This window comes from Trichosurus vulpecula, chromosome 1, assembly GCF_011100635.1.
Source record: "Trichosurus vulpecula isolate mTriVul1 chromosome 1, mTriVul1.pri, whole genome shotgun sequence".
Lineage (NCBI taxonomy): Eukaryota > Metazoa > Chordata > Mammalia > Diprotodontia > Phalangeridae > Trichosurus > Trichosurus vulpecula.
Window position 1 is genome coordinate 85,246,708 of NC_050573.1, and position 131,437 is coordinate 85,378,144.

The 131,437-nt window shown below is 40.7% G+C and overlaps 5 protein-coding genes across 6 annotated transcripts; 2 read left to right on the forward strand and 3 right to left on the reverse strand.

The window, feature by feature from the left end:
• The first annotated feature begins 10,235 nt into the window (after positions 1-10,235).
• Positions 10,236-55,967, forward strand: TOP1MT (DNA topoisomerase I mitochondrial). 2 transcript variants are annotated; one of them, XM_036739145.1, is made up of 14 exons: positions 10,236-10,499; positions 13,788-13,903; positions 16,061-16,182; positions 20,964-21,086; positions 22,002-22,189; positions 26,838-26,982; positions 29,883-30,026; positions 30,753-30,938; positions 43,165-43,233; positions 43,883-43,997; positions 51,746-51,873; positions 53,342-53,436; positions 55,009-55,158; positions 55,754-55,967. In XM_036739145.1, the coding sequence occupies exons 1-14, from the start codon at positions 10,348-10,350 to the stop codon at positions 55,854-55,856; spliced, it is 1,836 nt and encodes a 611-aa protein (XP_036595040.1). In that variant the 5' UTR covers positions 10,236-10,347; the 3' UTR covers positions 55,857-55,967. The 2 variants fall into 2 exon arrangements, with proteins under 2 accessions (XP_036595040.1, XP_036595049.1); XM_036739154.1 differs by lacking the exon at positions 43,165-43,233 and having other exon boundaries at positions 10,251-10,499.
• Positions 24,838-25,389, forward strand: LOC118854036 (COMM domain-containing protein 3-like). The gene has a single exon (XM_036764345.1). It carries the CDS (start codon positions 24,838-24,840, stop codon positions 25,387-25,389), a length of 552 nt encoding a protein of 183 aa, XP_036620240.1.
• Positions 55,968-57,725: 1,758 nt separating the features above from the next.
• On the reverse strand, positions 57,726-92,150 carry LOC118833803 (zinc finger protein 883-like). Its single transcript, XM_036741207.1, has 3 exons — positions 92,062-92,150; positions 80,193-81,179; positions 57,726-58,569 (listed from the first exon to the last, which is right to left on the reverse strand). Exons 2-3 carry the CDS (start codon positions 81,146-81,148, stop codon positions 57,726-57,728), a joined length of 1,800 nt encoding a protein of 599 aa, XP_036597102.1. The 5' UTR covers positions 81,149-81,179; positions 92,062-92,150.
• Positions 92,151-96,301: 4,151 nt separating this feature from the next.
• On the reverse strand, positions 96,302-110,488 carry LOC118833811 (zinc finger protein 239-like). The gene is made up of 5 exons (XM_036741218.1): positions 110,430-110,488; positions 108,897-108,913; positions 106,351-106,386; positions 96,592-97,425; positions 96,302-96,498 (listed from the first exon to the last, which is right to left on the reverse strand). The coding sequence occupies exons 1-5, from the start codon at positions 110,486-110,488 to the stop codon at positions 96,302-96,304; spliced, it is 1,143 nt and encodes a 380-aa protein (XP_036597113.1).
• A 14,171-nt stretch (positions 110,489-124,659) lies between these two features.
• LOC118851524 (ubiquitin-like) lies at positions 124,660-124,995 on the reverse strand. The gene has a single exon (XM_036761004.1). It carries the CDS (start codon positions 124,993-124,995, stop codon positions 124,660-124,662), a length of 336 nt encoding a protein of 111 aa, XP_036616899.1.
• Positions 124,996-131,437: the final 6,442 nt, after the last annotated feature.

Sequence of the window (131,437 nt, forward strand, 5' to 3'; positions counted from 1 at the left end):
CAAGATCCTTTCCAGTGTCCATCTTAATCGGCTGATGAATCATCTAGAAGATGGTCACCTGCCCAAGAGTCAGTGTGGCTACATAGAAAAGGCTGCAGAGTCATCAACATGGTGTTTGCTTCCTGGCAATTCCAGGAGAAATGCCAGGAGCAGAACAGAGGTCTGTATATGGCAATCATCAACCTGCAGGGCCTTTGATACTGTCAGTTGTGAGGACCTATTAAAGGTTATGGCAAAATTGGGTTACCTGGAGAAGTTCATTAGCGTTATATGCCAGTTTCATGATGCCAGGCTTGCACAGGTTCTGAATGAAGGACAATACTCTCATGCTTTCCCAGTCATCAACAGAATGAAGCAGGGTTATGTGCTTGCTCCCATGATCTTCAGTGTGATGTTTTCTGTAATATTGTCAGGTGCCTTTAGCAAGGACAAAAATGGCATCCAGATCAGTTTCTGCACAGATGGTATACTATTTAACTTGAAAAGACTACAAGCAGAAACCAAAGAGGAGGGGAAATCAGGGTGTGACTTTTTTTCCCCCACAGATGCTCATGCACTCAGTGCAGCCTCTGAGGCTGAAATGCAACAGAGTATGGTTCAGTTCTCTGCCGCTTGTGCTAATTTTGGCCTGAGATTCAACACCAAGAAAACAGGTCCTTCACCAGTCAGCACCATACCATCCATATGTGGAACTGTTGGTCACAGGAAATGGAGAAGTTTTTAATGCTATGGATAAAGTCACTTATCTTGGCAGTACACTCTCCAGGGCTATCCACATAGATGATGAGATGCATGCATGTGTTGCCAGAGCTAGCTCAGTGTTTGGGAGGCTCCACAATAAAGTATGCAAGAGAAGTATCAGTCTACATACCAAATTGAAGGTCCATATCATGCTTACTACAGTACTGTATGACTGTGAAACCTGGAGAGTCTATTAGTGCCACACCCGAAAACTGAACTGTTTGCACTTGAATTGTCTCAGGAAGATCCTGAAGATTATCTGGCAAGATAAGATACTGGACACAGAGGTCTTTTTTCAATGCCAAACACATACTTACCCAAAAGACCTCTACAGAAAACTCACACATGGTGAGCATTCACATGGTGGTCAGAAGAAGCAGTATAAAGGATACTCTCAAAGTACCTCTGAAGAACTTTAATATTGACTGGGAGACATGGGAAATGCTGGCACAGGACCACTCAGCATGGTAAGCCCACATCAAAAAAGGTGCTATGAGCAAAGCAGAATTATAGAAGTACAAAGGAAACATGAGTTGCACAAATCTAGAGCCACTTCTACTCTAAACATTCTAATGGACCACTTGTTCCCACTATCTGTGGTAGTGCCTTCCAAACTCTTATTGGTCTGATCAGCCACAGCCAAATACCGACTCCAACATTGTGGTGTCATTGGTCTTCAGAAACAAAGGACAAACAAATCTATACTATGTTAATATTTTCCTCTTTAATTAGTTTTTATTGTCTTATGGTCTGTGTCACATTTAATATTTCTGCCATTTGTCTTCATTTGAGTTATTAATGCACAGTGAACAATCATAGGATCATAATTTAGAACTCAGAGGAACTCAGAGTTTATCTCGTCTGGCCCCTTTATCTTGCAAATGAGGGTGGGGCCTACAGAGGTTAAATGGCTTGTCTAAGGTCACACAGATATTTAAAAAGTGAAGTAATTTGAACCCATACTCCAGATCTTTACTCTTTATACTTTACCACAATGAACTCCTGATCACTTTCTGTAAAAATGTCATGCAGTGATGAAAAACTAGGTATACTCAGGATTTTTATTATCTTACCTAGTTTTTCTAGTATTTTGTTCAGATCCATAATTCCTTTCTTGTTTATTATTCTGTTAAATTTGTCAATGGAATTTGAAAGTTAGAAAAAGCGTTGATAACTTTGGAAAGAATTGTTTGAGTTGTGATTGATTAGGTTAAGAGACAAATTATTAAGTGTTGAGTAGCACAGAAGAAGGGGAGAAAATAAATAGCTTTTTCTAGAAGTTTGGCAGCAAAAGGCAAGAGAAATAGAAGATCATATCTTGAGGGGATTGTGGTCTAGTGAAGGGTTTTTAAAAATAGGGAAGAATTGGGAATGCTTGTAGACAGAAGGGGAGGAACCAGTAGTAGATAAGGAGATGTTGGAGACTAGAGAGAGGAGATAATCATGAGGACAATCTATAGAAAACTATAGGAGAGGATGGAGTGTTGGCCTTGGTAAGGAAAAATGTGACTTCTTTATCAGATGCTGGAGTAAAAGAAGAGAAAGTGGGAGAGGAATTTGAGGAGTATTGAAATGTAGAGAATGGGAGAAAAGGGAATTCACAGCAAATAATCTCTCTTTTCTTGGAAATGTAGGAGGCAATATCCTTATCTGATAAGAAGATTGAGGTGTTTGTGGGGGAGATAAAATGTTGAAGGTTTGAGAGAAGAAAAATTGTCCATCTTGCCGTTTTCCCAGATGTGTCTTCTTAATGCAGTTATGCCCTACTGATGAGGTTAAAAGAAAAATGGTGAGGTAGGAAACCATAGGTCTTTAGGGGTGCTCAAGACCCCAAACACCAACATGCCCGGTCCTACCGAATGAATTCGACTCAAACCTTCTCAGCCAAGGAAAAAGACAAAGTTTATTAAAAATTCGCCATATTGGGTTGACTCTTAAGAAATCTTACCATTTGTGATGCTTGTTTTCACAAGTGGGCCAGATTCAACCTACTGAGCTAGATTCAATCTGAGCTGAGCTCCTTCATGGAAGCAAGATGGAGTTTACATACAGAAAGATTGTGGGAAGGATTGAGGGGTGGTCAAGTAGTCTGTGGTGACTAGAGGAGGGGTTTAGGGAGGGTCTTGAGGAGGAGTCTAAGGAGGATCTTGATGGAACTGGGGTGACTAGAGTTCAAGACTCCAGGAAACAAGAGAATGGGTCTTTGATGGGATCAAGAGTGGGAAGCAGCTGGACGACAGAGGACTAGGCTAGGTAGAGATTTGGGGCTAGATAATGAAAGGCTTATAAAGCCAGATCAAGTGGGAAGATTCAAGGGGGTTCCCAGAGACTGTACCCTCATCACTACTGCTTCCCCCCCCCATTTCTTTTGAAGAGGCATACCTTTCTGGATCCTTATTCTAATACCATCTCGAACAACTCTTGTGTAATCTATGAGATCACTGCTTATACATACTTGGTATATTAACATGGGGACATATGAGGCCATGGGTTTTGTTGTTTTTCTTCTTGTGTAATGTCTACTTGAATTACTGGTGCTCCCTTTTGCTTATACATTGTATCCGCTACTTTGTTTATGAAAGACACATGATAGTAGTTTTCTCCTAACTCAGGAAAAATGCTTGATTTTAAATAATCACAGCTTACGCTCAGTTTAAAATAATCATCATTATATTTGCAAAATTATAGGCAAATATATTATTTTTATCAGCCCTCATTAAGGATATCCTATTAGTAGCTTAATAATTGTTTGTTAATTGATTGCTTGGCCAAGAGCCCATCCTTTCTGTTATCAGACACTGCCTTAGCCAGAAATTCATTTCCCTACCCCAATTCCTTCTCTTTAATTGGCAACAGTGAAGAAAATCACCTTCTACACAAGATTCCCAGAGGTAGAGCTTTTGGGAATAAAGTACTGGTGGTCTTATTGTCCTCTGCCCTGGCCAGACCACCTCTAAGGACTGTGTTTTGTTATGTGCACCACATTTTAGGAAAAGCATTGTTAAGTTGAATAGTGTCCAAAGGAAGGCAGAGAGAATGGTGAAGGACCTTAGATTCGCATCCAGTGAAAATCAATTGAAAGAATTAAGGATGTTTAGTCTAGAGAAGGAAGACTTAGGGGGTACATTATGTCTTTATTCAAGTATTTGAAGGGTTTTCACATAGGAAAAGGATTAGATTTGTTCTCTTTGTCCCAGAGAATAGAACCAGGAGCAAAGTATGGAAATTGCTAAGGGACAAATTTAGGTTTCATGTCAGGGAGACCTATCTAAGATTTAGAGCTTCAGGGACTGGCTGCCTGAAGAGGTGTTATGTTCCGCTTCATTGGAGGTCTTCAAGCAAACCCTGAATGACCACTTGGGTATATTGTAGAAAGGCTTCCTTTGGGGGTTTGGATTGGACTAGGTGACTATTGAAGTTTCTTCTAACCCAGATTATGTGATTCTATCATTCTTTTTTTTTCTTCCTTATATCCATTTAGTTTCCGTGTCTTGCTAGTTGGATTTCTCTTATTTCTCGTCTGACCACTTTTCTTTATTTCAATGCCCATTTACTTAGTACAGCCTTCTTTACTACCATCCCGAACTATTAAAATAGTCTCAATACATCTTGTTGCATCCTCTCTTCTACTGCATTCGTTCTCCTGCAAATCATCTTTAATGTTAGTCTCAAAATAATCTTCCTTATGTATAGTTTCAGTTATGTAACTCTAGTACTCAGAATCCTTCAGTGGCTCACTATTGCCTGCTGAGTAAAATTTAAATTCCTTCTTTGGCATTTAAGACCCTGCATAATCATTACTACCCTACCTTTCTAGCCTTACCTTTCAAGTGACCTTTGTGCCTTTGCTCACCTGATTCCCTATCCCTGGAAAGATCTCTTTGAATTACCATCCTCCTGCTTTAAAGCACACCTCAAATGTCCCTTCTGTCACAAATTCTTCCCTGACTTTCACAAATAGTACTCTTCTTTGGATCTCATATAGTACTTTGTTTTGCACCTTTTTTGTGTACTTACACTGTAATATTGGGTCTTTAAAATTATTTATGTTGGTGCCTTTTTACCCAAAAAAGCTTCATGAGGAAAAGGGTAATACCTTTTCCAACCTTTATGTCAACCCCAGTGCATTGCACATATTAGAATAAATGATTGTGGATTTGAAATGAACAGTTAAAAATGTCTAAGTTAATGAAATGTTATCAGCGCCATCTAACTTTTACTTTTGATTTTTTTTGTTCTCTCTCTTTGGGTAAGATTACAAAGCTACAAGAAGTTCATGAAAGCAAGATGGAAGCTCCTAATTGTGGAAATCAAGGAGTCTGTGAAGATGGGAAGTGTTTGGCAAGTAAAGAAGATACCTTAAATAAAGGCACTGCTGGGGAGAAAAAGGGAACGAGGAAGTGTGTAAGCATTTTACATTGGAGCACCATGGAAGACTTAAACAATAAACCAATAGAAAGCAACCAGATAAAAGATGTGACTGGTAAAAATAAACAAGAAGTTCTTAAAGGAAAGGACTCAAAGAAAAGGCAAGAAAAACATCATAAGCAAAAACACAGTGAGAAGTCTCAAAAGGCAGGAAAGCCACTAAAGGAGAGTAGTGGTGAGTACAAGAAAACAAAAGCGAAGGTAGGAAGATTTGAAATGATCGAGAGGGACCATGGTGATACCCAGGATGTCCTGAAAGAAAAGACTGAAAAGGAAAACAGCAATGCAAAAGAATCTGTAAAAAAAGAAAATGCAAATCAAATAGAATATGACTGTATTAGCAGAATGGGAGGAGATAATGAGAAACAGTTGGAGAACAAAAAGGAAGACAACAAAATGTTTCCTGTGGAAATGAACACTGAAAGGAAAAATCAGATAATAAAAAACCCCAAAGGACAAATGTCATTTGAAGGGAAATGTGTACAAAATAATGAAAATAAAGAGGAAAAAGAACTGAGGGTTGAAAAAATTGAGGAAGAGAATGAAGCTGAAAAACAAGATGGCACCATGGAAGCAAAGGAGAAGAGACTACAGGAGAAAAAGACTAGATCAGAAACTTTGGTTTCTAAAAAAGAAAAGAAAAGGAAGAAAGGCAAGGGAGAAGAGGAAGGTGTGCACAAGTTAAAGGAAAGAAAGCTAGAATATAGGGACCTAGAGGAAGAAAGGCAAAGAGAGAGAAGAGATATAAAGACTGAAAGTGAGGAAAGTGGACAAACACAAGAAGAAAAGCTGAGAAGCAGCCATGAAGGAGGGAAAAAAAACAAAAGACAAGAAAAATCAAGAGATAGGAACAAATCCATACAAGAAAAGGCTCTAAAAGGCAAGAAAGAAGCTAAAAATAAATTCCTGATAAAGAAGAGTGGAACACAAGATAAAGTGAAAAGGGAAGAGCTATTAGTTAACGAACATTGTTCCAAGAAAAAGGAAAAGAAAAAAGAGAAGGAAATGAATAAAACCCCAAAGGAGCAAAATGAAAAGGGAAAAAAGAAAAGGCAGGAGGAAGAAAATAAATGGAAATGGTATGTTTCACTTGATTGTAGGTCAGACCTTTGAAGTCCAAACAAATGCAATATTTATGTGTTTGAAAATGAAAGTACAACCCACTCTCTGCATTGGGTCTTATGGAAGAAAACATTATATAATGCCAATGTAGTTTATTTCAAGGAAGTTCGTATTAATGCATGCTTTTTAAGAAATGAGGTAACTCAACATTTCCCACCCTTGGCTGGAAATTGGGATGTTCATGTTAATCTGATGAATAGTTTGGCCATTACTATCTGTACCTGGCCACATTTGAGGCATATAACAAATTCACCACCAAGATTACGTAGAACAGACTATAGTCCAGTTTTAAACATAAGCAACTTCAGAATCTTGATAGCCTAAGGGTTATTATTAAGTCTATCCTAGATTTGCAAAAGTGACATATCTGGTTTCTAAGAAAGATCTAAAATCTTCAATAATATAAGTCAAAATTCAAAGAGCTCCCCTATACATTTGTGGAAGTTTTAGAAAATTCAAAGGATTATAGGATTTAGACCTAGAGAGGACTTTAGGGATCATCTAGAAACCAAGCCAGTCAATCGACAATCATTTATTAAGTATTTGCTACGTTCCAGGAACTCTACTAAGCATTGGAGTTCATACAAAGAAAGGCAGAAGCAGAGCCTTCCCTGAAAAATATTGCATTATAATGGAGCAGATGTGTAAATAACTAGATATATACAAGATATGTATAGAGTGGATGAAAGGTAATCTGAGAGGGCAGGTAATAGAGTTCAGTCCCAATTAATATGAAAAATGTAATCCCTGAAGTGATTCTTTCCAAATTCACACTATTAGAAATTATAATTACATAAAATAAGGTAGTTGGTTCTAGCCCAGTGGAAATGTTCATGGAGAATTCAAATAATACAACCCTTTCACGGGATTCATTTTCACAAATTGGGACCTAGCAGTAGGGAGACTGGAGAAGGCCTACAGAAGGTAGAATTTGAGCTGAGCTTTAAAGGAAGGCCAAGGAAACTTGGAGAAGGAGGTAAGGAAGGAGAGCATTTCAGGCATGAGGGACAGCAACTGCAGGCAGAAAGATGGAAGATGGAGTTGTGTTCAAGGAACTACAAGTAGGCCAGTATTGCTGGAATGTAGAGCATGTGGAGATGAGTCTAGTGTAGAATACTAGAAAACAAGGAGGGGCCAAGTTAGAAAGAGCTTTAAATGCCGGAGGACTTTATATTTGATTCTGAAAATAATGCATCTGGGTGGCACAATGGATAGAGTATTAAACCTCAGGAAGACCTGAGTTCAAATCCAGCCTTAGAGACTAGCTGTGTGACTCTGGGCAAGTCACTTAACCTTTGTCTGCCTCAGTTTCCTCTGCTGTAAAATAAAGATGATAATAATAGCATCTACCCTCCAAGGTTGTTAAGAGTATCAGATGAGACAATATTTGTAACAACTCGCACAGTGCTTGGCACATAGTAGGTGCTTAATAAATGCTTGTTCCCTTCCCCTCTAGAGTTTATTATGGGAGAGAGGAGGAAGGTGTAACATGGCCAGACCTACACTTTAGAAAAATCATTTCGGCAAATGAGCAGATGGTAGGTTAGAATGTGGAAAGATTTGGGGCAGAGAGATGAATTAGAATACCATTGTAATATTGTAGGCAAGAGGCGATAAGGGTCTGAACTAGGGTGTCTTCTGTGTTGAGTGAAGAGATGAGACTTTATTTGAGGAATACTGTAAAGGTAGACATGACAAGACTTGGTGATAAATTGGATATATGGGGTGAGTGAGAGTGAGGAACCAAGGATGAGCCGAGTGAAAGAAGACAGTGGGGGAAGATATCTGAGTGATGTAAGATAGGGAAGGGGAGAGTGTAGCCAGGGATGGCCTGAGAAGAATTAAGGGTGGAAGGAATGATGATCTGGGTGAGTAGCCTCCTCTTCTGTAAATAAGAGCATTTGACTTAATAATGAATGATTGAATGAGAAAACATTAAGCACCTACTCTTTAACCAGGTCCAGAGGACACAAAATAAAGTAAGATAGTCTTTGTCCTCAGAAAGCTAACATTCATTTAGTAGCTAGTTAGGGAATTTGTATGGGGAATTGTGAGTAGAGCCATAGGGCAGTGGATTGTCACTGCTCTTTCTAAAACCACTGGTGGTATTTATTTGATTACTATTCCCAGGGCAAGAGGTAGGATGGGGGTATGTAGAGAGAATGCACATGGCAGCAGAGGTGGATGGATTGTGATGCGAGGTCTGTGTCAGTATAGACATATATGTGCAGGTATAGTTGGGGCAGCTTGGTGGCGCAGTGGATTGAGTGGTGGACCTGGAGTCAGACTCTTCTTCCTGAGTTGAGATCTGGCCTCAGACACTAGTTATGTGACCATGGACAAGTCACTTAACTCTGTTTGCTTCAGTTTCCTCATCTGTAAAATGAGCTGAAGAAGGAAATGGCAAACCACTCCAGTATCTTTGCCATGAAAACTCCAGATGGGGCTGTGAAGAGTGAACCAAGTGCAGGTGACTGAACAGCAAGTCTAGGTATATATAGATCTCAAAGGTCCTTTCAAACTTGGAAGTTCTATGATTTGATGGCTAAAGTCTCTCAAACTAAGCAGTAGTTACAGAATCAGATGCATCACCTGCATTTAAAAAGTTAGCTCTGGTGTTCGACTTTCAAAAGTAATGACTAGTGCCAAAAATAGTCAAGAAAGGCCTGGGGGAAACATGATTTCTGTAGTCTTCTTAACAGTGTGCTAGTGCTCTATAGCCACTAGGTGTCAGGATAAACCAAGTATGAACTGAATGAGTAACTTCTGGATAGAAATCTTAAATGTGGCTCTTGATCGTTGAATAAATTAGAACAGTGAGTGACTTTAAAGTCTATTTTGTTAGCCAGGTGATCCAGTCCTACAAGGATTTTATGTAATGCTAATTACTTTAAAGTTTATAAAATGTTTCCCTCATCGTAGCCATGTGGTAGTGTGCAAGTATGTTTATTCCCATTTTAAAGGTAAGGAAAAAGACTCAATTTAAGTGATTTACCCATGATTGCACAATTAGTAACTGAGGCAGGATTGAAACTTTTTATAAAACAAGGGGAACTGTGTAATCTAAGATGCCTTTTAGTTGCACAGTTTTTCAGTTGACATAGATTTGTGCTTTAAATTTAGCATCATGTACCTAAACTCTATTGAGAGTTTTCTAAGAAGTAAACATAAAGAGGGAAACATCAAATCTTCAAACAGTTGGTACCAAATAAACAGCTGGGATACCTTTGAAAGTGGCCGTAGCCCTTATCGTTTTCTCTTTCAACCTCACGCTTAGTTGATTTTTTCTGTGTGGATAAAGAAACCTAGGTGTAGCCAAAGTAATTTCAAGTAGGAAAAAAGTACTTTCTATCAAAGACCTTTGGAGCTAAAAGGAACCATGGAATGGCACACCTAGGCAACTTCCACATTTTACAGGCAAAGAAATAGAGGCCAGAGAAGGGGAAAGACTTGATTGCTATCATAGACGTAACTGGAAGAGCCAGGTTATAAGGATTCCAAGTTCAGTGGTGATTCCATTATACCAATGCTGCCTGCCATGAGGAGGCATCAGACTCCTTTCCCAGCAGTGCTTAATACATTCTTTAAGAATGAGATGGAGCATAAGATTAGTAGAGATGGTGTGGTAAAATAGAAAGAGCACTGATTTTGGAATCAGAGGACCAGGGTTCAAATCCCGAGTTGTCACTTCCTACCTGTGTGTCCTCAGACGAGTCACTCGCCCAATGTGGATCTCAGCCTCTTCATCTATTATTAAGGGAGTTGGAGATGGCCTTTAGGGGCTCTGTTAGCTTTAAATCTAAGACTCTAATACACAGAAAGGGGAGAGTAGAGTGTTAGAGCCAGGAGGTACTGTGGTATTGCTGTGTAGCTATACTATGGTATCAGGCTTAGGACTACATTTCCCAGAATGCTGCATTCTAGAAGCACCATGGATGCCATGTGAATTCATATCCTTTCCGGGTGAAAGGTCAACACACTGGCAAGTACAGGTATTTTAGTTTATCCCTTTGACCTCCCGTTAAACAAGCATGGTTTCTGCTGTGACGCTCTGGGATGCGGACGCATATTGGGAATATACTGTGGCTTAAAAGAGTAGCCCCTAGTGTGTGCTATGACACTAAATCTAGTTATCTCCTGAATGCCTGGAGAAGGCAGAGCCTCTGGCTGGGGGCAGCACAGAGAAGGGAGGGATCTGCAGGATCCAGGTAAGTGTTGAGTGATTTTCTTCTGATCATTTTTTTCACTTTGGAACAGGAGAAAATACCGCCTTCCTCTTTTTGAGGCAGCTTGCTGTAAACACACACACACACACACACACACACACACACACAGCTAAAGCTGGATTTGAACTCAGGTCTTCTTGACTCCAGGCCCAGTGCTCTATTCACTGTGCCACCTAGCTGAAAAGTGCTCTTATACCTCTTAAGTATTATAATAACATAAATATTAATTATGAAATATTTGTAAATTGGTTTTAGGCCTTTTAGATCAAAATGAGAATTTCAGAAGAATCATAGATTCCATAATAGGTATTCTTTAAGTGCCTAAAGATAATAGTGAAAGCAGTACTTTTTGGCTAATATTAGGTTCTTATGTGATAGGGGGCATTTGATAAATGTAGTAGTAGTGGTGGTGGTGGTGGTGGTGGTGGTGGTGATATAGTACTGGTAGTAGTTGTTTGTCCTTCATTCTTGAAGAGGACCATGACATGGGGGGATGGGGGGGTGGCAATGCCACAACGTGCAAGTGAATTGGATTTAAGTGAGGGAGGACTGTGCAAAGTCCACCAGCCTTACTTTTCTCCTCTGGAACCATCTAGGTCCAATGGCCAGATATAGGTCAGGACCACTGGAGATGACCCAGGATGCAGTGGAGACCTTGGCCTTTTCAAGCTAAGGTCTTTAACAGGGCTCAGTTTGACTGAGGCAATGCCCATTCAGTGATTAAGGCTTAAAAAGAAATTAGGCAGAAAACAACCTCTTTACCTAGTCAAAAAAAAAAATTCTGTTGGGGAGCGGAAGACCCTTAGGGTTCCCACTAAAACAGAAACAATTACTATTTACATTCGTTCTGAGCCAACCAGGGCCCAAACAATGATTAAGTAGGGCTTGGCCTGGGACCTGTTGACCAATCAATGAGAGCCAGAGTGATTCGGAGTTAAAAAATTGAGCAATCCCTGGATTTTAACAGCCTTTACTTAGTATAGAAGCAGACCTGCACAACTTTACAGTAAGTAAGGGCCAAAATTAAAATAAACTAAACTTCTTTGGGTTGCAGATAGATTTTTAGTGGCTCACTTTCCAAATAGAGGTATAATTAACGATTAAATTGCAAATAAACCATATTTTAAAGGGAGAAATTTTAATAAATATTAATTATATTTATTATTTAATGTTTTTATTTATCATGAAATCTCTCCTCTCAGACTAGAGACAGACTGATGATGGTTGATTGCCACAGGGCACATGACAAACAGGAGAGAGTACACAGTAGCAACCTACCGGCCAAGTTGCATGATGGTCACAATAGTGACCGGTGGAAAGCAGGTTAAGCAGGCACGGACAAAGCACTCCTTACATCTTCGCTTTCTTTTACATCCTCTGTATTTTTCATGGGGCCATGAAATCCTGTGGCGGACTACAAATGGCCCAAGGGCCATATATTGTACAGCCTTAGTGTACAACATGGTAACCTCTTCCCAATTTTTCTGCCCTTTGAAAATGAGTGAGTGAGTGAATGAAAAAGTATGTATTAAGCCTACTGTGGAGATACAAGTACAAGTCAGAGGCAATTTCTGCCCTCAAGAAGCTTGCATGTTAATTGGGAAACTGCTTATATTGAGGGCAGCTAGGTGGCACAGTGGATAACTCAGGAAGACCTGTGTTAAAATTCAGTCTTGGACACTAGTTGTGTGACCTTGGCCAAGTCATTTAACCCTGTTTGCCTTGGTTTCTCAGTTTCTTCATCTGTAAAATGAAGGAAATGGCAAACCACTGCAGTATCTCTGCCAAGAAAACCCCAAATAGGGTCGCGAAGAGTTGGATATGACGGAAGCAAATGAGCAACTCATATAGGGTAATGGTGGCTAGAGAGGGGTATTTTGGTCTGGGATATCTCCAGGAGTGCATGAGTGGAATAATAGGGCACCTTTTCCAGAAGCTATGGTAGAATCGATAGGACTGTTGTTCTTTAGAGGTAGAGGGAAGGGGTGGGACATAATATCTGGAGGTCTGGATGTGACACACCTTTTCCAGAAGCTATGGTAGAATCGATAGGACTGTTCTTTAGAGGTAGAGGGAAGGGGTGGGACATAATATCTGGAGGTCTGGTTGTGACACACCTTTTCCAGAAGCTATGATAGAATCCATAGGACTGTTGTTCTTTGAAGGTAGAGGGAAGGGGTGGGACATAATACCTGGAGGTCTGGTGGAGTGGGATGTTGCGGCTGAGTGGAAAAATGCTTTGTAAAAAATGTAATTGTTTTTGAATGTGGTGATTTCAAAATAAATACCTAATCACCAGCATTATTTCATGGATTTTTACTCTCGCAGTGTTCTCCTCCTCCTCACTCATACCAGAATCAGCCTAGCCCTCTTTCCCTCTCATCATTCAGATGACTACTGAAGTCTCTTGATCACTAAACTCTGCCTCTCCAAACGATTGCCAAATGGTTATTCCCAACCCACAGGACTGATCAAGCTTCTCGGGCAGCTTCCCTAGCTTCCTTTTGACTCTGAGATTAAATAAAAACTCTTGTGGTACTGGAAGCTCTTCACAGCCTGGTGTCAGCCTAGCTTTCCCAGCCAAATTACACATTACTCCTTCTCACTCCCACCTTCATCCAAACTGGCCAGCTTGATATTCCCAGAACACAGCATTCTATCTCCAAGTCACTGTGCTTTTGCATGGACTGTCACTCCAGTGTTGAATGCTTTTCTTCCATCACTCCCCTTCTTGAAACCCCTCGTTCCCTTCCAAGATTGTATTCATCTGTGTTGCCGTTGCTTATCTCCAGTAGAATATAAGCTCCTGAGAACAAGGGCTGTCTCATGTATTCGTATCCACGTGGCAACATACTATGCATGGTCCAAAGTAGGTGCTTTTTAAATGCTGGTTCCTTGATATTTCTAAATGCTTTTAGATTTAAATAGCATTCACGGTATGTGATACGCTTTTAGTTCCACTTTGCATTGTTATGTATCCCTTTTTTTTCCATTCTGCATATTTGTCATTTTTAACAGTGGACATATAAGTTGTTTCTAGTCTCTCCGTCTCTTATCTTTAGAACCCTAGGCTTGAGATCATATAGTTCAACTTCCTAATTTAACAGATAATGAAACTGAGGCCAGAGAAAGGTATGAACTTAGCTCTCAAAACCTGGGGGTGAGCCAGGATGAAATCTGAGATAAGCTGGCTCCCAGTTCTATACAATTTTGACTACAAAGAAATGTATCCATGAAGAAATAAATTTATTTGTGTGACTTGTCTTGTAGGTGGCAAGAGGAAAAAAGTGAAGATGGTGTGAAATGGAAACAGTTGGAACATAAGGGGCCATACTTTGCACCCTTATATGAACCACTTCCAGATGAAGTTCGCTTCTTTTATGATGGTAAGATAATAAACTGTAATAACATTTATCTGGTGTTTCAAACACTATTCTTTATGATTCTGTTGGGTAGAACAGTTGAGCTCACTCAGTTCTTCTGACTTCCAAGCCCAGTGTTCTTTCTTCTCCAGCATGCCTCCTGTCTTCCAAAATAATAGCTAATATTTATGTAGCACTGTTATGAAATACTTTATATGTATCAGCCATTAGACCACAACAGGAGTGACACAGTATAACTAGCATTATCCTCTCTTTACAGATGAAAAATCTAGATACAGAAGTAAAGTCACTTTCCCAAAGTCACATAGCTATCTAGTTAGGGGCCAGAGACTAGGCTGAAACCTGGGCTTTCTGACTCCCAAGTCTAGTCTTTGTGTTTCCTTGGCCATCGCAGAAAATGCTTGTCTAGATAATGATCTATATAAACAAAATCTTTATCATTTTATTTGAATGCCAGCAATTTAATATAATAGTAATAAGATAATCATAATAGTAATAGTCTTAGTGCTTACTAGTCTCCCTCCTACCTATTTTATAATTGCTCTGTAAATAACCCCAATACTTGTCTTGATTTTACAAAAATAGAATATCTGGATTTGGTTTTATTTGTGGGAACCCAAGTTCCTCTTGACTAACTGCGATCCCTAGGCTATAGACAGTAGGTATAAGTCAGAAAGGTATCAAGGCCTGGAAGAGGGCAAAGGTCAAAATGTGTGCTTGTTAGGTTTGCCCAGTCTTTCCATTGACAAACAGCATCCTGCTTTAAGGAGCCAATTCAGCTGATGCCATTCACATAAATATCACCCAGGCCTGATGTCATTTTACAGCTTCACCATTAAATGCTTCACATAGTGGAGGAGTTTAGTAGCTACATACAGCACAACCCTAGCTGACAAATACCTGTGGTCATCCACAGCTACCACAGTGATGATACAAGGTGAGGAAATCCAAGAACAAAATCTCTAGGTACTGCCACCATCTCTCAGGCTTTGTAGGTTATCCTCCTTTTACACATTCTGCCAACTCACGTCAACATTCAGTACTACCAAATACTGACTGATTCATTCCTCCATCTAATTCCTGCATGTCAGCATCCTTTCCGCTTTCTGGCATCCCTAAATAGACAGTGAAAGTTCCTACAGCGTCAGTTTGCATTTGTCTCTTTGTAGCAGCAGGAGCATCTAAGTGAAGCTTCTTCTGTGTAGTGCATAATGTCTTTATTCTTTTCTTTCTGTTAGTCCTGCAACCTCTTATTGTCTCTACTGATACTGAGTGAGGTTTTTTTTTTTGCTTTTTATCTTTACTGCTAATTGAGTTTTGAATTATGTTAGGTAATTATTGTTCTTTCTGCCATTCCCTCTTTTAGCACAGATAGTAAATACTTTTTGATTGATACTTCAGCTCAACAATAATGTTGACTCAACAGAGTTTTGAGTGCTTTTTATATACAGGGGCTTATACTGATGAGCAACAGAGATGGATAAAAAAAAATTAATAAGACGTGGTTTCTGTGTTCAAGAAGCCTACAGCTTCAGTTGAGCGAAAGTAGGATACCTGTTTCCAAGAGGGAGAAACTGAGGTACCAAAATGTTGAGTGGTTTGGGATCCCTGCCCGCAGCAGTTCATATTAAGCCATGTTATTTCTAGATACTTGGAATATCCATTGTATTTCTAAACTTAATCCTGAAGATCTGGTTATTTTGGAAGTATTATTGCTTTTATCTCATGGCTGTTTTGTTTTATGGGGGCGTTTTTTGAGATCTTTTGGTTGACCTTATCTGTCTGTATTTTTCCGGTTCTGAAGCCTTTAATCTAGCTTTGTTAATATACCTAATGAAACCAGGTAAATTTTGAAAGTTCAGATATTCTCAAATCAGGGTTTGTGGTTTTGTCAGTTAAATTTAGCAAATATTTATTGAGCATGTGATATGTGTAAAACTAGACACTTTTGGAGAATAAAAAAAGTCTTCATAAATTTTCGTAGGTTCTCTCCCCTCACTCCTCCCCCCCGACTTAGATACAAAAAAAAAACCTCTTGGCGCTGAGGTAAAATGAACGCAATGATAAGGAGCAATGTTAGTATCCTCGACATTGGAAACTGTAGGACCATAGAATAAACAGCAAGCACTCCGGGTGAATCTGGTCTTTCAATTTCCACAGGAAAAGCTATGAAGCTGAGTTTAGCAGCTGAAGAGATTGCTACCTTTTATGGGAAAATGTTGGACCATGAATATACAACAAAGGAGGTTTTTCAAAATAACTTCTTCAGCGACTGGCGGAAGGTACTTTGTCTTGGATGCGTGTGTGTGATTGATGTTGCTATTTTTTTAAATCTTGTACTGAATTGTCTTTTTTCCTTTTAATAAATTTTCACTATAAACAACTTCATGAAAAGTTAACATAGAAATGGAAATTCCAGTATGTCTGTACCCAACCTAAGTCATGAGATGCAGAGCTTGAAGGGTGCTCAGAGCCTTTTTGGTTCAATTCCATCATTTTACATGGGGATATGGGGCCTAGCATGGTTAAAGACAGATAAGAATCATGATCAGAGCTGTTTACAAGTTTGCAGTGCCTTCAGTAGATTAATGACAAGACTCATCTCCTGTGTTCCTTTCCAGATTTTGTCCTTCAGCGGTATTTATCTATTTTATTGTTTTCATGTTTTTACTCTTCTCACTCCAGTTTCTTTACTCTGCGTTATTTTGAATATCTTTCCACTTTGCTTTATTTCCTAAAAATGGTCATCTGAAATGAAATTTCCTTTTAGCTTCTTGAGACCTATAAAAATAGCTTTTTATGCCTGTGATAATGATTTATTTTCACTATAAGGACACTGAATTAAAAGTATTAAAATATAAGCAGTCATTTTTTTCTTAGTCCAATAAGTTTATTTTTGAAAATGTGCACAAAAATGTTGAACCATTTCATGCATCTTCAGCAGCTGGAGCATCTCCACTCTTTGTGTTCCTGGTATATATCACTTGTGCTCTGTGTTTGGAAACTAGCTTAATCAGACCTTTACTAAGCAGTTCCTGGAGAGCTGCTCAGGCTAGAGAGATCTTCAGTCTCTCTGAGACTACTGTGGGAGTGGTAAGTTTATAGTTGGGGACCTCTTTGCAGAGTTTGTGATATGTTGCTTTGTCAAACAGAACCAGATTGTTGAGCTTGTCTCAAACTTTTCCCTTGGACCACTTTTCTTCTTAGCTTTGCCCCCAGATTTATTCATGGGATCTTTGTCCTTCTTGGTTGACTTGCCAGCATCTTTCTTCTTCTTATCATCCTTGGGCAGCATGGTGAGGCTTCAGGAACTCGTAGTCATTTAATAGTCATAAAATTATTGTTTTGCTCCCACTTATCTAACTGCTCCTTCTCTATCTCCTTTGCTGGATCCTCCTCTAGATCATGCTCCAGAACCTCGGGGTTCTGTCCTGGCCCCTCTTCTCTTCTCTCACTATACTTCTTCACTTGGTGATCTCATCAGCTTCTGTGAGTTTAATTACCATCTTTATGCTTATGATTCTCAAATCTACCTTTCCTGCCCCACTTGCTCTGCTGACCTTGTCTTCTTGCATCTTCAACTGCCTTTCCGACATCTGTAACTGGATGTTCAGTAGACATCTTAAACTCATGTCCAAAAGAGAGTTCATTATCTTCCCCCGCTAAACACTACTACTGTACTACTATAGAGGGCATCACCATCTTCTCAGTCCCTCACGCTTACAACCAAGAAGTTATCCTGGACTCTTCACTATCTCTCACACAAACACACCCACCTTCTATATCCAAATTGTTGTCAAGGCCCATTGGTTTTATTTTTATGACATCTCCCGAATATGTCCCCTTTTCTTCTCTGATCCTGCCCACCATCATCACCTCACTTCCAGACTATTGCAGTAGCCTGTTGGTTTGTCTGCCTGCTTCAGATCTCTTCCCATTCTAATCCATTCTCCATTTAGCCACTAAAGTGATTTTTCTGAAATGCAAACCTGATCATGTCACCTCTATATTAAATGAACTCCAGTGGTTTCCTGTTGCTTTTGGGATCAAATACAAAATCTTCTATTTGGCATTAAAAGCCCTTCATACATAGCCCCCTCCTACCTTTCTAGTCTTCTTACATCTTGCTCCCCAACATATACTCCTCAATTCAGTGACCCTGGCCTCTTTGCTGTTCCCCAAACAAGACACTCCACTCTGGGCCTTCTCTTTGACTGTCCCCTATCCCTAGAATGCTCTCCTTCTCTACTGTGACAGCTGACCTCACTGGCTTCCTTTAAGTCTCACCTAAAATTCCACCTACTCTAGGAAACTTTCCCCAAGCCCTCTTAATTCCAATGCCTTCTTTCTGTTAATTATTTCCTATTTATCCTTATATAGCTTGCTCTGTGTGTATGTACGTGTGTATGTATGTGTGTGTATTGTATATTGTAAGAGTGATGAAGGCAATGTGTGGTGCAGAGTTCTGGACTGATCATAGACTTATCCTTTCCAAGCTAAATATTTGTTTTCAACAAAAGCAGTGCCCCCAAGGCAAAATGACTGCTCAAAGAATTAATGTCAACAAATTAGAGCTCTTCTCTGAGTGAGAACAGTTTGTTGCTAACTTAGAGGGAAAATTGAGCCAACACACAGTTGGCAACAGTGGAGCAGAAGAGGAATGGGCAGCTTTCAGAGGTTTGGTGTATAGCACTGCATTTGCTCATCTGGGTCAGAACACTCACAAGCGGCAATACTGGTTTGATGAAAATGATGGGGAAATTCAGAAGCTGCTAAATGAAAAACGAGAACTCCACAGGGTTTACCAGCAGGATAGCTCATCCATCTCTAAGAAGGTAGCTTTTAATTCCATCAAAAGTAAAGTACAAGTAAAGCTTAGAGAGATGCAGGATTCTTGGCTCAGTCAGAAGGCAGATGAAATTCAGTTTTATGCTGATAGTAATAATCCAAAGAGTTTTTATGATGTCCTGAAGGCTATTTATGGGCCAAAGACCTTTGGTACATCTCAGGTACTCAGTGCTGACAGAGCCACATTGATTAGTGATAAGGACATGATCCTGGAGAGATAGGCTGAACACTTCCATAGTGTTCTCAACAGACCATCACCAATGAATGCTGAAGCCTTTGACTGTTTACCTCAGGTTGAAGTCAATCCCTCCCTAGCTGAAGCTCCAACTAAGGAAGAGATTTTGAATGTCATTAGGCTCCTTTCATGTGGCAAAGCACCTGGTGCTGGTTCTATTCCAGCCAAGATTTCCAAGGTAGGGGGTCCATCGCTCATATAAAAGCTGAAATTTTCCAGGTTATATGGCAAGAGGAGGTTATCCCCCAGCAGTTCAAGTATGCCTCCATTGTCCATCTCTATTAAGGTAAAGGAAATAGATTGTCCTATGATGGTCATGCAGCGGGGGTCTCTCTCTTAGTCATTGCTGGCAGATTCTTGCCAGAGTCCCTCTTAATAGGCTGATCCTTCACCTGGACGATGGTCGTATACTTGAGAGCTAGTGTGGCTTCAGAAAGGGCCGAGGAACAGTCGATATGGTGCTTGCTGCCTGGTAACTCCAGGAGAAATGCCAGGAATATATATAGTATGTTGTCTCCCCCATATAGATAAATTATATATATATATATATATTTAGCATGTTGTCTCCCCCATATATACATACATTGTGTTGTAAGCTTCTTGAGAGCAAGAACCTTTTGTATCCCTTTGTACAGTGCCTTGCATGTAGCAGGTACTTAATAATCATTTCTTGAATTGAGTTGAAAATATTCCACAGCTTGTTCAACCAGTCTTCAACAGTTGGCTATATAGGCCATTTTCAGATTTTTACTATTATAATTGAGGTAGGTATGAATATTTTATATAGGCAGTCTGGTGTAGTAGATAGATGACTGATCTTGGGATCAGAATACCAAGATTATAGAGAGTTAAGAAGAAAGAGAAGAGGAAGTGTAGGCCTCTATTGTAGATATCCTACAGGGTTATTGTGAAGAGGAGATGAAATAATGTATGTAAAGCATTTTACAAACTTTAAACTGCTATATAAATGCTAGCTGTCATCATTATTATTGACAGCTGTCATTTGCAAGACAATCTAATTAGTGTAAACTTTTTATTTATTTATTTTTTAGCAATGAGCTGTTAAGAGTCAGCATTGTATAGTGGGTAGAATGCTAAAGTTGGAACTGAGGAAGGCTTGGGTTCAAATCCCATTTCTGTCTCTTACTGACTTTGGGCAAGTTACTTACCTTTCTCATCCAAAGACTTAAGTTATAAATGAATATAACCTATGCTGACACACCTATGAAATCACATGTCATGGATGTATTGGCATAAACACCTGACAGCTGTTTTTCCTTTGATCATAATGTAGAAGCTTTTAATTTTTCAGTAGGCATTAAATACATGGTGCCTTCCTACTTATGGCATATATTTAAAGTACTGGCCGAAAGGGTCCTAGAGTGCTGAAAAGAGCAGCCTTGGTTTTTTTACTTCATTTCTTTATGATAAAGTTTAAATTATATTAGTATTTTTAGGTACTGAGTCATTAATAACAATAGTTATAATGAATTATTAGTCGTTGATGTCATCTAGTACACCCTTTGTTTCTAGTCTCTCTCTCTCAGGAATACCTATCTGACCCATTCATTTTTAGGGAAGGAAATTTCTTCATCTCCCTAAATAGCAAGTTTGTGTCCTGCTCATTGGGTCCATTTTTGTCCTTTTAGTTATAGATAAGAGATGGTCTATTCTGATGATTCATTGTGTTGTGGATTTACTCCATACCATTGGGGTGCAGGCTTCTAGCAGGTTCTAACAAACTGGAAAAACCTCAGGTAATTACCTAGTGATGGACTTTGTTTCTTTTTGAGTACCAGGCTTGCTAAGCTTGCTGGGAGGACCTCTTCACCCAGAGGTTGAACACAAGATAATGGGTTTTATGAAGACTGTCTGCTAAAGTCTCTGCCTTCGTTGTTAGGGCACCCTTATGATAAAATCATGGAGCTTGAAGTTGATGAGTAAGGAAGGCTTTATATTGGTTTCTGGCTTTTGGCACAGGAAATGACAGTGGAAGAGAAAAAGATAATCAAGCACCTGGACAAGTGTGACTTCACAGAGATCCACAAGTACTTTGTTGACAAAAATGAAGCCCGAAAAGCTTTGCCCAAAGAGGAGAAACAGGTCAGGATGCATTCTAAAATTTTAGAGTTGTTCATTTATTGATATTAATCCTAGAGGAATTCATCTTATTCATGGGCTCAGCAAGGCCATCAATAAGAGGTTGGTTAGCAGAGACATAAATACTCTGTGTCCTTGAAATCTCTCCTGGTCAAATTTCATTCAGATATATTTTAAGCAGACTTAATTGCATGAAGTTCTTTACATTAAAGATAAAATTAGGGAGTGATTATTTACTTTATTGACAGTCATTTTATAAAAGGATAAGATTCTTTTAAATAGTAAACTCCCCTAGGATGTTTAAAATACTTCATTTACAGACTTTGAGAAACACATATAACTACATAAAACTAGGTCCACCTTTAAGGGGAGGAATGTGGTTAGTAACATTTCTCCTCTGAAGCATGTGATAAATTAATAAAACATAATTTGGTCCACTGTGAAATATGGTTTTCATTTTTCATTGTTTTATGTAAATATTTCCCCAAATCTTTGGGAAAAATCTACTGTAACTTCATTTATTTTTCGTTTGAAATTCATTAAAGTCCTTAAGAAATGATAATCCTTACAAGAAACAAAAGTAGCTTTGAATAGAGATGGGCAAAGCAGTTTTTTAACAATAATTGTATTTGATAGTTGAAGTTTAACTCAGAACTTTTAAAAAAAAACTAGAATGACTTTTTTTTCCTTTTTTAGCTTAATTAAATTTAGTTTGAAAAATTCAGTTGTCATTGACAGCCTAACATGACTGGAGGTAACATAGTGGTAGATTCTATCTTATATCCTTCAGTAATTGTACATCACTCTAAGAAGTGTAGACTTCACTTTGGGTTAATTAAGGGGTGAATCTAATCTAAGAAACTTAAACTTATCCTATTCTGTTCACTGCTAATGCCATATGATATTTTACTAACTCAGAAGCTAAAAGAAGAAGCAGAAAGACTTCAGGAAGAGTTTGGCTACTGTATATTAGATGGCCACAGAGAGAAAATTGGCAATTTCAAGACTGAGCCACCAGGGTTGTTTCGTGGTCGTGGGGACCATCCAAAAATGGGGATGTTGAAGAAAAGAATAATGCCAGAAGATGTAATCATAAACTGTAGCAGGTATGCTTTTGGTTTAATAAAACCTTCCCATTAAAATTAGCATAAATTCGTGTTTTGAGTTAGGGATGGAGGGTGGGAGGAGGAGTCTCAAAGGGATGCTCTCTTAGGTTAAGAGCACATGGTAAAATTTAAGTGGTAGAAATTGAGTTGATCTTGCCTAAGATTTGTGTTTCTAACTTAAAACATAAAGATTATTTTTTAAAAACTTATTCAGCATTTTCTAGGGTCTAAGTTACATTCAGAAAACTAAAATGAATAAAGAGCATAAAGATTTTATTCCTTATATCTGTTATCAAAAGTTCAAGAGACATAATTTCTGGGTAATTAATCATTTATTCTTCATGCTAGCATATAATTAATCAAAGGGTTGAGTGACACTCCTGAATGGCAAAAACCCTTCATGGAATCCACTTGCCCCATTTATATGCCCTTGGAAGAGTGGGTGTTCCTGAGGGTTGCAGTTGCATCTGATTGATTAGCAAGTAATGAGAGAAAATGAATAGTATAACAAGAGGTGGGCCTATTCTAGTGAATGACTGGGGGACTTGATTTTGATTATGTCATTCACTTTCAAACCACCCTCAGTCTAGGGCAATCTAATCAGAGAATATATCCCCCAAACCTGAGTAGAACTGGGTGGTGTCTGAACAAGATTGAGGAGAAAGTTCATCCCGTATCATTATCTGCAATGTCTTTCAGATGCTGGCTTGGTCTAGTAGAGAATAAAGTTTCAGAAAGGGATAAATCCGGTGTCTCCCCAATATTAACAATTAGTTATTTGATAATCATTTTATCATTGTACTATGCTTAATGATTATAGTCATCTTAAAATTTTATATATGTTACACATACCAATTCCTCAACATATTTCTGTTGGTCAATAAAAGAAAGCAAATTTGTTTCATTAGACCACAGACTTAAAATTAGAAGAGACTTTTTAGAAATAAGCCACTCTAACCTCCTCATTTTACAGGTGAAGAACCTAAGGCTCAAATAATTTCTTTGAATGTTTGTTTTTGTTTTTTGGATAACATGATTGCAATTCTTGCTTTTTAAAATTTAACTCTTGATGGATACTAAGAAAATTTTCCAGCTCTGTTTTATTCTGTGTATAACTTTATTTTTTAAATGTGTTTGTTTTCTTATCCCCTATGTCACTCTTTTTCATTGTATTGCGTTGTGTAATCTATTCCCATTTAATGTTATGGTAGCTAGGTTTATATTTTTTTTCCATTTGTTTCTAATATTGCTTTTTTTCCCAAGCTACAATTTTTCCCCCTTTTCAAATGTAAACACGGTATTATTTTTTGTTTTTCAGGGTTTTTTTCTAGTTACTTTACCTTAATCTTTTTTAAGGTGTCCTCACTGGCTCCTTTTCCATCGCTCCCGATTTTCTCTCCCTTTCCTCCCCCTCTTCTTGCACAATTTGTTCCCCTTCTCCCTTTGGAGTTTTGCTTATTAGTTCCTTTTTCTTTCCAGCTTTTATCTGGTAATTTAATTCTTCCCCTCTTTTTTTTCACTTTTTGGTAAGTAGACTTTCCTCTCTTTCCCTTTAAGTAGTTTTTTCACTAGTTTCCTAATCAATAAGTTTTTTAAATTTCATATTCTACACCCTTTTCCAGAGATAATTTCTTTCCCTTTGTGTATTATTCTATTATATATTAAGTGCTTTACAGTTGTTATCTCATTTGATCCTCACAACAATCCTGGGAGGTAGGTGCTATTATCATTCATATTTTATAGTTGAGAAAACTGAGGCAAACAGAAATTAAGCAATTTACCCAGGATTACACAATTAATAAGTGTCTGAGTCTGGATTTGAATTCAGGTCTTCCTGACTTCAGGCCCAGTGCTCTATCAAGTATGTTTCAAACCCCTCTTTGTTATTAAAGCATGTTTTTTCGTTTATGGTTAAACTTTGAGTTGCAGGGTAGGTCATATTGGGCTGCATATTGAGCTCCATTGTTCTTCAGAACACGTTATTTCATTTCCTCCTGTGTTTTCTTGTGGATACAAAATAGTCTTGTATTATTTGAATTTCCTTTCGTTTGTATTTGAAGGTCTTTCTTTTGGTCCCTTGAAAAATTTGTTGTATCTCAATGCTGTTGTTAAATTTAACCACTCTCTGTCTTGCACTTTGCAGCCTTGAGTTTTTTTCTGGAGATGATTTATTGATTTTCCCAATTAACAACTTGTTTTCTGTGTTCAGGAGTTCTGGGCAGTTCTCTTGCATTTTTTCTTGCATTATAGTAATCAGATTTTTTGGCTCGTGATCTTCTGGGGAGAACTATATTCCTTAAATTCTCTCAAAGAATCCTGTCTTAAGATCAAAATATTTTGCTTAAATGGAAAGCATGTTTTCACATATATATTCATATATACATACACACACACACACACACACACACACACACGTGTGTGTGTGTGTGTGTGTGCAATTTTATTTTTTACAATTACATGTAAAAACAATTTTTAACATTTGTTTTTAAAATTTTGAGTTTCAAATTCTCTTTCTCCCTCCTCTACCCCCTCCTCGAGAAGGCAAGCAATTTGATATAGGTTATACATATTAGCCATGTTGCAAAAGGAAACAGACTCCTCCCCCCCCCCCCCCCAAAAAAAAGAAAGTTTAAAAAATATGCTTTCAGATGCTGGCCGATCCCAGCTGCTTCGACCTCGCCGCCTTCGCGCTTCTTGTGCGGGCAGCCTTTCGGAGCCTGCTGGAAGCCCAGGCCGATGTGGCCATGCTAGATCATCCAGACCTGAAACATATTGATCCTTTGGTATTAAAACACAGTCATGCAGCACTTGCAACTTGTATACTGGAGGCAGGAAAGCAGAAAGCTGACAAGTCAACTCTGAGCACATGTCTAGAAGACTGCAAATTTGACAGAGAAAGAATAGAACTCTTTTGCACTGAATATCAGAAAAACAAGAATTCTCTGGAAATCCTACTGGGAAGTATTGGCAGATGCCCCCTCCTTATAACTGATGTTTCTTGGCGTTTGGAATATCAGATTAAGACCAATCAACTTCACAGACTGTATCGACCATCATATTTGGTGACCTTAAATGTTGAGAAAGAGGATCCTAGATCCCACCCTGACATTAGCTTTAATTGCACTATGGAGCAATTACAGGATTTAGTGGGAAAACTTAAAGATGCCGCTAAAAGCCTGGAAAGAGCAACTCAAACGTGATCGAAGGACGGTAACAATCTGCTAGGGTCAAGACGAAGACCAGTGCTCCCGGTCCTTCACGCAAGCCATCCATCCCTTCTGCAAGTCGAATCCCTTCCGTTTTAGTAGAATTTGTATTAATTCCGCCTTTTGTACATCTGAAACTTATGAAACCTGACTTTTTTTTACATTATCACAATAGAAGTGAAGGCAGTAATGCCATTCTATGTTTTCTTTAAGAGTTCTATTCATTTATCCTGTCTTCATTTCATTCAGTGGCCCTCTCCTTTCCTCGTCGTTATTTCCTTACTTTCATCGAGTTATATGCTCTAATAAATTGAGATACTCATGTTCACAAACCGAGAAAAAAAAATATGCTTTCATCTGTATTCAGACTCTTATCAATTCTCTGGAGGTGGGTAGCATTTTTCATCATAAGTCCTTCATAATTATCTTAGATCATTGTATTGCTTAGACTACAGTTGATCATAGTACAATATTTCTGTTACAATGGACAATGTTCTCCTGGTTTGATCATGTTTTCTTTTAATGTTATTTATTGCTTTTTGCTTCTCTTCTTACCGATTGTCTTACACTTTTGTGTATTTGGATTCCCAATCAATTGTCTTCTCGTTCGTTTCTTCTTTGAGACTTGCCACCACGGATTCATGTTTTTCAGTTCTGCCAGTTATTACTCCTGTACAGGCCATAAATTCTGCTCTCAATTCTCATTTGTCTTTTATTCCACCCACAAACAGTATGTTATGGTTTCATACTCTCTTTAAAATTCATAAGGTCCTCTGTGCCATCTGGTGTTAAAATCCTTTTTTGTTTTACAGTATCTAAGTTGTTTATTAGATTTGATACCCTAGGTCATATTTCTTTCCACTGTTAATGTCTTCCCTGCTGGTTTATCTGCTTGTGGTCAACATCTTGAGTTTTCTTCCTTATGAGATCTTTGGTAATTCCAGTCTTTTTTCCCCCTTATTTTCCCCTTTTGCTCACTTTCTATCTGCTTCCCTTCTTATGATGGTTTCCCTAGAAACCAAATCTTCAAAGCATCTCAGCATCCTCACATGCTGGGTAATTCGTGGTATAACAGCCTAGATCTCTGCTCTAAGTGACTTTTGGGGAGAGAGAACTGGCCATAGCTAGATGCTAGGTTCTTTCCCTCAGGTTTAGAGAAGTAGCATTGCTGGGCATTGAAAGAGCCATAAGAAATCCTAACTCTACCTGTGACGAGCCTACAGACTTTTGAGATAAAAGAGACAAAGTCAACAGCACATGGGAAACAATTGGAGAATAACACCAAACACAATGTGAACGAAGTCTGGAATGTGTAGTACAGACAAGTTAGTACTTAAGAACAGGTGATATACTTTGGGATTTGATGAATCATTTTCTTATGACTTCAAGAAAAAAGAACTTGTAAAACAATTAACCTGACTGATGAGGCTTTTTCCTTCCAGGGACTCTAAAATACCAGAGCCACCTCCAGGTCACAAATGGAAAGAAGTACGTTTTGACAACACCGTCACTTGGCTGGCATCATGGACTGAGAATATCCAAAATTCCATTAAGTACATCATGTTGAACCCCAGCTCAAAGCTTAAGGTCTGTATGTGAATGTGTTGAGGATATTTTTGAATTGTAGACCTTTCCTTTTTATAAGCCAGTCTTTTTAGAAATCCAAGGATATGGCCTGAGGTAAGCAAATAAGAAATTGTACCTTTTCATTTGACCAACAAGTACCTTTCTGGATGCTCCTGTTCTAGGTGGGAATAGTCTAGACTTTGTGCAGGAGTAGAGACAGAGTCAACATTTTTCTGTGTTTTATGTCCAAGTTTCCTTTGCTTACAAGTCTTTATCTAAGAACTAGACTGTCCAACAGGCTTATTCCAAGTTGACTGCCAGGCGATGAATTTTTCAGTGTAGGGTTTTGTGATGTGCTTTGGGGAAGCCAGTGAAATTGGGACCAACAAAATTATGAATCTAGTAATGTGATGATGATAATCCATTGAAGTTTTAGGAGGCTAATTTTGAATATTGAATATTCAAATATGGTAATATTGAAATTACCAACTACTTTGTGTTTTTTGACCTTCAGTCAGTTGAAATTCCTCATTGTGCCCTCTGTCCTGCTCCCCTCCCCCCATCAAAAAAATGAGTTTATAACTCACATCAGAAGCTGTTTGTCATCATTTTTTAAAATATTCTTTGTAGTATAGGATCTTTAAAGCAACATGGCACAGTGACTGGAGGGCTAGGCTTGTAATCAGAGAGACCTGGGTTCAATTTTCACCTCTGTCATATGCATGCTGTGTGACCCTGGACAAGTGACTTGGTATCTTAAGGCAACAAATAATAAAATTTTGAAAAACAATGATCACCTTTATGTAATATTTTTAGTTCTACAAAGAGTAGAGCTAAAGAGTAGAACTCCGCAACAGCCCTGTGGAGTTGGTAGTACAAGTATTCATATCTTCTCCATTTTATAGATGAGGAAAATGGGGCATGGGGAAGTTACGTTACTACCTGAAGTCACACAGTTTCCAGGTAGGTGAACTAGATTTTGAATTGCAGTCTCTTGACTCAAAGTCCAACACTGTTTTGGTTATACTACTCCCCGTCAGAGGATCTGAGAAGCAGTGGTGGTCTGTGTTCAGACACATGGTACTTACATAATGACATGAATTAATACTTCAGTTCTGTAGATCATGCATGCCACCACTTTTATTCGTATATCAGATTGTCAGTGTACTGTGTGACTTAAGGGATTCTGTGGTAAGCAATGGTGAAACTTCAAAAGCAGGGAATGTAAAAATGAGGAATGGGCATGTGTTCACATGAGGACAGCAGAGTTGAAGAACTCATCTTTGAGTTCCAGTGTGTTCCCATCCTGGAAATCTATTGGCCCTACAGGTTGGTATTTCAATTCCCCATCCAACACCATTGGAGCCATCCTACTGCTCCTAGAGTGGTACAGTTTAAAATTACCCCAAGAAATCTTCCTCAGAATTGGGTGTTAGGACCATAGCAAATTAATATCACCTTTAAAGCTGTTTCCATGTTAACACTTTGAGCTCAGCCCTCCTTTTCTGAACTACCTTTTTCTATCCCTTGTTCTTAAATCCAGTGCTTACCTAACTTGAATGGTTTATTACCCTTTAGCAAGTACCCTTCCTTCTCCACTCCAGTGTCTACCTAAGATAGATTGTATGGTAGTGTAGATTAGAAATGCCTAAAACAATGAGAGTCATAATTCCCACACTTACATGAAATTTCTGTCATCTTTTTTTTTCTTTAAGGGGAGGCTAGGGCGTGATGAATTGTTACCATTACCTATGGAAATTTTTGAATTAAATTTTTTTTTGTTAATGAACAGATAAGAGTTTTCTCTCCCTCCCATCCCTACCATTGAAAAGAAAAAAAGAAAAACCAAACTTACAACAAATAGTAGGCATAGTCAAGCAAAATAAATTACCTCGTTGGCCACGTCCAAAAATCATATTGTCTCATTCTGTGTCCTAGTTCATCGTCTCTCTATCAGGAAATACTTCATCATGAGTCCTCTGGAGTTATGGTTGGTCATTGCATGATCAGAGATCTTAAGGCTTTCAATTGTTTTTGCAGTAATGCGATGTATAAATTTTTCTCCTTGTTCTGCTCACTTCACTCTACATCAGCTCATGCAACTCTTCCCAGGTTTCACTGAAACCATTTCATCATTATTATGGCATAGTTGCATTACATTACATTCATATACCATAAGTTATTAGTCCATTCCCCAGTTGATGGGCATTCCCATTTTGTCCAGTTCTTTGCCACTACAAAAAGAGATGCTATAAATATTTTCTTGCTTCAATTTCTTTGGAATAAAGGCCTTGAAGTAGTATTACTGGGCCAAAGGTATGTATACTTTAGTGACTTTTGAGGAATAGTTACAAGTTACTTTTTGGAATTGGTAGGTCAGTTCGCAGCTCCACCAGTAGTGCATTAATGTACCCATTTTCCCACAGCTTCTCCAGCATTTGTCATCTTCCCTTTTTTGGGTCATTTTTGTTGATCTGATGGAAGTTAGATGGAACTTCATAGCTGCTTACATTTTTGTTGCTGAAATTTTTAGTGATCTGAAGAATTTTTTCATATGGCTATTGACAGCTTGGCTTTCTTCCTTTGAAAACTGCCCCACTTTCTCTCTCTTTTTTTGGGAGGTGGGGGGAGACAATTAGGGTCATATAGCTAGTAAGTATCTGAGGCCAGATTTGAGCTTGGGTCCTCCTGGCTCCAGCAGGCCACTTTCTAAGACTGAGTAGCAGTGCAAATGCCCATCTACATTGGTAGAGGAACTTTCCTCGCTAGATATTCCCTGTACCAATAAAATCACTGGTCTAATATGAAAAATATAAAATTAATGTGGTTGGAGGTTTCCTCTTCTCCTTCTACCACAAACCATTACCTGAGGTAAAGATTGAAAGAAAATACAGAAGATTTTTATTATTTTCTTTATCCAGGGGGAGAAGGACTGGCAGAAATATGAAGTTGCTCGACGCCTGAAGGGGGTAGTAGACAAAATCCGTTTTCAGTACCGTTTTGACTGGAAATCAAGGGAAATGAAAAAACGACAAAGAGCTGTAGCCCTTTATTTCATTGATAAGGTAAGGGTTTTTTAAGTCTTTAGTAGGATTTACTATTAGGCAAAAATGCTTATTTTTCATTATTGACACCAATTTCTGACATTTACTGGATTTGTCAGGAGACTGCTTTTATCAGAGTTTAAGCACTTAACCTTTTTACTTTCATTGCAGGCTTGGGAAATTCACATAATCTCTGAGTTTGTTTTCTCATCAGTAAAGTGGGATCAATAACAGTTCCATTTTTATAGTATTTGAAGGATTACAGTGCCCTTTCCTTACCATAACCTCCCAAAGAAGGTAGTATAAGTATTATCATCCTCATTTCACAGATGCGGAAACATGCAAATCAGAAGGGTTAACTTACCCATGATCCCATAGCCAGCATGTATCGGATGTAGGATTCAAACTCAGATCTTCTGACTCCCAGGTCTAGTGGTCTTTGCATTCTGTCTAATTGTAACACCTTCCTCAGTGGTTGTGAGGGTCAAAGGAGACAGTAGTATGGTAAGGTTCTTTATAACCACAAAGTTGTGTGTAAGTTTCAGCTGTTATTATTTAACTATTAGAATAGAGGAAGAGCAAGTTTGACAAGTGTTGCTGATAATATTTGGATAACGTTTCATTGATAACATTCCTTTGGACCAAAGGGATTTTCTCTATTGTGTCTAAGGTTGGAACCTGTTGACTGTGGTAACAAGGTATGTTTGAATGATTCCATCTCAGTCTCCTTTTCTTTCCCATGGCTAGCTGGCCCTGAGAGCTGGTAACGAGAAAGAAGAAGGAGAGACAGCAGATACTGTTGGCTGCTGCTCTCTTCGTGTTGAACACATACAGTTACACCGTGAGTTGGATGGGCAGGAACATGTTGTTGAATTTGACTTCCTGGGAAAGGACTCCATCCGATACTACAACAAAGTGCCTGTTGAAAAGCCAGTGAGTATTTGTTTTATCATGTTGCACTCTTAAAATATGAGACTTGAAGTATTTTAATTTCGGTTAAGACATGTTACAGTGAAAATGGAATCTAGCAACTCTGCCACATCTTCTTTCATAGAATTCACAGAGTCTGAGTTGGATGGGACCTCAGATACCATCTAATCTAACTATATGTGACCACATATCCCCTTGTGACACTTCCAGCAAGTGGTCCTCTGGCCTTTTGCTGGCAGACTTTGTGTGAGTCATAACCTACTAACTTACAAGGCAGGGTAGTCCATTTTTAGTTAACTCTTAATTATTAGATAACTATTTAGATAATGCTAATTAAAGATTTTCCATATATCCTTATTGTAACTTCCAGCCATTATTCTTAGTTCTGCCTTTTGGCACCAAGATGAACAAGTCTTACCTAATTCCTCTTCCACTTGATAGTCTTTAAATATTTGAAATTATCTTTGTTCTTTAAATTGAATATCTGTAGTTCCTTCGGCTGATCTCCATATTCTTAAGGTCCATCCTTATAGATGGTCACCCTCTTAGACATTCTACATCATCGGTATCCTTTCTAAAATGTGATGCCAAACACTAAATATAATATTCTACAAGGAGTCTGACTGAGGCAGAATACAATGGGACTGTTCCCTTCCTTTTTCAGTATGCTATTCTCTCTTTTTAAAAAAATTTAATAGTATTTTATTTTTTCCAATTACATATAAAGACAATTCTTAACATTCAATTTTTGAAAGATTTTGAGTTCCAAATTTTTTTCCCTTCCTCCCTCCCCAAAACAACAAGCAAATTTGTTTATAACCCACCTTGAGAAGATGATACTTACAACTCTTAAGAACTATATCTCTTTTGGGGCAGTTAAAAGGCAAACAGTTTAACCTTGTTGAATAACATGTTTTTCTCTTTCCTGCTTGCCTTTTTATGCTTCTCTTGAGTCTTGTATTTGGAAGTTGAATTTTCTGTTAAGCTCTGGTCTTTTCAATCTACTCTTGCTTTAGGCTTATTTTATTTAGTCTTTATAAAGAGTGAATCTTGACTACAAACTCTCCTCATTGATTATAATTATTAATAGTCAATAAAGATTGAATTTTAAATTAATGGTGGGGGTTTTTTTCATTTATTTAGGAGCTCTTTAAGACTTAGCATGGTTGTTCTTTTCAAATTCATTCACAATTGAAAAACATACTTTTTTGTGAGTTTCCCTTAGGAATCAATAGATGTCAATTACACACATATGTTTTTTCCCATAAAATTCTTTTCAGGTTCTTAATTTTTAACTATTTATTATTCTCTTAGACTTTTCTAGATTTGAATGGGGCTCATTGAGATCGCCTACCTTCAAGTTCCCTTCTATGTCATCCTGTGTGTCTATGAGTAATTAATAACATTTGATGCAATTCAGCAAGCATTTTTTAATTTTCAGCAACATTCTAGGCACCAGGAATATAGAGAACAAAATGAAACAATCCCTGATGTAACATAGTTTATATTCTACTGGGGTCAAGAGAAAAACTACAAAGATGAAATAGGAAAAGTTATTAGTTGTAGTAAGGTGAGTAGGTACAATTATTTTCATATAAAAGAGTAATTGGGGTAATATGCCTGAAGTCCAGTTGGCCAATCTGATCAATTCCTTCATCTCTCTCAATTAGGGGCAGATTGTGAGAGAACAATCATTTCTCAAGACTTTCTTAGAAAAACAGAAGAATGGCATAGGGGGTCCTAAGAATGAAGTATCAGGAAAAGTATAAATTAGATTCCTGTTTTTCACATGATAAAACAATATTTCTCCACATTTCATAGTCAAGGAGAATGCCCACCTTTAAGTTGGGCACACTGACCTGGTAGTATTTTGTATGGACTTGGGAATAAAGATTGTGTTGGACCATGTCATAAAGAGAGTAAGAATTGTGCGTCTCCACAGTCCTAAGCACAAAGAAGTCTTGAAATGCTTTTGAATTTTTACAGTTGCTAACACACCAGATAGTATTATTTGGCACCTCCACCTCCCAATAATATCTCCCTGAAATGAAGGACTGAGTACCAAGAACTTGGGAAAGATCTACTAACCTCCCACTGTTGTTGAGTGCTTCCTCCTGAATACCTCCATATCTCACACTTCAAATCCTCAGATATGATGAAGCCTGGATCAGCTGTGTTGCAATCCAGAGTGATGTCCACTTTCAGATTGAAAATCTGTTGCATAATTCCAGGGATGGAATGGATAGTCATGTATATATTGAAGGTTTTTATTTCCTTTTGCAGCACAGATTCATTCCTGTTTAACACTCCTTTCATATCCTGGAGCAAATCTAGATCTGGTTTCTTGTGCTCCTCCTCTGATTCTGTGATCCTCTTCCTTAATTCTTGACTGTGGTGGGACAGTTCACTAATTGTCTTGCTCAGGCCTTCTAAATTGGCTGTTCCCCATGTTTGCAGATATAATAGATTTTCATCCTTCTTCTCACTTCGGAATTGTTTCATTTTCTAGATTTCATACGAAATATTCTTCTTTTGAATTTCTATTTCTTCCTCCATCATTGCAATTTTTTTCTTCTCATTAGCCATTTGTCGAACAGCATTCTCAGTTTTCCTCCACAAATCAGTCACAGTTTCTTGGAGCTTCTCCCTGAAGTTCTCAGCAGCCTTGTCTATGCAACAGAATCTATAAGCCTCATGCTCCCGGGATTGAGAACAGGACACCAGACTGGGTGCTGGTCGTCCTCACAGAACAGCTTCTCCACTTTCTAATGTACTTCACACTTGCCATGTCCTTCAGGGTACTGCAAACAATGGGGTCATAAGTTTTTGGCAATGGCTGCCAGTTTCTCAGGTTGAACATTGGCTTTGAGATCCCCTGTCTGGGAGACACTCCTGCACTCTGGACAGGAGAAAGCATTAGAGGCTTCCTCCCAGCTCCTGAGGAGATAACAGTGGCAAAAATTCTCCCGGGCCTTTAATATATATTAGTCTTGGACCTCGAAGCCCCTCCTTCCTTCAAGCTGTGAATTCTCCTGGTTTTCAGTTGACCCCAGACTCATTCACACCTTGATAACTGCTTCCTCCTTTCTTTCCTGCTTCTCCTTACTTTTCAAAATCTGAAGAGAGTTAACATTTAATCGTTTACGGATCAAGAGACTGTATTTCTTTCACAGTTTTCCCCAACCTTACAAAAACAGCTAATGTACATTTTAAACAAATTACTGAAATCCTGAGGTGATTGCATTTAAGATTATGATAGAAAAGCCTAAATCAAAGTGTCTTAAGAGATTTTTTTCAACCTTATTTTTGCCATTTTAAACACATTGCCTTGATATCAGCTATATTGGGGGGAGAGGGAGTCCCTAGGTATAATTTAAATATAGTCTACAAACTTTAGCTTTCGGATCCAGTTATACCTGAATTCATCTAACTTCGGAGCAACTAAAAAATCTCTTTTGCCAAGTAGCTTTAAGTAGGTGCTTAACTTAATTAGCCTTACTTACTTAAAGCAATTGGTGTTTTTTACTGAGGGAAAAATCTGGATGATTTAATCCTTTCGTTAATAATGTCAGCATGTTTACTAATAAAAGGAGGTCATTTGGCCATCTCTCTCTTAGACCAAAGACAAATGTCCCTTTTTTTCTCCTGAAAGATTATGCTTAGTTTTTCTGGGTAGTCCATTCTTGGTTGTAATCCAGGCTCTTTTGCTTTCCAGAATATCATATCGTAAGTCCTCTGATCCTTTAATGTAGAAACTGCTTAGTCCTACATAATCCTGACTGTGGCTCCTTGATTATTCAGTTGTTTCTTTCTGGCTGCTTGCAGTATTTTCTCCTTCTAAAAGCTCTGGAATTTGGCTATAATATTCCTTGGAGTTTTCATTTTGGGAGGTGATGGGTGGATTCTTTCAATTACTATTTTACCCTCCACCTCTAGGACATCAGGGCAGTTTTCCTTAATGATTTCTTGAAAGATGCTATTCAGGCTCCTTTTTTGATCATGGCTTCACATAGTCCAATAATTGTTAAATTATCTCTCCTGGATCTATTTTCCAGGTCACTTGTTTTTCCTGTGGGGTATTTCACATTTTCTTCCGTTTTTTTCATTCTTTTGATTTTGTTTGATTGATTCTTGATGTCTCATAGAGTCATTAATTTCCACTTGCTCAATTCTAATTTCAAGGAATTAGTTAGCTTTTGTGCCTCCTTTTCCATTTGGCCAATTCTACTTTTTAAGGAGTTGTTTTCTTTTCCCAAGCTGTTGACTATTTTTTTCATGATGCTCTTGCATCATTCTCATTTCTTTTCCCAATTTTTCTTCTACTTCTCTTAATCGATTTTTAAAATCCTTTTTGAGTTCTTCCAAGAGGAGTTTTCGGGCTTGAAACCAATTCATATTCTTCTTTGAGGCTTTGCATGTAGGTGTTTTGACACTGTTGTCCTCTTCTGAGTTTGCGTTTTGATCTTCCCTCTTCCCGTGGTAGCTTTCCTTATGGTCAGGACTCTTTTTTTGGTTTTTTGCTCATTTTTCAGCCTATTTCATGACTTTTTTTTGAGGGGGGAAGGCAGGGCAATTGGAATTAAGTGACTTGCCCAAGGTCACAGAGCTAAAACATGAGTCAAGTGTCTGAGGCCTGATTTGAACTCAGGTCCTCCTGACTCCAGGGCTGGTACTCTACTCACTATGCCACCTAGCTGCCCCCCTTATTTCATGACTTTTAAAGTTGAGCTCTGTTCCTGGGATACAAGAGGTACCATCCCAATCTTCTTGCACTGGGAGTCAGGGGCCTGGTCACTGCTTTATGCACCAGGGCTGGCAGGTTGCTCACTATGCCGGGATGGCCTGGCCTCCTTGCACCTGTTGTGCCAGAGGCTGGCAGTTTGCCTGTTGTGCTGGGGCTGGAGGCCTCACAGCTGGCCTCCTGAGCCAGAACTTTGGGGCCTTGGTTGCTGATATGTGCTGTGGGTAAGAGTCTCCCACTGGCTTACCCATGTACTACCTACACTGGGCTGTACTTCCCTTTTACCCATGTGAAACAGACCTAAGTTATCTTGGGCTGGAATATTGTTTGACCCTCTCTTTTTGTGGGTTCCGTTGCTCCAGAATTGATTTAGAGGCTTGATTTAGCATTATTTCAAGGGAAACTGGGGAGAGCTCAGCCACCTTCCTGGCTTTTCTTTTCCATCTTGGTTCTGCCTTGCTGTTCTTCTCTTAATGCATTTGAAGATTGCATTGACATTTTTCATTGCTATATTACCGTGAGATTTACAGTGATAGTTCAGTGAGCTTTCAAATTCACCAAAAGGGCAGATCTTTTTCAGACAAACTGCTATCTAGCTGTGTCTTCCCCATTTGACTCTGTCACAGACACACTGACCAAGATGTCATGCCCTTGATTTTACTATCATTGACTCTATCTCTCTGTTCAAGAATTCCAAAATCCCCTTATCTGATCATGCTGTATTGGCTTTTTACCTCTCCTACCTTCACTTTACAAAACCCTACTCTTCATCCGAACTGTGACCTCCAATCCTTTCACTCCTCAGTTCTCTCGCAGGCCATCACCCCTGCACTAGCTACTCTCACTTCTTCTTCCCATCTTGATCCCTTGTTGAACCAATTCATCTCTACACTGTCCTCCTCTCTTGATTCCCTAGCCCCTTTGTCATATGTTGCTGATTACACCCAGCCAAGCCACAGCCATAGATTACTCCCATCATTCATCACCTTCACTCCTATACATGTGTTGCTGAACAAAGATGGAGAAAATCAGTCAATTATTCTGACTGGGTCCACTACAGATTTATGTTACACAACCTCATATGGGCCGTCACTCCTCCTAGGTAATCCTTCTACACTTCCTTATCAACTCATTATCCTGCTCTCCTCAGTGGATCTTCTAAACCTTTTAGTCCCTTCTCAAACCTCACATGGTTGCCCTTACCCTCCAACTCATATTTAAAAGAAAAAATGGAGGTCATTTTCTGTGAGTTCCCTCTTCTCCCCCCATCACTCGGGTCTCAGGTGCCTTCTGTCACTCTTCTTTTTCATCCCTTTCTCACATGATGAGGTGGCCTTCTTACCAAGGTTAACCCTTCTACCTGTTCAAGTTATCCCCTTCCATCCCATCTCCTCCAACGGATTGTCTACTCTGTCACTCCCACTCTTATCACTTATTTTCAATTTCTCCCTGTCTACTGGCTCATTTTGTACTACCTAAAGACACATATCTATGTCTCCCCCCTTCCCAAAAAGTCCCTCCTTTTTTGCTATTGGCCTATACCTCTTTTGCCCTCCTTGAAAAAGCCATTTACAGTAGGTGCTTCTACTTTCTCATTCTCATTCTCTTCTTAACCCATTAGAACCTGGCTTCTGACCTTATCCTTCCACCAGCACTTCTCTCTCCAAAGCTACTAATGATCTCCTAATTGCCAAATCCAGTAGCCTTTTCTTAGTTCTCATTCTCCTTGACCTCTCTGTGGCCTTTAACACTCTTGATCCTTCTCTCCAATTTGATATTCTTTTCTCTCCAGGTCTTTTGGACACCACTCTCTCCTGGTTTTTCTTCTACCTATTGGACCATCCCTTTGTCGACCTGAAATTTTGGCTAAAGGAGGCAAACAGGCTAGGTGATATGTAAATTCATATTGTTTATTCCCTTAAAACTAGTGGATACATACATGTATGGAGCCAGACAAAGTCTGACTGCCTGAACAAAGGAATGAGAAGATTTAAATACATTTTTTTAGTCTTAACTCAGCATGCCTGAATTACTTCACTTTTATGATCCCCATGTATGTTTAACCATGCTACAAGAAAAGGATTTTCCTTAATGGAATAGGTTGTAAATGCAATAAGATAAGAGAGTTATCAAAGTGTCAACTGGAATTACAACCCAGGATCTCTGTGTTTAATTTACTATTAACAGGCCATAACACAGTATATGCCCATAAAATATTAAGATAAGAAAAAGTCACATTATTCAAGATAGTTTCTCAGGTTAAGGGTCTCATCCTTAATGGCTATTAGAGGAAAGAATGCTCTTAAGTCAGCCCAATCTGGCCTTGTTGACACAGGAAGAGGCATTTTCTGAGTTTACTCGGAGAAAAAAGAAGCTGTTAGGTCCAGGCTTTTCTTCTACTTGATTCGTTCAGGCTCTGGCTCTTATTGGGGTTACAAAAATGATATTAAATGATCATCACTTTCTCTTTCTCCTTTGCCAGATCCTCTTCCAAATCACTCTTTCCCGTAAGTATCCCTCAGGATTCTGTCCTAGTCTACACAACTGCACTTGGTGATCTCATCAACTCCCTTGGATTTAACTACCATCTCTGTTCTGGTGATTCTCAAATTCTGCCCCAGTCTCTGTACTCCTCCAGTCTCATGTTTGCAGCTTCCTTTTAAACATAACTAAATGTCCAGTAGACATCTTAAATTCAATATATCTAAAACAGAACTCTTTATCTTTGTCCCTAAACCCTCCCCTCCCTTCTGCCTTCCCTTTTACTGTAGCAGCACCATTTTCACAGTCCTTCAGGTTCACAACTTGGTAGTCATCCTGGATTGTTCACTGTCTTTCACTCCCCATATTCAATCTTTTACCAAGGCCTGTCAATTTTACCTTTGCAACATCTCTCATGAATGCCCCCTTCTCTCCTCTGACATCACCATAACCCTGGTGCAGGCCCTCATCACCTCACACCTGGATTATTGTCATAACTTGCTGGTGGGTCTGCCTTAAGTCTCTTCTCACTCCATTCAGCCACTAAAGTGATTTTCCTAAAGCACAGGTTTGATCATCTCTCTCTTTCACACACACACACACTCTAAAGCTCCATTGACCTCCTTGTTGCCTCCAGGGTTAAATACAGAATGTTCTTTTCAAAACCCTTCACAGCCTAGCCCTCTTCTACCTTTCCAGTCTTCCTATACCTTACTTCCAGGTGAGTATTCTTTGATCCATTGAAACTGACCTCCTGGTTGTTACATGCCTCGAGTACCCTTCCGTGCCTCTTCTATTTCAACTACTGACCTTCCTGGCTTCCTTTAAATCCCAACTAAAATTCCACCTTCTACATGAAACTTTCCCTATGCTTAATTCCGCTGCCTTCCTTCTATGAATTATTTCCTATTTATCTTATTTATGGCTTTCTTTATATGTATTTGTTTGCATGTTGTCTCCTTCTTTAGATTATAAGCTCCTTGAGGGCAGAGACTGTTTTACCTCTTTTTCGTATCCCAGCACTGTGGCACAGTGCCTTGCACATAATAGGTACTTAGTAAATGTTAATTGATCAATTTTTCTGCCTCCATTAATCTTCCACCAAAGATTTCTTACCAAGCTTTCTTTTTCAAGTTCTTGAATTTCCCCTTAATATATGATGTTCTACCCCATTCCACTCTCTTAGACTATCTTTTCATGAGGTATCTTCTTCCAAATTCATATTTTAGTTGAGGGTCTCATACCATCAAGTGTCAGTGAGGTCACATTTACTGCCTTATGATAGAATTCATCATGCTTAGTTGCCAGACTTCTCAACCCACCAACACCAAAGACAACAGAGAAGAACTGCAGAACCCACAGGATAGCGGAGGGGGCAGGGCTCTAGCACAGGACAGTCTGGATGGTCTCTGGGTAAGGTCTATCCTGCACGGAGCTGGAAGTGGAGGGGAGCGGAGCAGAACAGAGCTCAGCGTGGGTGGCGCGGACCAACCAGACTAGGAGCCGGGCAGAGCATGCCCTAGCGCCCTGAATCAGTGAGCTGCAGCAGTTACCAGACTTCTCAACCCACAAACACCAAAGACAATAGAGAAGGTTAGTTGGAAAAGCTGCTGGAGACAGAGTGAAAAAAGGAGTTCCTGGTTCGGCCACCGCCCCGGGGGCAGCAGAGGTGGGGCAGCTACAGAACTACAGCTGCAGTTGCTTCTGGCCCCAGGCCCACCTGGTGGGAGGAGTTGGATGGCAGATCAGAGCAGGAGTGCAGAGCCTGCTGAAGATCTAAGTCCAGTCCGGGTTGGGGGTTCTTGGGGAAGGAGGAATGCTGGTGTGGCAGAGCTGGCTCATCCCCTCAAGCTTGGAACATAGTTCTTTTCACTCTACAAGCAGTCATACCCCGCTGAAAAACTCAAGGGGCAAGTAAGTTGGTTGGGAAAATGTCCAGGCAGCAAAAACGCACCAGATTCAGTCTCACACTTTGGAATCTTTCTTTGGTGACAAAGAAGACCAAAACATACAGCCAGAAGAAGTCAACAAAGTCAAAGAGCCTACACCAAAAGCCTCCAAGAAAAACATGAACTGGTCTCAGGCCATGGAAGAGCTCAAAAAGGATTTGGAAAAACAAGTTAGAGAAGTAGAGGAAAAATTGGGAAGAGAAATGAGAAGGATGCGAGAAAACCATGAAAAACAAGTCAGTGACTTGCTAAAGGAGACACTGAAAAATACTGAAAAATATACCGAAGAAAACAACACCTTAAAAAATAGACTAACTCAAATGGCAAAAGAGCTCCAAAAAGCCAATGAGGAGAAGTATGCCTTGAAAGGCAGAATTAGCCAAATGGAAAAGGAGGTCCAAAAGACCACTGAAGAAAATACTACCTTAAAAATTAGATTGGAGCAAGTGGAAGCTATGAGAAATCAAGATTTTATAAAACAGAACCAAAGGAATGAAAAAATGGAAGACTATGTGAAATAGCTCATTGGAAAATCCACTGACCTGGAAAATAGATCCAGGAGAGATAATTTAAAAATTATTGGACTACCTGAAAGCCATGATCAAAAAAAGAGCCTAGATATTGTCTTTCAAGAAATTATCAAGGAGAACTGTCCTGATATTCTAGAGCCAGAGGGTAAAATAGAAATTGAAAGAATCCACTGATCACCTCCTGAAAAAGATCCCAAAAAGAAATCTCCTAGGAATATTGTCGCCAAATTCCAGAGTTCCCAGATCAAGGAGAAAATACCGCAAGCAGCCAGAAAGAAACAATTTGAGTATTGTGGAAACATAATCAGAATAATCCAAGATCTAGCAGCTTCTACATTAAGAGATCAAAGGGCTTGGAATATGATATTCCAGAGGTCAATGGAGCTAGGATTAAAACCAAGAACACCTACCCCGCAAAACTGAGTATCATGCTCCAAGGCAAAATACGGATTTTCAATAAAATAGAGGACTTTCAAGCTTTCTCAGTGAAAAGACCAGAGCTGAATAGAAAATTTGACTTTCAAACACAAGAATCAAGAGAAGCATGAAAAAGTAAACAAGAAAGAGAATTCATAAGGGACCTACTAAAGTTGAACTGTTATGTTTACATTCCTACATGGAAAGATGATGTGTATGATTCATAAGACTTCAGTATTAGGGTAGCTGAAAGGAATATGCATATATATATATATATATGTTTATGTATATGTATGTATATGTGTGTATGTATATATGTATGTGTATATATATATATAGAGAGAGAGAGAGAGAGCAGGCACAGGGTGAGTTGAAGATGAAGGGACAATATCTAAAAGAAATAAATTAAGGGTTGAGAGAGGGAAAAAGGGAGAGATAGAATGGGGTAAATTATCTTGCATAAAAGTGGCAAGAAAAAGCAGTTCTGTAGGAAGAGAAGAGAAGGCAGGTGAGGGGGAATGAGTGAATGTTGCTCTCATCAGATTTGACCTGAGGAGGAAATACCATACATACTCAATTGGGTATCTTATCCCACAGGAAAGAAGGAGGAAGAAGATTAAAAAAGGGGGGGATGATAGAAGGGAGGGCAGATATGGGGAGGAGGTAATCAAAAACAAACACTTTCGAAAAGGGATAGGGTCAAGGGAGAAAATTCAATAAGGGGGATAGGTTAGGAAGGAGCAATATATAGTTAGTCTTTCACAACATGAGTATTGTGGAAGGGTTATACATAATGATACGCATGTGGCCTACGTTGAATTGCTTGACTTCTTAGGGAGGGTGGGTGGGGAGGGAGGAGGGGAGATAATTTGGAACTCAAAGTTTTAAAAACAGATGTTCCAAAAAAAAAAAGTTTTTGCATGCAACCAGAAAATAAGATACACAGGCAATGGGGCATAGAAATTTATCTTGTCCTACAAGAAAGGAAGGGAAAAGGGGATGGGAGGGAAGTGGGCTGACAGAAGGGAGGGCTGACTGGGGAACAGGGCAACAATAATATATGCCATCTTGGAGTCGGGGGGAGGGTAGAAATGGGAGAAAATTTGTAATTCAAACTCTTGTGAAAATCAGTGCTGAAAACTAAATATATTAAATAAATGGAAAAGAAAAGAAATCATCATGATTGTTGCCTGTTCCTTGTCCATTTCTGTGTAGAAATCTGAGACCATTGGATCTACTACTGCTCTCTTCTCGAATTTTCCTCTGTAAACGTCTGAGCGTCCCACCTTTTTTCTTCTTATATTGTAGTTGTACTTTGTGGTACCTAGGTGACACAAACAAAGAGTTCTCCCATCCCTTCTCCTTTTCCCCCTCCTAATTCCCACTTCCTTTTTAGTTAAAAGGCCCTTTAACTGGATTTGTAAGTCTCCAAAGAAGTACATTCTTATCCGTACTTGTTAAGTACATTTCATCCATGGTAAGGATCCTATGACTCCTGTGTTTTACACCATGGTGCAGAATCTAAGTCCAGTGCTCAGCACCTGTTCATTTCACCAATCTTCCTTTCTGTTGGGAATCTCTTCCCTTCCCTTTATTGAACAATATCAAACATACCACTTAAGACTTGCAAGGTCTTGCCTAAATAATACTATTTCTGCTCCTTTGTGCTTTGGAGGTAACCCTGGGCTCTTGAAGGCTATGCTAGCAGAACATAAATTCAGGCAGGTCCTGCCAGGTTGGAAAGTCTTTTAATATGGGCCTGGCAACAGCCACCTATAGCTGTTGTCCAAGAACCACAAGAACCAATCTAGACAAGTGCTGAGAGGCTCCAGGTCAGATACCAGATGAATGTATTTTTACCACAACAACTCATTCACTCCTTTCAGGCTTCCATGTTGTGATTGTGATCAACATGAGAAGACAAAGCACCTTCTCAAGTGAAATCATTGATTCCTGAAGTATTAAAATTAATATGGAGCCTTTTGGTCACCAGCTTGATTCCTGTATCTCACCTGCCTTCTCCCAACTCCCTTCGTGTCCTTTCATTGTGAGTCTGTTCTGAAACTATCCATAGTATTCATGCATGCTTTGGGTTTTTCTCTTCATTACAGGTATTTAAGAATTTGCAGCTCTTCATGGAGAACAAGGACCCAGGGGATGATCTGTTTGATAGACTTAATGTGAGCTTTTTGGGAAAAAATGGTTCTTATTAATTTTGCTACTGATGTCATACTGATTGCATAAAATGTCATTGACACTTCTGCACTGAATTCTTTAGCTAATATTGGTCTGATTGAAGGTTATAGAACAGCAAATAAAACAGTGTTTCAAAGCTGACATGAATAATAGATTCATATCTGTTAAATCTAGCTTTTAAAAAGTTGTTTGACAAGAAATAATGTTTTAATTTATTACACACTGAATGTTTGTTATTGTGTTAATCTTGGTTGATGGTGCAGAAAATTTACTTTGAAATGTCCACAGTGTAATAATGTGTTATCAGCAGGTAGAGAGTAAACCAGACAGTGGTTACATTTGAATCTGTTACAGGTACAGGCTAGGCTAAACTCTGTCCCTGTAACTATTGCGCACAGAGACTGGTTTCTTGGCAAGGACTGGTAGAAGATCTTCATACAGTCAGTTGTATGCAGCCTCCCCAAATTAGAAAGGCTCTTTTTTTTTTTCATTTCCTTTGGTTCTTCTATACTCTCTTCTTATGCTTTTTCTCCCTGTCTGCCTGATCTGCTAAAAATTGAGAACAGAAAGTTAGCCATTATGGCATTCCTGAAAAATCCTATTTAAAACCCATTTGTTTCTTTATGTTTTCAGACATCAACCTTGAACAAACATCTTCAGGACCTGATGGATGGATTGACAGCCAAGGTGTTCAGGACTTACAATGCATCCATCACACTACAGGAACAACTGAAAGCACTGACCAATGGTAATGAGCTCCACCACAGCGTGGATTAGAATTTTAGTACTCAGGAGGGAAAGAAGAGTGTAATTTATTAGACTTTTTAACTGTTGCCACTGCAGTGCTTGGGTTGGAATGCCAATCCTGCCTGTGAATGCAGGCAGAGTATTCTACTTCTCTGTGCCTCAGTTCCTTCATCTATTCGCTGGCATGATGATCCTTGCCCTCCTAAGGCTATTGTGTTAAGTCTTAAAGTGCTATAGCAATGTAAACTGCCCTTATTATCATCAAACGGTTAATTCTTTGAGCGGCTGCTGTGTACAGTATGTTAGGTGGATAACAAGGTATGAGATACAAACTTGGGAAAGGCAAAAGAGGAATGACCTAAGGCTGTAAACTTTGGGGACTCTTACAAAGTAAAATAAGCTTTGTATTTGGTGTGTTAGTGGTGGGAGTAGTTCTTTGTTAGTAAACGAGCATTTATTAAGGGCCGGTGTGCCAGGTACTGTGCTAAAGTAAGTTCTGGTTTTACAAAGAAAGACAAAAAAGCAGTCTCTGCTCTCACAAACTGATTGGGGAGACAACATGCAAATAATGTATGTACGACCAAGATATAGACGGTACGTGGGAGATCATCTCAGGGGGAAAGCATTAAGATTGAGGAGGTTTGGGAGAGGCTTCTTATAAAAGGTGGAACTTTAGGTGAGACTTGAAAGAAACCAGAACTAAGAGGTGAAGATGAAGAGAGTGTTCCAGGTATGGGGGGCAGGCAGCCAGTAAAAATGTCTGGAGCTGGGAAATGGGTTATTTTGTGGCAGAAACATGGAGGAGATCAGTGCTAGTGGACCACAGAATAGGAAGTGAGTAAAGGTGTGAGAAGACAGAAAAGGTAGGAAGGGGCCAGATTATGAAGGGCTTTGAATATCAAACAGGACTTATCTTTGATCCTGTAGGTAATAGGGAACCTAGAGTTTTTTAAACCAGGAAGTGATGTGGTTAGACCTGTGCTTAAGGAAGATCGGTTTGACTGCTGAGTGGAGGATGGACTGGAGGGGAGAGAGACTTGAGGCAGGAAGCCCAGCCAGAAGGTTATTGACATAGCGTAACAGGTATGAGATGATGAGGGCCTGTACCAGGGTGGTGGTGTTGTGAGAGGAGAGAAGAATGTTAACTTACCAAGGTAGAAAGAACAGTACTTGACAACTGATTGAACATAATGTGAGAGAGAGTGAGGAGTCAGGGGTGACACCTGGAAATATAGTGTTAGTATAGTGAATTAGATTGGGCTATTTTAAAACAAAACAGGCAGTGTGATAGCTTACTCTGATTAAAAAACCTAGTAGAAGGAAAACCAAATTTAACAATTATAACCTTGACAGGGTAGATTTACTAATGAACGGGAAGCAAATTGTAGAATAGATTAGAAAACAAAACCCATCAATTTGCTATTTACAAGTAACATCTAAACTGTAACACTAAAGAGTGAGACTAAAATATTTTAGATTTCAGGTGAGTAAAAATAAATAGGAGTTTGCAATTATGATTTCAAATAAGACAATAATAAACAGATATCCTTAGGAAAGACAAACAGGAAAGCAGCGTTATGATTAAAGTAGTGGAGATCACAGGATCTTAAAAAGGGGCTTTAGAGGCCATCTAGTGAACCTAGACCTAAAAAGCAATCCATTCTTCAATATAGCTGATGAGTAGTAGTAGTCATTCACCCTTTGCTTGCTATTAAAAAGGAAATTAGCCTCCTAAATGCATTTGGAGCCATAGCTTATTCAATGATTAACAAGGCAGAGAATCTCTCATAGGAGACAATTTAATCCAGACCATACCTGAACAAGAATCCCTTCTGTTCCTAACAAGTGGGAGAAGTACCCACTTCTTACTGGACCATTCTACTTTCAGACTGCTTTAATTGTTAGGAAGTTTTTTCTTCCATCAAATTGAAATTTTCCTCTTCACCTTCCAGCTGTTGCTCTCAGTTCTGCTCTCTGGGAATAAGCTGAACACGTCTAATCTCTCTACCAAATGACAGCCCTTCAGTTACTTGAAGTAAGCTAGCATGACCCCCTTAAGTCTTCTTTGGTCTAAGTTTACATTCCTGATTGCTTCAGCCAGTACCCATGGGCAATCTTAAGGGCTTTAACCACCCTGGTTACTCTTCTGCATGCTCCCCACTTTATCAGTGTCCTTCCTAAAGTGTGGTTCTAGAAACTGAACACAAATAATCCATGTGCAATGTGACTTTACCCTGCTAGGCCCCAATTTACTTATCTTTAAAATGAGATATTCATTATGAATATTCATATGAGACCCTTCCAGATCTAAATCTGCGATCCTATAATCTATTCTTTTTTAAATGAACTAATAAAACAAAGAGGTAGCCTCTTTCAAAAACTAGCAATAAGCCATTAGCTAATTAGGTTTTTAAAAAAGAAAGCAAAATTAAATTAACATAAAAGATTTAAAGAGTGAACTCATAAATGGTGAGGAAAAAATAAAATTATAAGAAACTTGTACAGCAAAATAGATGGCAACCGAATAAGAACATAAACTAAATGGAATGAGAAATTACAAAAATATAAAATGTTAAACAAAATAGGAAATTGTAATCTTACTTTTTCCATCTCTGAAAGAGAAATTAAGCAAAGCACTAAAGAATTCCTATGGGGAGAAAATCTGAGTTTAAACAGATTTACAAGTGATTTCTCTCAGATATTTAAAGAAAGAATCCCTAGGTTATGTAATTTTTTTAAATGATGGAAGAAGGCATTCAAGGCATTTTTATGAAACAAATGTGTTGCTGATTCCAAAATCAGAGAGCAGTAAAGCATAAAATAATACTATATATCATATCACTAGTGAAAATTGGTCAAAAAGAGTAGATAAAACATAAATCAAAAAAGTATTCGTTTTGACCAAGTTGGATTTTACAATACTAAAATAAAATCACATAAATCAACATGTGATAAATGCAAAAGTAGCTATTAATAAAATACATCTCTTTTTAAAAATGGGAATAAAAGGAGTTTTCTTCGATATCTAAAATATTAGGCGACTAGGTGACACAGTGGATGGAGAGCTGGACCTGGAGCCAGGAAGACCTGAGTTCAGATTTGGCCTCGCACTCTTCCTAATTGTGTCACCCTAGCCCAGTCACTTAACCCCTGCCAGCTTCTTTCTTCATATGGAGATGGAGATAATACTAGAATTTACCTCCCAGGGTTCTGAGGATAAAATGAGGTAACCAGGAGCTTTGGAAAGGATAAAAATTGGAAGCTTCCCTAACAAGTAGAAAAGTAAGGATGCCTACTGCCCTATTATTATTTTATATAGTGATATAAGTGTAAGACAAAAATAAGGAATTAAGGGACTAAGCATTATTATAGAAGGCAAAATTATCTAATAGCATTTTATACAAAATAAATCTACAGAAATCATCATTTCTTCTGTATATTACAATAATCAAGACAAAAATAAGAGGAGCACCATTTAAAATAACCAAATGGAGAAGTGCTAATGTAGTTAACCTGACATGACACACGAATTGCAAATACAATTGCAGATAAATAAATTGCAAAACAATTTTCACTGAAATTAAGGCAGAATTAAATAAGTGGAAATACCTAGGCCTACCGTTGTGTTCGTACCACCAAGAAGGTTCTTGTCAAGAAGAGACCAGTCTGCAAAAATGTTGTAGCACTATTTGTGCTAGTAAAAATTTATAAACGAACCACATGCTTAATGATTGGGGAGTATCTGAACAAATTGGAATGTGTCGATTGACACATTTAAGCGCCTACTGTGTCCTGGGGACTATTCCAGGTGCTAGAAATGCAGATACAAAAATGAAACGGTCCCCATCCCCAAGAAACATGTAAAAAGCCAATACAGGAGTAATAACAACTGGAGGATGAAGAAGGTAGTGCTTGAGCTAAGAAAAAATGAGATTCCACAAGGCAGGTTAGATTAGGGAGGTATTCCAGGCAGGAGGGATGCCAGAGCAAAGGCACGGAGTTGGAACTTAGAGCGCTCTACTACATAAGCAGCAGTCAGAAGATCAGTTTGACTGTGTCATTGAGTATGGGAAAGAGTAATGTCTAGTGAGTCTGGAAAAGGTAGGTTGGGCCAAGTGCATAGCTTTAGAATCTTAAAGAAAATCAACTTAGGCAGATGGTGTGGAAAATAGATTGGTGTGGGGAGAGATGTGAGACAAGGACAGCAATTGTGATGCAATTTCAGTAGTCCAAATGAGAGGAAATTAGGGCTTGAACTGTCAAGGCCCCAAGGTAGTGACAGTATAAGTAATGAGAAGGGATTGGATGTAAGAGGTGTTGTGATGGTAGAAATGGCAGCATCTGGCAACCGATGGGCTATGTGGAGTGTGTCTGAATGTGATGGAATATTAGTGTACTATAAGGAGCAACAAACAGGAAGAATTTAAAGAAATTTGAGAAGACTGTAATATGGGATGCAGTGTGAACACAGCAAAGAATGTGAGCTGCAATTTCAACAAGTTTACAAATGAAGACAACTTTAAATGGCAACAAAGCTCAGATCAAAAACAAAGGACAGCATTGATACTTACAAAGCATTCGTCCATCTTCTGCACAAACAGAAAGTTACTGAAGTGTAAGTTTGGATGTAGTATCATTTGCAATCACTGTTTAATGTTGTTTTATTTAGCTTTTAATGAGGATCATACAGTCTGGTAGATTGAATGAGGAGTAAACTAAGATTTTTTATGATGTTTTAGAACAAAATGTGTTCAGTAAAAATTTTTAAAAAACGAAATTGTTGAGATATCAAAAAGATTGAGATGTGAGAAAAGGCTATCAGATTTAACCATTAAGAAACTGTTGGTATTTGAGGATTGTAGAAAGATAAGTGTGTCATTCTGAAAAACACTTTGGAGTTAGACCAAGAAAGTGACTAAACTGTTCATAGCCTTTGACCCAGACCTCTCTTTGCTAGCGATACTTTCCAAGGAAATAGGTGCCAACCATACAAGGATAAAAAGAAGGCCTCTGCATGTACCCAAATAGTAATGCACTGTTTTTTGTAGAAGTGAAGAACTGGAAACAAAATAGATGACCATGGGGAATGGCCAAACAAATTGTAGCATATGAATACAAAGGAGTATTGCTAATATTAATAATATTATAATATCAGCTAATATTGCTAAGTTTTAGGAAACAATGAATATTATGAATACAGAGAAGCATGGGAGGACTTAATGAAATGATGCAAAATGAAGTAAACAGAACCAGGAAAATTGTCTATCCAACAACTATAGCAGAAACCAAATGGTGTGAGATGATAATGACTGAGTTTGGACCCAGAGAAGAGAGACGAGAAGGTGCTTCTTCTCATTCTTTCTAGAGCTAGGGGACTATAGGCATGAAGCCACTCCAGATAATGGCAGATTTTTTTAATGTGTTGGTTTTTTGAGACTGTCTTTGTTTTGGTTTGTTTTGTTTTTACAGGAGATGGTTTGGGGGTAGTGTGGGTGGTAAAAATACATTGGGAGAGGCAGGTCATAAAAAGAGAAAATTTAAACATTTTATTTTTTCAAAAGAGACTGTCGATAACTTTAGGGCAGTTTCAATAGTGTTAAGGTCAGAATCAGATGATAAGGGGTCAAGAAGTGGGTGGGAGGTGAGAAAGTATGACAGTGACTTAAACAGCCTTTTCTAGTCATTGGCTGTGAAAAGGGGGAAAGATACAGAACACTAACTTGAGAAGACAGCAGGGTCAAGGTGAGAGAGACCTAGGTACATTTTTAGGCAGTGTGCAGTGAATTGCGTATGCTCTCCAAGCGCCAAGCTTCTGGTAGAGATAGAAGCAAATGGTATTAAGGGCATAAGTGATTACCACACAGTTTGATTAAAATAAGAAAACAAATCTGTGGTGGACCCAGTTGTGTAACTTTCTCCTGTACTGATCAGCAGCAGCGTAAGAATGGAGGGTTTAGCAAAGATAGAACAAGAAGAGAACATGGGGTCAAGGGATTCGAGGAAAGAGGACCATGTGCAATGGCGCTAGCCACCTAGAGGTCAAGATGGAGGGTAAGAGACTAGAGGTCATAATGAAGATTATTTGCAGTGAGACAGAGAGACAGTGGACAGGACAGGAAGCTATAATCGTTGAGAGCAGTATCATATTCCCATATTATGAAGATATGAGTGATGGGAAGATCTTAGATTGACTGCTTCTGTGAGTGGCCGAGGTAGAATGAAGCGATGGATCAAGAAAGTTGAGACTGAGGAATTAGGAGGCCAGGATGTTCACGAGGATATCATATACATGTGCTGAAGTACCCAGTCATGAAGGCGTGGATTAGGATGGAGACTGAGATCCAGGTTCTATGTTCCTGGCTCACCTAGATGATAAAAATACATTGAATCTCAAGGAAAAGGTTGCTGAGGGATTTCGTCCATCTGAGGATCTGGAAGTAAGTAGCTGGTGTGTTTCGTCTGTGCTCAGTCTGTTGGCAAGCGTGAAAGAAGGGTAACTGGTCCAGAGGGTGGTCTGAGGTGTGGGGGCTTCTGGAAAGAACCAAGTAAGATGACAAGGGGAGTGTGTTAATGACAGAACAGAGGGCAGAAGGGCAGGACAGCAGAGGATAGGGTCTGCTCAGTGGTTTCAGGGGTAGTAAAGATGATTGTGGGGAGGGGAGATTGGTGCCAAAGCAGTGCTGTTAGCCTACATTCTTTCTCCAAGTACTAAAAGAACTGGGGCTGAAGGCAGATGAGGTGTTTGGGTCGGTAAATACTCTCAGTGTCAGTTCTTTTGCTTAATGCTAGCATGGGAACAGGTCGAGATAATGCATACCTGGAAAAGAGACTACCTCTGCAGCATGCACTGGGCTCTTGGTTGAGCCGGGACATATTTTTGGCCATGAAAAGCCTGATGTCTGGGTGCACGGTAGTCATGGGACTGAGGCACTGTTGTTTTCTCCCAGGTTTGGTTGGCTGTTGAGCAGCATAGGTACTACCTTCCCGCATGGCAGTAGTCCCTGGGGTGAGGCTGCCTCTGAAGCCAGTCTTGAAGAAGGAGCTGAGCTTGGCCATCTCCCATCCCCCTGGGGTGAGAGTGGTAACTCATTTACATATACCTATGTAAATGACTCATTTTTTCCCCATTCATTTACTGTTGTCATTTAGTTGTTTTCAGTCTTCCCTCTCTTCATGACCCCATTTGGGTCTTTTCTGGCAAAGATGATGGAGGGGTTTGCCATTTCCTTCTCTGGTTCATTTTACAGATGAGGAAACTTAGACAAGCAAGGTGAAGTGTCTTACCCAGGGTCACATAGCTAATAAGTGTCTGAAGCTGAATTTGAACCAGGTTTTCCTGACTCCGGACCCTGTACTTTATCCACTGTACCATCTAGCTGCCCATTTTTTCATTCACAGGATCTTAGAACTGGATTGGATCTCAGTCTATCAACCCTTCTTTAAAGATTAGGAAATCCTTTAGGAAGCTGAGGCCCAGAGAAGTGAGGTTACTTTTCTTAGGGTCATATTAGAGGTGTTTCCTCCATTTGGGAAAAAGCAGATGACTCTGGATCACTGTGAAAGTGTGGTTAGGAATTAGCCATCAAGACCCAAGTAGTCAATTAGAGTGCCCGAGCTGAGAAGGGAGGCAATGTATGTTTGATTACAGCTGTGAGCACATTCTTCATCTTCCCTCCTTGGATTCTTGTTACTCCTTTCAGTGGTCTCTTTGTGTTGTGTCTCTTATCAATGTGTGTCTGCATCTTCTAGCTGAAGACAACGTAGCAGCTAAAATTTTGTCCTACAACCGAGCAAATCGAGCAGTAGCCATTTTATGCAACCATCAGCGGGCAACTCCTAAGACTTTTGAGAAGTCCATGCAAAATCTCCAGACAAAGGTAAATGGGTGAAGATTACTAATAACTGTGAATGAGGTCGTTTTTAATGTATAGACCCCTATAATCCATCCATTTGTCCTCTGGAGGTGTCGCCCTGTATTTGTATGGGGTCCATGGGAAGTAACTGGTACCCCTCTCCTCATCTCTAAGTCAGGTTTCTTGAAGTCATAGAGCTGTTTTTCAGGGAATGTTTCCTTTTCTGAGTTCTCTTACCCTACTACTGATGTCCAATTACCCTATTCCAAGCCAAGCAGGTCACTCAGATAGCTGAGGAGGGGTGACTTAGTTCCAGGTTCCTGCACATTGAGCTAAATATAATCTCTCCAAAAGTAACTAATATTTATTGCTGATCATGATGTGACTTAGACCTTTGGAGTCTGATTCCTAACCAAAAGAACTTGTTTGAAAGTAGTAGTAGTCCACTCAGGCATATTATGCCAGCGGATTAGAAATCTTCATATCCAGCCCCCTCATTTTACAGCTGAAGAAGCTGAAGCACAGAGAGCCAAAGTGAGTAAATGGCCAAACTGGGATTTCAATCCAGGCCCTCTGCCTGCAAACCCAGTGCACTTTCTTCTCTTTGATGCTTTGTGATCCCTCCTCCCCCCCTTTTTTTCAGCTAAGTACCACAGTGGCTTGGTAAATGTGGGATCTAAGTGGACAAGCCCCATAGCATGGAGTGAGAAGAACACTGAACTAGGAAACTAGGTTTGAATCCTGTGTCAGGATTCTTTCTAGCACTCTGACCTCGCAAATCACTTAGCCTCTCTGACTCAATTTACTCATCTTTAAAATTGGAACTAATTCCTGCCCTTAGTAACTAGGCCTATGAAGGGTATCAAATGAGATGCTATGTTTTCTTTGTAACTGTAAAATACTGAGTTGTTGTTAAAAGGAGATAATATGAGGCTTTTATGTTAATGCTAAAGTATTTGTAATTCAGAGCATGATTACCACTTCATTTTTTAAGATTTACTAATCTCCATTTTTAGTGTTTTAGAATTCTAGATTTATTCAAGATAGCAGGTCAGTAGCCAAAGAGGCTGCAAAAAGCAGAGGCTAACTTTTTCCATTGGAAGCCCTCATAATGGATAAAGAAGTGACCATTTTCAAAGTAGAAAGAACTTAGAATGCAGTAACTAAAGGCCCATTCTGAACGGATAATGGCTGGGCCTTTTCACAGTTGTCGTGGGGAAGGGACACTCGAATCATTCTGTTTGGCCCCTAATGGGTGAGAGGTTGCAGAGCCACAAATTTCAGTTCATTACAAGGAAAATCTTGAGCTGCTTCAGAAAGTGGTGGGATCTCCTTTACCGAATGTCTGTGAATGAAGGCTGAGTGACTGTTGATTAGGAATCTTGTACAAGGAATTCTTGTTGACATTCCATTTAGATTGGGCTCTCTTTGAGATATCCAACTCTTACAATTCTCTGAGAAAGGGCTTGTCTAATGGAATTTTCTTTTGAAGATTGATGCTAAAAAGGAGCAGCTAGCGATGGCAAAACAGGAGCTAAAGAGAGCAAAAGCTGATGCCAAAGTGAGAAAGGACGTCAAGTCCAAGAGGTGAGCGCAGCAGGTCTGCACAGATGCGTCTGGTGGTGGCCATTGTGTGTAATATCTGTTAAGGTTAAAATGTTTCCTTGAATAGTTCTCTTATTATTAATACCAGATTCAGTCAGGTATAAATAAACATGGCTAGGTTTTAGCTGGTCTGCATTTTGTCATCATGCTGATTAATAACTAATCTAAGCCCACTTGGTGATGGTTTGGGGTGTGTAGTGGTTTGATGGAAAGAGCGCTGGACTTGGAAGGCAGAGGATACACCTGGACCGTAGCCCCATCCCTGGGTGACCTGAAGCAAACCATTTCCCCTCTCTAAATCTGTTTCCTTGTATGTAAAATAAGGGGACCCACTAAGTTCTTCAAAGGTATCCTACAAGCAGAGAGTCCACTAGACTTTCCCTTGACGCTGGAAAATCCCCAGAGGCATGGGCAGCGTCTTTTCCTTCTTCCATGTGGTTTCAGGAATTTCACGCAAAACTTGCCCAGTCAGGCAGAGAAGCAGAGAGAGAAACACTGGCATTAGGGGAGAAACCAAGAGACATTAGGGTGGAAATAATAAGAGGATGTAACTGAGACACAGTAAATAGCCAGACTACAGATGCCGAAAATACTTATACATATCAGAAAGCCCAACAGTTTGGGACGATGGGTGAAAAGAGGAATAATTTTACATAGCTAGACTCCTTCAGGTACTACAATTTTTAAGACGTCCAGACAATTAGGGAAGACAAAATTGATTTTTATTATTATTTTTTTAATTTAAATTTTAAAAAATTTAAGACAGGAACAGCAACACAATGGGGGCTTAGCCCTGCCCTCTGCCAGAATGGGACCCTGTGCATAGCTTCTCAATAAGGGCTTCTTTTTGTCTCCATGAGTGAGAATATAGGGCCAGGAGGTAGACAGAGTCCTTTTTCCTTCAGATTCTATTCCTGAACTGTAGCTTTCTCCCCTCACTGGAGAAAGGGAGGACTTGTTTTGTTGGAGATCATAGGTCCACACTGGACATCTTAAGCACTAGATTTTATGTATCCAAGGATAGCATATGGAGCAGTCTTGGGTTTCACAGCCAATTTGGACTATATCCCATTATCCCCAGCTTTGACAAGCAAGTTCCATTATTTACCAGTCATATGTGGAGGAAGTTGGCTTGCCACTGGGTTAAGAGATGCCTACCTCTCCTCAGTGTATGGCAGTAGAGAAAGAAAAGAAATTGAGAGATGACAGGAAGTTTCTTTAGCACTTCCTGTTATATCATTTTATTAGTAATGAGGCTGAGAGCCCAATTCTTTCTGCCTAAAGAGTGTGGAAATTACAGTAAAGTACAGGAAAGCTGAATTGTGGCTACCTCTGTGAGCTGGGGCCAGCCTTCTCTGGATCTCCCCTCCCCTTTGCATTGTTAGATGGGTGCTAGCTAAGCTCTCTTCGGGCCATAACATTTTCGGCTTTCCCTCCAGAACAGCATAAGAGATATTGCTTTTTCTTTTCCTGTTTATTGAGTCAGGCTGCTTGGGAGCAGACATATTCAGGTGAGAAGGTGAGTAAGTTCATTCTTACTCTTTTTGTTCCTAGTAATGTGGACAAGAAGAAAAAACTGCTGGTCAAGTTAGAAGAACAGCTAATGAGGCTGTGCACCCAAGCGACAGACAAAGAAGAAAACAAGCAGGTTGCCCTGGGCACCTCCAAACTCAACTACTTGGATCCCAGGATTAGTGTTGCTTGGTATGAGAAGCCGGCAGAACCTTCTACTAAATGTGCATTTTTTCAGAGGTCTTGGGTTGTGTCTAGGAGAGATGGGGATCTACTAGTTGAAACGGGCATAAGCAAATGATTAGTTCTCCTGAGACCTTTTGTCATCTAATATTGGCCCATCTGTTCCTAATGGTGGTCTTGACCCTTTCTTCATCCTCCTCTTTTTCCCAGTGTAGATTTTCACAAATAATACAAGCCTTTATTTGTGCTACTTGGTTTACACACCACCCTTAGCTTTATTCTGACCTTCAGTTCACAGGATAATGTCACACTTTGATGTTTATCTTCCAGTCTCTGACCTCTCACACATATGTTTGCAAAATCTGAATTAGTCGTTGAGGTTCCTGTGCCTAGAACCAGAATGCTCTCCTTCCCCCTCGAAAATGAATGGAAAGAATACCTCCATGAAGTCTCTAATTTCTCCTTCCTCTCCCTTTCTAATTTCCTCTCCCTTTCTCCTCTCAGTTCTCCTTTTGTTATGATTTAACTCTTAACCTCATGTAGCATTTTTCTTGTAACTTTCTTATAATGTACTTATCATGCAATGTATTGGACCTTTCCACAGGTGTAAGAAGTTTGGAGTGCCATTGGAGAAGATATATAATAAAACCCAGAGGGAGAAGTTTGCCTGGGCAATTGATATGGCAGATGAAGAGTTCAATTTCTAAGCTAGTATTAATATATCTATTTTTGAATCGTTGATGTTTTCAATTATTAAACAACATTGAGAGGAATTTTGTACAATGAAGTCTTTTACTAAAGATGTATTTGGTTCTGCAGTCTGAGTGCTGATACTGCTTCCTGGGTCTTGGTCAGAAATGTAACTGGGATCTCCTTTTCGATGTGACTGCTGAGGTCATTAGCTTTTTGACTTCTCTAGCTTCTAGGACACCGTTAAGTTTTATGAAAGCAGTCCATCTCAGCTGTAAGATTTGTCCCTTGAATTTATTGGTAATAATGAAAACCTGAAGGAGAAATCCAAAGGCAGATACTGTGTATGGGTGTGTGTGTGTCTGTGCACACACACGCTGCATGTGTGTACATGAAGGAGGTTTTTAGACATTAATTGTGAATTTCCTTTTTACTTAGAGATTTAGTAGGTTTTCTAAGATGCAAAGTCCTAGATTTCTTTACCAAACAGAAGAGATTTCATATTTTAATCATCCTTAGTCAGAAACATGGGCAGCTCTACTGCTAAGGAAACAGCATCATGAATCAGCAGGGACTAGAACTCGGGTCTCCTAATTCCCATCCCAGAGCCTTCTGTTGTAACAGGCTGTAGATTCACAAAGTTAAATCTGAGTGAGATCTTGTAAACCATGTAGACCAACTTCCTCATTTGGGAAAACATGTCAGAGGGAAATAAGACGCACTCTCAGGTATTTGGAGGAGTGGAAGGGGAGGCAATGAAAGTTGTTGGCTTTTTTCATGCTTCCACAAGGCCTCCTACTGCCTTTCCATCTCCAGACATAAGGTGAGACTGACTGCACAATTGAGTCTCCATCCTTTTAGCTTCTCAAATAATACAAGACCTCCCCTCAACTCCCCACAGCCCCAGCCTCTTAAGGCCAGGGTCCCATTGTCATTTCTCTTCAGGGCTCAAACCTCAAGTAGAGCCCAGATGAGAAAGTGTGGCCTCAGCCCCAGCCCTAGGGTTGACACGGGCCACCCAGAAGACTCAGTTCCACAGTGTTCACACTGCTGCTCTGGCAAGATATTTGACCAGTCAACCAACAGATATTTCTTGAAACACTGGCTCTTGGCCAGGCTCTTTAGGGGATACAGTACACACATAACATTTGGGCTCTCCTTTAAAGAGCTCATAGTCTTAACAAGGGGTGACAAGACATGCACAGGAACAAGAAGATAATTGCATGCTCAAATACATGGTATGAACACGACATAGTTTTAGAAACTCACTAAAAATGTCTAAGTACTGGAATAGGTAGAGATTTTCTGGAAGACAGGGAGGGAAGGGGTTCCAGATAACAAGAATGGAGGCTTAGAAGCAAAAGCAAACATGGTATATGTTAATAGCAAGGAAACACAGTTAAATAACTCTGGAGAGCCACAAGACCAACCTGAGTAGTTTAGTTTATGTCCTTTAGATGGTGAGAATCCACTGAAAGATCCTGAGCAGGACCATGATGTCCAAGTGGTTAGATTAATATGATGGTTGGGATTGGGGTTTAGAGAGCGATTGAAAATAGGAAAATTGGTTTCATCCAACGTGATGCAGCCCAGAAGAAAAGGACAGAAGTACAAACGAATTAAAACTTGGTGATTATTTCTCAATATCCTTTGCTTCCATGAAACCATGCTTTACTGATTCTTAATTCCTTTGATCTGTCCTTAGTAAGGAGGGGAAAGGCCCAGAAAACTTGCCTACAGCTATCAATTTCATCCGTGATATAGCACTTATTAATTGCCTCTTTACAGGTGACTTTTCTAACACAAAACCAAGTGGTTTTGTCTCTGTCCATAAGGCCATAATAACTTAAGAACTATTTGAAAACTTTAAGAAATAGAAAATTCAATTACGAATTTTCCTTTACATATTCACATGAAGAGTTTTGCTGAGGACTAAAGACTTTCCCACACTTGTACTCAAAGGAACTCTCTTCACTCTGAATTCTCTGGTGTTCAGTGACATCAGAGTTAAGCCTAAGCATTTTCTCACATCTATCAGGTTTTTTTGGTTTCATTTTTGTGTGGGTTCTCTGATGTTCAGTAAGTAACACAGATTGATTGAAAGTTTTCCCACGTGCATTACATTCATAGGGTCCTTCTCCTGTGTGAATTTTCTGATGCCGAATAAGATTGGAGCTCTGGCTAAAGGCTTTGCCGCATTCTCTACATTCATAGGGGTTCTCTCCATGATGTATTCTTTGATGTCTAACAACATTTGAACTATGGATGAAAGTTTTCCCACATTCTTTACATTCATAAGGTTTCTCCCCAGTATGAATTCTCTGGTGTTTAATAGCATCAGAGCTCTGACTGAATGTTTTTCCACATTCGTTACATTCATAAGGTTTTTCTCCAGTGTGAATTCTCTGGTGACGTATAAGGTTTGAACTCTGGCTGAAAGCTTTGCCACATTCTTTGCATTCATACGGTTTCTCTCCATTATGAATTCTCTGATGTCTAACTACATGTGAGCTGTGAATAAAAGTCTTTCCACAGACACTACATTCATAGGGTTTCTCTCCAGAATGGATCCTGTGGTGTTTAACTACGTCTGAGCTCTGGCTGAAGGTCTTCCCACATTCCTCACATTCATAGGGTTTTTCTCCAGTGTGAATTCTCCGGTGTTTAATAATATCTGAATGGCACTTGAAGCTTTTCCCACATAGATCACATTTATGGGGCCTCACTTCTTTGGCATTTCCCTGACGTTTAACAAAATTTGAATTCTGATGGAAGTTTTTCCCAGATACATTCTGTTCATGGTCTCCCCTCCTGGGAGTTTTCCCAGACAAGGAATCTTTGTGCCTCTTTGAATTGTCTTCAGTCTTACAAGATCTGTGGAGCTCTGGTCCCTGAAGGATGTCCAGGAGTCCTGAAGATGGCAGCCCTGTGTGATGTGATCCTGCTTCCTCAGGAAATTCTTGCTTCAGCTGCCACTCTTTCTTCTCAGCACTGATCTCATAGCCTAAAACAAAACAAGACACAAATGGCATCTAATTTCTGGAAAACAAAACAAAACTTTAATTTCTAAAAGATATGATGGATGTTAAAAGCACTTTAAAATGCATACAGCACTAAAGAAGGCAGCATTACTACAAAATGGAAACCCACAGCTATTTCACATTTAAAGCCCTTCGTAGCACCTCCATTCCTTTTGTGTGTTCTACTCCCCAATGACACTGGCCTACTTGTGCTTCCTCACACGTGATGTTCCCACTCCTTACCTCCTTACCCTGTCTTTTCACTGGCTGTTTGCCGTGCCTTGGATGCTCCCCATCCTCCCGCCTACCTTCTGGCCCTGCTGGCTTCTCAAAACTTCTAGCTCCAATCCTGTCTTGTGTAAGCAATCACCTCTAGAACTATCTGTCCACTCCACCCCCACCGCATTCCTTCTGAGGTTACTCCTCATTTACACTGTGTACATCTCCTTTGTACATATTTACTTACATGCTGTTTCCCCCATCAGAATGTGAGCTCCTTGATGGCAGACACTATGTTTTTGCCTTTATTTAACTGGCTGGCTAAATAAAAATATAAACTTCTTTAAAAACCTTGTATTAAACATAGACTTTTTAAAAGACATCTAAAATCTACAAAGATTTGTCACCTTTTGAGCAAGCATTATTCTCCATAAATGGCAGAGCTACAGCAGGTGATTGTCAAATTTTCTTAAACTATCAACCAATTCTTAAAATACTCAACCAGAAATTCAAATTTTAAGAACTTGGAGGTACCATGCAAAGTCATAGGTTTAGAGCTGGAAGAAACCTTAGAAGTCATCATTCAGGTGAAGAAACAGTCCTAGAGAAGAAGTAATTTACTTAGGGTGGTATTAAGTAGAAGAATCTGAATTTGAACCCAGATCCTCTGACTCTAAATCCATCAATCTTTCCTCTGAAATCTCTGAAAATCTGCTTTCCCCAAACCCAGATTACATGTCAAACTATGCCAACTTTCCTCTCTATCACAAACCCTAGGCAGGTGTGTTTAGAACTAGATCAGAGGTAGACCCTCCAGAGTTCTAATTATTTCCAACCCAGCATCCAGTTCTATTCAGTTATTTAGAAAGTAATCTTGTCCAGAGCCATGATCCCAATACGGACTTCATCCCGAGTTTCAGTGATACCTGTGAGATCAAATTTGCCTCCTTTCTTAATGAAAGACTTCTACCCTTTTTTTTTTTTTGGCCTAAACTTTGGGCATTTGGGACTAGACCTTGGAGACAAGGGGTTTTACTGGCACCTTCCTTGGACTTATTTCCTATGAACTTCTGGGTGTCTTAGCTGCAATTCTTACTCATTTTTCATAGCTATTTTCCATTATTACTAATTTGGGGAATAGATAGAAGGAGTTTTTGGTCCTGCTAGCTCTAAATCTATGGTCTCATAAATACAAAGGAATTTGGGGACAGAGGATCCCTAACAATCGGAGGAATCAAGGGGATTCCTGAAGCAAGCACTTGAGCTGGGCCTTGAACAAAGCCAGGGATTCCAGAAGAGAACCTTATTTTTAAACAGGACGCCTTCTCAGAAGTAACCTAGTGGAGAGGAGTAAAGTGAGTGGTCAGAGGCTGGCCTCAGCGGAGAGCCTAATGGAGAGTCTGTGAGAAGCCACTTCAAAGGGGATGAAAGAGAAGCAGAGCCTAGTCACCTTCTGAGAGGTGTGGTAGACATTGTCTGTGGTCAGAATAGAGGTGCCAAAGAGAGGAAAGGGAAGGAAGAAGCCCTCTGTCCACAGTCTAGCTTCACTCCTGGGCAGATCCCTAGGAGAAATCCCCATCCTAAGGTTCAAAGGTGCTATAGTAAACATTTAATTAATGCCTTTTCATTCATTTATCTCCCTCCACACGCATCAAGCCTGTTACTTCCCTCTGACTCCTGTGACTGATTGCTTCCTGGGTAAGAATACCTGGCTTTCTGAATTCACTTATTGCTTACTTCCTTGGAGACCTGGGCTCCACGGTGCTTCACCTCCTTCCAGTTAGAGATCATTTCAGATTTAGAGGCTAGAAATTCTATACATGGCGGGGGGAAAGGGTGGGTTCATGCTGGGAATATAGAGCCTTCTACCCTAAGACACAAGTGGAATTCTTTTCTTGGCAGGAAGGATAAATTGTCAGCCAGGACACTATGGTAAGACCCAAGGTGACCTAAATTAGGCCCTCTCTTCCCCTCCCCAGGGTTGTTAAAAGCTTTTCTTTGTATCCCCAGCACTTAGCACAGTGGCTGGCACATAGTACGTGTTTAATGTTTATTGACTGACTGACTGGTCCAGCTGCTATGGGACAGACTAGGTCCAGTTTGAGTTAATTTTGCTCCCACGTGGATTGAGCAGAGGGCTCTTGAGATAGTATCTCTTGCAGGCTGCTATTAGCTATGAGTCACTTGTGTATGTTTCTAGTAAAGTAATTATATGTCTGATTCCTCAGGCTTTAGTGGTCCATTACATCCAACATGAAACTGCTTCTGGGATGGTAACAGAAGAGAATCTTCCTGGAGTTTAGAAGGAAAGGAAAGAACCAGATCATAGATTTAAAGCTGGAAGAGATGATAAGAGGCCATCTAGTCCATCCTTTTGTTTTACAGCTAAGGGAAGTGGGGCCCAGGGAATTTAAGTGACTTGCCCAAGGTCACAAGGTGGCAGAGGAGCATTTTGAATCTGAGTCTTCTGCCTTCAGATCCATTATTTATTTTTTCCATCCCGACATGAGATAACATTAACAAACCCTTTGCTAAAATCTAGATAAATTTGATCTACAGCATTCCCCCGATCTTCTAATTTAGTAGTTCTATGAAAAAAGGAAATAAAGTTAGTTCAACCTGAGCAGGTTAGTCAATGGTTCAGAGTTAACTGGAATCAAGCCAGTTCCTTGTAGTAACCTCTTTCTTTCTTCCTTTTTTTTAGATGGTCACAAATAATACATTTCAGAATTTTGCCAAGAATTAAGGTTGAGCTCACTGGCCTATAATTTACACATTCTGTCCCTCTTCCCTTTTTTGAAAATCTGAAGAACGTTTTCTCTTCTATCTTCAGATACCTCTCGTGTTGTCTGATAGCTTTCAGATATCACTGATGTGGTTTCTCAGTCACATCCACCATTTCTTTTCATACCCAATGATACAGAGCTCCTTTGGGCCAAGTGACTTAAGTTCACCAGGGACAGCTGGGTACTCTCTTACTATCTAACCACTTATCCTGAGTATCAACTATTTTTGTTCAGTTGTTTCCAGGACAAAAGTCATTCTCCTTGGCAGTGAAAACAAGCAAACAAAATGAGAGTTAGTGTATGGCCCAAATAGGACAGTGGAAGGACTTGAGGTCAAAGTATTTCATGTCAATATGACTGTGGAAATCTTCAAGGATGATGCCAGGGCAGAAGGGGGAAAGAAGATTGGTAGAGGGCACCAGGGAGACTGTAGTGAAGGTTGGTCCCAACTCACTGAATAGATCTCAAAAGATCAAAGGTCATTAAGCAATGATCACCTCTCCTCCTGGTCCTATTAGAACTGTGAGCAGTGGCTACATGGGAAGAGAGTTGCAAGCAACTCCAGATTTGTGAGGGACCACAGAGGCCATGTAGTCCAACCTGTCCATACCCAAGTAAGAGCCCCCTCTAATATTCCTGACAAGTAATCAACCAGCCTCTCCTTGAAGACCTCTAGTGAGAGAGAGAAATAGAGAGAGAGAGAGAGAGAGAGAGAGAGAGAGAGAGACTGCCTCCGCCTCCCAAAGCAGATATATTTGAGGATGTAGGAACATTTGTCTACAATAGAGGTGAGGAGAATTAGAGGTGAACAGTATAAAAGGAAGTAGTATAAGGCATGGTTCTTGAGAGAGCTGACTTGTGGATGGGGAGTTATAGGAGGTAGGCATGACTCAAAGGAGTAGATTTCAGTTTAACATAAGATTTTCCTAAGGATAAAAGCAGTCAAAAGGTGGAGTGGGGACTTCCAGTGCCAAGATGGCGCAGTGAGGAAGGAGCCCTCCCTAATTCCCCTCCAAACAACTTGAACACTGCCTCAGAACTGACCTAGGAGCAGAGAAGCAGCTTACCAGACTGGCAGGAAAGGTCATCTCACTGGGGTGGTTAAGGGCAAGCAAAGTGGGACTTTTTACTGTTTTTTCTTTCGGAGTGCTTCTTGGCACTAAAGCAATCAAGTGCCTTTCATTGAGTCTTGCCTTTGTTTGTAGGAAGGCCCACATCCTTTTGCTAATTAAGTCACAAGAGATGTGAAGCCCTCAGGCCCTAAGAAAGGTACATATACTCATTGAACTCAGAAGTGTGGGAGGTGAGGTTTTGCTTTGGGGACTCACTCACTGGAAGAGTGTCATGTGATTTGACCAGACGAGACTCTGGGTAGCCATTAAGGAGCCCCCCGGCTTTGAAAACCCAGATGTTGGTGCTTCTCTCTCTGGTAACTATGTATGTAATGTCTTATTCAGACAGTTAGAAGCCCTGTCTGCAGATTTGTGTTTATTTGCTCTGTTTATATAATTTCTGCTTGTAATTTCTGTTTGTATTTGCTCTGAAGTTCAGGGTGCTGACTTTTCCCCCTGAACTAAGTGAATAATATATGTATGTTTAATTAAAGTGAGATTATTATCCCCTTAAAGTTGCTTTCCTTGGAAAAGCAGATCAAAGAACCTGTGCTAGCAGCCCTCATGTGTGCTGGTGTTATTGGCCTTGCACAGCCACAGTAGCTGCTGCTACAGGTGGAAGGGGAGCAAGGTCCAAGACCAGGAGCAGCTAGCCTCACAGCAGGGGGTCTCAGGCAATCCACCAGTGAGGCCCACCCTCCTGCAAACCAGCAGTCCCCTAGGCAAGCCAGCAGTTTCTTCAGCACAGGAAGACTCCACCTCCAGCACAAGCCACTAGCCAGGCTTTGACCCATTTGTTGACCAGCAGTGGCCAAGAGCAAGACTCCTGCCCCTGGGGTCCTCCCCCAGAGTGGCACTGTTTCCATAGCAACCCAACAATAGAGCCTCACCACTGGGGCAGACCAGCAATAAGACCCCTCCTCCCAGGGACAACCAGCAGAAAGACTGTTTTCATAGCAACCCAGCAGGGAGACCCCGCCCCTGGTGCAGGCCAGCAGAGAAACCCCACACCCGGGGAAGGTAAACAGGGAGCCCCACCCCCTAGTACAAGGCAAAAAGGAATCAAACCCTCTAGTGCAAGCAAGCAGTTAGTACTTAAATCCCAGTGAAAGCCAGAAGCAAGACCCAGCACAAAAAGCTTGGGACAGTGCTTGGGACAGTTAGGGCCAGAGCCTAACTCACATAAAAACACCAAGTCACTAAATACACAGGAAAAAAAATGAGCAAAAGAAAAAAAAGAACTTGACTATAGAAAGTTACTATGGTAATGGGGAGGATCAAGGCACAAACTCAGAAGAGGACAATAGTGTCAAAATAGCTATATGTGAAGACCCAAAGAAAAATGTAATTTGGTCTCAGGCCCAAAAGGAACTCCTGAAAGAGCTTAAAAAGGATTTTTAAAAGCAAATTAGAGAAGTAGAAAGCAATTGGGAAAAGAAATGAGAGCATTGTAAGAGAATAATAAAAAAAAAAGAGTCAGCAGCATGCCAAAAGATAATTTGAAAATTCAGCGAAGAAAATAACTCCTTAAAAATTAGAATTGAGCAAGTGGAAGCTAATGACTCCATGAGACATCAAGAAACAATAAAACAAAATCAAAAAAGTAAAAAATAGAAGAAAATGTGAAATTTCTCATTGGAAAAAAAGCTGACCTAGAAAATAGATCCAAGAGAGATAATTTAAGTATTATTGGACTACCTGAAAGCCATGATTTTAAAAAAAGGCCTGGACAACATATTTCAAGAAATTATCAAGGAAAACTGCCCTGATATACTAGGACAAGAGGGCAAAATAGAAATTGAAAGAATTCACCAATCACCACCTGAAAGAGATCCCAAAATGAAAACTCCCAGGAACAACACAGTCAAATTTCAGAGCTTTCAGATCAAGGAGACAGTACAGCAAGCAGTAATACAGCAATCCAAGAAAAGTTTGAAGGACTCATGAAGAAAAATGTTATCCATCCCCAGAGAAAGAATTGATGGTGTCTAAATACCACTGAAGCATGATTTTTAAAATTTTCCTTGAGGTTTTTTTTTCTCGTCTATATTTTCTTTCACAACATGACTAGTATGGATATGTTTTGTATAACCATACATGTGTAACCTATATAAAATTTCTTGCCTTCATAATTGCGGGGGGAGGCAGAAGGGAGGGAATTTGGAACCCAAAATTTTAAAAACAAACATTAAAAATTGTTTTCATATGTAACTGGGGAAAAATAAAATACTAAATAAAAGTTAAAAAAAGTACTTCAAGCAGCCAAGAAGAAACAATTCAAATATTATGGAGATACAATCAGGATTACACAGGATGTGGCAGCTTCCACATTAAAAAACCACAGGGCTTGGAATATGATATACTGGAAGGCGAAGAAGTTAGGATTACAAGCAAGAATTACCTACCCAGCAAAACTAAATATAATCTTTCAGGGTTGAAAAATGGATATTTAATGAAATAGAAGATTTTTGAGCATTCCTAATTAAAAGATTGGAGCTGAAGAAAAAATTTGACCTCCAAGTACAAGACTCAAGGGAAACATAAAAAGGTAAAAAAAAAAAAGAAACAAGAAAGATAAAACATAAGACATTCCATAAGGTTAAACTTCATATTTCTATATGACAAGGTAATATTTATAACTCTTAAGAAACTTATTACTGTAAGGGCAATTAGAAAGAGTACACATAGACAGAAGGTGTGGATATAAGGTGACTTTGATGGGATGATACCTTAAAAAACAAAATAAAGGGGTAAGAAAGAAGATTGCCCTGGAAGAAGAAGGGTTGGGGGGAGATAGAATGAGGTAAATTGTCCCACATAAAAGAGGCATGTAGGAGCTATTATAATGGAAGGGAAGATGGAGGGTGGGGTAGGCAAAGCTTTAACCTTACTCTCATCAGAACTGGCTCAAAGAGAGAATAACATATACACTCAGTTGGATACAGAAATCTTTCTTACCCTATAAGAAAGTAAAAAGGGACAGGGATAATAGAAGGAGGAATGGGGACTGATAAAAGAGAGGGCAGATTGGGGGAGGCAGTAATCAGAAGTAAAACACTTGTGAGGAGGGAAACGGTGGGGGTAAGAGAGAGAGGGGGATAAACAAAGGAAAATAGCAGGGAGGGAAAAACACAGCCTTAAAGAGGCCTATTCATTGAATGGGTGTTACCTCACTCAAAGTGAGAACCTGAAAAGATTTTAGCCTGAAAGGGCCAGGGTCTCCCAATGAATCCTGGGCCATCTCCACTCATCCTGGCGAATATCAGGCCACTGGACCCAGATGGCTCTGCAGGAGAAAGTGAGGCTGGTGACCTTGCACAGCCCTCCCTCATTCAAATCAGAGTCAACTGCAAGTCATGTCATCATCTCCCTGATGTCATGGTCCTCTTCAACAACTAAGGACAAACACAACAACAACAACAACAATAACAATAACAAATGTGGACGGGATGAACTCACCCATAAGATGGAAGCAAACAGCAGAAGTTATTAAAAACCAGAACCGTACAATATGTTGTTTACAAGAAACACATTTAAAACAGAGAGACACGCACAGGACAAAGGTAAGAGGCTGGAGCAGAATCTATTATGCTTTTTTTTAATTTTAGTTTTTAGTTACAACACTCAGTTCCACAAGTATTTGAGTTCCAAATTTTCTCCTCCTCCCTCTCCTCCCCCCTCCCCCACAAGACGGCATGTAACCCAATACAGGTTCTACATATACCTTCCCATTAAACTTATTTACACAATTGCCAAGTTGTAAAGAAGAATTATAACCAATGGAATGAATCATGAGAAAGAAGAAACAAAACCAAAAGGAAGGAAAAAAAAGAGAGCAAATAGTTTGCCTCATTCTGCATTCAGACTCAGTAATTCTTTCTCTGGATGTGGATAGCTTTTTCCATCATGAGTCTTTTGGAGTTGTCTCTGAACCTTGTATTGATGAGAAGAGCCGAGTCTATCAAAGTTAGTCATCACAGATACTGTGTATCTGTAAGTGAGTATTATGATCTCCTGGTTCTGTTCCCCTCACTCACATAAGTCTTTCCAGGTTAATATGAAGTCCATCTGCTCCTCATTTCTTATAGCATAATAGCATTCTATTACATTCATATACCACAACTTGTTTAGCCATTCCTCAATGGATGGGCATCCCCTTGATTTCCAATTCTTTGCCATCACAAAAAGAGCTGCTATAAATATTTTTGTGCATACAGGTCCATTTCCCACTTGTGTGATCTCTTTGTGATACAGCACTAGCAATGATATTACTGGATCAAAGGGTATGCACATTTTTATACCCCTTTGGGCATAGTTCCGAATTGCTCTCCAGAATGGCTGGATCAGTTCACAACTCCACCAACAATGTAACAGTGTTCCTATATCTCCAGGATTTATCATTTTCCTGTTTTGTCATGTTAGTCAATCTGACAGGAGAGATGTGGTACCTAAGAGTTGTTTTGATTTGCATTCAGAATCTATTATGCTTCAGCTAAAGTAAAGAAAACAGGGGTAGCAATCATGATCTCAGACAAAGCAAAAGCAAAAATAGATCTAAATTAAACGAGATAAAGAAGGAAACTATATCTTGCTGAAAGATACCACAGACAATGAAGTCACAGCAATATTAAACATATATGCAGCAAATGGTATAGCATCTAAATTTCTGAAGGAGAAATTGAATGAATTGCAGAAGGAAATAGACAATAATACTGTACTAGTGGGGGACCTCAACTTTCCCCTCTCAGAACTAGATAAATTGAACCAAAAAATAAATAAGAAAGAAGCTAAGAAGGTGAATAAAATTCTGGAAAAGTTAGATATGATAGATGTGTGGATAAAACTGAATAGAAAAGAATACATCTTTTTCTCAGCAGTGCATGGCTCTGACACAAAAACTGACCATGTATTAAGACATAAAAACCTCACAATCCAATGCAGAAAGGCAGAAATAGTCAATGCACCCTTTTTATATCATAAGGCAATTAAAATTACATTCAATAATGGACAATAGAAAAATAAAAATTCATTGGAAACTAAATAATCTAATCCTAAAATATAAGTGGGTCAAAGAACAAATCACAGAAACAACAGATAATTTCCTTAAAGAAAATGACAACAATGAGACAACATACCACAATGTAAGGGATGCAGCCAAAGTGGTGCTTATGGGAAAATTTATATCTCTAATTGCTTACATTAATAAAATAGAGAAATAGCACATCAATGAATTGGTCATACAACTAAATAACAACTAGAAAAAGAACTAATTAAACCAGCCCAATTAAATACCAAATTGGAAATCCTGAAAATCAAAGGAGAGATTAACAAAATTGAAAGTAAGAAAACTATTGAACTAATAAATAAAACTAGAAGTTTGTTTTATGAAAAACCCAACAAAATAGACAAACCATTGGTTAGTTTGGTTTAAAAAGGGAAAGAAGAAAACCAAATTACTAGTATCAAAAAATGAAAGGGGTAAATTCACCATCAATGAAGAAGTAATTAAGACAATTGTTAGGAGCAATTTTGCCCAGTTATATGCCAATAAATTCGACAATTTAAATGAAATGGATGAATATCTACAAAAATATAAATTACTCCAATTAACAGAAGAAATAAAATACTTAAATAGCCCAATCTCAGAAAAAGAAATTGAACAAGCCAACAATGAACTCCTAAGGAAAAATCCCCAGGGCCAGATGGATTTACAAGCGAATTTTACCAAACATTTAAAGAATAATTAATCCTAATGCTTTATGTACTATTTGGAAAAATAAGCAAAGAAGGAGTCCTACCAAATTCCTTTTATGACACAAATAGGATGCTGATACTAAACCAGAAAGAGCCAGAATAGAGAAAGAAGATTATAGACCAATTTCCCTAATGAATATTGATGCTAAATTTTAAATAAAATACTAGCAAAGAGATTATAGCAATATATCACAAGGATCATACACTATGACAAGGTAGAATTTATACCAGGAATGCAAGGTTGTTTTAATATTAGGAAAGCTATCAGCATAATTGACCATATCAATAACAAACCCAACAGAAATCATATGATTATCTCAATAGATGCAGAAAAAGCCTTTGACAAAATACATCCATTCCTATTAGAGGGTATAGGAATAAATGGAGATTACCTTAAATAATAAGTAACATTTATCTAAAAACATCAGAAAGCATTATTTGTAATGGGGATAAGCTAGAAGCCTTCCCAGTACAATCAGGGATAAAGCAAGGATGCCCATTATCACCTCTGTTATTCAATATTGTACTAGAAATGTTAGCTATAGCAATAAGAAAAGAAAAAGAAATTGAAGGAATCAAATTAGGCAATGAGGAAACAAAACTAACACTCTTTTCAGATGTGATGTTATACTTAGAAAACCCTAGAGAATCAACTAAGAAACTACTTGAAATTATTAACAACTTTAGCAAAGTGGCGGGATAACCCACATAAATCATCAGCATTTCTTCATATGACCAACAAGGGCCAGCAGCAAGAGATGGAGAAATTCCATTTAAAATAACTGTAAAAAATATAAAACACTTGGGAGTCTACTTGCCAAGACAAACCCCAGAACTATATGAACACAACTACAAAACACTTTTCACACAAAGTCGTATCTAAAGAATTGGTCATTGAGCCAATATAAGAAAAATGACAATTTTTATATCCTGTTATATATTATTATATTATAAATTAATCTATCTATTCAACGCCATACCAATCAAACTATCAAAAAATTATTTTATAGAGCTAAAAAAAAGTAACAAAATTCACCCAGAAGAACAAAAGCTCAAGGATATCAAGGAAATCAATGAAAAAAAATTGTGAAGGAAGGCAGTCTAGTCATACCACATCTCAAATGTATCATAAAGTGGTAATTAACAAAACAATCTGGCTAAGAAATAGAGTGGTGGATCAGTGGAATAGATTAGGTATAAATTACATTATAGTAAACATATAGTAGATGACCATAGTAATTTGGTATATGATAAACCCAAAGATCCAAGCTTTTGGAACAAAAACTCATTATTTCACAAAAACTGCAGAGAAAACTGGAAAACAGTATGATGGCAACAAGGTATAGACCAACATCTCACCAAGGAATAGATCAACATCGTATACCAAGATAAGGTCAATGGGTACATGATTTACACATAAAGGGTGATACCATAAGTAAATTAGAAGAGGATGAAATAGTTTATCTGTCAGATCTATGAATTTATGACCAAACAATAGAGAGCATTACAAAATGTAAAACAGATAATTTTGATTTTATAAAATTAAAAAGTTGTTGCACAAACAAAATCAATGCAACCAAAATTATAAGGAAAGCAGGACACTGGGTTTTTGCAATATGTATTTCTGATAAAGGCTCCCTTTCTCAAATATATAGAGAACTGAGTCTAATTTATAAAAATATAAGTCATTCTCCAGTTGATAAATGGTCAAAGGTTATGAACAGGCAGTTTTCAGACAAAGAAATCGAAGCTAACTAAAGTCATATGAAAAAAATGCTCTAAATCACTATTGATTAGAGAAATGAAAATTAAAGCAACTCTGAGGTACCACCTCACACCTATCAGATTGACTAATATGACAAAAAAGGAAAATGATAAATGTTGGAGGAGATGTGGGAAAACTGGGACACTAGTACACTATTGGCGGAGTTGTGAACTGATCCAACCATTCTGGAGAACAATTTGGAACTATTCCAAAAGGGGTATAAAACTGTGCATACCCTTTAAGGTAGCAATATCACTGCTAGATCTATATCCCAAAGACATAAAAAAGAGGAAAGGATCTATTTGTACAAAATATTTATAGCAGCTCTTTTTGTAGTGACTAAGAATTAGATATCAAAAGGATGCTCATCAATTGGGGAATGGCTAAACAAGCTGTGGTATATGATTGCAATGGAATATTATGGTGCTATAAGATGATTTCAGAAAAGCAAGATGATTTCAGAAAATCCTGAAAGGCTTACATGAACTGATGCAAAGTGAAGTGAACAGACCAGGAGAACTCTGTACACAGTAACAGCACTATTGTTTGATGAAGAACTGTGAATGACTTAGCTATTCTCAGCAATATGATGATCCGAGAAAATCCCAAAGGACTAATGATGAATCATACTCTGCCTCCAGAGAAAGAACTGATATTGTTTGGACATAGACTGAAGCATGCTATTTTTCACTTTCTTTCATTCTTTTTCTTTTATTTGAGTCTTGTTGTACAAAATGACTAATATGGAAACATTTTATATGATTGCATATATAAATGTAAAACCTATATCTGATTGTTTACTATTTCCGGGAGGGGGGGAAGGAAGGAAGGAAGGAAGGAAGGAAGGAAGGAAGGAAGGAAGGAAGGAAGGAAGGAAGGAAGGAAGGAAGGAGGGATAGAATCTGAAACACAAAACTTTTAAAAAATGTTTAAAAATTGTTTTAACATGTAGTTGGGGGGAGAATAAAATAAATATTTTTAAAAAGTAGAATGGGCTGCCCTGAGAGACTCTTCAGACAGAGAATAAATGGCCAGCCTCCTTTTGAGGAGCATAGGGTATACAGCTTAAAAAATATCTTAGAAATCACCTAGCCCAACCCTTTGTTTTACAGACACAGGTCAAGGTTTATGTCTAGAACTTCATCTTTATGGGATAATCTGTGAGGATCTCCCAAGTCCTTCACAGCTTGAAATGAGGCAGAGAAAGGTCCGGAATTGGTGGTGATATGGAAGGTTTATGACTGTACCGTGTGACATGGTGTCTGATTTTTTTTTGTTTGTTTTCCGTATCATACCAATGAGACCCTTAGCTGGTTTGTCATGGAAAGGGCTCTGAGCTCACCACTTCTCCTTCCAGTGATTAAACCTACAGAGCCCGAGATCTGTCTTCCTAGTACTTTACACAACTTGTTACTGCCCTTGCTTTTGGAAGGGGGTTGTCAATCTTTCTCCCTATGGCCGCCCCTCTGACTTTCTGGACCAAAGAGCTCCTCCCTGGCCACTACTCCCCTATGTACATTAGTTTCCCCTCTTCGCTGGGAGGGACTCTGTGTTTATATTTATATCCCAATGCTTAGCACATTTCCTGGAATATAATAAACAAGTAACACATACTTTTTCATTCATTCTGAGAGGACAGTGAATATCATTCTAAGAAATTAGTGAGTACCATGTTGGTGATGATAGAAGTGAAGATGAGCCTGGTGGTGTGGGGGTCCAGGCTGTACTCCAGGTGAGGAGAATGAGAGGGCAGGTAGAACGGGAGGGGACCTGCTTGGTGGACCCAGGGCTGCCATCTCCAAGGAAACTTCCTGTTGCCGTGCACAGATAGGACTCGAGAAAAAGAAAAATTGTCCTGGTAAAATGAGAAAGGGAGAGCATATGGAAATTATGATGGGAGTGTAAGCTCCAAGAGGAATGGTGTAAAAAAAATAAAGAGCCCCTCAGTTTGAATCCCAACTCTGAACAAGTCATTTACTTCCTCATTTCTGAAATGAGGGAGATGTACCAAATGATCATGGAAATCCCTCCAGCTCTAAGTCCTTTGGTAGGAAGCTCAGAAACATTCCCAAAGACCCCAGGTATGAATAAGGTCTCATCTATTCCATGGAGTTAACATAGCCAAAGTTAACATAGCCATGTTTTGCCCAGCTATCAGATTTTAATGCCAGTGTTAAAATTTCCAGCTCAAATCAATGCCAAAACTAGTTTAGGAAATTACAAAACAGCATTGGTGCAGAAGCCAACAGGGAAATGATAAGGAAGGAGGAAAACACCCAAGGCCAGCATGTAATAAAAGTGACTTTGTATTAAGCTTCCCTTCAGCTTAGGCACAGGAAGGACACTCACTGGCCTTTAAGACACTTCAGGGTCCAAGGACAGTTGAAGGCCTCTGTCCCTGGGATCTGGGGGAATAGGCTGGCTCCAAACTGAAAACCTTGCCTTCATTCTTTTCTTGGGCGAGATAGGCACTTAATCCCAATTGCACATATTGGACCCTACGTCTCTGGGAATTCCAGATGCCCCCAACTTGGTTTTTTGGTCTTCTTTTCTATACCAATGAGACCTTCAGTTGATTTGTCCAGGAGATGGCTCTGAGGCCATTTCTCCTTCCAGTGACCAAACTTACAGGGCCTAAGACCTGTCTTCACAGTGCCTCACACATCTCATCACCAGAGGTGGTAGGGAAATAGCTCTGGGTCAGCTTATTGGACTGGTGGACGCTGTAAAGATCGACATATCATGTTATTATCTCTAGTAACCTATCCCAAGGGCCCATCTGGAACAAGGATGGTGCCATTTAAAGGGCAGACCCACTGGTCTACTTCCTAAGTTCTCTACTCAACCAACAGTAGTCAAGCAGAAGGAAGCAAACACATTTTGTCCTGCATTGGTTTACCTTGCTTTTGGGGCCCCTCTGGGCCTAGAGGTGGAAAAGGGTGAATGCCAAGGAGTGCAGGCTAGGATACTCAGCTCTCCTGAAAATAAATACAGAAGTTACAGATTTTATAGACTCTTAAAGCTAGAAGGGACTTCAGAGGAATCCTCTTCAGGCTCCTCTGAAGGAGAATCTTCCCATTTAGACTTCCATTAGCTAGGAGCCCATTTCACTATTTTGTTAAGAAGTTTTTCTTTATGTCTAATCAAAATTTCTTTTCAACTTCCCCCTGAGCTGGGCACTCTACATGGATATAAATATAGATATAATTTTATGAAGATGATGTCTGCCCTTGAGTTTATATTCTCAAGGAAAACTACACCTAGAGGAAAGTGGTGACAGGTGTGTTTAGGACTGGGAAGTCACAGGGATGATGAACAGAGTCATAGTTCTTTTCTCAATGACAAGTACCTTCTTGATGTAAATGGAATAGATGCTCCCAAAACCTATTTTAAGTTTCTACTCTGAAGAATAAACAGCACTAGGAATAAAAACATGAAAACTATCTTCAAAGAGCTCTCAGAGGTCCCTTCTCCCTTTGGGAGATGATTCCCTCTCACGGCATTTCAGAGACACAACCAAAAGGGACCACAGGGATCTCTGTTATAATCTAGGCTCCCCACTGGAACCATCAATCATGCTACAGCTGCCTGACTGGCCTCTCTGCCTCGATTGGAAGATTCCTCTCCTCCTCGCCTTGCAGAGGTCCTGGAAAAGCTGCCACTAAAACCCATTTAAAAGCTGCTCAGACACCAAGGGTTCCTGGGACAAGTAACTGGAAGAGATTGTGAAAACCATTCCACCAGCACATTGTAGACAAATGAAATTCAAACGAAGCACAGAAAATTAAAGGAGTTGCCCAGAGTGACACTAAAGGTCAAAGGCCGGACTCTAACTCTTGCCCTCAGATGCCCAGCCCTCCCACGTTCTCTCCAGTCCCCAAGTGAGAGGTGCTGTGAGGGTGTCTCACTCACAGATCAGGGAGTTTCCCGTGCTCCTCTCTTCCAGCCCCTAGATATGGCAGTTTCCCCCACCAGCCCTGCCCCTGCGCTCTGTACAGCTAGACCCCCGTGAGGGCTACCTCGTGCTCCACCCTCCTGGGGAAGGAGATCCCTGCGTTCTGTTCCATCCTATGCCCAGATGATTGGGGTCTCTAAGCTCTGTCCCTGAGCTCCACCCGTCCCGCCCCCAGGTGAGAGAGGGCGGTCCCCTCTCTTGGACCGAACAGCCCTGGCTGAAGGAGGTCCCTACGATCTGTCTTCAGGTTTGGGGTGGGGTTCCCTGCATTCTGTACTGACTCCAAGTGAGAGAGGACCCCACGCTGTCCTCAGGTCAGGGGGGTGCTCCCCGCTTTGCCTAGGAAGGCCCCGGAAGGCCTAGGGGAGGTCCCCACGCTCTGTCCTCAGGTGGAAGGGCGGGGGTTCCCATAGCTCCCAGGGGAAGTAGGGCCCCCCGTTCTGTCCTGCCCTCAGGTGTGGGAGGTCCCCACGCTCTGTCCTCAAGTCAGGTGGGGGGCTCCCTGAGCTCCCAAGGGAAGGAGGGCCCTGTGTTCTGTTCAGTCCCTTCCCCGCGCTCCGGACCCCTTCTGCGTGATGAGGAGCCGCTCCCGGCCCCAAAGGGTCCCCAGGACACAGCCGAAAGCAGACTCCCGGGGACACGCACACGGGCCCACATGGGTGGGGTCTCCCCCACACCAAACCAGGAGCGCTTTGGCGGGCCGCAGATCCCGAGGGTGACACACACTGACCAAGCATCCACAGGCGCCGAGCCCCCAGCCGGAAGTGGACCCACCCCCCTGAGGGGACCTGCCAAGCCCAGGGTCCCCCCTTCTCCCCCCAACACTTCCGGGGGCTTCCTTGTAACAGCAGGAGGCTCTTTTGTCAGATTTCAGCCTGGGAAAAAAGGGGGAGGGTCGGAGAGGGAGGTCCTTGGAAAGGAACAAAGAACGATGGCAGAGGAAAGAAGACCGAAGGAGGCGAGGCTGGCATAGCAGAAAGCCTAGGAGGGGAGGGATGGAGAGAGGAGCCAGGAACAGGCAGGACCCAGAGGGAAGGACCTCTGGATAGGATACACTTTGGAGGAGGCAGGAAATGCAGATTGTTATTATTTACATTTTACAGAAAAGGAAACTGAGTTCAGGGGAAGGATATGTCTGAAGGCACACAACTCGACTCGGGGGCAAAGCTGGGAAATAGGATCATGGGGGAGAAAACTCCATTTTCCTTTGCATCATTTCTGTAAGGATGGCTTTCGATATGCAATTATTGGAGACCGAAGAAATGCAAGCCTCTTCTGCACTTGTCACCCTTTTTATTTTTGTAACCTGTGTCCACCCTTCCTCCAGGGCCAATCCTCCCAGTCCTCTCTTTGGCTCTTAGAGTTTTACACTGGAAAATTTCAGAATATTATTTTGCCTATTACTCAAATACAGTTTGTGTCTCAAACTCCACAGGTTAACAGAACATATATTAAGTATCCTCCCTTGTAACAAAGAAAAGCAGTTCGTATTTTACTGAAACAGCCCTCCAGGGTCTGACAGTCTATGCATCCCTTCCTTCATTCCATTTCAGGGAAGATTTGGACTCATTGGAGCCCATAAACAAGGCAAAAAATATACAAAAGTGCTCTGGAGGCCATAAGCAATGCAGTTCTGATCTTATTCTGGTAAGTCCAACCTTCTCCTGGTCTTCTTCCAGGTCATACCTGGTTTGGACTTCTCTCAGAAGGAAAACAAATTTGGGATGGCTTGTGAGCAGCCACTCAACATCTGCTCCCCCAGGTCTCTCTAGCTGTACAGCCACATGCATGATCCTCTTTTCTCAGAGAGACTAGCACTGCCCAGAACTCCCATTCTCTCTCCATAAGTCTAGAACTTCTCTTCCAAAAAAAAGCAATCTAGAACCTCACAAACTCGGGGTTACTAGAGGGGCACCTGCCAGGAATTCCTAGGGGGTTTGGATGAGTTCATGTTACTCAGATGTGTCTTGCCCCAGGGAAGTCATCAATGGGGGCAAAACTTTTCACATCTTCCCCTTCCACCCCCCTCCCCAGAACTTTGCTTCTAGCTCTGCTGCATTCTCAGAATATCACAGAAAAGGCCAAATGTAGGGAAGAGGACCAACTTCCCCTCTTTTGTTAAGACTGACCCCTTTATTTACAGGCCCAACACAAAGTCTGGCTCCTCCCATAGCAATTTGAACCAACCAATTCACCATGACCCAGTTACTGAGAATTAATCAAGAGCCATATCCTCCATCCTCTAAAGGAGATGCCAAATGGCAATAATCACCAAATATAATGGGCTTTTCTTGGTCCTTCTCTTTCTTGACCTCAACACAGCCTCTGATACTCACTTTTAATCACCTTCTTCTCCAGGTTTTTGTTCTCCTGACTGACTGCTCCTTCTCAGTCTACTCTGGTAGATCTTCATTAAGGTCACGACCATTAACTTGGTGTCCCACAAGGCTCTATCCTGGGCCTTCTGCTCTTCCCCCTTTACCCTATTTCACTTGATGATTTTTATCAGCTCCCACGGATTCAAGTCTCTGCAGATGATTCTCAAATTTATCCAGCCTTGCCTTCCTCCTGACCTCCAGTCTTGCATCTCCAACTGCCTGATGGACATCTTGACCTGGATGCTTCATAGACATCTTTAACTCAACATGCCCAAAACTGAACTCATTTCGCTGCCCCACCCCCCAGCCCTTCTCTGTTCCTAATTTCCTTGTTACTGTTGAGGGCACCATCATTCTCCCAGTCACCCAGCTTACAATTTAGGGGTCATCCTTGACTCCTTGCTCTTTCTCCATATTTAATCAGTTGCCAAGACCTGTCAATTCTACCTTTGAAACTTCTCACAGGCCCTCTTCTCTTCTCTACTACCCAGGTGCAGACCATCATCACTTCATGCCTGGACTGCTGCAAGAGTCTTCTGGTTGGTCTCTGGGCCTTGTCTCTTCACTCTATTCAGCTGTCAAAGTGACAAGTATAACCATAACATCCCCCTATTCAATCAACTCCAGTGGCTCCCTATAGCCTCTAGGAGCAAATATGACATCCTCTGTCTGGCTTTTAAAGCCCTACATAATCTCGTGGTGGAGCGGATAGGAAGCTGAACCTGGAAGCAGGAAGATCTGCATTCAAAATACAGCCCCAGACACTTCCTAGCTATGTGATCTTCGCTAAGTTACTTAACCTGTTTGCCCCAGTTTCCTCAATTGTAAAATTCAGATAGTAACAGTACCTACCGAAGGGTTGTTGTGAGGACCAAATGAAAGAACATTGGTAAAGTGCTTAGCACAGTGCCCAGCACATAGTAGGTGCTATACATGCTAGCTGACTCTCACTTTGACCTAGCAGAGGAGTCTCTGGTTCAAAGGGTGTAAACATTTTAGTCACTTTCTTACAATAATTCCAAACTGCTTTCTACAACCAACTGGACCATTAAGTAGTTCTACCAACATTGACTACTCTCATCTCTTGCCCTCTTCACCAATTTGCTAAGTGTAAGGATCCTTACCATTGTTCTGACTTGCATTTCTCTTATTGATTTGGGTGCAATCTCACATACTTGTTAATGTGCAATTCTTTTGAGAACTCTTTTACACTTTTTTCTGATTTGTTACAAAGGATGGCTCAATGAGAAGGGGAGAGGTTATATTCAGAAGTGAAGAGGATGTAAAAATAGAACACTTCAAAAAGAGGACAAAAAAACACCATCTCTTCTCCATAAACTCAAATTGATTAGACAATTGTCTTAATCACACTCCCTTCCCCCCAATTTTAAAATTTAATCCATAACTTGCTTTTTGTACCAGTCATTTCCAATTATTCCTTTTGGGTCACTGTAAGGCCCAAAGAACTTTCCCATTTAATCGGCAGATGAAACCTTTCACATGTGTTGTCTCTCTCTAACAGTGTGGGCTTCCTAAGAGTAGGGACTGTTTTTTACCTTGACGGTTCTCCAAAGTGTGTTGCATGTAGTAAGCACTTAATAAATGCTTTATTCATTCATACTCCCACTTCGACCTCCCTAGTTCCATTAAAACCCCCTTGTAACAAAGGAAAACAGGCAAAATCTACTGAAATAGCTTCTGGGTCTAACAGACTATGCAGTATTACCTACTATAAAGCTCCCTCCACCTAGACAAAGAAATTATGATTCATTACTTGTCTTTCAGGACAAAGAATTATCATTGCTCAGCAGTCTTTCAATGTTGTTTCCTTCCCTATATTTTAACTCATAGTTTTGGCTCTTCAAATAAGAGGGCAGGGAAGAGTGGTAGTATTTTCTTCGGTTCATTATGTCCCCACACAGAATTTATTCTAGAAATCTCCAAATATGCTTATGTCTGGGTTTCCACAAATGTGAGCAACAAGATCCCCAGGTCTACAAGCACTAAAGGAAATAAAATTCACACTGGGTAAAAGATAGCTTTTACTTTATATGACAGAAAATACAGGTGGTACAAAGGTCTCAGGAGCCCATAAACAGATACAGATAATTCTTAAAGAACTCAGTTACCTCCAAGATCCCCTTAGAAGTTTACAAACTTGACAACACCCTGACATTTTGATGGACTCCCTCTTTTCCCACACCTTATACAGTAGCCCCCAGATTTGTAGGAGCTATCTGTTTAGATTTCCCCCTTGGAAGGCAAACACGCTCATTGAACTGCTACTGTCCTAACTATTCAGTAATAGCAGGGAGCAAAATATCGGTTTTCGGTTCCTCTTTATTGTGGTTTTAAGTCTCTCACTACTCCTCATTATATGGGTAATTCTTTTCTATCCAATAAGTACAACACTCAGAAAATCCCCTTCTCTCCCCAGAATGTCAGATCACCAAACTCTTGAACTTGGAGTTACTCTGGAGGCAACCTCCAAGGACTTCAGAAACAGTGCTTGTGACTTTCCCTCCCGGACCACAGGGACAAGCACATGTCTGATTCTGCCATGTGTTTCCACAGGAAACCTTGATATTCCACCAGTTCCCTAGCTGTTGACGTCCACTGAACAGAGAGGCTGCTACCTCTTGGGATGAGGCAGGGATGGTCACTTGGTCCCTGAGATCCAAAAACTGAGCACATTCAGTTCACTATGAGCTCCTTCACCAAGGAACCCTTATCTGCTCTTGAAGAGTAGGGGTAGGATTGGGAAGGAGGAGAGCAGGGGAGAAGTTTCCCATCTGTAAAATAAGGGAAGTGGACTCAATCTCGGAGAGTCTTTCAGGTTCTAACATTTTAGACTGGATTCTCAAGCTACCATCCACTCCCATCTTGTTTTTCTTTGTTTTGCTTTCCAGAGTTCCTGAGCTATGGTTAGTAAAAGAGCCCTGATTAAGACTACTGGATTGCTTAGTGACTCTCCCTAGTTCTCATCCTTCTCGATGCTTGTAGCACTCCTCATGACATCCAAAAAACAACATCCTTTTCTTCTTGAAGATTTTTCCTCCCTAGACATCCATATCACTATGTAATCCAAATTCTTCTTAGACATGAGGGTGCCAAGTAATGGGGAAACAGCCATACACTTCAAAACAATTAACCTACAAACATTTCTTGATGAAAAAAATACTAGCACTTTATGTGGAATGCTAAGCCAGGAACAATGCAATAGGAATTACAAAACATTACAAAATACCTGCTCTCTGGCAACTTCTAATATTTTAGAGATTTCTCTAAAGTGGATACTCTATTATACAAAGCTCTTTCCTCACTATTTAATAAATAGGGAGGGTTATTAAGAGGGGTATCTCTAGTGTGAATTCTCTGGTGTTTGGTAAGCTGGGTTCTCCGGATAAAGGTTTTCCCACATTCATTGCATTCATAGGGCTTTTCCCCTGTATGAATTTTCTGGTGCTGAACAAAGCTTGACCAGCCTCGGAAGGCTTTTCCACATTCTTTACATACATAGGGCTTCTCTCCAGTATGAATTCTCTGATGATTAATAATATCTGAGCTTCGACTGAAAGTTTTCCCACATTCATTACATTCATAAGGTTTCTCACCAGTATGAATTCTCTGATGAGTTATGAAACCTGAACATCGACTGAATGTTTTACCACATTCCTTACATTCATATGGTTTTTCTCCAGTGTGAATTCGCTCATGTTCAATAAGTAACGAAAACTGATTAAAAGCTTTGCCACATTCACCGCATTCATAGGGTTTCTCTCCAGTATGAATTCTCTTATGACGTATAAGATTCGAACCCTGGCTGAAGGCTTTGCCACATTCATCACATTTATAGGGTTTCTCTCCACTATGAATTCTTTGATGTCTAACTACATGTGAGCTGTGAATAAAAGCTTTCCCACAGTCACTGCATTCATAAGGTTTCTCTCCAGAATGAATTCTATGATGTTTAATAACATCTGAGCTCTGGCTAAAGGTTTTCCCACATTCCCCACATTCATAGGGTTTTTCTACAGTATGAAATCTTTGATGTTTAATAACATCTGAGTAACATTTGAAGCTTTTGTTACATGTATTACATTTATGAGGTTTTCCTGTAGGACTTTGGTGATGTGTACCAACATTTGAGCTGGCATTGAAATCTCTCTCCCCTTTAGGAGCTTTCTTGTCAAAAACTGTTCCAATCTGTATCTCTATATCTTCCTCACTTTTGCAAGATTCACGACATTCCAATGCCTGTGGGATATCTTTCAGGAATCTGGACATCATTGGATATGATTCTCTTTCAGGGATTGCCATGGTATGGAATCTACTCTTCTCAGTTCTGGTCCTATAACATGAAATAAAGAAAGAAACAAACAAAAAACATTACACACAAATGACACTTAATTTCAGAGGAGAAAAAAAAAGGCTTGACAAAGGTCACTGGATAAAATGATGCTGAATAATTCACATTCACATAGCATTTTTGCATTTACAAAATGCTTTCCTATGTAGGTAGAGGAAATATCCTTATTCCTATTTTATAGATAAGGCATAAAGAGTAATTTACCTTAATAAAGTAAGTCAAACAAAGATAAAAATACATACAACAATGTAAAAGGAGAGAAAAAAAGGGAAGTGAATGTTCTACAAGTTAACACAAAGATACAAAAATGTACCTCCCTCCCTCCCTTCTTTGCAGAAGGGGGACTATGGAGTGGAATATGATGTCAGACTCAAATGACTAAAATGGTTTTTCTCCCCCTTTCATTGTTACAAGGGATATCCCCTCGGGTAGGGGAAGGGGGAAGGAAAGACTTGGAAGTGAAGGTAATGGTAAAATAACCAAAGATATCACTACAAATTTAAAAATATATTGTGACTTGCCCATGGCAAGTCACTCATCTGGCATCATAATTGGGACTTGAACCCATGTTTCCTTATTTGAAGTATAGCCTTCCTCCCACTATACCACACAAAGTACTATACAAATGAAGACAGTATTATTATTATTAAAGTGGAATCCATTGTAGTCAGGAAAGACAAGGCCACAGATCCCCAAGTAGAGGCAAGTACTATAGGCACTTAATAAATGTTAAGTGACTGATGATGCTGCCTCCCTCACTAACTTCCCTCAGCTCACTGATTGAGACAAGGGAGTCAGAATTCTTTTTGCCCTGCCCCTCCCCACCACTTTCAGATTCTCCCCTACCTCCACCACTCAGAAACTTTTCCTCCTTTGAACTGCATACAATCCACATCTTCCACCCAATCAAAATCCTGGTAACTCATGTCTTCTGATCTCTAGGTTATTCCTGCTCAAAGAGTTCAGTTCCTGGCCCACAGTTTTTCTCTCCTCTTCAACTCCTGCCATCTTACTAGAAGACTTCAACATACATACTGACTCTCCCTCAAATACCCTAACCACTCAGTTCCTCGACCTATTTATTTCCCTGGATCTACTCCTCCACCCTACCTCAGCCACATACAGATGGTCATACCCTTGATCTTGTCATCATCCACAAACGCAACCACCTTCACTGAAACTGCTCTCTCCAAAGTTACCAATGATCTAATTGCCGAATCCAATGGTCTTTTCTCAATCCTCATTCTCAATCTTTCTGCAGCTTCTGACACTATTAGATCACTCTCTTCTTATTGATACGCTCTTCTCTCTAGGTTTTTGGAACACTGCTCTCTCTTGGTTCTTGTCTTACCTACCAAACCACTCCTCAGTCTCCTCTGTCGGATCATGCCTTCTAACCATGAGTGTCCTACAAGGTTCTGCCCTGGGTCCTCTTCTCTTCTCCCTCTATACTACTTCATGTGGCGATCTTATCACCTCCCATCATCACTCTGCTGATGATTCTCAAAACTACCTATCCTACACTACCATCTCTGTTGCCTCTAGTCTCATATTTCCAACTGCCTTAGATACATCACACTGGATGTCCAATAAGCCTCTTAAACTCAACATGTCCAGAAGAGAACTCATTTCTTTCCCCTTAAACCCTTCTCTCTTCTAAACTTCCCTATTACTGTCAAAGACAACAGTCTCCCAGGCTTGCAACCTAAGGGTTGTTTGACTCCCATCTCACCTCCTATATTCAATCTGTTGCCAAAGCCTGTTGATTTCTCTTTGTAAGACCTCTGAAATACACACCCTTCTCTCCTCTGGCACTGCCACCATTCTGGTACAGGTCTTCATCACCTCACACTTGGACTACTGCAACAGCCTGATGGTTGGCTGGTCTGCCACAAGTCTCTCCCCACTCCAATTCATCCTCCTAAGTGATTTTACTAAAGTACAGGTCTGACTATGTCACCCCCTACTCAGTAAACTCCAGTGGCTCCCTATCACCTCCAGGATCAAATACAAAATCTTATTTGGCCTTCAAAGCCCTTTATAACCTAGGCTTCCCCTATCCCCTCCATCTTTTCAGTCTTAAATTTAACTCCGATGCACTTTTCTATCCTCTTTGCTTTTCCACAAAGAAGACACTCCAGGCTCCAGGCATTATCTCTGGCTGTCCCCTATGCCTAGAATGTTCTCTCTCCTCATCACTGCCTTCTGCTAAAACCCTCTTCATTCTAGAATCTTCCTCCTATTATTTCCTATCCTGTATATAACTTTTTGGTACATTATTTATTTCCTTATTGCCTTTCCTCTGAGATTGTGAGCTCCTCCAGGGCAGGGATTGTCTTTTGTCTTTTTGTATCCCTAGCACTTAGCATAGTGGCATATAGTAGGGACTTAATAAATGCTAGTTGACTGATAGACCTTGGGCAAGCCATTTAACTTACATAGGCTTCAGTTTCCCTATCTATAATATGAAGGAGTTATACTAAATGGTGTCTGAAGTCACTTCTGGATATAGACTGGTGTCTTCTGGGTTTCAGTATCCCAAATTCTATGAAGTAGCTAGAGCAGATTGTTTCTAAGGATCCTTGAAACCTGACTCTCTGGGATCTCTAAGGGAAATATTTTCCAAGTAGAAGTAAGGCCTTACCTAGATTTCCTAATCTGCCCTAGAAATACCTTAAGGAACATTAAGGTACTTCTACCATACAGCAATTAGCAAGGCAGTCTCACAGGGTTCTACAATAAATTCAAGGGCTCAGTAATGGTTTACTGCTTGATGTCCTGGCATCTGGGGCTGAGCCACTCTGCTGAGGATGAATTTGTAACAAAAGAAAACTCAGTCTCAGTCCTTCATGAGAACTACAGGGTAAAAGCAGGCAGGCTCTGTATCACAGTTACACACAACAAGGCCAGGGAGCTCCAAATGTAACTAGAACTTTAACAGAGAGAAAGTGGATCTCTGTTTTCTATGAAATAGGAAGGGCTTGCATAAGGACAGAGTTTTATTTTACAGGTGAGGAAGCAGGTCCAGAAAAGATGGGTGACTTGCTCAGAGTTGGGATTTGAACCCAGGAACTCTGACTCTCATTTACATATTCTTTTTGCTCTACTGAACTAAAGTGAGAACTACCCAGGAGCTTGGACACGGAAAACACTGGAAGGTTTGACTGATGACAAGTTAAGTAATAGCTGAATCTCTGCTAACATCTTCTGGGCCCTTCCCCCTTCTTCTTTCAGGGATGCCTGTATCAGAAGTCTCCAGAACCTTACTTTCATCCTTCTTGATATTTCTGCACTCCTCTCCTCAAACTCTCTGGCTTCCATCTTTCCTGACCTCTCTGATCTGAGTAAAGGAGACTCAGTCCCTAAAAGCTTTAACACAACTACCTATTGAAAAAACAAAACCCAAACCAAAAAACCCACAAGAATTACCTCTAGGAACACGTACTGGCCAAAGGCTATACAGGATGGGAGTAGGTAGGAAAGTCTCTACTCTGCAGAACCTGGCAGCTTTTGATGGGGGAGGAAGTCCTTGCCCTAAAGTGGCTTTTGTCCCATAGAGATTTTTATTTCCCCACTCTCATGAGGTTAACAGGATTACTCTCTGGTGTGAATTCTCTGGTATTGAATGAGATGATAACTCACTCTGAAGGCTTTCCCACATTCTGTGCACTCAAAAAGGCCTCTGACAAGTGTGAATTCTCTGGTGTTTAAAAAAAAAAAAGGCCTGACATTGTGTGATGCCAATCAGTGAAAGAAGATCTTTCCTGCCCATTCAACAGGCCTCAGGTGGAGCCAACAAAGGGAGGCTTGATTAGAGGGAGACCCAGACCTTTGTGATACCAATCAGTGATTAAAGACCTTTCCCACCCACTCAATAGACCTCAGGTGGGGCCAATTAAGGGAAGCTTGATTAGAGGTTTGTTGTAGATGGGCCTTTACTCACTAGGCACCAAGCCTCAGGCCCATACCCTTTTGCTGATTGGGCATGAAGCCCTCAGGCCCTAAAAAGGGTATATATGTGCACCCAGAAGGTAGCCACTGAGAACTGAGAATTCAGAAGTCAGAAGCAAGAATTCAGAATCCGGCATCCAGCACAAGGAGGAGAAGAACTCTGAGACAAAAGAGCTGCAGAAAAAGTGAGGAGTGAAGTAGAAACCAGAGGGCTTCAGAGACCAGAGAACTGAGGCAAGGGAGAGAAGGCAGACCAGGAGACTGTTAGGATTTGTGAGTGTTTAAGGGGAGGCCCCAACAGGGAGGAAGGTTACAGGATGACTTGTTTCCTTGCTATAACACTGTGCTATAATTTCTTTGTTGCTACACTGAGGTAGGTTTACTGGTTTTGGAATATAATTACTGCTATATCAAATTGGAGTTACTGGTCTTGGGATTTGATCCCGTAGTTTCCAAATAAATGTTATACTTCCTCTGACTTCTACCTAGAGAGTTTTTCATACTTTGTGATTCCAGACCATACAGGAATGTTCACAGTCATCCTTTCATAATAGTAATTAGGGTGGGAATTTTTGCTGTTCTTCTCTTAAGTGCCTTTAATGATCCTGGCCTTTGTTTGAATGGGACAGATAAAGTGGGATCTTTTTTGTCTTGGAGTATTTCTCAGCACTGAGACAAATGGGAGTCACTGATTTGTATATGATGTGATACTGGGGATGGGGAACTTTCCCACACCCAGCCTGGGTGAGGTCAGAGCCCTCAGGACTCTGAACAGGATATAATTGAGAGCTTGGCGTTTGACTTTTGGAGCACACTCATGGAAAGACTGTTGAGACTCCGGGCAAGCCATAACTGCTCCCCACCCCCAGCTTTGTAACCCAGACAGATATGATGTTGATGCTTCTCCGGTAACTATGAAATGTGATTTGAATCAGACAAGGTCTGCCTGTTGATGTTTGCAATTTCTGTTTGTATTTGCCTTGAAGTTCAGGAGGCTGATCTTTTCTCCCTGAACTGTGAATGATATTTGTATGTTTGATTAAACTGAGATTGTTAACCCCTTAAAATTACTTTCCTTAGTAAAGCAGATCAAAGAACAGCTTTCTTTTGGGCTGGCAGCTTTCTGTGGGCTGGTTGTTGGTGGGTCTTACACCCCTACAGCAGCTGCTAGTAGACTGTTGATACACCTAGAGGTCATGCATATTGCCTTACTGATATCCTGAAGGGTTTCCCACATTCACCACATTCATAAGGTTTCTCTCCTGTGTGAATTCTCTGATGCTCACTGAGAAGTGAATTCTGACTGAAGGCTTTCCCACAGCCTTTCCATTCATAGGGTTTCTCCGATCTGAATTCACTGATGCTGAACAAGGTTTGAGCTCTGGCTGAAGGCTTGCCCACATTCATTACATTCAAAGGGTTTTAATCCATTATGAAATCTCAAGTGTTGGGTAAAGTGTGAGCTGTGAATGAAGGCTTTCCTACATTTACCACATTTATAGGGTTTCTCTCCATGTGAATTCTCAGTTGTTTAGCAATATCTGATTTTCAACTAAAGGCTTTCCCACATTCATTACATTCATAAGGTCTCTCTCCCATATGCTTTCATGTTTAATAAGATCTGAACCCTGACTACAAGATTTCCCACATTCACTGCATTCATAGGTTTTCCTCCCCCCACCAGAATGAATACTTTGATGCATTATAGCATTAAGAGCTTTGCCTGAAGGTATTCCATGCTCATTCCATTCATTGAGTTTCTTGCCAATATAAATTTTCTGTCATTTGTCAGTTTTGGAAGGGCACTTGAAACTCTGGTCTTATTCATGGGATTTCTCTTCTCCAGGCCTTTTCTGATATATAAGGTTTGAACACAGACTATAAATTGTCCCAGTTTCATTATGCTGTTGGCCTGAATAACAACCATAAGTTGGGAACCTTTCTGACTTTCTAAATCTTCACTTTTACAGTCTCCTCCAAACCCACTCTCCGGGGAACGTGATATAAGAGTCTTTCGCATATTGCCCTACGGGATTCTACTTTAGCAGCAATATCGTGCTTGGAAGTCATTTTTACATTCTCAGTATCTTTTTCACAATATGAAAGAAGACATGGAAAGTGTAAATGCCACTTGTTTGAAAAAGTAATTTTTAATGAAAGATCTGTGTGACCAAGAGTTGTTGGGTATATCTGCTAAGCTCCTTGAGGGCTTCGGACTTTTTCATTTCTCTTACCCCTCTATGAGAATTCTATTGCAACAGTAAAAAAGATCTTAAGTTGAGGAACCCTGTAAACCACATATATCCACAGAAGAATGTCCAATAAAAGCTACCAGAACAAAAGATGGCTTTAAGGCACATATTAACTAATGCACACAAAGTCTTTGACTATTTATGAACCCATTTATGAAATCAACCAACAGTGAGTGATATAGGAACACGAGGGACCTATTTATCATTCATTTATTTTGATTCTCTACTACAAATACATGTTGACTGGTTACTATGTGCTTAGTAGATCAATTCATATGAGACAATATAAGGTATCCCCAAAGTCTTAGTGATGCTCCTGCACTAAGACTTTGGGGACACCCTGTACTTTTCTTTTAAGCAATGCTACTACCCCACAGGCCTGTTACAACCCTTCTTTTTCTATTACAGAGCATTCTTTAAAGTCCTCTTCATTTTATGGAGGTGAGTAGAAACTCTTGAAGGCTATGCTAGTGAAGTGTAGCTCTGAGAAATCTAACCAAGATGGAGAGGCGTCAAGTACTGTGACAGAATGTGTCTGTTGTCTGAGGGCCAACCTAGTGCTATCTAAATGGGATCATCAATAGAAGAATGGTCACCAGCTGATAAACATGTTAGCTACAGAAACTATCTAAGGAGTAGAAGGCCTTCAGTATGACTCAGATCTCAGAAGAACCCACACCAATGAAATAATGAATCTATTAAAATGACAAAACATTTGAAGGTGTGTATATGAATTTACTTGTCAGCCTCAGTTGAGGTGTTGATTAGTTTTGATGATCTGCTTTGTTTCCTCTTTATTTTTCCCTCTTTGTTACAAAGGATGGCTCAATGGGTTGGGGAAGGGAGAGTGATATATAGGAAATGAAGGTGATATGAAAACAAAAGATATCAATAACTTATTTATTTTTAAAGAAGTGTGTGTACTAACTCTCCTGATAAACTATGAGTTCCTGAAGAACTGTAGGATAAAATAGAGTTGGAAATGATTTTCAGAGTTCATCTGGTCTACACTACTCATTTTATAAATAAGGAAACTGAGGCCCAGGGAAGGTGACTTGCTCAGAGTCGCAAAGGAAGTGGCAGCACCAGTATTCAACCCAGGTCCTCTGACTTCATGTCTTTCCACTACACCATGTCCTATTCTGCAACGCTTCATCATGGTATGGAAGATAATCTTTGAGAATCCAGATACCTCTCCCAAGGTAGGAGCGATAATCTTTTCCTCAATGTAGCCCAGCAAAGGACTCTGCACATGGAAAGCATTAGAGACTGCTGCAATGTACCGACTAGTCTGTCCTGCTGTCCACACCAGTAACGTGAACCCGTTACTCTGAAGCACATGCAGAGATAGATCCCACAGAAAATGCTAGCAACTTTTGTTTCCAAACACTCAAAACAACCAAGAGAATGCAGTTCTTCTAAAAGAAGTCATCAAACTCTTAAGGAAAGTGAACATAATCATCAGTCATTACTAATATAGTAAAAATAATAAGACTCATAATGCTCCTGGGTATGGCCTGAACCAGAGCCAAAAGTAATTGGGAAATATTTAAAAAATAACTAAAAATATAATAAAATATAGATATTAACATACTGTTTTCTCAGCCGTTATGTGGCCTATGGGGATCTTTACATATGGGTTAGTGGCTCCCATTTCTATTTGAGTCTTACACCACTGACTTTGAAGTTATGAACCCGGGTGATTGAAAGAAGGGTGCTGCCCTCATCAGAACTATGGAAGTTTGAAGAAGGACCAGGTTTGGCATGTACGTGTCCAGGACGGAGGGAGAGAGAATATATTCCATTTTAGACATGCTGAGTTTGAAATCCTTGTGGGACATCCAAGAAGAAATGTCCAACAAGAAGCTGACCATGTGAGACACAGAGATGGGGCTTAAAAAATGTTTATCCAGTTGAATTTCTCTGCATAGAGAAGGTAAAAATGAACAAGAACCAATTTCCACTCTCAGAAAACTCACAGTTTAGTGTGTATCTATGGGAAATGGGCTGGAAGGCATAAGTGTTTCTTTGACTTTTCTCTAATCTCTCATATTCCGTTAGTTAACAAGTCCCATCAACTCCACCTCTTCCAACATCCCTCATGTCCATTCTTTCCTCTCTATTCCTTAGTATGGACCTTCATTACCACCAGTCTGGACTACTATAATGGGGACAAGTGTTTCCACTTTCACTATCCTCTGACCCCCTCCACCCCATTCATCATACACCAAAAGATCTGCTCACAAACCCTTCAAAGTCTCCCTGTTACCTACTGAATAATGTGCAAACTCCTTCACCTAGCATTCAAGGCCTCCCCAGGCTGGAGCCACCTTGCCATTCCACTATGTCTCTTATTGTTCCCTGTATTGTTAATATATTTTTTGCTTAATGGGAAGATCTTTCCCATCCATTAATAGGTCTATGAGACCTGCTTAAGTCACATAAGCCCAAGTCATATGAGCCTGGGTCACAAGGCTAGTGATGTCCTCTGACCCTGAAGAAGGGTATATACACTCCAAGGTTAGCATTTTGCTTTGGGGCTCACTCATAGGAAGAGTGTTCATGCAATGTAGCCAGGTGAGACTCTGGGGAGCCCCACTGGCTTTGAAAAACCCAGATGTTGGTGCTTCTCTCTCTGGTAACCATATATGTATTGCTTTTGGTCAGACAGTTGGAAGCCCTGTCTGTTGGTCTTGCTGTTTGTATTTGCTCTGTTTATATAATTTCTGCTTGTAATTTGTTTGTATTTGCTCTGAAGTTCAGGGTGCTGACTTTTCCCCTGAACTAAGTGAATGATTTCATATGTGTGTGTGTGTGTATGTATGTATGTGTGTACATATATGTATATGTACTATATATACGTATATACACACACACACATAGGTGTGTACGTATATGTTTGATTAAAGTAGGATTGTTGACCCCTTTAAAGTGGCTTTCCTTTAGAAAGGCAGATCAAAGAACCTATGCTAGCAGCCCTCCTGTGTGCTGGTGTTATTGGTCTTATACCCCCACAGTAGCTGCAAGTAACATTTTTGTTATATTCCCCTACATGGAATCTACATTCTGGCCAAATTAGACTGCTTACTTTCCCCACTACAAACTTTGCATTTTCTTGCCTTGGTAAGGTTTGTAAAGCCCTTTAGATGTTATTTTATATGGTCCTCACAATGTTACAGTGGGGTCAGCGTTCTTATCATTTTCATTTTATCCACGCTAATTTCCTGTGGCAGAGCAGGGAGCTGGTCCTGAAGCCACGAGAACCAGGGCTCAAGTCCTACCTGTAGCATGCACTGGTTGTGATCATGAACAAGTCACTTAGCTTTCCAGGCTCTAGGGAAAGTTGCTGGGAAGGTACCAACCTGCATCAGTAGAGGGGGCTTCTTCCACTGGGAGCTCTCTATAAATGAAATCCCAGGTCCAGGCCCTATTCCTATCCCACTATATCTAGAAAAACCTTATTGACCTCCCTTTGTTTACCCAATTCCCAACCATTCTTTAAAGGTCAATTCAAATGTCACTTCTTCCATACAGTCGTTCCTGGTCCCCCGGTCAGATACGAACTGAATCAAGGGCATTTTGTTTTCTGCCTTTCTAATGTATCTTCATGCCCTACTGATAACTATGGGAGGCAGTGCGGCCTAGTGAGGGCCTAGGCTAGTGGCTAGAGGAACAGCCCCGGAGACAGAAAGATCCAGACATAGGCCTGCTTCCGCAGCCCAGTATATTAGAAGTTTTTAATGGCCTCAGGCGAGTTTGTTCTTTAAAATATTTTGATGACTACTTCAATATAACTTGGCTTCCTTTGTAATCCCACGTATCAATTAATGTCTGCAGGACACCCAGCTGTGAGCTGCTTCTGCGGCTCCCTACTGCCTAGTACCAAAGGTCTGGGAGCCGGATGAGGCTTTGGAGGTCATTTATCATCAGATCATACGGCAGGAAAATTGAGGCCTGCCCAGAGTCACACAAGCAGTAAGCAGGTCCTCTAGGGCCAGATGCTGGCCTTTCACGATGACGTCACCGCCCGTGGAGGCCTTGAATGCCGCCCTGGGGTCTTTATCCTCCAGGAAATGGTAAACTACCGAAGGTACTTTAGGAATCTGGCCATGGCAGCATGGACAGAAGGGGGGGTGGGGGCGGGGCAAAGGGGTCTCAAGGTCATTACGTCGTCAATTACTACAAGTAAGTTAACTATCATTCATCTCGGATGTTTCCTGACGTTTCTAGCGAGAGCAACTCTTACTCACCCCCCGCCCCACACACACACCTGTCGGGAAACTGGCATTTATTAGGTGTTTACTGCGTACCAAGCACCGAACTACGCGCTGCGGAAACAAAGACAGGACACAGCCCCTCAACACTATCCTTTCGCCCCCATCATCACGCGCACACACACGCAGCTCACAAAAAGCACGTGACAAACTACACTGCCGTAACGCGCAGGCGCACAAAAAGACCGCGGTCCAGCCGCCTTCTCAGGGCACCGACGCGCTCCCGGAGCCAGGACCCCACCCCCACGCTCGCCATCACGCACCGCGTAGGCGCACGCGTACAACGACCTGGTACCCGAGCCAGCCACAGCGCCGTCTTTTCCCCAGGAGGCCGCGGGGGCGCGCGCAACTCCCAAAGCCTGGGGCCGACTCCGCCGCGCGGCTTACCCTTAGCCCTGAACCACACAGGCCGATTCATAGATCTCCTCAAGCCCCGACCGACGTACACATCACACACGTACGCCCCGAGCCGCGTACCGAGCAGGAAGTGCTCCCTGGCTTTCCGCCCGACCTCAGTCCCAGCCGCGCGGCACTTCCGGCGACGCTCTAGGCGCCGGGCAGAGCGCGTCGTGAGCTCGGTGTCCGCCGGGAAAAGAGGGCGGGGAGAGCAGGAGGAAAGGAGGGAAAAAACCATCGCCAAGCGCTTTACAAATATGATCTCATTCAGTCTAACAGTCTTGGGAGGTAGGTACATATCCCCGTTTGAATGAGGAAACTGAGGCAAGCAGAGGTGAAGGGGACTCGCTCGGGGTCACACACCTAGGGAGACGTCTAAGGACGAGGTCTGGACTTGAGCGTGTTGGAACTCGGGTACCCCGGACTCCAAGCCCGGCACTCTCCACGGCGGAGAAGAGGAGGGTGAAAAGAGAGGGTGGCCAGGAGAGAAGGGGTGAGCGTTGAAGGGGAGAGCCCTGCTGGGCGCCGCCGCCCCCTCTCCTCTCCCGGTGCCCCTGCTGGCCGCCCCCACGACAGTTTGGGTCCGCCTTTTCATCCCCGCACACTGTCGGCTCCCCTCCCTCCTCGGGGGCTGCTGCTGACCGCTCAGCCTCGGTCTCCGCTGCCGGACAGCCCGTCGTCCATCTCCGCCTCCCCCCACTCGTCCTGGATGCCTGAACTCCAGGGCCACGTGGCCGGCTGACCACTGTACCCCCTGTCACCATCTCAGGCTCCACGTGGGCAAACCGGCTCCTCCGTCAGCCTTCCCCATTCCTACCTAGGGCACCCCTATCCTTTGTGTTACCGGGCCTTCAGCATTGAGAGCTCTCTGCTTCCTCCCGGTACGAAGCCTTTTGACGTCGATCCCACCTTCCATATCCACCTCCTCTCTATTCCGACTGTCATTCAGGGTCGCATCTCCCATAATCTGCCCTTCACACAATTCTGAAAGTACTTAACGGGACATCCCCTACTTTCACACATTAACGAGTGTTCCCCATGCCTACAAAACATTCCCTCCACAATTCACTTCTTCCTTCTATAGAATCTTCCCTTGACCTATTAGATGAGGCAGTGGAAAGAGGGCTGGGTCCCAGGAATCAGAAGACCTCAGTTCAAAACTAGTCTCAGAAACCAGGGAAGTAATTTAACTTGCTTTGCCTCAGTTTCCTTATCTGTAAAATGGGGGTAATAATAGCACCTCCCTTAATCACACAATTGTTCTGATCAAATGAGATAATTGTAAAGTGCTCAGCACATAGTAAGCCCTATATAAATAAACGTTAGCTAGCATTCTTCCTCCCTTAAAATATAACTTGACATGAAGTAGAGATCTCAATTCAATTTCAGAAATGAAACTGAACTAGCCTGCTAGTGGTTTCTCTACCTCAAGTCTTTTCCCATACCAATCCATCCTCCCCTCAACTGTCAAATCCATATCCAACCATAGCAAATTCCACCAAGACACCAACCCCTCCCTCCCTTTAATGAGCTCCATTGGCTCCCTCTAACCTCCTGGATCAAACAAAATCCTGTTTTTGAATTTCAAAACCCTTCCTACCTTTCCAGTCTTTTTACACCTTACTCCCCTCTACATCCTCTGATCCAGTGACACTGGCCTTGCTGTTCCTCATACTAAACACAATCTCCACTATTTTCACTACCTGTCCCTCATACCTGGAATTCTCTCCCACCTCATCTCTGCCTTTAACTTCAAGTGTCATCTGCAAGAAACCTTTCCTAGCTAGTCCTCTTCAATCTTAGTGTCTTCCCCTGAGACTAACCCCAATTAATCAGATACATGTATTTGTGTGTGTACGTATATATAATATACATAAAATGTTTGTACATAGTTCTTTGTATGCTGTCTCCCCCCATTAGACTGTGAGTTCCTTGACAGCAGAAATTGTTTTTTGCCTATCCCCAAGCACTTAGCACAGTGCCTGGCATAGTAGGCAGTTAATGAATGTTGGGTGACTGAGCTGTAAAGAATCTAGCAAGGAAAAAAAAAATCCCTGTTTCATATGCATTTACAGGTGAAATCTTATCAGAATCACAAGTAGTTATCAGAGCTAAATCCATTGACTCCAGGGCCAAGATTCAAGACATTCAGTACAAATATATAACCAAGAGCCATTCTTCCAATGGATAGTCAAAGGATGTAAGATAGCTCTTAAGAGAACTGCAAACCAGAAGGAATATTTTGCTAAGTCTCTAATAATAAAAACAAATCAAAACTCACAAAAATAAATCAAACTTCCCCACAAACCCAGCAAGTATGCAAAGATGTCAAAAAATGGAAAGTCATTGCTGGCAGGTTTGTGGAGACACACATTAAAACACTGTTGATAGAGCTGTGAATTGGTACAATTGGAAAGCAATTTGGAATTATGCTCCAAAGAAGGTTACTATGGTGTCCATTCCTTTTGGAGTAGCGATGTTACTGCTACTCCAGTGAAGTTAAAGACAGAATCTGTGTGTGTATTTATACACACATATACAAATATACACATATACAAATATATGTTTCACTCATAAGTTTACACATACATTATCACTCAAAATATTCATAGCTGCACATTTTATGGCATCAAAGAACTGGAAACAAAGTAGATATTCATTGAGAAAGGAACATAATGGAGTATTAGTGCATTATGAATTATGAATTCAGAAATTATGAATTCAGAAAAGCATGGGAAAATTTGTTATGAACTGTTATAAAGTAAGTAAAAGCAGGAAAACAACATACACATTAACAAAAATGTAACTGCAAAGAAAAAACAACCAAAAAATGCTGTATAATTATAATGACCAAGCTTTACCGCAGAGGAGAAATGAGGAAATATCTTTCCTCAACTTGCAGAGGTGGGGGACTATAGGTATGTAATGATGTGCTTATTGTTAGCCACAGCCAATGTGTTAATTAGGTTTGCTTAACCTTTTTTTTTTCTTTTTAAAAATTCTTTGTTACTCATTGGGTAAGGGAGGAGGAAGGTTGTTCAGAAATCGATGTGAAAACAGAAGATATCAAATTCTTTAAATAAAGAAAAACTGTAACTTGCTGTATAGATGAAGACAGGGCATTGTGGCTGCTGTTCAGTCATGTCCCATTCTGAAGCTAGGGCGTTACCACATCCAAATGACAGCTTCCTCCTGCTTCTTCCCTAGCATTGATTTCTTAAAATCACAGTGGGAAGAATCTTGAGAGGTCCTCTACTACAATGTTTACCTGAGCAGGAATCTCTTCTATAATGAGATCTCTGACAAGTGGCTATCTAGCTTCCTACTGAAGACTTAGTGATATTTTAAAGACATAGCTAATGTGGAAATTTGTTTTGCTTGACTATGTATATTTGCTATAAAGGTTTTGTTTCTCTTTTTCTCAGTGGAGAAGGCTTAGTGGGAGGTAAGAGAAATGCCTACCTACAGTGATTGGGAACTTGCTATTTCTGTAAGCAACCATTCCATTCCTAGACAATTCTAACCCCAACACTAAATTCTAATTTGGGATGACACCATTAAAATGAGACCTCACACTCTGGCCTTTAGTTACATTGAAAGTTACCATGACAGTCTTCCTCCAACAATTTCCAGAAAAGAAACTAACTCCATATGCCTGTTGTGTAAATTGCCTCCCAAAGAACCTAGAAAAGGCCTCTGCATTCAGTAAATAAATGGAAGACTGATTAAAATTGCTCTAAGGCACCTTAATAACTAGTGTTTTTCCTGAAATGTTACAGTAGTTGCTCAAATATAAAATGGGAATAATAATGCTACTATTATCCCTCCCAGGATTATTGTGAGGATCAAATGGGATATTTATAAAAGTGCCTAGCACACAGTGCCTGACACATAGTAGGCACAATAAATTTTTGTTTCCATCCTGCCTCCTGGCCATATGCCATGCTAATTTATTCAGTTCTCATCCATAACAACCTCTGCTCTGATAATTGAACACTTACTTCCTTTTCAAATATCCTCCACCTTTGGCACCTACATCACCCCAGGTTTTCTTAATACTCCTCAGATCTGACAGTGGGGATGGGGTGAGGGTGAAACAGCCACACAAGTTATCAAAACAATGAACCAATAAGCATTTATTCAGCAATTCTCATGAGGTGGTGGGTTAGGTGTGTATAATTCAAGTTAAATGTCTGACCTCCAAGAACTTACAAACTTTTGAAAAGCTGCTTTAAACTGGATTCTCTGCTCTCCCAGAGTCTCCTTTTTCTTTTTTCATTACATTAATTGGTTTGTTCTTTGGAATGTGCTCTTTACTATGAGTTCTCTGGTGCTTGATAAGCTGTGTGCTCCGAATAAAAGCTTTTCCACATTCGCTGCATTTATAAGGCTTTTCTCCAGAGTGAGTTCTCTGATGTTGAACAATGCCTGACCATCCTCTAAAGGCTTTTCCACATTCATTACATACATTTGGTTTTTCTCCAGTATGAATTCTCTGATGATTAATAACACCTGAGCTACAACTGAAGGTTTTTCCACACTCATGATATATATAGGGCTTCTCTCCAGTATGAATTCTCTGATGTTTAATAACATCTGAGCTGTGACTAAATGTTTTTCCACATTCCTTACATTGATATGGTTTCTCTCCAGTATGAATACTTGCATGTTCAATAAGTAATGAAAACTGATTGAAAGATCTACCACAATGATTACATTCATAGGGCTTTTCTCCAGTATGAATTCTCTGATGTCGAATAAGGTTTGAGCTCTGGCTAAAAGTTTTTCCACACTCACTGCATTGATAAGGCTTCTCTCCATTAAGAATTCTTTGATGTCTAATAACATGTGAGCTATGAATGAAAGTTTTCCCACAATCATTACATTCATAGGGTTTTTCTCCAGTATGAATTCGCTGATGTTTGGTAACATCTGAGCTCTGGCTAAAGAATTTTCCACATTCCTTACATTCATAAGGCTTCTCTCCAGTGTGAATTCTCAAGTGCTTAATAATATCTGACTGATATTTGAAACTTTTGCCACATGCTTCACATTTATGAGGTCTCTCTCCTTTGTGACTTTCCTGAAGTTCAACGTTTGAGCTCAGACAGAAGCTTCTTTTATAGTCTTTACGTTCGTGGCTTATTTTTCCTCCAGGAGTCATCTTGTAAATGATAGTTCTACGAAGGACCTCTCTCTGCCTTTCTAAACTGTCCTGCATTTCAGAGACTTCTGTAAACTTCAATCCCTGGGAAGCTTCACTTAGGAATTCTTCCCATATTGTTCTATGTAACTTTCTTGCTTTAGTAATTTCTTGCTTTGATGTAGCCTCTTTCTTATCAGAAGTTTTACAATCTGAAATGAGAAACAAAACAGAATCAGACTGCTGGAGGACAGAAATAGTATCATCAAACTGAAACTCATTTTAAGAGAAGTCCTTATCTCTCACACATTCTCCCTGTCCATCTTTCTCCTATATTGCGAGAATAATCATTCATAGAAATATATGTGATCATATCATTCCTTTACTCAAAAATCTTTAGTGACTCCCTCCTGCCTAAGTAAAGTTTAAGCTCCTTTGTCTGGTATTCAAAGCCTTCAGAAATCTGGTACAACCCTGCTTTTTCATTCTTGGTTTATTTTCCCACCCATTGCGCCCTCCCACCTTGCACAGTAGGCACATAATATATGTTTATTAATTGACTCACTGGGTCAGACTAGACCATCTCTAAGGTCCCTTCCAACTCTTTAAGTCCTATGAAACTATGAATGAAGTTATTGGAGAGAATTCCACAACAGAGTGCAAAATAAACACACAGAATAAAGAAAACATACTTGAAGAGAGTGAGAAGGCTGGTCAACAACATAAAGGTAGTAAAAGAGATACTAAAGATTAAAATATTGAAGTCTCTTCCGACCTCTGCCTCAGACTTAGAAGAGAGTGTACTTTAACACTTACTATCTGTGTGATCATGTACAAGTCACATAGCTTCTCTGAGACTCAGTTTCCTCATTTCTACATTTATGCCCCATATCTTAAGAAAGGTACCTGTAAACCTTAAAGAACTATGAAAATGAGTTACATAATGATAGAAATATGAGTTACAATAAAAGTTATTTTGTTATATATTATGTCACATAATTATTTTTATTATAACTCACATTTCTGTAGTACTTTTAAGGGTTATAAACTATAATCAAGCAAACATTTATTAAACATCTACCATGTACAAGTCAGTGTTCTAGTCACTGGACATGCAAAAACAAAAAACAAAACACTCCCTCCCTTCAAGAAATTCACATGCTATTTGGAAAACATCTATCCATACAAGTAAAGCTTTACTCACTGAACACTGTACAACTTTGGGGACACACTGTGCATACAAGGTAAATAAAAGATAATGTGGGAGTTGGGAGACACTGGCCAGAATCAGGAAAGGTCTCTTGTAGGAGGTAAGCTATACTCTGAAAGAAGGTGGGAACTCTACAAGTCAGAGGAAAGGAAGAAGTCCCTTACAGGCATGTGTGTTGGTAAGCAAAATGGGCTCTTAGCACTTAGTTGGCTTTTGTCTCCTTTGAGTAATTCAGTGTATTTCATTGAGCCTTACTAGGTGCTAAGCCCCAAGCCCAAACCCCTAATAGGTGTAAAACCTATGTGGGTGTGGATTGGTAACTAAGGTGGGGCCCAAGGTAGGGCTAACTCAGGGGAGGGCCTAGTTTTACACATGAGTTTGAGTGATAAGTTTGGGACATCAGAGGCTCTTAGACCACATGGGTGTCACACGTGTGACTCACCCCTGATGCTGAAAAAAATATAAAACCAGAGGTTGGCTTTCTCTTATTTGGAGGTCTTTCCCACAGTAGTGGTGAAGCGAGTGACTCTGGGCCAGCCCTCATTATGAGCTCCTGGGCTGAACCTAGATGTTGGTAACTATGAATCTGTATTTGGTCTGTCTGTCGATGTTTTTACTTTGTATTTTGCTCTGAAGTTCAGGGTGCTGGCTTTTTCCCCTGAACTAAGTGAATGGTATTTGTATGATGAATTAAAATAAGCTTGTCAACACTTTAACCTTGCTTTCCTTAGTTAAGCAGATCAAAAGAACCTGTGCTTTTGCAGTGTGTTAGCAGCTTTCTGGGTGCTGGTTGTTGGTGGATCTTGCACCCCCACAGAAGCTGCTAGCCGGACTGTTGAAACAAGTGGCATAGTCGGCAGGATCTGTGTTTTAAAAGGAGAGCATGGCATTTTGGGGTACTGGGTTGGTTGAATGTTTCCCTGTTTTTGGACTGCTCTTTGTACTTGGGGTGGCTATGGTTCTGTGCAGCCTCAGGAGCAACAAAGTCCTGAAGGAAAACAGGCCAGTGGAAGTGCTGGGCGTGGTTTCCCAGGGGCCCAGAGCAGGAGATAATCCGTTCTTCCCAGGGCTTAAGCTGATCAGCCTGGCCCCGGAGGACAGTGCTGAAAGGGTGAATGTCTTGAGATTATATTGTATATGGAGTTTTGAAACAGGAGTGGAGAATGGCCTTGGAGACTTGGAGAATGGCCTTCCTACAGATTTGGCAGGAGGGGCTGGTGAGAAAAAAGAAGAAGTGGATGGCAGCTGCCAAAATACTGACCCAGACAGAGCAGAAGACTGCCTGTATGAGAATTGGAAAGGTGAGAGCAGTGGGCTGCCTTCCAGCTGACTTTGGTGAGGTGAGCACAAAGATGGGGAACCACCTACATCAGGTTTCCGGAAGAAGCCAGGTGAGGCCAGCTGGAATTGGAACCCAGGAGCTTGGAGTCCAGCCCTGGGGCAAGATGGAAACTTTGCAGCAAGGCACTGAGTCTGCCTTTTTAAAGGTCCCTTCAGCTTGGGCTGCTTGGGATCCAGGAGGGAAACATGGGTTTGTTTTTGTTGGGGTGGGAGAAGTGCCTTGGACCCCCCAGGGACCCCACCCCATTGGCTTTTGTCATCCAATTTCCCCTCAGGACTTGGAACCAGGGACTGGAACATAATGGGGAGAACAGACCCTAAAAGAACTTTGTTTGGACTCTTTCTTTGAAATTGGGACTTTGGGTGCCACGTGGAAGCCTGCAATGGCAGTTTGGGGAGGAGACATCCCCATGAGAACTCTGTTTGTTTGTTTGCTTTAGGACTTTACTAACTAAAGCATACCCCTGCCTTACGGTACTAGGAAAAAGCCTGCAATGGCAGGGTGATGCTCAAGAAGTACTTTATGAGCTAAAGAGATTAACTTGCTTTGACCTAGGGGTGGACATCTGAATTGTAAACAAGTATTTTGAAAATGACTGATTGAAGAGATTATCTACCTGGGACCTAGGGGTGGGTCATGTTTGTATTGTAAACAAATATTTGGGAATGTCACTGAATGATATATTTTCTTTTGTTGTGAATGTTATGTTTTAGTTTCCTGTGTAATTGGATCACAATGTATAATGGGTCAATGTATGGTCTAGGATACATGGCTGATTAGATTATGTATCCTATAACAAGGGGTGGAGTGTGTTGGTAAGCACAATGGGCTCTTAGCACTTAGTTCAACAAGTGCCCTTGAAGAGTTTGGCTTTTGTTTCCTTTGAGTAATTCAGTGTATTTCATTGAGTCTTACTAAGTGCTAAGCCCCAGGCTCTAACCCCTATTAGGTGTTAACCTGACCTATGTGGATGTGAACCTCCCAGGGTCCTAAGGGGAGGGGCTAACTTAAAAGCCAATCATAGGAGCCTAAGTTCTGGTCATTCAGATGACGTTTGATGACGTCTGAAATCCTATAAGAAGACAGCCATTTGCACAGGGCTCTCACTCTTGGTGGCGTTTGGAGACCCCCGGGCAGCTGTAGCTAAGAAGCCCTCCAGCTTGTAAACCCAGATGTTGGGACTTTGTTAAACTCTGGTAACTATGTATTGGGATTTGAATCAGACAAAGTCTGTCTGTCCATGTTTGTACTTTGTTTGTATTTTGCTCTGAAGTTCAGGGTGGTGGTTTTTTCCCCTGAACTAAGTGAATGATACTTGTATGCTGAATTAAGGTAAGCTTGTCAACCCTTTAACCTTGCTTTCCTCGTTAAGCAGATCAAAAGAACCTGTGCTTTTGCAGCGTACTGGTAGCGTTCTTGTTGTTGGGCTTATGTTGGTCTTTCACCCCCACAACAGCTGCTAGCCGGATTGTTGAAACAACATGGGAGGCCAATTACTGTGAAGGCACCAAGAAGCAAATCAGGAACAGTAAGAAGGCAGATTTGGCTGGAGCACAGGGTGCATGAAGAGAAATGGTGTGTAATGGGTCTAGCTGAAGTCAGATATTTAAGGACTTCAAATGCAAAACAGGAAGTTTATATTTTTGTCTATAAGTTATCAAGGGCCAGTGGGATCAGAAGAATGGCAAGGTTAGGCCTGTGCTTTAGGAATATAACTTTGGCAACTATGTGGATAATGAATGAACAGGAGTGTGGAAGCAGGGAGACTAATTAGGAGGCTATTACCCTTCATCACCAGGCAAAAAATGATGAGGGCCTAAACCAAGGTGGTTGCGGTGTGAGAAGACAACAGGTGGATGTGAGTGTTTGTGAAGACAGAATCAACAAGAATTGACAAATATTTGAATATAGGTGTTAAGGGGAGTGAAGAGTTGAGGATGAATGAAGGGGAAAAGTATTTATTATTATGTGCCAAGCTTTGTGCTAAGGATAACTCTAAGGTGATGTACTCTCAAATCTGGGTGATTAGAAAGATGGTGGTGCCCTCCACAGAAATAGGGAAGTTGGGGAAGAGGGGTGGCCTTCAAGAAAAATAATGAATTCTGCTTTGGTCATCTTGAATTTAGGATAACTATGAAACATCTTGCTGGAAACAGCTAATAGGCAGTTGCTGATGTGGGACTAGGAACTCTAGAGACTAGACTGGCTATACAGATCTAAAAGATCTATATTTCTTCTTACTGAAGAGATAATGGTGAGTAAGACCAGGCCCCCAGGCAAAAGAACTGAACTCTGCTTCAGGAGAAGCCAAGATAGTGGGAAACAGGAGCCAAATAGATGACTTGCCTAGGACCATGTGTGGATAGGGGGTACAAGGAGGTGCTACGCTATCGGTTGGTTAGTTGTTCTTCGTTCTCGAAGAGGACCAAAATGGTATCACTATGCTAGAGTCAAGTTTCAATGTGTCCGACTGTGGCTGATCAGGCCAAGATGAGCTCGGAATGTTCTACCACAGGTTGGGCACAAATGGTGTGAACATTTGGGGTGGGTACTCCAAACTTGCGCATCCTTCATTTCCTTTGAGCTATTTCAATTCTGCTTTGCTCATAAAGTACAGCACCTTCTCTGATGTGGGCATGCCATGCTGAGCAGCCCTGTGCCAATGTTTCCCATGTTGTACAATCAATTCCAAAGTTCTTAAGAGAGACCTTGAGAGTGTCCTTGTATTGCTTCTTCTGACTACCATGTGAATGCTTGCCCTGTATAAGTTCTCCATAAAACAGTCTTTTTGGCAAGTGTACCTTTGTAAGGGCAAACATACTGGCATACTCAGGATGGCTGGTAGCACAGGTTCTTAGATCTGCTTTACTAGGAAAGATAGCTATTTCAGGAGCCAACAATCTTTTTTAATTACATAAAATACAAACAGAGAAAATACAGAGAAGAGAAATAAATACCAACAGACAGGGCTCTACTGCCTGAATCAAAGCAAAACTGCTATATATACTTTATATTCACCACTGGATCCAGAGCCTTTACCTCTGAGCAGTCCGGGAGCTCGGAACAATACAGCCACTCAGAATCTCGACCAGGGAATCACAAGATCCTTCTCATAAGCAAGCCCCCAAAGCAAAAGCTTAACTCTCAGACTATATACTCTTTCAGCTAATAGGCTCAAAACTAGAAGGCATCATAACCCTCCTGACTCAGTGCCTAATTAGAAATTAGCAAAAGGTGTGTAAGCCTTCCTACAAGCAACCAGCTTCCCTTAATGGGCTCCACATGAGGCCTATTGATGAGTGGGGAAGATCTTAATCCCCATTGATCTTAACAACGTTTTGCATTTGAACAACATGGCCAGCCCTCAGAGTTGAGCTTTTTGAAGCAGAGTTTGAAGGCTTTGCAGTTTAGTTCAAGTAAGAACCTCATTATTTGGTACCTCGTCCTGCCAGGTGATCTTCAGAATCTTCCTAAGACCATTCAAATAGAAGTGATTCAATTTCCTGGCATGATGCTGATATACTGCCCAGGTTTCACAGGCATACGAGGTCAGCACAACTGCTATGTAGACCTTCAGTCCGGTAGTCAGTCTAATACCTCTTTTCTCCCATATTTTCCTTCTGAACTTCCCAAACACTGAGCTAGCTCTGGCAATATGTGCATCAACCTTATTACCAATGTTTACATCCCTGGAAAATATACTACCAAGGTACGTGAAGTTATCCACAGCATTCAAAACTTATCCATTTGCTGTAACCAACGGTTCCATATACGGATGGTGTGGTGGTGGCTGATGGAGCACCTATGTTTTCTTGATGTTAATTGTTAGGCCAAAATGAGCACAAGCAGCAGAGAAGTGACTGCTACACTATCACAGCCACATCCATCTCAACATTCTGTTCAGAGCTACAGCTCCTCCTCCTGTCTTTGAGGAGGCATAATTACAGGGGAAAATCCCAGACCTTTGTGAAGTGGGGAAGCTTCTAGCATAGATCTCTTGGAAGCCAACAGGATGTCCATGCTCACTCTGCCTCTCGGCCCACACCTTGTCCCCAGAGGTTTAAAGATTAAAGGGCATCTACCATTCCCATCCCCATATACCCTCCAAGCACTCGGGAGCCACAGCAGCCTGGGGAAAGAGGAAATGCCTCAAAACCCTAGTATAGGTGACTGAGTTGGCTGAAGTGGCTAAGAATATTGAATATTCTTAGAATTTAATTCTTAGAATTTAATTAATTCTTAGAATTCTAAGAATATTCCATCTTCAGCTACCCCTTGCGTACCTGCAGCACCAATTACACACCCACACACATTCTCACACTCACACATATCTGGGGCAAAGCCGCCAAGTTCCACCCCGGGTGGGACTCTATTCTTGGGTCTATATATACAGCCCTCATCTCCCTCTTAAGCTCCAGCTTGGTGTCACCAACTGTCTATTAAACATCTCCAATTAAATATAGGCATTTCAAGTTCAATACACCTAAAACCATCCTCCTCATCCCTATAAAACCTACTCTTCCCTTCCATTCTATCTTCCTATTCCATGCCTTTACAAAATCTATCCCCAGTGCCCAGAATATACTTCTTCCTCAAATATATCTCATGACTTAGGTCAAGTGCCACCTAATATCCTTAGTTTTTACACTCTCTTCCTCCTCAAATTATCATGTATATACTTATCTTTACATGTTGTAGTCTTCCAGTAGAATAGAAGCACCTCGAGGACAGGTATTAGTTTTCTTCTTAATTTTGTATTCCCATTCCCTAGCGAAGTATCTCACACATACTAAGCACTTAACATAAATGCTTGTTGGATTGTATTGAATCTATCATAGACCATACATAAAGTGCTTTATAAACTGTAAAGCATGACATAAATGTGACATACAAATGACATTTTCCATGTGTAGGACATGTTCCAAGTATGTCTCATCCTCACCCTGATGTCTAATTGCTGAGTTAGCACCAAAAGGAGTTCTGTCCAGCCCCAGGGCATCCATATCTAAAATGAATATTCTACTGTTACTACATCCCCAGCTCCCAGTGTTTATAGAGGGAACAGCGCACCAACTCAAGCATCCATCATCACAGGAATACGGCAGGGTAAGTCCCCAAACAACTGGGAACAAATCTGTCCTCTGACCCCAGTGATTCAGGCTCCTCTTTTTCTTATTACTTCTCCTTGCACTCTCACACCAATCCAGTTTGATCCAATGACTTACTTGACTCTTTTCTCCACTGCAGCTAGGTGGTACAGTAGATAAAGCGCTGGATTCCAGGGTTTCCCGAAACTGATTCCAATTCTCATGAAGATCTGAGCTTAAAAGTGACTTCATACCCTTACTAGCCATGTGACCCTGGCCCAGTCACTTAAACTCTCCTAGATTCAGTTTCCTCAACTGAAGCGAAAGGGGATAATATCAGCTCCTACCTCTCAGGGTTGTTGTGAACACCAAAGGAGATAATATTTATAAAACATTTAGCACAGTGCCTAGTACACATAGTAGGCACTTCCCACCTTCCACTGTGCTCTCTGAAACCCCTGCTAAAGTGCAGATTTTTTTTTTTCCTCCAGAGAACCTTTCTTTTCAGTTTTCCATCTTCTTTTCCTTGCAGAAATATATCCTTGGCTACCTTTTTCAGTCAGATGCCCCTTCCTTTTGTCCCCCCACAAGGGGCCAGAAAGCTAGGCATAGACTTGCTCCCCACTGCTACCAACACTCAGCATTATCTTCCACTGAGGTTCACTGATATCTATCCATATGATATGGTGCAGAGCCTTGTTGTTTTCTGAAGGAGCTCAGTACCTGGCTCAAAGTTTCTCCAACCTGTCTCATCATACTTAGGAACATCCCTAGAGATGTTCATATGCCCCTACCCTAACCTTACAATGCATCAGCTGCCTTCAATACTAGTCATACTCTCCCCCATTTTGTACCTGTAAAGTTGATTTCTTAAATTCAATTAAAAGATTTTTTATTTCATCCTGTTAAATTCATCTTGAGCATCCCTTTAGCGACCTCCTTCCAAGTTAACATCAAACCATTAATAACTATTTTGGGGGCCAGTCATTCAGTTCATCTAAATGAAACATCACTTAGCCTCTATCTCTTCATCTTATCCACAAAAATGAGGCTGTCAGCTGCTTAGCTCAAGTCTGGTTAAACCACATCTAGGGCATTCCTCTGATCCACCTGCCTAATAACCGTGTCACAAAAGGAACTTACATAGTCAGACAGGACCTGCACTTAATGAAGCCACAGCAGCTCTTTGTGGAGAGCATTTCCCTTTCTACATGGTATGACCTCCCATATAGTCAGGCCCAAACTACAATAGTGGGACAGAGATTACAGCTGGGGATAGGAAAATTAAAAGGCTGAAAGGTCACGAGGGCTCATTGGAATAGGGGAATGAGGCAGAAATACTTAAGCATGGAATCTGAGAGATGCACAGTTTGAGGGGCTATACCAGATCATAGAGGTGAAGTGCAGTCTGGTGGTGTTGAAGTTCAGACTGTGCCCCGGGTGAGAAGCTGTACAACAGGAGGTGACTCATGCTCTGTCCCCACAGCTGCCATCTTACCTGATGAACGTTCCTGTTGCTGGGCACAGAGGGGACCTAAAGAAAATGAAAACTATGGTATGGTGAGTAAGAAACTGTAAGGACTACTCTGGTAAAGAGTAATGCCCCAAAATGCTTTCCAACAACTTCAAATCTCAGAAATAGCCCTAAGAACCCAAGCCTAGTAAAAACAGAACCAGCATCTTATTCAATCTTTGGAGGTAGAAGGAATTAGTACAGAGAAGGGGACCCTGACTGGTGAATACAGATCAAGACCTATTAAATTTGTTCTGCTTAACCTCTTGCTTATTAACAGTTACAAACATGGATGTTTAATACTTCAAAAGATTCTTAATTTCACAGATGTGTACTCTCTCCTCACCTTAGCAGACAGTTTCATGAACTGCTGTGACCAACTGGTCAAGCCTTCCCAGCTAGGAGCGTACTGCCAGAACTTGTGCTTCACTGGCTTAGCCTCAAGACCCCAAGATTTCCTCCCATCTCCCACGCCATATTTCTTCCCACGCTACATGACAGAAGGGCTTTAGTGATGGAGATGCCTAATAATGGTACACCTCTCACGGTAATTGTCAGTAAGATCCAGGTCGCCTCAGCCCTTCATCTCGATAATAAAAGCAAGTTTCCCAGTTTTCAGATCAGCCTCCAGTGGAGAGCTCACTTCTTGAAGCAGTTTACTCCACTATTAGCTCTAATTCTTAGGAAGTTTTTTCCTCATATCGAGTCAAAATCTGCCTCCCTACGACTTTCACTCATTGCTCCTAATTCTGCTCTCTGGGATCAAACTTATCAAGCTGAAGTTTTCCTCCACATCACTGATGGCCCTTCAGATATTTCATGATAGTTATCATATGGCTCTTAAACATTTTCTTCCAGACTAAACCAGTTCTTTTAACTAATTTTCACGATGGTATCCAGACCTCTTGCCCTCCTCTGTATTTATTCCAAATAGTTTAATATCATTTCCTAAAACGTGATGCCCAGAATTAGACAAAATCCTCTAGAAGGGGTCTAACCAAGGGAAAAATTACTTCCCCCACTCCACCCTGTATATTATGCATCTATTTATTCAGCCTTAGATCCTATTCATTTTGGGGGAGCAATTCACACCGCTGATATTTAGTTTTGTAGCCTACTAAAACCCCCAGTCTTTTTCCACACAAACTGCTTTTTAGCTATACCATCTCCATCCTGTAGTTATGCAGTTCGTATCTTGAAATAGAGCAAGACTTTAAATTTATCCCATGAAATTTCATTTTACCTGTCCTAATCTTTTTTGGGAGATACCAATTCTGTCAACTGCCACCCAAAGGAGTAGCTATTTTTCCCAGCTTCCCATAACCTGGACACTAGATAAGCATGGTCTTTTCTCTAATTTATTGATAAAAAATGTTGAAATAGGGCAAAGAGCAGAGCCCCAAAGCACTTCACTAGAGACTCCCTTCAGTATAACATTAAGCTATTAATTACCAGTCTTTGGATCTGGTGAGAAAACAAATTAACAAATTCATCCAAATGTACTATCATCCAGCCCACATCTACCCATCTTGGCCACAAGGACATCATGAGAGATTTAGTCAAATACCTTGCTGAAATCCATATACATACATACATACATTTATATATATATACACACACACACACACACACACACACACACATACATATATATATAATATTATATATATATGAGATTTCTTTCCTTTCTAAGAATTCACAAACCATATATATATATAATATTATATATATATGAGATTTCTTTCCTTTCTAAGAATTCACAAACCATTGCTTTAATAAGATTCTTTAATTTTACCAGGAAAAGATCTCAAGTTGATTTCCCTATAGTTTGAAGAAACCGCCTTCTTTTGAAAATTGAGGTGTCCATCAAATCTCTAGCTTTATAATATGTCTCCCACTTGCCATGATTACTCAAAAATGACTAATAGCTGCTGATCACACTATCCTCGGATGTATTTCACCTGGGTCTGGTAATAGAACTCATTGGGGACATTGGTGTGTTTTCTGCTCATCTCCCTCAATTATCCTAGTTTCAATTTCTTGCTAACTATGGACTAAGCTAGAGTCAGTAAGTCAGTGAATAGATATTTATTAAGCACCTCCTATGTGCCAGGCACTGTACTAAGTGTTGGGATACAAAGAAAGCTTAAAGTATCTGCTTTCAAGGAGCTCAACAACATGTAAACCACTACCTACAAACAAGATACATACAGGATAAATTGGAGATAATCAACAGAGGGAAGGAACTAGAATTAAGGGGGATCAGGAAAGGCTTCTTGTAGAATGTGGGATTTTAGCTGGGACTTGAAGGAAACCAGGAGCCAGAGAGTTCCATGCAACTCTGGATTCCTTATAGCACCTAGCACACAGTGGGTCCCAAACACTGACTGAAATTAATGGTTTCAATGAGAAACCTCAGTCTAAGCCACCAAAGATGATTCTGGCCTGGTACCTTTAGAAATGTTAGGCAGGGAGCAAAAGAGCTCAGAAATTGGATGAAAAAAAATGTGCATTTGCTGGGTACCCAATACCTTTCAGATTGAGGGAGCTGGAAAACACAGGGAGAAGAGCCAGAAATGAATAATTTTATATTTCAAAAACATTTAAGCAACAAATGCTGCATTGGGATTTGTGATTGAAACCACTGATTTCAGCCAGGGTTGAAAGAGAACCTTCGGAGGACCTACAGTGGACAAGGCTGATGGTATTACTGAGTGCTAAAGGAATAACAGAATTTAGAAAATAACCAAGTCCTTCCCTGGAGGGCCCATGTGCAACTAGGCTCCAGCAAACTGGAATAGTGCAAAGGGCACTCGATTTGGTGAGAGAGCCTGTTCTTGATTCCCTTACTTCCTGGCCCCCTCCTCAACTGCTACAGCCTTCCTTCTGAGATTATCTTCCATTTGCACTGTATATATCTTTTATCTGCAATTTTTTTGCATGTTGCTTTCCCCATTAGAATGTGAGCTCCTTGAGGGTTAGAACCTTGGTTCTGCTTTTCTTTGTTAGCTCAGCAATCAGCAAAGTGCCTGGCCCACAGTAACCTCCTAAGGCTTAATGACTGACTGTGATTTTAAGGAAGTAACTCACTGGGCCCAAGTTTCTTCATCTGTAAAATGAAAAGGTTGGGCCAGATTAGTGGGGCCAAACTCAAACAGAAATTAATTTCTTTCGGATGCTTATTGATTTAGAAAACCCCAAATAACACTGTGTTGTATTGTATTTTTTTTTATTTTGTTAAACACTTCCGAATAACATTTTAATCTGGTTCAACCTCACCCCATCCCACTCTGGAGTGAGTTTGACACCTCTGGACCAGATTATCCCCAAGGTTCTTTCCGGCTTTAAATCTATGAAGCTATGATCCCAATTAAGCAGTGCCTGTCACAGAGAGAGTGACTAATAAATACTCATCGACTTAATATTTGTTAAATAAATGACTGAAATAATTCCTTTGAACAAAGTTTTATATTTACCATTCAGATTCTTACAACCACCAAAGAGGAAGCAAAGCAAGGATCACTGTTCCCTATTTGGCTAGTAGTCAAGAAAGATGGCGGTTGGAATCCAGCCTCAGACAATTACTAGCTGTGTGACCTTGGGCAAGTCACTTAACCTTTTTGCCTCAGTTTCCTCAAACTATAAAATGAGGATAACAACAGCACCTACCTCCTTGGGTTTATGAGAAGATCAAGTGAGATCGTATTTGTAAAGCGCTTAGCACAGCTCCTGGCATATAGTAGGCACCATATATTTGTTTATTCGCTTTGCCTTCCCTATTTGACCTAAAAGGCAAAGTGGGATGCAGTGGAAAGAGAGCTGAATATGGAGTCAAAGGTCTTGGGTTCAAATCCTTGTGACTATGCCACATCGGACAACTCACTTCAATGCTTCGTGCCTCGGTTTCCTCACCTGCAAAATAGTGACTCGGGACATGTAGCTTTGACTTTGTTTCTAAAGCAAGCGGCCCGGAGACGAGCTTCACCAAGACTAAGCTAAACTAGAAGGTTCTGGCTGCGCAGGGCCCCTTCCTCTGCCCAGGGGCGCTCCAGACCAGTACTCACTTCGGTGCTTCCCGAGTCTGATTTCTTAGGTATGACACGCAACCCCCTGGAGTGGCCATGGCCGGAAAATTCATCCCCCCCAAGGCAACCAAGAGAGGGGCCTGGGCTCTGCTCATTTAGTTAAGGCTGGTCCATCACCTCCGGGCACCCACCTCCACACTGCGAGGAGACAGGCAAGTTTAGCGGGGATAACCGCATCCAGATCAGTCAACCCATCAACCAGCATTTATGAGGCACCTACGGTATGCCCGGCGCTGTGCTGAGGCAGCGCTGGAGAGACCACGAAGGCAAAACCCGCCTCCCTAACAGGGATGGGGGTGGGGTGGGGGCAACACTCCAACCAAGGGCAGCCCCAGGCTCCCTAGGCCGGGGAGGGGGGGGGGGTGCGACCAGGCCGCGGCCACCTCGGCCTCTTCCCGGGGAGAGCTGCCCCACCCCTCCCTACAGGGCGGGACGAGGAGGAGAGGAAGGGAGGAGAACCCCAAGGCGAGAGGGCGGAAGTAGATGGATGAAAGGCCGCAGCGCGAGGGCAGGGAGGGCGGGCGCCAGAAGCCTAGCTCGCCAGCTCCCCACACCGGCCCCGTCCTTAGATAGAGGGAGGGCAGATGCCGGTGACCTCGCGGGCCGGGCCAGGGACCCGCTCTCCACAAGACCCCGAGGACCAAACCGCGAGGTTGCCCTGACCGGAAGTGCATGGGGGAGGGGCCACCTCCCCGACCACCGAGCCGCAGGCCGCCACTCCTTCCCACAGAAAACATCCGGGAGTGTTCTAGGAACCGTGGATGACTTGTCCTCTCGATGGTCGGGGGAGCCAGGAACTACTTCCCACGGTGGCTTAGAGTTCACCGTGGCTCCTTGCTGTTACCTGGTATATATGCATGTGTATATATGTGTATGGACATATGTGTATGTACACATATATATTTGGTATTGTTTGACCCAGCTATATCACTGCTAGGCCTAAAGAAATTGAAGGAAGAGGAACCATATGTACAAACATATTTACAAACAGCTCTTTTTTTGTAATATCAAAGAACTGGAAACTGAGGCAAACAGGGACTTGCTGGGATGGGATGCCAATAGTGATAATGATGATGATGATGATGATGATGATAATAACAGGTAATGCTAATTGGGGAATGGCTGAACAAATATGGGTATATGACTGTCATGGAGTACTATCTTGGCCTAAGAAATGATGAGGGAGGCAGATAGGTGGTACAGTGGTTAGAGCACCCACCCTGGAGTTAGGAGGACCTGAGTTGTATGCTTTTCTGCAACAAGAGCCCAGTTGAGATTATTTTTGTTTGTCCTTCCTTTTTTGAAGAGGACCAATGGCATCACAGGGTGATGTCTTAACTTGTACGTGAACTGGATTTAAGTGAGGCAAAGTTGCACAAAGTCATCAGCCTCACTCTCCTTCCAGTCGTTGAAAGTCCAGTGGCAGAACAAAAGTCAAGAAGATTGAAGATGGCCTGGATGACCTTGGCATCTTCAATGGCTGACCAAGCTCTGAGAACTTCACAGAGCCTGCTTTAGTCACTCTCATGGCAGTTCAAACAAATTGTTCTTATCTGCCCACTTCTGCTGGGAGAAGTCTTCATATGCTTGAGGTAAACAGCCCCTAATTCACCAACCGGTTTTAGGCCCTTCATTACCCTCAAATTGGTTTGACCCATCTGCTGAGATGGTTTTCCTGCGGCGTGGCCTCTGGGCATGCTACAGATTCTTGGAGCCACAGGTGAGAGTTGGGGGAAGGTGGACACTGAAGGTAGATGAGCAGCTCTGAAAAGGGCTTAGCAAGCCTTCACGCCCAAGGTGCTGGTCTTCCCCATACGCCCCTGAGATTACTTAACAAATTTACAGTGGACCCAGTCAACATAGTTCTGTTCTTTTCTCCAGCTTCATTCAGCAGCATGTCAGCAGAAGTGAAGGCAGTGGATGGTGGGAGTAATCCATGGCTGAGGCTTAGCAGGCCAACACAAAGGGACAAGGGACCCAGGAGAAAAGAACATGTTTAAATTGAACTAGTTTACCAAGGGATCAAGATAGAGAAGCAAGAAGAATATAGCCAGTAAAAGCAGAAGGAAGGAAGGAGGAAAAGAGGGAGGGACGAAGGAAGGAAGGGAGGGAAGAAACAAGTGCTTAGTAAATGTTGATCCTCACAATCCTAGGAGATAGGTGCTATTATTATCCCCATTTTACAGTTGAGGAAACAGAGAGGTTGAAAGAAGAAGAAACAGGTAGTAAGTATTTGAGGTCAAATTTAAATTCACCTCTTCCTGACTCCAGTTCCAGCGTTCTAACTAACCACTGTTGCCTCAACTACAGGAGTGATGGCCTGGCAAAAATGAAAAGGTAGAAGGATTGGAAGTCACAGTGAGGCCAAAGAATAGGGTTTGAAGCTGCAAGGCATAGAAAGAACTGGAATGGACACAGATTATGATCAGTAAAGGGAATTTCAGGATTGTGAACATGGAAGTAGAATATTTGTGGGTGATAGCAAGATCAAGCATATGTTTGTATAGCTTTGTGTGTATAGCTGAGGTAGGCTGGAGGGGGTCATGGAAAATTAATAAATTGAGGAACTAGGAAGTCAAAGTGTTTGAGGGAATATCATTATGTGTGATGAAATTCCCCCGATATAAAGGCAAGAGTTGTGAAGGAAAGAAGAGTGTCCTGGAGGTGAGTCAGCAACAATTACCAGAATTCTGATTGGGTTGGTGGTTATGGAATGAGATGGAAAATCAAAGGAGGTCACTGAACAATGGTGATAGTGGATGAACTGCAAGTGGTAATGGGGAGCAAAGAGTATTCCAACCTCTCCCCCTTGAACAGTGAATCAAGGGTAATGAGTGAAAGTGCAACCAGTGCTGGAAAGGGTGGCCAGGAATTATGTGTCCTGTCAAGCCAGAAGAGTGGGAAATGAAAAGTATTAAAATGAAACCAAGTTTGTTACCTATGGAGTAAGCATTCAGAGAGCACAGTGAAAAGGATGGGTAACTTTAGAGTAGGACATATGAGTTGAGGGGAATGAGAAAAAGGTAGCAGACACTAGGAGACAGAGAAGAGGGCTTGAATAATGACAACCCAAGGATTCGGGATCACTTGGATGGAGAAGGCATAACAAGGTACAAGTTTGTTAATCATTGACAGATGAGTGAGTTCAGGTGAATGATGCTCATCTATCAGTAGGGGTTTGGCCACAGGGTGTAGTACTTTCAGGGTATTAGGAAGCTCAGTTGGGAGCACTAATGGATTTATCTAGTATTCCTACAGGGAGGCCAGGCCAAGAGATAGGCCAAGGGAGCTCAGCCTCTGAGAAGCTATTCTCTTTGACACAAGGGGCAGGGACAAGGACCCAGGATAAAGGAGGATGAAAAGTGGAAAGAAAAGTGAACAAATATGGGTATATGACTGTCATGGAGTACTATCTTGGCCTAAGAAATGATGAGAGAGGCAGATAGGTGGTACAGTGGTTAGAGCACCCACCCTGGAGTTAGGAGGACCTGAGTTGTATGCTTTTCTGCAACAAGAGCCCAGTTGAGATTAGAGGAGTAGAATACTAGAAAGAGCCAGCTATCTAAATTTATAGGTTTTAAGAATGACCTTTAGTAAGGATTTTGTGGACCTGTAAAAAATTTTCAGTTTAATATTTTGTGTCGTGAATTTTTTTGTCTGGTTGATAAATGATATTTAAGACCTCTAACCATCTGTCTAGTCCTGCACATCCAATTTTCTACATACCATTCATCTAATTTTATTAAGCACGTACTGTGTGCAAACCACACTGATTCTTAATAAATGCTTGTTGAATGAACAAGAAGTTAAAATTTTTTTAAGTCAGCCCATGGTCATTTGGTCATTCTTTGAATACTTTTAATTGTTACCTTTCTACCCATTAAGTTGTTATACACTTCAAATTTCACAGTCATAAACACATAGCATCAGGATGAGTTAGCCCAAAAAATAACTGGCTCATCTACAACAAAGGTTAGGATATTTTGCCTAAATTACTGGACACTCAGTAAAACTAGAACTGAAATATTATACTCCCGTTTATTTGATCTATTGGGATTTCTATCCAGTGGAAATTAGAAGGTAAGGTAGGAACTATTTCACAGTATAATTAACTTTAAAAACTAATGAACGTTTTTTATTAAAATTTCTTTATATGATGCCCCAGTTAATGCTATACAGGTCCAATTTGGAAAAAAAACATGACTCTTGCCCTTGAGGAGAATACAACATTTTATGCGATCTCAACCTAAAACGTTTTCTCTGGCTGAGGTCTTCTTGCCTAAATTCATTACCTTCACAGATTTACTTTGGTGTCAATTTTTTGTTACTGATTTTCCAGTTTTCTGTCTGCCTCTTTGGTGTGAGCTCCTAAGGCACTTTCAGATTCACTATTTCAAATTATTTTTCTCCCCTGGTAATTTTAAAAAATATCCAAGATCTTAATTCTGATCAAATTTTGCTGCATTTATATCACTTAGTGGGCTTCTATCTAGTATGAAATTTCTGATAATTAATAACTTCTGAGCCTTTGCTGAAGACTTTCCTACACTATGTTCAAAGGGCTTTTTTCCTATGTTAATTACCTGATGGTTGAGAACATCAGAGCTACTGAATTCTTTTACCATGCTCTACAATCACAGGGCTTTTCACCAATATGAATTCTGATGCTAAATTAGATTTTAGCTTCAGGCTTTTCTGAATACATTTCTTTCATAGGGTTTCTCTCCAGTATGAACTCTTGTGCTGAAGATCTGAACTACAATTAAAGGATTTTCTTCAAATACTATGTTCCTAGTTTCTCTTCATTGTAAACTCTCTGACATACAAGATCAAATTCCTGGCTGATGTTTCCCCTCCTTTGTTATACTCACAGGATTTTTCCTTTGGTATGAATATGTTGATGATTGATGTCATTTATTAAGTAAGCTCTGAAGATTTTGTCACATATTACACTTATAGAGGTTTTCTCTAGTATGAATTCTCTGATGTAAAATAAATAGTGAATTCTGAGAGGTTTTTTACATTTATCACATTCAAATAGTTTCTCTCTAGCATAAGTTCTCTGATGACTCGTAACACCCTATGTTCAACTGAATGCCCTACCACATTTATCACATTTATATGGGTTGTCTCCACTATGAATTCTCTGGTGTTGAAGGTTTGCACTTGGATTCAAAGTTTTTCCATATCTATGACAGTCATAGGGTTGTAAGAATGGGTATTATTGTATTTCATTTTGCCCCCACAGATGTTCTTGAGAAATGGTAAACACCTCAGTCTTTTGGAAGCTTGTGATAAGCTTGAATATCCTGTTTTGCAGGGATGATGATTGAGCCCATCCTGGCCTAAAGGGAACTAGAAAGGTTGGGATGTGACAACCAGCTCAAACCCAAGGGGTCATGCCCTGGTCACAATTGTCCTCACTACTGTGCTTGCATAATTAAACTCAGGCATATTAACTGACCCACCTTAAGGTGGAGCTTTCCACCATTTTCTAATTATAGAAGTGTGACCAGGGAGAGGAAACATACTAAGGAGGGAATGTAAGGCGAGCATAAGGAAAAGTTCTAACCTGAAGGAGTCTGGACCAATCCTGACTCTAATGGGAGAAGTAGGACCGAACTAATGGTATACAAGCTTGCTCTTGCTTCTGTGTTGGTATATGTGCCCTTTGGGCGCAGCACACCTGCTTTCTCACAAGAAGTGAAATAAACACCTTCCTCTGCCCACTCTTTCTGAGTTCTTTCCATGAGAATGTGTCTATCACAGGGATACCCCTGAGGGATGGCAACCAGGGAAGCAGTGGGCTATGTCAGCACATCAAGGCTTACTCCCTGACCTTGCCTGGGAAGTCCTGTGACCCCCACAAGCATGTTTCTCACAGGGTTTATCTGCAGAGTAAAGATGCTGAAGGAGATATGAGCAGCAAATGAAGACTTTTTTATATGTTACAGTCACAGGGTTTTTCTCTACCATGAACTCTCTGATGGAGGATAAGATCTGAATCCTGAATGAAGGCATCCCCACATTTACTGGATTTATGCGGTTTTTCTCAAATGAATTCTCTGATGCTTAATTAGTAATGAGCTTTGATTAAAGGGTTTTCTACACTTTTCACATTCAAATTTTTTTCCAGTATGAATTCCATAATGTTCAACAAAGACCGCATACCTACTGAAAGCATTACTACATTAATTACATTTATAGGGTTTCTCTCCAGTATGAAAATCTCTGATGTTGATAAAGACCTGCATTTTGATTGAAGTTTTTTCTCCAGCATTAACTCCTTGATTTTGGAAAAGATGCAAACTCTGACTAAAGATTTTCCCACAGTAATTATATTTGTAGTGTTTTTCTCTAGTATGACATTTCTATTTTTGATTAAAAAAATGAACACTGGTTAAAATGTTGGCTACATTTATCATATTTATGTTGTCTTTCTCTTATGGAAAATCTCTTCTGTGTGACAAGTTGAGAGCTCAGATGGATGCTTTTCCCAAAATCATTACATTCTTGGCCTCTCTCACCTCTGGGAGTTTTCTTCTGAATGACTGTCATCCTCCTCTTTCCCTCCTCTGTAGAGCCTTGGGGGGAGGTTGTGGCGGGGCGAGGGGGGAGGGTGAGGGGGGGAGAGAGAAGGTCATCTAATTCTTCCCCCTGGATTTACAAACAAATAAACCGAGGCTTAGAAAAGTTAACTGACAGAGCCCAAGCTTACATGGATAGGACAATGGCAGAATCAGAATTTGGTCCCAGGTTTTCAGATTCCAAATCTAGTGCTTTTTTTTAGAGGGGGTGGTGAAAGGATGAAGAGAGGAGGGGGGAAGGGATGAGAATGAACCTATGACTCCCATACTAGGGCCCTTAACTACACCTGCACCAGGAGAAGAGAGAGAGAAAAGAGGAAGGGGCGGGGGAGGCAAGGACCTTGGTGGAGGGCCCAGGCTCAACGTGTGGATTCTCGGCCCTTCCCAGAGCTGGACTCCGGAAAAATTGCTGCCTGCCGAGGGCGTGCGCACAATAACAGCGTGGCCTGGATGCTCTGCGGGTCGCAGATGCTAATGACACTTCCTTAAGGGACCGAGGCCGGAAGTGAGTGCCACACTTCCCCTCCTCGGCCGTTTCAGGCACGCCCCCAGTGCTGCTGCTGAAGCGGCTGCTTCTGGGGACGCTCTAGGAACTTTGGAGGACTCGGCCTCAGTGGTCGGCCAGCCTGGGTTCTGTTATTAGGGTTCTGTGAGGTTCTGTTATAAGGTGGGAAGACAGAAAAGTAGCGGGGAGGAAGGAGGAACGGATGGAGGCCACTGGCCGTCCCCTGGGCTGGAATGCCCCCGCGTCCTGGCTTTCCTCCAGACCCCGCAGCTTCTGCTAGAGGCCTTTCCCTAGTCCCTCCCACTGCTGCAGGCGCCTTCCCCTCGGAGATGTCGTACCAAGGCCGTGCTAGAATGGGAGCTCCTTGAGGGCCGGCGGTGCTGTTGTTTTTTGGGGGAGAGGCGGTGCTTTCCTAGTATCCCCAGCTCTTATTATGTAGTAAGTTTGTAATAACTGCTTATTGACCAACTTAGAGTTGTTGGAGGATAATTGGATGTCAGAGCTGGAAGGGACCAAATCCGCGTAATCCATGCAGACACAAGCCATCCTGCCGCCTTTGGAGGAGTTGGACTCGCTGTTTTGTTTCATGTTCATCCCCCAAAACAATGTAAGGGCAAGAACTGTTAGTTGTTGTCTTTGTATCCATAGTGACTAGCGCAGTACCTGACACATTCTAAGTGCTTAGTAAATATTTGCTGACCTGAATAGAAAAATTCATATTTATATGTTGTTTCAAGGGTCATAAAACAGTATAATCACAACAGTGAGTTGAGTAGTTGAAGTACTATCCCTATTTTATAGGGCAGAAAAAGACTTCAATTGAAGGTCGCCCTTCTTTGGACAAGGTCCAGTTTGTCAATGCCCTTCCTAAAGCATTACATCCAGAACCAATCAATAAGCATTTATTAAGCCTTACCATGTGACAGGCACTATGTGAAGTATTAGGAAAGCAAAGAAAAAGTGAAAATATTACCTGCTCTCAAGAAGCGTACATTGTAATGGAGAAGAAAAGAAATATAGGTATATACAAGATACTTACACAGCACGGTAGATGTTTCTCCTTCATTTCTGAAGGATCAATAACATTACAGGGTGATGTCTTGACTTGCACATGAATTAGATTTAAGTGAGGCAGGGTTGCACAAGGTAATCAGCCTCATTCTCTCTCAAGTCACTGAAGTCCAGTGGCAAGACAGGAGTCAGGATGACTGGCAATGGCCAGGGAGAAAGTGGATGACCTTGGTGGCTTCAGTGTCTGACCAGGCTCTAAGCACTCCACAGTTCCTGCTTCAGTCACCATGGCCATTGAAACAAATTATTCTTATCTGCCTATACTGCTGGGGGAAGTCTTCACATGCTTAGAGTAGATAGATACCCCCCTAACTCAAGGATAGGTTTGAGGCCCCTCAGTTACCCTCAGCCTGGTTTAGCCCTTCTGCTGAATTTGTGAATAACAAAAGATAGAGAGCACTGTGGGATGTAAAATGGATAATTTTCATTATATTAAGTTAAAAAGGTTTTATACAAATAAAACCAATGTAGCCAAGATTAGAAGGAAAGCAGAACATTTGGGGAAAATTTTTTTTACAGTTTCTTGGATAAAGGCTTCATATCTCAAATACATAGAGAACTGAGTCAAATTTATAAGAATATGAGTCATTCCCCAATTGATAAATGGTCAATGGATATGAACAGCCAGTTTTTGGAAGAAGGAATCAAATCTATAGTCATATAAAAATGTTCAAAATCATTATTGATTAAAGAAATGCAAATTAAAACCACTTTGTGGTTCTCTCTCATACCTATAAGATTGGCTAAAATGATAGAAGGGGAAGAAGACAAATGTTTGAGGGGATATGGAAAAATTGGGACACAAATACACTGTTGGTGGAATTGTGAACTGATTCAAACATTTTGGAGAGCAATCTGGAAATGTGCCCAACAAGTTATAAAACTGTGGAAATATGCCCAAAGAGTTATAACACTGTGTAAGTCGTTTGACCCAGCAATACCACTATTAGGTCTTTTCCAAGTCATAGGATACGTGAAAAGTCTTGAGGATATTGCAGAACTATTTTGTTTCTCTGCCCAGTACACAGGGCAGGCACTTGCAGGAAAAAAACAAGCCAAGCCACTGTTGTTGGCCTCTGCAAGATGCCAGCAAGCTGGAAAAGTGATACAGAGCTAGAGAAGAACAAATGCTCTTCATATTCAGAGGACTTTACATTTTTAAAGTTAGAAAGGACCTCCAAGATCAACAATTCTAATTTATTCAATTGATATGTAAGGAAACAGAACCAAAGAGGTTATGTGACTCACAATTACAAAATGATTCAGGAGGCAAAGTCAGGACTAGAACCCAGGTCTTTAGATATGCAATTCAGTGCTCTTTCCATTTAACTACACTGTAACAGGCTATTCTCTGCCATGAATTCTTGTGCTGAATAAGATGTGAGCTCTGATTAAAGCCTTTCCTACTTTCAGTGGCTTTTTTTCCAGTGTGAATTTCTCTGGTGCTGAAAAAAGCCTGAAAATACTTTGAAGGCTTTTCCACATTCATCACATTCATAGGGCTTTTTTCCTGGATGAATTCTCTGATGTTCATTCATTGAGCAATGAGCTTGGACTGAAGGTTTTCCCACATTCATAGGATCTCTCTCTAGTGTTAATTCTCTTATGTCTAACAACATCTGAGCTTCTACCAAAGGCCTCCCCACACTCTTTATACTCATGAGGTTTTTCTTCAGTATGAATTCTCTGATGTTGAACAAATCCAGACCATACTCTAAAGGCATTACATGTTATTGATGTTATTGATCCCCTTCAGAAATGAAGGACAAACGTCTACCATACTGTGTAAGTATCTTGTATATACCTATATTTCTTTTCTTCTCCATTAGAATGTAAGCTTCTTGACAGCATGGAATATTTTCACTTTTTCTTTGCTTTCCTAATGTCTTTAGAGTATGGTCTGGATTTGTTCAACATCAGAGAATTCATACTGAAGAAAAACTTTATGAGTATGTCCACAGTCATTACATTCAAAGGGTTTCTCTCCAGTTGAATTCTTTGAAGTTCAACAGCATCAGACTGGTGATCAAAGGTTTGTCCACATTTATTACACTCTTAAGGTTTCTGTTTAGTATGAATTCTCTGATGCTTAATAACATCCGAACTTTAACTGAAGGCTGTTCTACATTCATTAGATTTGTTTGCGTTATCTACAGGGATGTTGCCTGTCATCACCATAAAGGGGTGGTTGTTTGTCAAAATTGCTTGGATAGTTTTCATAAATTCAAAAGATTTCTAGAACCTGTATTGTAGGGCAAACCATGTTTGCATTGTTGCCCTTGAACAAATGCCCTATGGTACCCCAATTTACATATCTTGTAGGGCATGTTTTACTAAGAGGTACATATCTCTCATATTTCTTGGTTCATGAGAGAATTACCTCAGACATTTATTTAGTGATTGTTTAATCAAATGGAACATAATCAGTATGTTATAAGTTGTGCCACCTTTGAGCCTCAGTGATGGGAGTGCCCTCTACTGGTTTTGCATCACACATGAAGGATTCCTTCCATGCATTTAGATCGTAATAATCCAAAGAAAGACTGGGATCTTTTCTGTGGATTGAAGGGGGGAATGAGGAAATTGATTCATTGAAGATCCCTACTCTCTTCCAATCAGTATTAATCAATTTGATGTGATAGGGGTAGTGATTATAAGTTCTATATATTTGGCCCCAGAGCAACGAGCTGCAGATAGTAAGATCACTTGTATAATCATAGGGAGCTAGCTAGAAGTCCTCTACTCTTGTTTTTCTTTGTCATGGTTACCAAGCCCACTGTGGTGGCGGTGACTGAACTATATGGAAAGTCCCCCCAAGTTATTTTTGTACCTCTGGACCATTCTTTCTTGTATAACATAAGCAGGTGTCCATCTCATGGCCATCTTATGACCACCTAGTTACTGGAGATGTCCTATGCTTCACTCATTTTATGACCACTTTATGACCACCTAGTCAGTGGAAATATTTCCTGCCTTGTCCAACCCATGACTCTGCTAATACATTGTTTGCTTATTTTAGCCTATGTGTCATATACCAATCAATGGAATTATTCTGTATTTGGTATTGCTATCTAAATATGTAACCCTATAAAAATAGGGCATTGGAAGAATGGTACATCTCAGCTTGTGAGGAAGATCTGAGGTCTACTTCATTACAGGGGGCGATGGACTCTTTAATAAAGTTCCATTGGCTCAGAGCTCTGCCTCAGTCTCTCTTAGTGTAGGTTGGATAATTTTTATCTCTACCGTAGTTATACAAAACACAGAATAAAATCAAATACAAGTAAAATTAATAACAAAAATGGGGACAATATTAATTTGATTTTCTCAATTCAAATCAAACTCCAAAATATCCTTGAGAATTCAACAAATAGACCATACTAGCACTCAAGCATTGTTACAAACAGAACTATTGCTCCATAATGCTTAGATATAACATTAACCCGTAATATTTTAAAACACGTTTTTAATAGATGTCACCATACTGAATATTTGATCCAAACTACACAAAATGAAAAGCTTTCAAAATACAGAGACCTAGCAGGATAAATTAAAACCATGTGGGGAGAAACAGTATGGAATAGAGGATAGAAACCTGGCCTTGGAGTCAGGATGATGTAGATTCAAGCTTTACCTCTGACACCAACTGGATGTATAACCCTAGGCAAGTAACTTAACTATTTAGTACAACAGGTAACATTCTAAGAGCAAAAGTTGCCAAGACATTGCTAGAGGAAGTCCCTTACAGAGAGCTCCCTAAACCAATGAAATCACAGTTTGACAATAAAATAAAATTAAAATAAACATGTGGAAACAGGACAAGGTATGGGTCATACTTTTTCATCTTTTCTGCTACTGCGATTGTCCCAAAGGTGTTTTCAATAAGTCTACAGAAGATGAGCTTAAATATCAATATTCTTATTCAATTACAAAAAGTAGTCATTTTATCCTCTTGTGCAGTAGTCCACAGAGCATCAAATATAAAAGAATAATACCAAGATAGTGACTTGCCCTTGAACTGTTTCTATATGAACTCCATCCAAAAGGATGAGCAGAATAAGATAGCAATAATAATGTAAGGGCAGGGAATAACTGAATCAATCAATCATAAAATCATCCTACCACACTTAAAGATACTAACAAGAGGCGCAGTGAGTGGAGCACTGGCCCTGGAGTCAGGAGGACTCCTGAAGCAGCTGGCCTCAGACACTTGACACATTTACTAGCTGTGTGACCTTAGGCAAGTAACTTAACCCCAATTGCCCTGCCTTCCCCCTGCAAATAAAAAAATAAATAAAAATGTAAAAAAAAAAAGATACTAACAAGAGCCTCTGCCCTGATAACTTAACCAAGTAAGAATACCAAATAAACTAAACAACCAAAGATCTTAGACTACAGACAAAGAGTCCTTGATCAATTCTGAAATCTTTGAAAGCTATTGGATGAAATAGTGACATTTCACAGGAAATATTTGATTGAGGATTGGTTGAGGAGACAAGATCATTTCTCGTAGGGCTTAAATAAAAACAAGCTAGCTTAGAACTAAGCTTTTGAGTACCTTGCAACTTAGTGGTGAAATCCTTCCAGCCAAGCCCCTAAGAAGTAATCATTTTGGGGTGAAAAGAGAAGAGAGTACTCCAGGTCTCACCCTTGACAAGAGACGGATGATGTGAACTTTGGAGGATTAGAGGTTTCTGGCTATCCTATCAGTGTCTTCAGAATAGTTGATGCAGTACCTGCATTGGGAGCTAAGGTCAAAACTAGACATACTAGACATACTAAGGAAAGGCAACTTCAAGATTCAAGCCCAGTAGAGAAATGACACCATGCCTAAGAGGAACTTCATGAGCACTCCAAGAAGGGAAGAGAAGAACTTTCTGGAAACCAAGGACTAAGTTACCACCTTACTATCTCTAAGCCAGAGCCTACTTTCAAAAGGTCTTTATATGTACTTGTGGGAGAGTGCATACACGCACTTCTAGAAGGGTGTTTTGTACCAATCTTTCTTACTGTACCACCTCCATAAATAACCTTCTTTAAAAAAATCTTTTTTTTTCAGTTCTAAATTCTCTCCATCCCACCTCCACATCCTCCACATATTGAGAAAGCAAGAAAAACAAAACCCATTACAAATATATATATATAGTAATACAAAACAAAATCCCTAATTAGCCATGTGGAAAGGAGAAGAGAGGAAAGGGGAAGAGAGGAGAGAAGAAAAAACACTGAGTGATGCACTCTGAATCCATCACTACTCTATCTGGAAGTTGACAGCATGTTTATCATAAGTACTTTGAAACTGTGGTTGGTCATTGTGTTGATCAGAGTTCCTAAGTCTTTCAGAGTTGATTGTTTTTACAATATTGTAGTCGTATAAATTGTTCTCCTAGTTTCTGCTCACTTCACTTTGCATCAGTTCATACAAGTCTTCCTAGGTATTCTATTACATCTATATACCATAACTTACTCGGCCATTCACTAACTGATGGGCACTCCCTCAGTTTCTAATTCTTTGCTACCACGAAAAGAGCTACTAAAAATGCTTTTTGTATATATAGTTTCTTTTTCTCTTTCTTTGATCTCTTAAAGGTATAGATCTAGTAAGTATTGCTCGGTCAAGGATATGCACAGTTTAATAACGTTTTGGGCATAGTTTCAAATTGCTTTCTAGAATGGCTGGATCAGTTCACAACTCCACTAACAGTACACTAAAGTGTCTGTTTTCCCACAGTCCCCCTAGCTTTTGTCATTTTAATTTTTTGTCAACTTAGCCAATCTGATGAATGTGAAGCAGCACTTAGGAGTTGTTTTAATGGGCATTTCTCTAATTATTAGTTATTTAGAGACTTCTTTTTTTCCTGCTTCTCAACTAAAAGGGGATTTTATTAATATCACAGCCCCATTAAACCCAGGAATAAGGCCTTGTTACAACAGACTACTCAAGAGCACTTCATCAGTCAGGGGAGCCAAACCAAAACTGGGTCCCAAGGCTGGTCTTTATTTGATCTTTTTGGGGCGCAGATTGTTGGTGTGGCCACGCTTCTTCTTAGAGCAGTTTACAGCCCAGGGGGTGCAGGTGGGCATAACACTTGAGGCAGATCATTTTGTCACAGTTGTACTTCTGGGCCAGCTGGCGAAGAGAAGGCTCAATGATGCCCCCTCGAAGACGCAGCACCAAGTGCAGAGTGGACTCTTTCTGGATGTTGTAGTCAGAGAGGGTTCGGCCATCTTCTAGCTGTTTTCCAGCAAAAATCAGACGTTGTTGGTCTGGTGGGATACCTTTCTTGTCCTGGATTTTGGCTTTGACATTCTCAATAGTATCACTGGGTTCGACCTCAAGCGGGATGGTCTTGCCCATCAGGGTCTTCACAAAGATCTGCATCTCTGCAGTGCTGTGCCCATCACTTGGCCACCTCGCCAAAGAGAAAGAGGTAGAGACTTTTTTTCATATGGCTATTGATAGTTTTGATTTTTTCCTCTGAAAACTGCCTATTCATCTCCTTTGACCATTTATCAACTGTGAAATGGCTTTTATGCTTATAAAATAAATAACATCTTTCTAAATGCTAATTAAATCTGGCTAACATCAACTGATAATCAAAGGGGTAGAAAGGGAAAGAGTTCAGTTTATATACACTATTTTATTTGTTCCAGAAGATGAGGTGGAAGATGAACAGGAGACACCAAACTGGGGTTGGAAAGGGAAAGAGTAGGCAGTAAATCTTAATGTTCCACCTTGTATCTATAGTCAGTAAAAGTCATCCTCTTTTTAATACAATGGTGCCTCAGTTGCAGCGAACCAAGTCTCCAGAGTGAGAGTGATGGGAAAAATTAAAAGTCATGGATCAGAGGAAAAATGGTGACGAGGAAAGTGAGGACAGACAAGGCTGACCTTTGGCATAAGGAAATGGGTGGACAGAGAACTGAAAGGGGTGAGTACCATAGTACCATAGTGAATGTGAGAAAAGCTCTTTGAGTTATGGTTAGTTTCCATTCTTTACTTTTTTACATGTTTGTCTTAAGTTATACAGTTTACATAGGTAGGATAGTAAGGATACAGAGGCAAAAATGAAGTTAATTAGTTCTATCTTCCTTGTCTGAGTTAGGATTAGTCTACATTCCTTACTTCCCTACCTTCCCTCTTTAACATATGCAAATTATGTAGATTAGTAGACCTGGACACTTGACCAGGACCTAACCCTTGAACTGACATGATAAGCTTGGACTGATCAACCGGTTTTGCCTCTTTAGCCTCCCTAACCCCCGACTGGCCATTGTCTTGGTAGGTAAACTTTAACTAAGCTATATGGACAGCTTCTGTGGGAGCAAAACCAAATACCATACTATCTTTTCTTACAGTGAAGATAATAGAAACAGAGCAGCGCTTCTCAATGCTGAATTTGAACATGTATCCCAGGTGCCCAGAAGCTAACAGAGGGTAGAACAGGGAAGGATTCTTGTGTTGGCCTCAGGGCTTCCATCTTTCCAGTGCAACCTATCAGGATTCACAGCTGAGACCTGGTTAAATGAAAAGCACAGCAGAGTGAGGAAAATACTGTGATCTAGAGATCAAAACTTCAGCACCCAGAAACATCCTTGAAGGAATGGGAAAAGTTAACTAGATATGCTCCATCATTCTAAGGTTAACTGAGATTAGTGCAGCAGAACTGAACCAATCTGACTTAAGTAGTTACAAATCTAAATGCATATTTAACTGATAAAAACTGACATGATGCCAATAAACCAAGATTAATAAGGCATAGGAAAAAACATAGAAAAGTTTTCTTAACACTTGCAATCTCATGCCTGGCACACAGAAGACTTTCAAAAATATTAAAGAATCTTAAGAATTGGAAGGAACCTGACAAATAATCTAGTTCAACTCCAGTTTACAGATTAACTCAAGCCCAGAGAAGTAAAAAGACTTGCCCAAGGTATCCAGTTAATTTAGTGCCAATTAATTTAGTGCCAGGGTCCAAGTCTCAATCATATACATGGTGCTTTCCACTATACAACATGGGGAAAAAAGGCCCTCATATTTTTTGACCAAATCCCAGCAGAGACCACAGGTAGTTGAGAAGCAAAACCACTAAATAGTTTAGAATTTAAATGTGTTTGTATCTCATTCATTTACATATTAATTCATTCAACAAACATTTCCAAAATACCTAACACATGCCAAGAAGACAGAAAGTTTAGATAAGACAGAGTATCCATTCTCAAGAAGCTTACAATCTTATGAGGGGATGAGACACAGAGACAGTAGAAATGTTATGAATCATTGAATCTCATGTCTTTCTAGTCTCTGGGGTTCTTAACTTTTTTGTGTGTTACAAACTCCTTCAGCAGTCTGGTGAAGCCTATGGTACTGTTCTCAAAATAATGTTTTTAATGCATAAAAAAATAAAATACATAGATTACAACAGAAATCGATCATATTGAAATATAGCTATCTATCTATCTATCTTTTTTTTTAAGAGCTAAAAGACCTAGGTTAAAAACCCTGGATCTAATGTAATCTAATGTAATCTAATGTAAGATCTAATATAAACAATGTGACAGATTTAGATCTGAAAGGGACCTCAGAAACCATCTATTCCAACCAATTCCCTCTATAATACTCCCCCAAAGTATTCATTCCTCACTTGAAGACCTCCATAGCTTTCATCTTTTCCACAAGAATAGCACTATATCAAATACTTTGCTAAAATCTAGGCAAATTGTGTCTACAACTTTCCCTTAACTTGCCAGTTTATTGTCCTTCTTCCTTTAAGACACAGCTCAAGTATCATCTTCTATATGAAGCCATTCCTGATGCCCCCAATTGCTACTGCCCTAGTGCCCAAACTACCTTGTATTTAACTTTTTGTGTATTTTTGTTTTAGTTTTATTTTATATGAGATATGTATATATATGTATACACATACAAAATATTCTTATATCCCCAATTAAAAAGTAATAATAAGAAAACCAAGAAATAACAATACTCACAACAAACCTACACAAGTAAAACAGCTGCTAGCACTTATATAATTTTTAAGGCATGCAGAGCATTTTGCAAATATTCTCAATTTATCCTCACAACTACCCTAGAAGGGAGATGCCATTATTACCCCCGATTTTATAGAGGAGGAAATTAAGACACAGGTTAAATGACTTTGCCCAGGGTCATATAGCTAGTATGCATCTGAGTCTGGATTTGAACTCAGGTCTGTTTGATTCCAAGCCCAGCATGTATATCCACCCTCCCACCTAGCTGCCTCTGTAAGTTCCTGACAACCACTTAACTGAATTATTTCCTTCTTTGTGTTTGTATCCAAGGTGCCTACCCTGGCACATGTAGGCACTTAATACTTATTGTATGACTGATGAAGTCATGGTGGCTCTTTGTAATCATCTCTTCCTTTTCCAGATGTTCACCAATCATCTCTTTAATGATCTACTCTAGAATTTTCCCAGGAATTGAAGTCTACACTGCAATCTCCCCTTTTTGAAAGTGAGAATATTTGCTCTTCTCCAGTCTTAAGGTACTTTTCCTGTTGTCCACAATCTTTCAAATGTTGACAGCAGTTCATCACACACACACACACACACACACACACACACACACACTCCTTCCTTACTAGAAGATGTAATTCATTTGGGTCAGATGAATTGAATTCATGAAGAGTAACTAAGTGCTCCCTTACTATCTCCTTACTTACACTGGCCATTTTGTTCCCTTATTCCCAGTGCAAAGGTCATCTCCTTGGTGTAAAAACAGAAGCAAAATAAAAATTGAGCAGCTTTGTTTTCTCTCCTTAGTTATCATTCGATCTGCTCCCAAGCAAAAATCTGATCCTTCTTCCATACAGCCAGTTCTTCAAATATTTGAAGGTAGGTATCATTCCCCTTCTCCCGGTTCCCTCCCAACCCCATCTTTTAAATGTTCCAATTTCCTCCAATCAATCTTCATACAGAGTCTCCAGTCTCTGAATCTTCTTGGATACTCTCAGACAACTGAGTAGTTACCCTCTCTTAAAAAGCCCAAGAATGTGGAGAATTTCAAATTCAAAATTAACAAACATTTCTTAAGAACATAGTGTGTACAGAGCAAATCAGCCCTACCTCTGGACTGAGGAATGTGGTTGTTGAAGATATGATTCAACTGATCCAATAATACTAGCATTTTAAGGTTTGTAAAGCACTTTATATATTGTCTCATTTAAGCCTCGAAAAACCTCTACAAAGTAGACATCATAGGTATTATAACTTACATTTTGCAAATGAAGAAACTGTGGCTAGACAAGTCAAGTGACTCGCCCATGAACGATTCAATGAGCATGTAATAATATGCACCCCCTATAAGTACTGTGTTAGGTACTAGGGAAACAAAGTGAAACAAGAAACTGTCCTGGCTCTTGAAAAGTTTAGAATCCATTAGAGAGATACATGTACCCAGATGAATAAATCCAAAGTAATTTCTGGGGGTGGGGGGAGGGTAAAAGAGCACTAACAACTGGGCAAGGGATGGGGAGGGGGTGAACAAGAAAGACTCTTTGTAGGTGACGGCACCTAAGTTGGGTCTTGAATGAAGCTAGAGATTCAAAGAGGAGGGTGGAAGGGTTGAGGCTGAAAAGAATTTAAGGCATGGGGACAGCTTCTATAAAGGGACCAAAACAGGAGATGATGGAATGTTGTGTATTGGGAACAAGTATGTCTGCTTGTCTTGCATACAACGTGGGGGGAGTTATATGAAATCGGTATGTTGAACTAGGTTAAAGACAAGATTGTAAAGGGCTTTAAAATACCAGAGGAATTTGTTTTGCCGTAGAATGACAGGGGCAGCATTTTGTCTATTACGCTACCGGCCTCTTCAAAAAGTCATTGTACTTAATACGCAAACTGGGAGCTGAGATCTTTAACCACTCTTACACCAGAAGGATGAATCCAAATAGAATTTTTATCTGTAATTGCGATTTCTTTGATGGAGAAAACACCCAGGGGAGAAACCCAATCTATTATTGTGGATTAGCAACTGCTCTACTGTAAGGGGTTGGTGCCGACCCTAGGGCTGTTAGGACCCTAGCACTTGGCCTGTTTCCTGGGTAAACCAGACAGGCTTAGTAGGAGTGGAACAGCAGGCACCTGGAGGGAGGGCCTCCGCCTTTGGGAAGCCCCTGTAGTCTACCTACATGTGCAGGCAGAGCCTGTCCACGAGGGACACACAAGCCCAGAAGGAGGGACCCAGCTGGCCATTACCTAATGCTCTTGAACCAGTGCCTAACGCAATGCTTTGTTACTTTCTTTACTTACTGGAACATCTTTGATACTTTACGGGGACATCCCACCTCGTGTCTCACGTAGCTCATACAGCTCTGATACCACCTTGCAACATGCCCAAGCATTCCCATGCCCTCATAGATACTGTAGTGCAACATTCCCCCTCGTTCCTATACCCCTACAGATACCGCTTTGCAACAGTCCTGATCCTTCCCATACCCTTGTAGATACCATGGTGTACCATACGTTGCAACAATCCAGATCCTTCCCATGCCCATACCGATACCCATACCGGAACAAAGTGCAACAATATACCCGTACTGCAACATTTCTATCCTGTCCCTCTGCAACATTTCTGTTCCTTCCCATGCTGTGATCCTCATACCCACTGGCCACTTGCTTATGCCCATGTAGTGCAAACCCTATAAAAAGGGATAATTTCTTCCAATAAATCGGAGTGCCTTCCACCTTGACTCCCGCCTCATCATCGCGTGCCGAGACAGGTCCTTGGTGGACGAGGACCCCCAGAGGAGAGGAGACCCCAACACTCTACAATTTATAGAGTAGCCTAAAGACATTAAATTCTTTAGCAAAATTAAGATTATTATTGGAATAGAACTAATCATAGAATCACAGAATTGCAAGTGTTCTTGGAGCTCATACACCGTAGTCCAAGCCCTTGATAACTGCATGAATATCCTATGCAACATTCCCTCTCCTTGAAGACTTGCAGTAATGGGGAGCTCCATATCAATTAAGCCAGTTCACTCATTACATAAAATGGGTATGGCATAAATTTAGAATTGTCAGTAGTAAAGTAGCAAGCCTTTCCTTTCTTAATTTTAGTGCCTTTTCTGTTAATTATGTAGTATTTATCTAGCATATAGCTGGCTTTATAAATATTACTGGCATAATAAGCTCTCTGAGGGCAAGGATTATCTTTTGCCTCTTTTTGTATAGCAGCGATTAGACATAATAGGCGCTTAATAAATGTTTATTTATTGCTCTGGAAAAAAAAAAAAAGAGCCCTCCTAGGGCATTTTGGCCACCTCTCCCTGGCTCCACACAATTCGAGAGCCGGAAGAGACTAGAGGCCAGAGGCTGGTGCGGCCAGGGTGGGTAAAGGTGGAGGTGGGCGTGGGGGGTGGGGGCGTCAATTAGACGAATCATACGACGTCCCCACGGGGCAGGGGAGGGCTCTAGTAGGGGTCAGAGAAGGTGTCCGAGTGCAGGGCTCATGCTATGCCACTCTACCAGCTTTGCACCCTACCTCCCTCCTGCCTCTCAGGGGAGGAAAGTCTGCATAAGGAAGTCCCAGGATGGTGCCCTGCCCCCGAGCTGGGCAGGCCTGCCTCGCCTTCTCCGAGAACAGCAGGCCGAGGGGAGGCGGGGGGGGGGGGGGGGGGGGGGGGGGGGGCCTGGCCACACTTCGGAGCCAGGGACTGCTGAGGGAAACGGAGACCCTGAGAGCCACAATTGCCGATGGCCGTCACACCCCCACCCGCAAGTGGTGCGCACTTCCGCATGTCACCGCCTCACCGTGTGTTGGACGCTCTAGGAAT

Excerpts from the sequence above, each read along its gene's own strand:
- LOC118833811 (XM_036741218.1), bottom strand. The coding sequence starts at position 110,488 with ATGGCCACTCCAGGGGGTTGCGTGTCATACCTAAGAAATCAGACTCGG. Across the intron at positions 97,426-106,350 it reads GCAACAGGAACGTTCATCAG|ATTGTAAAACTTCTGATAAG; the intron begins GTAAGATGGCAG and ends TTCTCATTTCAG. Across the intron at positions 96,499-96,591 it reads GTGTGGAAAAACCTTCAGTT|GCATTGTTCAACATCAGAGA; the intron begins GTAGCTCAGGTG and ends GAGGATGGTCAG.
- LOC118854036 (XM_036764345.1), top strand. The coding sequence starts at position 24,838 with ATGCTGGCCGATCCCAGCTGCTTCGACCTCGCCGCCTTCGCGCTTCTT.
- LOC118851524 (XM_036761004.1), bottom strand. The coding sequence starts at position 124,995 with ATGCAGATCTTTGTGAAGACCCTGATGGGCAAGACCATCCCGCTTGAG.
- LOC118833803 (XM_036741207.1), bottom strand. The coding sequence starts at position 81,148 with ATGGCAATCCCTGAAAGAGAATCATATCCAATGATGTCCAGATTCCTG. Across the intron at positions 58,570-80,192 it reads AAACACCAGAGAATTCACAC|AGAAGTGAGGCCCCATAAAT; the intron begins TAGAGATACCCC and ends GGGAAATGCCAA.
- TOP1MT (XM_036739145.1), top strand. The coding sequence starts at position 10,348 with ATGCGGACGCATATTGGGAATATACTGTGGCTTAAAAGAGTAGCCCCT. Across the intron at positions 30,939-43,164 it reads AAGTGCCTGTTGAAAAGCCA|GTATTTAAGAATTTGCAGCT; the intron begins GTGAGTATTTGT and ends TCTTCATTACAG. Across the intron at positions 43,998-51,745 it reads ACTGAAAGCACTGACCAATG|CTGAAGACAACGTAGCAGCT; the intron begins GTAATGAGCTCC and ends TGCATCTTCTAG.